At 43.1% G+C, this 133895-nt stretch overlaps 1 protein-coding gene and 1 pseudogene across 1 annotated transcript in view; one reads left to right on the top strand and one right to left on the bottom strand.

Moving 5' to 3' along the window:
* RAD23B (RAD23 homolog B, nucleotide excision repair protein) overlaps positions 1-5781 on the bottom strand; it is a 43347-nt gene extending 37566 nt beyond the window's left edge. Inside the window, exons 1-2 of the mRNA XM_029202678.1 lie at positions 5767-5781; positions 5205-5373 (exon numbers count right to left, since the gene is read on the bottom strand). Coding sequence (XP_029058511.1) covers positions 5205-5270 — 66 coding nt within the window. The 5' untranslated portion in view covers positions 5271-5373; positions 5767-5781. The remainder of the gene's footprint in view (positions 1-5204; positions 5374-5766) is intronic.
* Positions 5782-22768: 16987 nt separating this feature from the next.
* On the top strand, positions 22769-69198 carry LOC114884475 (annotated as a pseudogene).
* Positions 69199-133895: the final 64697 nt, after the last annotated feature.

Below are 133895 nucleotides of genomic sequence, written 5' to 3'. Positions count from 1 at the left end.
TGTGTGTGTGTGTGTGTGTGTGTGTGTGTGTGTGTGTGTGTGTGTGTGTGTGTGTGTGTGTGTGTGTGTGTGTGTGTGTGTGTGTGTGTGTGTGTGTGTGTGTGTGTGTGTTTTAAACGATGCCTACCATAGGCTGTGACGCTCAGAATTATTGTGATCATTTTCACATGTTTCCCACTCATTCCTCAATCCACTAAATTCTGGCCCTAACACTCCATGGAGACTACTCATTAGGGTCACTAATGACCTCCAAGTTGCCAAAACCAAAAGTCATGTTTCTTGTTTCTATCTTACTTTTGATTTCTCAAGCAGTAGATATATTTGACCTTTTCCTCCTCTTTGAAACTTTTTTCTTCTCTTGGATTCTTCCTACCTCAAAGGTTGCTCCTTAACTGACCTCTTCAGTACTCAATCTCCACGTGTTATAGCATCCCAGGCTTCAGCCCTAAGCCCCATCCCGCTACATTCTCACCAGGGTTCCTCAATTCCAGTAGCAGAGAAGTTAATTAAACATAAGGGGTAATCTAGGCACTTGGACTCAATTTTGCAAGGCATGGGCACTGAAAAAGACTGTGGCAAGATGATCTCATCCAGTCCAATGGATTGAGGTCAAACATATATGCTGCTTATTGTCATGTCTCTAACTCCAGCCCAAATGCCCCTTTGGGATGGAAATTCATAGCAAATCTCCTTGTCATTTCCACCTGAATGTTTAATAGGCATCTTAAACTTAAGTCTTGAGTTTCCACCCCAACCCCTAAACCTGCCCCTCTCCCATCCCTCCACATCTCAGGAAAGAACACAAGTATTCACACAAGTTATACAACCAAAACCTATGTTTAATCTTTGATTTCTCAATTTTCCCCACTCCAACGCATCAAAAAATTCTCTCAACTCCATCCTCCCAATCATATCTCAAATCCCTCCACCTCTCTTTGTATCTCCACTCCTACTTCCCTGGTCAAAGCCTTGACCTCTTAAGACTGTTGTGCAAGCCTTCTAAATGGTCTTCCTACTATCTACTCTCCAAACAGCAAAGTAACCTTTTAAAATCACAAAAAAAATAATTTTTCTCCTCTGCTTAAAAGCCCCCAAAGGCCTCCTATTTTACACTGAAAACCTTCAGTTTATTACAAAGCCCTACAGGCCCTGGCCCCTTGCCTAACTCTAATCCCTTACCTCTCTTCTCCTTTAACTACTAGATCAACAATACAGGCCTTTTTTGATTCCCAAAACACACTCTTAAAGGTCTTTCCCTACAGAAAACACTCTCCCCATCTCTGAGTGCTTACTATTCAGATCTCAGTTTAAATGTCACCTTATTTAGAAAGACCTTCTGTGGCCAATTTAAAAGTAGCCACCCAGTCATACACTATCAAATTACCTCACCCTATTTCAATTCTCTACATAACTCTTACCACTATCTGTTTTTTAAAATTTGCTTTCGACTATAATGTACACACCATGACAGCAAGACCTGATATTTTTAGTAAGTATTCAACAAACATTAAATAAATCAACATGCAAACACTGAGGGATCACTGACTTGGCAATTCACCAAAAAATGTATTTAATTCATTCAAAAGAAAGATCTTTATTAAATGCCTACTGTGTGCCAAGTATAGAAAGAGCAAAGGTCTGATACAAACCACACCAGGTTTCCCAGGTACTACAGTATTTTGTTTTACCAATATGCCAAGAAATGTTAGTTTTACCTCTGTGATACAGTGTTTTAATATGTTTACTACTTAATGTTTTAATAATCTAGGGAACTTCCATAATAAGGTACTATCTTCAGCACAACTCTGTTAAAATACAATAAGCCACAATGGGAACAATTTGCTAATAAATGATGGCTAGTAAATCCCATGTACAAGACTAGTACTCAAGTAGTATTTTATAGCATAATCACCATTACACAAATATACCACAAAGTGAGGTTAATCCTTTGCAGATTACTGCATAGCATATTAGATATACTGTCTATAGAAATTAAAACTACTGTATCTTCACAATTCTCTTACCAAAAACTTCCAATGTATACACATAACTTTGATGTCACTTATATAATACAATCATATTTCAGCTTATGCATTTAAAGTCTCACCTGAAACTTACTGTTGGTTTTTTCCCCAGTTATTCTATGAGGAGATGAATTATTATTGTAATAATAAAATCACTGTTTTGTAATGGTTAACACTAAAGGCAGTGCATGGTAATGGTCAAGTAAGTGGTACAAAATGGCAAATGAATGTTAAGAAAGTTTCACTTGTTAAAAAAGAGGCAAGGGAGGACTTTCAACATCCAAACACTAAAGCAAATACAAACACCTTAAAAACAAATCCTCTTGCTTTTTCTACTTTGTGCATCTACTCTATAGCCACTGACGGAGCTAAGACTATGTCAATATGGCTCCCAAGAAGACCCAGACCATGTCCCCCATGTCCCTGTACTCCTCCAGTTCTGCCAGTCAAAGTTCACTGAACACTCACTTGTTGAGCAAATGATTCACTCCCATGATTCCTCTTATCTCTCAGTCCTTTCACTCATTTTCGCTCCTGCTCGTCTCAAGCTCACAAGTTTCTATACCGGCCACCTCAAGTTACTTAAGTTCCTTAAGGTTTCTTAGTTCCTTCTAGGTAAAAATAAAACCTTTGAGCAGCCAAAATAGAGGTCTTAGAGACCAAAATCTGTTCATTTTATGTGAAATCTCCCTAGAGGTCTCAGTAAAATCCTATTTTTTCCCCTTTATTTTAGATCTATTTCTAATATCCTTGGTTATCTAGTTTTCACAAATTACAAACAGGACACTTACAGTCTCCCTCTATCTATGTAATTTTCATTGCTTCTTTTCTTACTGGAATTTTCTCAAATACTGTATCAAAAATAAATATTTAATTAAAAATCACTATAAAGATGGAATTAAAATAGTTCTAACATTTTTCCCATTTTTAAAATTTAAGTCCATTAAAGTAAAAACCCACAAGTCATTTTAATGTAAATGTTCCAGTATATCCAGATTAAGTGTTTTCATCTCTTGTCCCAGCCTAACAATGTTAGCTTTTATATTTACATAAACAGCAACAAAATTATATTTGGACAAACAGCAACAAAAAGCTAAAGAAGCAACTCTCTGTAACAACTGAGCTTTCTGAAAATATACGTCTAGAAGTATGTTTCATATAACTTAAATCCCCTTGGAAATAAACTGGAAAATAGCAAGTACAGTTAAGAATCTATACAAATACAATATTCGCTCTAAGATAAAGAATGCATAAAATGCCTAAAGAGCTATACAAACTTTATAGAACATAAATAATTCAGTGGAGCTGTAGAAAGTCACTGCATAACTTCAATAAATCCACAGATGTTTACAAAAAAAAAATCCTTTAGGTTTCAATAATCTTGGAATTAATTGTGAATATAAGCTGGTAAAGTTCCTGCAGCACCAACACGTGTCACTACAAAAATCCAAAGTCAATAACATTTTATGAAAAGTTTTGTCTGAAAACATTAAACAGCTGCATTAACTTTCATCCTTTAACTTCTAAGTATACACGTATCAAGCAGTAAAGGAATACTCAGGAAGAATATGATTTTTGTTAGTAATAGCAATCCACAGGGTGTTGTCAATTACTTCTGAGAACACTGAATTTCTCATCTAAAATTGCTATCTCCTGCACCTTTAAGAATTTACCACACAGCATATTTACACATATAATTAAATATCTTGAACTAAAATCATTTAGTACCACAATTCCAAAAAGGTTGGGAACTACTTTTTTTAAATAATTAAAAGTGTAGAAAACTTTAGATTAAATGATATAGGTAAAACATAACCCTATACCCTCACTCAAAGGTATGGAGTGATTAATAATCGATTCCATTTACTGACCACCAATTAAATAATATTTAATCTTCACATCTTTGCAAAACAGGCACATAGCAAATAAGTTAGAGCCACACATGGGAGCTCAGGATTACTTAATTAACACTAAGGCCCCAGATCTCCACCAAAATTGAATCACCTATTTTTAAAAATATAGATGGGCTGAAAGTTGCTGCTTTAAATACAGCCTTATGACAACCTCAATGGTGTACAGCATCACAATTCCAGAACACAAGTAAGTTTACACTGAATGGCATTTTTAGATCTTGGCAAAAAGTTGTACTGATTTCAACACAGTGCCTTTTTGCACTCACAAATACACAGGATGACATGAGAATTTAACACGTGAACTTCTGAGGTGTTCACGAGTTTACAGAAGAGATTCAAAGTTTTTATTTTCTTTTTTTCTCCCCTGAAAGGCTATTACTTGGGGTTTGGGTGCAGAGTTCCGACTCCTACAACTTCAAGACTTCTAACACAGGGAACTCATTAATCTGGAGTTAAGTTTGAGCCTGGATTTGAAGGGCTCTAACCCAACAAACTTCACCACCAAAGAGGGCTCAAAGGGCAATCTACACATGGGTGTGGGTTGGGTGGCGGGAGAACTGCAGCGAAACGATTCAAGATATAGGCAAATAAAAGGGTCACCAATTCTGCGGCGAAGGGGGCAAAGAATGCATTTTCACCACCCCTCACCACTCGCCTCTCACTGTGCAGCAGACGGAATCTGATACTTTTTATTTAAGGCTCATTATCTCCAGTTAGCGCTTCCTAGACCTCAGCGCCTAACCAGGTCCACTGAGGGACAGTGGTGACGCCGACATCTCCCTCCTCAACCCATGCACCCACCATCGGGGAGCCCGGCTAGACCGCCGAGGCAGCCCTGACCTCCCCTCCCCCTCTGGCCCCTCCGCCGAGAGCGCCCAGGCCGAGGCCTCCCGTGCCCAGCGGGCGTGTACTCCACGCCATCTGCCACCAGAGCTTCGGTGTCCGACCACTGCTTCCCCTTACTCCTGCCACAAAGCCCACAGCCAACTCTGAAGGTCCGGTGGGCCGCTTGCCGCCGGGCCCCCGGGCCCTGCCCGCGCTCGGAGCCCGCAGGCCTCATCCAGCGCCCGGGGCCCAAGACCCCGCTCGCCGGGCCCTCTAGGGTGTACCGGAGGTCTCCCCGCTCGGGCGCGCCGCCGGGCCCCTCTAGAAGCTGAGGCCGGGGCCCCGCACACGGCCCCGCCGCACCGCCCCAAGCCCAGGCCCGGTGGGCGCCTCGCGCGCCTCCCCTGCCCGGTGCCGGGCTCCGCGCTCCCGCCGCACTCACCGTCTCGTCTGGGTCGATGTCGATCTTGAAGGTCTGCTGCTGTAGGGTCTTCAGGGTGACCAGCATGGTGCCGCCGCGCAGCTCCGCTGCCGGGCCTGCTCCGGGTGCTGGCCGCTGGGCGGGGTCTGTGGCCTGGCGGGGCCCCGGGGTCGCCCGCGCTCCTCGCGCACTAGGGAGGAAAGCGGTGGGGGTGGGGGCTTGTCACATTCGCCCTGCAGAGCGGCCTCTCCCCCAGCCCTGGCCCCGGGCCGCGCCGCTGCCTCCGCGACTGCGGCCTTCCTCGCGAGCACGAGCCACCGTGCTTCCTCACGAGCCCGGCGCCAGCCACTAAGTCTGCAGGAAGCGCCAGGAGCTCTGCGAGATCAGCAGAGAATCCGCTACCTCACCACAGGATGGTAGCCGCCATCATCGTGACTCGCCGAGACGCACCCCCTCCCCCACCCGAAAAACCTGGGGGATGGGGTCGGGCCGGCTGAACGCGCAGGCGTAGGGTGCGGCGAGCCTGTGCGCAGGCGCAGCCAAGAACTCCGCCCCGGAATTGGGGCGGGGCGGCGCGGATTACCGTTTTGGAATGTCGGCGGCCTGGATTGCGTGTGCGCAGGCGCAGTCAGTGGGCGTCTCGGGGTTCTCGCGGGTTCCATGGAGAGTCTGCGGCCGGGGCGTTCTCCAGCCCGCCGCGGTTCGGCCTACGTCCAGACTCCGCCCACGTCCAGGCTCCGCCCTGTTGTCTGAGTTGCGCAATCCATAGCCGGGGAAGCGCTACGTGGAGACCAGACTGAGTGGATGCGGAGACCTGGAGCTGGGGAACTAGAGGGCGGTAGGTCGGGGCGGGGTTTAAGTGAAAGGATTGTGACAGCCACAGTAGTGGGCCGGCGCTTGCAGGGCGCTCGCTGTGTGGCTGAGTCCTTGTGCTGGCGACTGATTCTTTTATTCTGAGAGCACTGATTCCAGCGCTAGACTGCCTTGATGGACCTTGAGCCTAAATACAAGGTCAAGTTATATCACTCCCCCGGGCAGAACTGTCCAGTGGTTCCTCATCTCACCCAGAGTAAAAGTCAAAGTTCTTAGAACTGGATACACAGCCCCTTCCTTTCATATCTTACTCTCACGGCTGGCCCTAGGCGTTGTTGGTGGATGTTAGACAAACGCTCTCACCTGAGAGCCTAACTTCGCCCTTGCTGTTTCCGCTCCGAGTCTTCTTTCCCTAGCTACCTGGGTGGCTCGCTGTCTCACCTCCTTCAAATCTTTGCTCAAATGTCGCCTTCTCAGAGAGGTCTACCCTGGATACCCGACTTAAAACAGCAACTTTCCTAGCTCCATTACCCTGGTGTTTTTCCTATAGCATTTATCATCTTCTAATTGCCATATAGTATACATATTTATTAGGTTTATCATCTTTCTCCTTTCAGTAAATCACAGACAAGCTGCACAAAGGCAAGGACTTTGTTGTATCGCCTGATGTACCCCTAGCACGAAGAAACATGTAATGCAGGCACAGTAAATATTTCTAAATGCGTAAATATGCTTTCGGTTTCTCATCAGTAAGATGGGGATAATAATAGCATTCAACTTCATTGATTATTGGAGGGGGGTGTTGAATAATGTATGTAAAATCTTAGTACCAGAAACATAGTAAGCATTCCCTAAGTAGATAGCTATTTGTAGTATGCCTATTTACAGATAAGAAAACTGAAGTATAGAGGTGATGAGTAATGTACCTGGAGTCACCCACCTGGTAAGTGGCAGGTCCAGAATTTGAATCCAAGCAGAATGACTCCAGAGCCTGTGTTCCTAGGTGCCTGACTATCCTGCCTCTTAATAGGGTTTGACTTAAAGTAGTTCAAGTATAAAGTTACAGTTAGGTCACTAGCTGTGTGACTAATTGCAAATTACCTCTCTGGACCAGCATCCTCACTGATAAAATGTCACTGCTTGGTTTTCTGTGGATATAATGCTTCCACGGAACTTTGCTGACCAGCCTCCCTCTCCACTAACCTGGTGTTGCCCCATTCACAGCACATATCTCCCTGTATTGTAATTCAGTATCTAACCTTCCACCCTCTGTATTCCTGTATAGCTACTGCTAGTCACCAGGTGATCTCATCCTGCCCCTTGTTTTGAAATACCTCCAGCCTGGACCTCTCCCCTTAGCTATAGATAGAGTTAGCCAATTGCCTACACAATATCTTCACTTGAAATATAGTAAGCCTCTGAAACTTACCATGGCCAAACAGAACCATTGATTCCCTCTGGACCTCCCCTCCCTCTGAAACCTGCTCCTCTCCCAGTTTTCCCCCATCTTAGTTCATGGCACCACCATCTACCCAGGTGCTCAGACCAAAAATCTAGTCATCATCCCTGATAAATCTCTTCCCTCTCTTCCTCCCCCCACCCCACCCCTGCCAACCACCACACCTAATCCATTATCAAGTCCTATCAACTTCATTCTCCAAGTTATATCCCCAATTCAGCCATTTCTCCCAATTCTACTTCTACAACCCTAGGCTAGTGCATCAGTATCTTTCCCCTGCCTCCCAACTGGTCTCTCCACTTCTACTCTTTTTTCAACCTCCCCAGCAGAGTGGTCTTTTTCAAATATAAATCATGTCACATCTACTCTTAATACCTAATTATACTTAAGAATAAAATTCAAGCTCTTTACCTGGCCTTGGGGAGCTCACATGATCTGATACTTGCCAAACCCTCTGGCCCCATCTCTTTCCTTCTCTCTCCCTCTCATTCACTGTCATCCCTCGAACAGGCCAAGCTGGTTCTCATCTCTGGGCCTTTGCAGCTGAGGTTACTTCAGCTTGAACTCTCTTCCCAGATCTCTAATTGACTATCTCCTTTTCATCATTCAGGGTCCAAGTCATAATTTCCTTCCTCACAGAGGACTTCTTCAACAACTTTAATAATATATAATAAACATACATTAACCCTTTAGGCAAGGCACCATTTGAGGCACTTTCCATGGATAATCTCATCTGAGCCCCACAAAACTCCATGTGATAGTACAACAGTACCCTGGTTTAAAGATTTTCATGGCTCTACCTGAAATTATTACTTTTTATTTGCTTGGCTAAATAGTACAGGTTGGACAGCCTGTATGCCTCCTCGTCTGGTGTAGATGCGTTTGCCAAGAGTCCCACCGTTCACATGACAGATGATAGGACCCCCTCCAACCCCCCAACGCAAAGGCCACCAAGATGAGGGTGCTTATGAGCGAGGCCTTGTAGGATAGGCCTTGGGCTTCTTCAAGAGCTATTGGGCCAAGATAAAAAGACAGGAGGGAGTCATTGATTCCAAATACTTGGTGACAAGCCAGGGAATTTTGCTTGCATTTTTGGAAATCAGTCAAGTAATTTCAGGGAAGAAGATGAGCGAGCAGAGATGCAGTAGCTGTTGACTCAGAGAATACCAGGGTAAAAACGCCACACTCCAAGCCATTCATTCATCAGATAGTTCTTGAGACTCTCTCCATGCCAGGAACTGTTCTAGGCGCTGAGGGTACAACAAGAAACAAAGTCCCTGCCCTCATGGAGTTTGTATTCTAGTGGAATAATAGATAAACAGATAATAAACTAAAAATCAAAGTTATCAATATTTATAGTATATGGGGTACTGATAAGTGCTTTTCAAAAAAAAAAAAAAGAACATGAAGACGATCAATAGTACAGAGCCGAAATAGTATTGCTACAGTGAATGTGCCAGATATTTTTCATTCCCCTCCCCCATCTTCTTACCCCTTTTTCACCCAGCAATTGGACCCAAGAGGGCTGCCCTGTATGGGCTACCACAGTTGGCTTCCTGGGGAGTCCCAGCAGGAGATAGGACTAAGGGAGGAGAATGAAGTTAGGCCATGTATTCCTCTTTGTGGTTGGCAATGCTCTTGATACAAGGTCATTGCTTCTGTATCCTGACCTTCCAGGTGACTCTCTCCTTCCAGGTTCTGGTACCTGCTCCCCACCTTGCCCCTTCATGCCTAGAGGGCCCCTACTTCTCACTCCAGGGTGCTGTACTGTCCTTGTAGTGTCCCTGTATGCTTCCCTACATGATTGTGAAGGGTCCCTTTAATTGAATCTCCATGAACTGAGTGGCTTAAAACAATCGAAACTTATTGTCTCACAGTTCTGGGGGCTAGAAGTCCAAAATTAAGGTGTTGGTAGGGTAGTGCTCTCTCTGACACCTGTCACGGTGAGTTCTTTGTTGCCTCTTCCTAGCTTCTGGTGGTTTGCTGGCGATCATTGGCATCCCTTGGCTTGCTGCATCACCTCAGTCTCTGTCTCCATCGTCATGTGACGTTCAACTCTTGTATGTCTGTCTCTGTGTGTCTCTTCTTATAAGGACACCAGTAGAATAGGAAAAACTCTATTGTTTCTCCTCTACTCACCGCTCAATTACTACTCTTACTATTTACTTCTGATCACCAGATGTGTGGGCTTTTTTCCCACACCAAGTAATTCCCCAGTTCTCTGCAGACACCAGCTGGGTGTCCTGCCGTTCAGTTCAGTTCTGACACTACCTGGAGTTAGCACCTGATCACACAGACTGCCCCTACTTCAGATGCCAATTGCAAGTCCTAACTTGTCACCTGTACTTCAGACTGAGCAGCTACCAACTGGGATTTCCACGACCCCCTCCTTGGGTTTGATCATTTGCTAGAACAGTTCACAGAGCTCAGGGAAACATGTTTACTAGCTTATTATATGATAAAGGACACTGATGACCAACCAGATGAAAAGATATATAGGGTGAGATCTGGAAGGGTCCCAAATGCAGGAGCTTGCGTCCCTGTGGAGTTGGGGTGCCCCACCCTCCTGGCACGTGGATACATTCACCAACCCAGAAGCTTTCCAAAATCTGTACTTTGGGGATTTTTATGGAGGCTTCATCACGCAGGGGTGATCAATTATTTACCTCAATTTCCAGCCTCTCTCTCTTCGCTGAAGAATGGGGGGTTGGGCTGAAAGTTACAACCTTCTAATCATGGCTTAGTCTCTCTGGTGACCAGCCCCCATCCAGGAGCCCACCAAGAGTCCCCTCATTACAACAAAAGACATTCCTATTACTCAGGAAATTCCAAGGGGTTAGGAGCTCTGTGTCAGATACTGCTATCACTCAGGAAATTATAAGAGTTTTGGAGAGCCCTGTGTCAGGAACCAAGGTCAAAGACCAAATATTAGCAAGAACCAGGGGCAGAGACCAATAGGTATATTTCTTATTATTTCATAGCAGTCATATTGGATTAAGGACCCACCCTACTCCAGTATGACTTAATTTAACTAATTAAGGTAAATCTTTTGGAGGGGCACAGTTCAATCTGTAACAATACCTCATTTGAATGTGGTATATTTTTCTGCTGAGACTCTGCTGATATACGGGTCAATCAAGGAAAGTCTTCCTGAGAGTTGATATTAGAGTAGAGAGAAGTGAGGAAGGGAGACATTCAGCTGCTGAGTAGAATTAGAGGGGACTAAGTAGAGGCAACAACAATAATAGCCATAAATGTTCACACTCACATAGCATTTGTTACATGCAGGTGCAAGGCCATGAGGTAGAAGCATCCTTGACATATTGGAGAAATACCCAGGATGTCGGGTGAAGGAGCTGGGACAGCTGTGGGGAGAGAGTAGCTGGTGGCATTAGAGGTGTAAAGGAAGTGGGGCAGTGAGCACAAAGCCACTGTAAAGGCTTTGGCTTTTATTCGGAGTAACTTGGAAAGTCATTAGAAATTTTAAGGTGGAGGAGTGACAGGATCTGACTTAGGCTTTAAAAGGATTACTCTGAGTGCTGCCTGGAGAACTTCTTGGTGTGGGCTGGGGGGACAGCAAGGATGTACGCAAAGAGACCAGTTAGCAGGTTATTGCAGTAATCCATAAGAGACTGGTGACTTGTGTTAGTGTGGAAACTTTACAAGTGGTAAGAAGTAGCTGGATTCTCGATTTATTAAAAATAGAGTTTACAGGTTTTGCTGATGGGGTTGATGCGGGATGTGAGAGAAAGAGGCTCACTACACATGAGTTTCACATTAGGAAACTTCCTTGGAATTCTCTGGTCCTCCTGACTCAAGGGTGTCTGTCCTGACCGACGGTGTTCTGTATGGCACCACCCTATCCAGCAGATATTCTCTGAGCATCTACTCTGTGCCAGGCATTGTGTTGGATATACAGTAATGGATAAAGACTGACTAGGGATCCTATTCAAAAAAATAGCAGTGTTTGACTTAAGCCCTTCCAAAGGCAAGGCGCATGGCTCCCATCTCCATTGGTTATAAAAGCTATTGGTGATTTATGATGTAAGCTTTATAATAGAACCTCTTTCCAAGTTCTAGATGTTTATAGAGTGGTGCAAACATTTCCTTATTGTAATTAAAGTTTTCAACTCTTTATTAAAAGTATTTCTTTTTGCAATTAAATATACTTTAAAAAACAACTTCAGCCCATAACAATTGAGCTTTGAAAATTTCTTCTGTCTTCTAGCTCTGCCTTCCTTCCTCATTTTCCACCCTGCCTCCCCCACCCCAAGTTTCTCAGCCCTGTGAGTCTTATTCATTGTTCAGTCACTAGGTCAGTTCAGACACTGAAATGTAGTTGTACAAGAAGTTTTTTTGGTGGATATCAACTGTGAAAAATACAAGGGAGGAAGCAGAATGCTTCAGAGCACAATGCTGATACGTTTGCTGTGAAAGGAAAGAGAGAAGGAAACATTGGGTAGAGAAAGACTCAGATTGTGACGTAGATCTGACAAAGTGTTAGCCAACCCAACGGGAGTAAATGGTGTGAAGATTACCTGTTAGAGCAGTCACTCTGGATGAAATTACCAGACTCTGGTGTCCCTGCCATGGTCAGTGGCTAGAGGCTGCCCAGGAAGAGCTGTCAGCTAACTGGACTCCTCATAGCTAAGTTCTCACACGTAATTTTTTTCTTGAAGGGCTATCCAGGCAGTGCTGAAATAGGCATCTTCTTGCACCATGTAAACCCGCTTCTCCATACACACTCAGGAAACAGCTGCTCCAGGGGCCCATTGAGCCTCTCTTACTAAAGGGAAACCTAAATGAAGTAGGACAGTGGGACAAACCCCACACTGCATACTGGCAGCTGGTCTTGGGGCCACTACTGGTACTCATCATTTCCCTCCTCCACTATCCATCCTAAATTCCCCTTGTTCTCGTCAGTTACCTCTGCTGGTCTTGGTGCATTGCCTAGTGGTGTGACCCAAACCTTTATCCCTGAAGAGGATGAGCCTTTGGTGTTTGCACTCTTCTCAGGTCTGGGTTGCTGTACTTGTCCATTCATAGTCACAACTGGGCAAGGGAGTAGCAAGAGGCATCCAAGTCAATTCCACATATATTCCTTCTTGTTCTGAGTATAAGGTGGTCCTACCTTCTCTCGCTGATAAGGATCAATTGCCCCTCCCAAGTTGATGACTCTTCTTGCTTTTTGGTCTCTTAATATAAGCAACAAAGCTTGTAGTTCAGTGGGACCATTGCTGTGTCCCCTGGCAAAGTACTCCCCCTTTGAGGGCCAAGACGTCTAACACACAGGTCCCAGAGTTGTGGAGACAGAAAAATCCTCAGTAGGTCACTGGGAGTGGTAAATGAGACCATTCTGCTTCCCTGCCTTGATTCCTGGACCCAATTAGTCTTCCTGCTGGGGACACAGTGCCCTAGACTCTAGAGCCTAGAGGGTACTTTTATTCAGTTTGTAGATTGCACCCTGGAGAATGAGACCCTGTTCTTACACAATATTGCCCCTGAGATGGTGCTTCCTCTGCACCATCCGCAGATTGTTCTGTCACTCTCTCAGGCTGGCGCTTCTGGGGAGGGTGGTATGTGATAAGACCAACATGTCCCATGACCATGGGACCACTCCCAAACCTCCTTCACTGTAAAGTGGGTCTCCTGGTTGGATGCTGTGATAGGTAGGGTTCTGGTCTATGGATCAGGCACTCTGTAAACTCCTGTAAAGTGGTATAGGCTGAAACTCTGCTGGCAGGAAATGTAAACCTGTACTCAGAATAAATGTCTATTCCTGTGAGAATGAATTGATTGGCCTTCCAGCATGCATAGGGCCCAACGAAGTCAACTTGTCACCAAGGGACCAGTTGGTCCCTCAGAGAATAGTACCACATTGGGAATTCGGCAGGTTGGACATTCAGGGGTGATGATGGCTAGATTAGCCTTACCAAGAGTTCATGCCAAGAGGCCATACATAGTCTCCATCTCTGCCACCATGGTCACTCCACTCATCATGTTTCTACTCTTGCTTCCTATAGTCTATTCTAGATACAATAGCCATATTCTTTTAAAACATGGATCTGTTCACTCATGCTTAAAACCCTACCCTGGCTACCCACTTCAATCAGTAAAGTCCCAAATCTTTACATTGCCCCCTCCCCCACCCTCTTCTTTACTTTTCTGATGTCATCAGCTACACAGGTTCAATCTGCTCCAGCCGCACTGGCCTCCTAGCTGTCCCCTGAGTTGAACAGGTCCACTCCTACCTGATCTTTTGTTCTCTCTTCCTGAAATACTCTTCTACAGATATCAGCCCTCTCCTTCACCTCCTCCAACCTTTGCTCAAATTTCACCTTCTCAATGAAACATGCTCTAACCCCTTAATCACCCTATGTAATATGACAAAATGCCCATTTCCCAGTCCAGCACTCCCTATACCCCTTACCCTGTTTCCTCCTCTTTTAACACAGTGCATTATTTATTTATTATGTTCCTTCTTTAGTGTTTGTCTCCCCTGCTAGAACACAGGGATCTTTGTCTATTTTACTTACATTCTTTAAGCACCAGGAAGAGTGCCTGAAACAGAAAGAACTAAGCAATGAAAGGAAAATTTAGCCACCCATCAAAAAAAAGCAAAGTAAAACAAGGTGATATTGTTACATGTTAAAATGAACATTTAAGGCTTAATAACCTCCAATAATATCAAAAAGTATATGGGAAAAATGTTTTTCATAGTTTGCTGGTGATTTTACTATTTGTTACAACCTTTTGGAAAGCCACTTAGCATATAGGTGGTTCTTAACTTCTGGAATTTCAACTCTTGTACACACTACATGAAACCTCTGAAACTACTTTTCTCAGCTTAGCTATCTAACTATGATTTGAAAAGTTGATACAATGGTGCAGTCAGCTAGCCACTGGGGCGAAGGCTTAGCATTCACATGTTTTATGTTTAAACAGTATCATTTATGCAACCGAACATTCTTCTTTTTTGAATTTTATTAATTTTTTTTATACAGCAGGTTCTTATTAGTTATCTATTTTATACGTATTAGTGTGTATACATCAATCCCAATCTCCCAGTTCATCCCACCACTATGCCCCAAACCCCCGCTTTCCTCCCTTGGTGTCCATACATTTGTTCTCTACATCTGTGTCTCTATTTCTGCCTTGCCAACTGGTTCATCTGTACCATTTTTCTAGATTCCACATATATGTGTTAATAAACAATATTTGTTTTTCCCTTTCTGACTTACTTCACTCTGTATAACAGTCTCTAGGTTTATCCACGTCTCTACAAATGACCCAATTTCTTTCCCTTTCATGGCTGAGTAGTATTCCATTGTATATATGTACCACATCTTCTTTATCCATTCGTCTGTCAGTGGACATTTAGGTTGCTTCCATGTCCTGGCTATTGTAAATAGTGCTGCAATGAACATTGGGGTGCATGTGTCTTTATGAATTATGGTTTTCTCTGGGTATATGCCCAGTAGTGGGATTGCTGGGTCATATGGTAATTCTATTTTTAGTTTTTTAAGGAACCTCCAAATGGTTCTCCATAGTGGCTGTATCAATTTACATTCCCACCAACAGTGCAAGAGGGTTCCCTTTTCTCCACACCCTCTCCAGCATTTGTTGCTTGTAGATTTTCTGATGATGCCCATTCTAACTGATGTGAAGTGATACCTCATTGTAGTTTTGATTTGCATTTCTCTAATAATTAGTGATGTTGAGCATCTTTTCATGTGCCTCTTGGCCATCTGTATGTCTTCTTTGGAGAAATCTCTATTTAGGTCTTCTGCCCGTTTTTGGATTGGGTTGTTTGTTTTTTGACATTGAGCTGCGTGAGCTGTTTGTGTATTTTGGAGATTAATCCCTCGTCAGTTGCTTCAATTGCAAATATTTTCTCCCATTCTGAGGGTTGTCTTTTCATCTTGTTTATGGTTTCCTTTGCTGTGCAAAAACTTTTAAGTTTCATTGGGTCCCATTTGTTTATTTTTATTTTCATTATTCTAGGAGGTGGGTCAAAAAAGATCTTGCTGCAATTTATGTCAACGGGTGTTCTGCCTAGTTTTCCTCTACGGGTTTTATAGTGTCTGGCCTTACATTTAGGTCTTTAATCCATTTTGAGTATATTTTTGTGTATGGTGTTAGGGAGTGTTCTAATTTCATTCTTTTACATGTAGTTGTCCAGTTTTCCCAGCACCACTTATTGAAGAGGCTGTCTTTTCTCCATTGTATATCCTTGCCTCCTTTGTCGTAGATTAGTTGACCACAGGTGTGTGGGTTTAACTCTGGGCTTTCTGTCCTGTCCCGTGAATCTATATTTCTGTTTTTGTGCCAGTACCATATTGTCTTGATTACTGTAGATTTGTAGTATAGTCTAAAGTCAGGGAGTCTGATTCCTCCAGGTCCATTTTTTATCCCTCAAGATTGCTTTGGCTCTTCGGGGTCTTTTGTGTCTCCATACAAATTTTCAGATTTTTTGTTCTAGTTCTGTAAAAAATGCCATTGGTAATTTGGTAGGGATTGCATTGAATCTGTAGATTGCTTTGGGTAATATAGTCATTTTCACAATATTGATTCTTCCAAAGTAAGAACATGGTATATCTCTCCATCTGTTTGTATCATCTTTGATTTCTTTCATCAGTGTCTTACAGTTTTCTGAGTACAGGATTTTTACCTCCTTTGTAGGTTTATTCCTAGGTATTTTATTCTTTTTGTTGCAATGGTGAATGGGATTGTTTCCTTAATTTCTCTTTCACATCTTTCGTTGGTAGTGTATAGGAATGCAAGAGATTTCTGTGCATTAATTTTGTATCCTGCAACTTTACCAAATTCATCGATTAACTCTAGTAGTTTTCTGGTGACATCTTTAGGATTATCTATGTATAGTATCATGTCATCTGCAAACAGTGACAGTTTTACTTCTTTTCCAATTTCTTTTTTTTTTCATTTGAACTGATTTTCTCATTAATTTTGCAAGAGAGAGTCAAAAAATTGTTAGCAACAAGTTGTGAAATAGATCTTTTGCTGAAGTTCAATATGTTTAAATAGTTTGGGTTCTTTTGTTTTTTCCCAGTTCAACATTCTTTTTCTTTCAGCAGGTTTTTCATTACTAGCTAAAGCTGATTTACTTATGATTTATTTCAAGTATACCTGGCTTGTCTTTTGAGCTAAAAAGCATAGCTGGCTTTTTGTTGAAATCACGTTTATGTGTTTATTAGTTTATTGTCATTTTTTTCTCCAATATTTATTGGGAAGCAATTATATGCCAGGCCCTACCTATGTCTGATGAGTCTCTGAATCTCTGCCCTCAGGAGGCTACTAAGAGAAATAAACAAGTCCAAGATCTCTGTTATGTGCTGGGATTGAGGTAGATTCCAGGAAGGCAGTAAGGCTTGATTGGCTCTTGATGGGGTAGGAGATGAACACAGGGATCCAGCATCTTTTCAGCTCTCTGTCTGTCTCTGTTTCACAGCTGGTTATCTAATCTATATATTGGTCAAGTGTTTTGAAAATTATATTAGAGTTATAATATTATCTTGTCATAAATGAAACTATGAATAAATTAATATAATCCTATGGGCTTCTCTAAAGAAACTTTAGAGCATTTAAAATTTTTTTTTCTACTTTAAATAGAAAGTATGGGTTCCTTTTCCCAGACCCATGTTTATAATTTGTGGTTTTGTAATACATGTGTTTTGCAGAGCTGTTGCACTATATATTAATTAAGAAGAGTCCCAGGACCCAAAGTGTTTGAAGCTTAGATAGTTGTCGCACTGATACATCTTTTCTTGCATATTCATTGTTGAGTGAAATTGGTTTTATGGTTTTAGTTCCTACTGGTATTCCCAATCTGTCTCATTTCTTATTAAGTCTCCTTACTGCCAGTTCCAAATTATTATAAAGTAGTTGTAACCCATGTTGTAGTTTATGGGCTACGTAAAATATGGGCTAAAAATAAAATAAAACCAAAAAATACGGGGGCTGTGAATAGGGTGTGCTCCTAAACGTAGCAGAGCTGTACCTCTTGCTCTTCCATGTAGCTTTCATGATGAAACCACTGGCTCCGAGAAAGTTAGGAATGAAGAAGACTCTGCTGGTCAAAGTATAGGTTTTTGGCAGAGGGAAATAATTTGGTTGTGTTGTTGCATTATATGACATTTTAAAAAGGTATCATATTCAGCTACTTGTAAAAAGTGATTATAAGCCACTTAAAGAAATATCACCTCTCATATTGGTATAAGAAACAGAGTAAAAACTGACAGCCTGAGACTTTAGTATATACCCATTCAATTTAGGATCTGATGGCACAATAAAAGACTATTTAATAGGGAAAAGTGTTAGCAGTAGAATAATTGGTTAGCTATGTAGAAACCATGGTGGGTTGAATTGTGTCTCCCCAAAAGATATGTTTAAGTTCTAACCCCCAGTACTTGTGAATGTTACCATATTGGAAAGAGTCTTTATAGATATAATCCAGTTAAGATGAGGTCATGCTGGATTAGAGCGGACCCTAATCCAGCGACTGGTGACCTGATAAGAAAGAGGAAATTTGGACACAGACACAGACAAAGAGAAGAGTGCCATGTGACAATGGAAGCAGAGATTGGAGCGATGCTGCCATAATCCAAGGAATACCAGGAATTTTTAGCAACCACCAGAAGTTAGGAAGAGACAAGGAAGGATCTTCCCCTAGAGCCTTCAGAGAGAGCATAGCCCTGCCAACGCCTTGATTTCAGATTTCTAGCCTCCAGAATTGTGAGGCAATACATTTCTATTGTTTTAGGCACCCAGTTTGCTGTAATTTGTTACAGTAGCCCTAGGAAACTAATACCAAAACTTCTAGGAACACTAACAACAATTCCAGATGGATTGATTAGTAAATATAAAAAGTCAGACTATGGAAACAGAATAAATAAGGTGCATATATTTATCAAATTTCTGGTTGGCAGCAAATATCCAAGTTAAAAAAAATAGCCATAATGGATTGACTAGATAAAGATTTCATTATCTCATCATGTGGTAACAATGTAAACAGAATAAAAAGCATGCAACAAACTGAAAAATATTCCCAACATGTGACAAATTTAATAGCCTTAATATATAAATTACTCATACAAATTAAAAAGAAAAACATTACAATCCAATTAGGCAAAAGCACAAATGGTTTATACAGAAAATTTGCAGGAAAAGTACATTTAGCCAGTAAATAGTAATGTGGGCCATTGTTGTTTTTTTTTAAGATTTTTTTTTTGATGTGGACCATTTTTAAAATCTTTATTGAATTTGTTACAATACTGCTTCTGTTTTATGTTTTGGTTTTTTGGTCGCGAGGCATGTGAGATCTTAGCTCCCCGACCAGGGATCGAACCTGCACCCTCTACAATGGAAGGCAAAGTCTTAACCACTGGATCGCCATGGAAGTCCCATGGACCATTGTTTATACAGTGCTTATTATGTGTTCAGGTCCTTTTCTAAATGCCTAATATATTAACTTTTAATCTTCACATCATTATGAGATGACTCTGGTCGAGTTATTTAATCTTTCTGTGCCTTTCAGTTTCCCTCCTCTGTGAACATGTCTGAGAATTACTCCACGAAAGATGCAAAGACGTGAGATTGCTAGGTCAACAGAGAATGTGGATTTTCAATTTAATAGAGCCTACCAAAGTTCTATCGAAATTGCCATGTAGATTCCTATCAACACGGTTTGAGAGTACCAGTTTCCCCTGCACCCCAGCCAACACTTCATAGGTTCTATACTTTTCTTTTTTGCCAATCTGATGGGCACATCACTCTTGCCTCTCAAGAATTCAAATCCTATTCATCCTTAAAGGCACGTTCTCCTTGAAGATTTCCTTCAACTGCTCAGTAAATCATTTCTCCTTCCTCTCAATTCCCTTATCATTTTATCTACTCATTCAACAAATATTTATTGAGCATTTACTGTATGTTCTAGTCACTGCAGTTAAAGCAATGGATAAATCAGGCAAAAATTTCTACCTTTATGGAGCTTGCATTCTAAGGGGGGAAGGCAGACAATAAAAATAAATAAAGTTAAATTTATAGAATATTAAATAGCGGTAAGAACAAAGAAAGCAGATGGGGGGGTAAGAAGTATCAGAGTGGAAATAGGATTGAAAATTTAAATTTATTTATTTATTTATTTATTTTTGGCTGCATTGGGTCTTCATTGCTGTGCGTGAGTTTTCTCTAGTTGTGGTGAGCGGAGCCTACTCTTTGTTGTGGTGCGTGAGCTTCTCGTTGCAGTGGCTTCTCTTTGCGGAGCACAGGCTCTAGGCGCGCGGGCTTCCTTAGTTGTGGTATATGGACTCAGTAGTTGTGGCTCACGGGCTCTAGAGCGGAGGCTCAGTAGTTGTGGCGCACGGGCTTAGTTGCTCCGCGGCATGTGAGATCTTCCCGGACCAGGGCTCGAACCCATGTCCCCTGCATTGGCAGGCGGATTCTTAACCACTACGCCACCAGGGAAGTCCAGGATTGAAATTTTAGATTCCATGTCTGAGGGAAATCCTAGGGAAAGGTTACTTGTGCCTTTCTTATAGCATTTATCACTTCCTATTCTATATGTTTATTTTATTTATTTTATTGTGGCAAAATACACATAATATAACAATTTACCATTTTAATCATTTTAAAATATATAGTTTAGTGACAATAAGTACTTTCCTATTGTTGTGCAACCATTACCACTATTCACCTCCAGAACTTTTCATCATCCCAAACTGAAACTGTACCCATTAAACTAGAATTCTCCATTCTGCCCTTGCCCCCCCGACTCCTCCCCCCATCCTCGTCCCTAGCAACCCTTTTACTTTCTATCTATGAATTTGACTACCCTAGGTACCTCATATAAATGGAACCATACAGTATTTGTCCTTCTGTGTTTGGTCTGTGTTTGGTTTATTTCACTTAGGATAATTTCTTCAACCTTCTTCCATGTTGTAGTATATATCAGAATTTCCTTCCTTTTTAAGTCTGAATAATATTCCATTATATGTATATAGCACATTTTGTTTATCCATTCATCCGCCCATGGACATTTGGGTTGTTTCCACTTTTGTCTGTTGTGAATAATGCTGTGAACATGGGTGTACAAATATCTGTTCAAATCTCTACCTTGGGTCCTTTTGGGTATATAACCAGAAGTGGAATTACTGGATCAAATGGTAATTGTGTGTTTGATTTTTTGAAGAACTGCCATACTGCTTTTCATTGTGGCTGCACCATTTTACATTATTACCAGCAACATACAAGGGTTCCAACTTCTCCACGTCCTTGCCAAAGCTTCTTTTAAATAATAGCCATCATAATGGATTTGAACTGCTATCACATTGTGGTTTTGAGCTGCATTTCCTTAGTGATTAGTGATGCTGAGCATCTTTTCGTGTGCTTTTTGGCCATTTGTGTATCGTCTTTGGAGAAACAGCTGTTCAAGTCCTTTGCCCATTTTTGAACTGGGTTGTTTGTTTTTTTGTTGTTGAGTTCTGGGTGTTCTCTATATATTCTGGATGTTATTCCCTTATCAGATATATAATCCAGAAATACTTTCTCCTGTGAGTTGCCTTTTTATTTTAATAATAGTGTCTGTTTTAGTCCATTTGGGCTACTATAACAAAATTACCATAAACCAGGTAGTTTATAAACAACCGAAATTTACTTTTCACCATTCTGGAGGCTGGGGAGTCCAAGATCAAGGTGCCAGCAGCTTCAGTGTCTGGTGAAGGCCCACTACCTGGTTCATAGATGGCAGTCTTCTTGCTGTGTCCTCACATGGCAGAAGGGATGAGGGAGCTCTCTGGAGTTCCTTTTATAAGGGCACTAATCCCATTCATGAGAGCTGTGCCCTCATGACCCAGTCACCTCCCAAAGGCCCCACCTCCTAATACTGTCACCTTGGGGGTTAGGATTTCAACATAGGAGTTTTGAGGGGACACAAACATAGCAGTGTCCTTTGGTGCACAAAATTCTTAATTTTTATGAAGTCCAATTGGCCTATTTTTTCTTTCGTAGCTGTTCTTTTGGTGTCATATCCAAGAAATCATTGTCAAATCCAATGTCATGAAGCTTTCCCCAGTTCTAAAAGTTTTATAGTTTTAGAGCTTGTGTTTAGGTCTTTGGTCCATTTTGAGTTAATTTTGTATGCGGTGTTAGGTAAGAGTCCAGTTTCATTCTTTTGCACGTGGATATTAGATGTTCATTTTTATTACATTTGCTAATTTTCCATATTGCAAGAAGGCCTTTTGAGGACAACACTGTGTCTTATAATTCTTTATATCCCTTACAGTACCAGGCATTTAACGACAGCTTAATGCCCTCTAAAAAAATGCTTTGTTGTTCCTGACTATTGAATTGAATTGAAAATATTAGTCTGTTTGTACCCTAATTGTTAGGACGCAGCACATAATTGGCATATTTTAAATGTTTATTAAAATAAGAATTAAATATATTCTTATTCCGAGAGATCTCATTGTCAAAGAAAGGTTATTTTTTCAATTAAGTGATATTGAGAGGATTGGAGAATGAGTAGAGTATTGTAAATGTTGTATTACATAATACACATATGTAAAAGGAGGATGACGTAAATAGCAAAAAATAATTTGCATAGCCACCTTCAAAACAAATATTTCCACTTTGAAGAAGATGAATTAAAACTAGGAATTCACCATTTTTCTCTCCTTGAAATCTTTTTGAAATAATCTAGTTTTGTTTTGTTTTTTAAATAAGAGCTCTGGAAAACCAGGAAGGTGATGTGATTGTTATATAAAAGTGTTCCCAGTGAAACAGGCACATTGGTACTCAGGTCCTTGTGTAGTTCTCCTCTCATATTGAAGCAGGACTTTAGCCAATAGAATACCAAGAGTGGTACTGGACCATTTTGTATCTAAGCCTTTAAAAGTCCTGGCAGCTTCCTCTTTTACACTTGCAGGGAAGGAAAGAAAAACTTTTTTTCTGTATCCAACTTAGGTCATTGACTGGGGCCCTGCCAATTAAACTGCCTAAGGACAGAGAGAAGAACAAAAGAATTTTATTAACACTTGCATTATGTGTATGCTCAGTGATGAGTTGCTCAAAGGAGTGGCTAGAACTTGGGCTTGTATGGCATCTTAGCAAAGAACAATAAATTTGTAGAGAAGTGACAGGATAAAGGGAGATGGTTTTAGGCTTCCAAGGGTGACAAACTGTGGGAAGGTAAATATGTGGGGGAAGCTAATGAAGTGAGGTTGGTTTCTGCAGGTCCATATCGGTGTTGACTTTCCATCTTTTTCATGGCCATAAAACTTCCCTGGGAGAGGGAGTTATGGCAGCTCTCATTTCTCAGAAGTTTCTGCTTTTTGTCAGGTAAGGGAAGCTCCTGGAAGGTGTCTTTCTGCACTTGTCAATTCTCATTTGCCTCTAGCTCAAAATAATCCTTATGCCAATGGCGTATTTCAGGGTGGCATATTCTGGCCCCTACCCACTCTTGGAAGCTGGCCACCATGTATGAAGTCCAACTACCATGCTATAGAGAAAGGCCATGTAGAAAGACCTTGGAGGATGAGATACCCCTGAGGATGGAGAGAATGGCCATTTGGAGAAGCACCAAGGGGCCAGATATGTGAGATCATCTCGGATGTCCCCATGCAGCTTAGCCGTCTGAGTGTAACTGTGTGAGAGACCTAAAATGACACCAGGAGAAGAACTGCTCAGCTGAACCCAGTCAACACATAACATCATGAGAGATCTTAATAAGTTAATGTTTTAAGCCATGAAATTTTGGGTTGATTGATACTTGGCTATCATTCTAGAAGCTATAAAGCATCTGGAAGTGGACTGACAGTAAACAAACAAACGCAGGTAGACCTTCCTATATGTGTTCCAGGCTCAGAGCAGAGGCAATGCTATCAGGAGCCAGCCCTGAGATGCAAAGAATTGGGTGGGGTTGTGAACTTAAGGACCTTCACTTTGCTAGGCGAGCTGGCTAAGGGAGGGGTGTACCACAGCCAGCTCCTGGATCGGGCAGTAAGGGGTTTGGTGGCTGCAGTGACCCTTCAGGTTGCCATGGTAAATTGAGCATGTCATGACAAGTCCAGCATATCACCACCGCAGTAACCTCCTGCAATATCTCTAATATCCAAGGACAGAAGCTGGCATGTTTGGCAATTTTTTAATGGTGGCAGGGAGGGCATCAAAGCAAAGAATTTAGAGAACTCCACTTATCTTACTTGAGAGAGTTTCCAAACTGTCTCTAGGGAGGTGCGTAGCTGAAAATATTCCAAGAGCAAAGGTCAAGGCTTACTGAGATTGATCTCACCAAATGAAGCAGGATGTGAAAACAAACAAAAAACACAACAGGAGAGATCATTTAGCCAGTGTAATAATAACAGCTATCACTTAAGTACCATTTACTATGTGCTGAAGGCCACTGCCCCAGTTCACTCACAACCTCATAAAAAACGGTGACAAAGAGGATGGCAGCGGTCTGATCCCAGGGTTTTCACTATTAACCACTGGTCCATATAAACAGAATGTGATAAAAGTGACCATTTCAAATCAGTGGGAGAAGAATGGATGTTTCAATAATAGTAAACTTGTACTGCAGAAATTAGGCCAGTTACAGAAAGGGGTCAGTGCTCCAGCTAACTTCATTCACAAAAAAGAGCAGAATTAAAATGAAGACAGAAATAAACCATGTGCTATGTTAATATCTCTAAGTAATAGAGCATGCTTACAAATTGATAAGAAAACGTCTAATAGGGAATTTGCCAAATGATATGGACAGGCAATAAACAAATATAAAACACAAGTGGTCAATATACACATTAAAAAAAATTACATTTCAACTCAACACAAGAGAAAAGAACACTTGTCCTTTAGATTGGGTTGTTTGTTTTTTTGATATTGAGCTGCATGAGCTGTTTGTATATTTTGATTAATCCCTTGTTGGTCACTTCATTTGCAAATATTTTCTCCCATTCTGTGGACTGTCTTTTCGTTTTGTTTATAGTTTCCTTGCTGTGCAAAAGCTTTTAAGTTTAATTAGGTCCCATTTATTTGTATTTATTTTCATTACTCTAGGAGATGGATCCAAAAAATATTTCTGTGATTTATGTCAAAGAGTGTTCTGCCTATGTTTTCCTCTAAGAGCTTTATAGTATTTATAGTCTTACATTTAGGTCTTTAATCCATTTTGAGTTTATTTTTGTGTATGTGTTAGGGAATGTTCTAATTTCATTCTTTTACATGTAGCTGTCCAGTTTTCCCAGCACCATTTATTGAAGAGACTGTCTTTTCTCCGTTGTATATCCTTGCCTCCTTTGTCATAGATTAGTTGACCATAGGTGCGTGGGTTTATCTCTGGGCTTTCTGTCCTGTTCCATTGATCTATATTTCTGTTTTTGTGCCAGTACCATACTGTTTTGATTACTGTAACTTTGTAGTATCATCTGAAGTCAGAGAGCCTGATTCCCGCATCTCCATTTTTCTTTCTCAGGACAGAATTTTTTGAAATAAAATATCAGTACTCACTATTAGCAAAGATGAAAAGAGGTGGCCATTTTCTTACACTGTTTATTAGACAAATGAATTGCAATATTCCTGGAAAGTTAAATGGCAATATGTAAAAACATCTTTAAGATTTTTATAATTTTTCATATAACTCTACTTCTAGATATTAGTCCTAAGGAAATATCAGAAATATGAACTCCCTTTTATAAACAAGATTTATATATCCTCATTAATTACAGTAGTAAAAAACTAGAAGGTGGAAATAGCCCAACCATTGATCACTTAGAAGAATGATTCAACAAATTACATTGTATACATTTGATGGAATTGCTTAATTATTGTAAATCATGATTTTGAAGCATATTTACTAACACAATAAAGTGCCACTTATTCATTTATTTGTTCATTCTGCCAATATGTATTGAATAACTAACACGTGTCAGGCACTGTTATAGGTGCTGTGTTTTCATAATGAACAGAACTCCCTTCTGGAACAACTGCTGTTCTGGAAGATACATTCAGTGAGGACAGAAAATAAAAAAGCAAACGTATTATGTCAGGTGGCAATAAATGCCAAGAAGAAAAATAAAATCAGAGCAGAGGAGGGTTAATACTGTTAAAATATGATAGAATGATACAGTGTTAGGAACTGTTTATATATTATAATCCTGGTTTTGTAAATAAACAACCACCATTACCACCACCATGATAAATATATGTACATAAAAACAGAACAATGACTTGAAGAAAAAAAGAATCAGAACATTCACAATGGTTAGCCCAGGGTAGTAAAATAAGTTGTGGTTTTCATTTTTTTTTATTTTATTTTTAAAAAATATTTTTTAATTTTTAAAAATATTTTATTTATTTTTGGCTGCGTTGGGTCTTAATTGCCACGTGCAGGCTTTCTCTAGTTGCGGTGAGCAGGGGCTACTCTTTGTTGCAGTGTGCAGGCTTCTCATTGCAATGGCTTCTCTTGTGGAGTACAGGCTCTAGGCGTGCAGGCTTCAGTAGTTGCAGCACGCGGTCTCAGTAATTGCAGCACGCGGGCCCTAGAGCACATGGGCTTCAGTAGTTGTGGTATGTGGGCTCAGTAGTTGTGGTGTGCAGGCTCTAGAGTGCGCAGGCTTCAGTAGTTGTGGCATGTGGGCTCAGTAGTTGCAGTGTGCAGGCTCTAGGGCACATGGGCTTCAGTAGTTGTGGCACGTGGGCTCAGTAGTTGTGGCTCGCGGGCTCTAGAGCGCAGGCTCCGTGGTTGTGGTGCACAGGCTTAGTTGCTCTGTGGCATGTGGGATCTTCCCGGACCAGGAATTGAACCCAGGTCCCCTGCATTGGCAGGCAGACTCTCAACCACTGCACCACCAGGGAAGTCCCGCTTGTGGTTTTTAAATATGTTTTCATTTTTCCAAAATGTCAATAAAGAACTTTTATTTAGCATTAGAAAGGTAAACCACGACACAAATTATTTAAATATTTGTTGAGTTACATTTAAAATGGAAATATTATATTTACATGTTTATTGTTAAGTTACTGGCTTAGAAGAACACAACACTTGCTAAAACCCATAGAATGTACAACACAGAGTGAACCCTAATTTGTGCCGTGGACTTTGGGTGATAGTGGTATGTCAGTGCAGTTTCATTGCTCATAAAGAGCATACCCTGTGGCAGAGAATGTCCGCAATGCGAGAGATTGTGTGTGTGAGAGGACAGGGAATACATGGGAGCTCTCTGTGCTTTCCACTCAGTTTTGCTGTGAACCTACAACTACTCTAAAAAAATTAAGTCTATTAATTTAAAAAAAAGAGCACAGCAACCGTAAAGATGTCAGGCATAGGATTTCTTTAAGGAGGGAATTTTGTAAATACCCTTTATCTTGGTAAATTTGGCATAAATTTGGCACATATCTGTCCTTCAGTCCAAGAAGTACAGTTTTTCAGTATCATGTGAAACGCTTACCACATTTATAAGGGTATTTATATTTATTTAAATACCAGGTCCGTCAGATTGAGGTACAAAACCAATGCCTATTTATTACTGAATAAGAAAGTTCTGGTCACATGGGCTGGAATACACGTATTGCTATAAGCAACATATTTTCTTTGTGAAGGAATGGAAAAAGGCTGTATTATCAGAAGGTGGGCTGGAGAGCCTGAAATTAGAGGAATTAGGAACTAGTTTTATGATTTGATTATCTAAAGTGTTTCTCAAAGTATAAGTCCATTGACTACCTCCATCAGTCTCCCCAAGGATGTTCACTAAAATGGAAATTCTTAGACACTAACCTAGATTTACTGTATCAAAATCTCCAGGTATGGACCCAGAGTCTGCATTTTTAACAAACATCCAAGATGATATTTATGTGCATGGAAGTTTGGGAACCAGCAGTACTTGGTTCCAGTGTAACCAGGAAAAAGGGTAGTGGTGCCCCTTTTCTACAATATGGGAGACTTTGCCAATAGGAAATTAACAGGTCAAGGGTGTTGGTAAGACTGACTTTTCACTAAATCTACTGGTAGAGTACTGCTAATTTCAAACTCTGAGACTGCTTTTCTCTGATCCCTGATGTTCTTAACTTCATTTGATCGCTGTCAAGTCATGGGAGAAAATCATTCTTTTTTCACTTCATATCACTGCCCAGATTTATTATATACTTTTTATATATATTTATAGAAGTGTAATTGCATACAGTGACAGTGACAATTTGATGAGTTTTGACAACTGCAGATATCTGTGTAACCAGTACTCCAGCTGAGTATGCCATCATCCTAGGAGGTTCACTACGGTCTCTTCCATTCTATCCCTGCCCCTATCTATCCTGGCAACCACTATCATGATTTCTCTCCCCACAGATCAGTTTTGCCTGTTCTATAATTTCATAAAATGATGTATTGACTATGGCATAACTCCATAATTTTTATAAAAGACAGTGACACTCATTTTTCCAAGTTCTTTTAAGAGAGACCACTCTAGACAACCCTTGGAAAACTCCAACACATTTCATTTTGTGTTGGTAAAGGTGGAATACCTTACTAGAAGTATAAACAGTATGCCGCTGAGGACTTTAGAAACTATTCTTCTGTAATTAGTTAGCTAGTTTTAAGCCTTGAACTAGACATATTTCAACTAAAAGCACTCTGATACTAGGAGAGTATGCAGATGATCCAAATGGAATCAATTCTTCTGATCCGAAACGGTGATACCCCCAATCTCCTGTAAGAATTTGGAGATCAACTTGCTAACATGCTATTGGTAATACTTAGGAAGAAGGAAGAATGTGTGGAGATAGGCAAATGAATGCCACTTGATCCATAGACTGTGGACCACCAAGTTTGGTCCTGTATTAGCTTTCAAAAGGGATCAATAACATCTTCCCCAACCTTGGATTTCAACATATTCTTATCCACTTTTGTCTTTGCAGCCCCACAATTGCAGTCTTTTTCAGACCCTAAAAGAGAAATTTGAGAAATAGTACATCCTTTCTACCATCCATTATCATAATTCCCTTGTACCTGTAACACATCCTCTGGTCCTTGCCAGTTTTGCATGCTTTGATTCCTCCAGGATTTTAACATTCCTGCTACCATTTGTATGGTTCTCTGTCACTCTGATCACTTGCCTCCGTCTTTTTGAGTGTTCATTCTATATTCTAGTTTAAAGAGCTCTGTGCCATCTCTCTAATTTCTTTAAGAATATCCCCACCTCTTTTCTCTTCTTTGGAATTGCCCAAAGTCATGCTTCTGAGCACTTCCTGGTACTGTCTTCTTTTGGAAACTTGTGGAATTATGCCTATTTTAAAAGATATTTTGAAGTCTAGCTTCCTTAAGTCCTCTGTACGCATTTTATCCAGCTCATCCTTGTCTTCCCTTGAAGACGACATGGCCACATTCTCCCAGGGTCTCATCCTTTCCACTCTAGCAAATGGCTTCTTCCCATTGGTTGGAATCAGTCAGAGCATAGTTATTTTTATTCTTTCCTCTACCTTCTAGGATGTGAAGGCAAGTGAAAAAACTCTGCTTTTATCTGAATGAGATATCCAGAATGTTATCCCCAGCGTGTGTGCTCTGCCAATTTTGTGGCTTTCCCCCATGTGGCTCAGCTCAGTTTCCATAAAAACATCACTTCTGTTCCTCTCTCCTTTCATCTTCATCCAAGTGTTCAGGGATTCCTCTGAATCTATTGTTATTACAGCCTACAATGCTGTTCCATCTCCTCTCAACGGGTCTTTTGTGCACAGCACACCCTTCTATCACTATGTTCCCATGGACCTGTTCCATCCTGCCAACTCTCTTGGTATCTATGAGGTCTTGTTTGTCACCCTGTGCTGTAATCTCAAGGTTACTATGTTCTGTGCATGATATCAGGACATCTGCTGTCTAGTTTGTTTCTGATGTCCTTCCCAATAGTTTTCTCATGGAATCACTCGGCACCTCCCTCCCTGTTGAAATTCTTCCCAGGCCTTCCTTCATGTCATCCATGGAAACCCATTTCAGTTTTATGTAGGTGTTTTTTTCTCCTTTCCCATCTGTTTTCCATTTACAGCCCTTTTGGCCAGATGAGTTGGTCTCTGACTAAACACATTCTTTTCACTCTTTGAAAAATGCTCTCCATTCTTAGTCAAATATCCTTCATTCCTACATTTGAAGCTGTGGCCCTGAAATGAAAATTTGCACCAAGTGTGTACCTGGCCATTCTTTTTTTTTTAAAAATTATTTAATTATTTACTTATTTAATTTTTGGCTGCATTGGGTCTTTGTTGCCGCGCCTGGGCTTTCTCTAGTTGCGGCGAGTGGGGGCTACTCTTCGTTGCAGTGCGCGGGCTTCTCATTGCAGTGGCTTCTCTTGTTGCGGAGCATGGGCACTAGGCATGTGGACTTCAGTAGTTGTGGCACGTGGGCTCAGTAGTTGTGGCTTACGGGCTCTAGAGCACAGGCTCAGTAGTTGTGGCACACAGACTTAGTTGCTCTGCGGCATGTGGGATCTTCCCGGACCAGGGCTCAAACCCGTGTCCCCTGCACTGGCAGGCAGATTCTTAACCACTGCCCCACCAAGGAAGTCCCCTGGCCATTCATTTTTCATGTCACATTTTCGTTCTCCACATTTGTGCCCTAAGTCTTCTATGTTCCAAATTTCACAGCATCTTGAGATGCTTCCATCTCTGTTTTGACGGCTTTTCATTTCCCTGTAACTTGGCAGTTGATAGTTTGACCAGCCTCAGCAGGCTCTGCCATATGCCAGATTCATATTCCGTGAAATAACTCCTCTTCCTGCATGACTTAATTGTGTCAATTCATAGATATTACCATATCCCTCGCTCGGAGTCCCCAAATTCCAGCATATGACTTTTCCTCTGTAGCTTTACCATTCGTGTGTCTTTCTCCTCTGTGGGAAAGGAATATCAAAGGTGGTGTAGCGTAGTAGAAAGGAGGCTTGCTCTGCTACTTATTACTGGGCAGCTAAAGAGGAGAAATAACTGGGAATTCCCTGGAGGTCCAGTGGTTAGGACTCCATGCTTCCACTGCAGGGGGCACAGTTTTGATCCCTGGTCGGGGAACTAGGATCCTGCATGCTGCACAGCACGGCCAAAAAAAAAAACGACAAATAACTAAAATAAGTGAACTTTCCAAGCCTCAGCTTCTTTATCCTTCAAGTAGTGATAGAATAATAACATTACTAGGTTATTATGATGATTTAATAAGATACTTTATATGAGACCACTTTGTATGCTGAAAGGAACACAAATACAGGTCTTAAGAATAATCATTGGGTAATTCAACCTGCAGAGCACATGCAGCAGCCATGAGAGGTTGCTCAATATTTGCTCCAACCCTGTATTACCTCAAATATTGAGTGCCTCCTAGAAGCCAGATTCTCTAAAGAGAAACAGAGGCAGGCACACAAAACTCGGTGGTCGAGTTCTTAGCCAGGAAGAAACTGAATTTAGGAGTACGTCCTTTCCCCAGAGGATTAACATGGGCATTGTGGTAGCCTATGCGCTGCTCACAAACGTCTGTGCCATGCTTTGTTCTTTGGATTTTAACACCATCCTGCACAAGTGTTCCTGAGCATCCCAGAGGTCATCCCAGTGGTGTGCAAGAATCTGCTTATTTTCTAGAACTCCAGGCAGTTTGGACCTCTAGCTCATGCAGGATCCACCCTAAGCTAACTTCATCTGGGAACTGGCCACAGTGCCCCTTCTCCACCGTAACCATGATGGGATGGCATGGCCCTCTAGTTAGTTTGTTGGACAACTGTAAGAACAACTAACCATGATAATAGCACCTTCAAGTCTCATGTTTTGAATACCTACCATGTGTCACATAGTCTGCTAGGCTTTCAATATACATCACTGTTTTTCAACCATTTTTAAAAAAATTATTGTTCCCCTAAGGAGCCTTTTTAGACAGGTTTTTCTTAATATCCCCTCCATGAAATTTTAATACCAAAGACTTACTGTATTTGTTTAGGCACTATATGTATGTCAGTATTATCTGTGCTTTATATGTAAAAAGAGAGTTTTTTTCACCCTCTCCCCTGAGAACAAATTTTCACCCCCTTGGGGATGATGTTACCTCCCATAGAGAATGCATTTTTTAAATATATATAATAGGTATATATGTGTATATATATGTATTTATTTTTCCCCTTCCTGTAATCATTCCCCAAATAATTTCTAAACTGTTTGCTCAATCTCTGAAACTGTTGCACAACTATTGACCCCAGGGAAAGAAAGCTTGATGTGGAGGTAACAGAAAACACTCCATTTGAGGTAAGGCTGCATTTTCCACATAGAGCCCAGCCCCCTGGTCAAGCCTGCACAGACTCTAGCTTGATGCAATCCTGTGGTCTCTCTCGAACACACTCATTTCTTTGTGACCTCCTCCCGCAGGATCTTGAATGGGATGCTAGACATTGCTCATGAGAAACCCGAGGAGGATACTAAAAAGACAGCCACAGTTTTCCTCATGCCTGCCGCCAAGTTTCTTGAGGGCCCAGCTGTTGGGGTAAGATTTTGTAGAATTTTTATTTATTTTTATTATATTTTAGAATTTATATATAATTATGAGTTATATATAATTATATGTATAAATTCTAAAATTATATATATGTATAAAAACCTCTGAGAGGGCTTCCCTGGTGGCGCAGTGGTTGAGAGTCCGCCTGCCGATGCAGGGGTCACGGGTTCGTTCCCCGGTCCGGGAGGATCCCACATGCCGCAGAGTGTCTGGGCCCATGAGCCATGGCCGCTGAGCCTGCGCGTCCAGAGCCTGTGCTCCGCAACGGGAGAGGCCACAACAGTGAGAGGCCCACGCACCGCAAAAATAAATAAATAAATAAATAAATAAACCTCTGAGGTTTCAGATACTGTCTTAGTTTTCTGTAGTGTCAAAGGGCTAGAAAATGTGGAAATGGGGGAAGGTAGTGGTGGAAGGATGGATGGGTGAAAGAGAGAAGGAGAGAGAGGAGAGGAGAGGAGAGGAGGGAAGACTAGAGGGCTGGGGTTGGGAGGAAAGAGAAAGAAAAGGGGAATGAGGGAAAATGTACTGGAAAGAGCAAGGGCCTTGGAATCAGACAACTAGCTTGTTACTTTGTGACCTTGGGAAAGTTACTTTAACACTCTAGGTCATTAATACTTGCTTTCTAAGATCTGTGTTCCTATGTACAATATCTGGCATATACAAGGTGCTCAACTGTGTAAGCATTATTATTCCACATACACGTATAGGTAATAAAAGGAATTAGAATCAAATAAATTTGCCAGTCAAGTTTTCTCATCTTAGAAAAGGCTTATGCATACCAGTACAAATGGGTACAGCCACAAGGCATTCTGTGACCTCAGGAGCAAAGGCTGATGGAAGAGGAGCCTTTGTGAGTTTCTGAGAGACCCAGTAAATAGCACTCCTTTTCCCCATTCAGTTTTTAAACCAGTGAGAAATAAGACAAAGGAGTTAGCAGATGGAGGCCAATATATGGCCCTCATTATGATCAATGCTACTTTACAGAGCATAGCTTCTATCTTTGAGCAAGTGGGGTTCTTAATACCAAACTCCAGAATTTGACCAACTTGCTCATCAGCCTCAGGCAATACCAGAATATGGCAGACTTCCCCATGTGGAGAGAGATGCCCCCTGTGGGTGGCTTCTAAGAAAAGGAACAGAAGCAGGAGCTAGGCCATGCATGATTTCTTTCTCCTTCTAAACTCACCAACCAGGGCAGTCAGTTCACCTTCCGCAGGGAAGGAATGTGTCAGGAAGCAGAAGAGGCCAGGTGTGGTATGCTAATGATGTCCCTCCACTTGGACAGGATTAATCGGGGGTGGTGAGGGTAGGGGTGGGAGTATGAGCTTCCCACCCTCCAACCAGCTCTCAAAGTCAGTAATGGGGTGTTTGCAGAACTGGGAGAATTAATGAGACTCTACAACTGGCCTTGGAGTGGGAGGAAGGGACACTGCAGTGTGCTTCAAAATGTTTAACAATTAGCTCTCTAGAAAAAAAACTATGTCCATTTATAAATTTTACTGATGTAAAGGGTATGCAGCACACCATTTATAAATAATAATAAAATATACAATGCTCTTTATTTTTTATTTATTTTTTTTGCGGTACGTGGGCCTCTCACTGTTGTGGCCTCTCCCGTTGCGGAGCACAGGCTCCAGACGCGCAGGCTCAGTGGCCATAGCTCACGGGCCCAGCCGCTCCGCGGCATGTGGGATCTTCCCAGACCGGGGCACAAACCCATGTCCTCTGCATCGGCAGGCGGACTCTCAGCCACTGCGCCACCAGGGAAGCCCCAATGCTTTTTATTTTAAATTCCATATAGCCAGTTGATTCACACTGAATGTCTTCATTGATTTTTTGCTGAACTCTTGTATCCATAGCCAACCTATGGTTGCAATTCAACTATGATTTGACAAGTGGAGTAATTTCCACCACCCAGATACCAATAGATATAAACAACTCACGAGCATAGAAAATAGTAAAATTTAGTAAGATTATTAAGAAGGGATGAGTTTTGAGTATTTATGGCCTTTGTTTTTAATGTAAGTTAATTTTAAGTTTATACAATTTAATTTAATTAATTAATTTTTTTTTTTTTGCTGTATGTGGGCCTCTCACTGTTGTGGCCTCTCCCACTGCGGAGCACAGGCTCCGGACGCGCAGGCTCAGCGGCCAATTTTAATAATGACAGTGTTTAACAGTACAACTTGTAGAAAGCCTAAAAATGTATCAGCTGGCACACCACCGAGGAATGTCCCACAGTTCTAATTATGTTTTTTACAGGTGTGGCAAATTACAGTTTAATCCCCACTTAAGGAGATATTTGTGTAGCCATCTGGCATGAGAGGTGGGCTGGCTGCAGGGATCTCCAAGCAGGAAGAATGGCATCCACCAGGGGGCAGTGTGCTTCCAGGTGGTCCCTCATAGAGGGAGCCAGACCTCAGCCTGCAGTTACTAGAGGAAGAAGGATAAGGGCCACATCTGGGGGCAGAAGGCTGAGACTCAGGGCTTCTTTCTGGGTATTGACCAGGGGAGCAGTCAGGAAAGCAAAACAGAAGTCCTGAGGTGCCATGGGGGAAGGAGTGAGGGGAGAAGCCTCCTGCTGCCTGTACCCATCTGGCAACAGGGCAGCAAGGCCCATTCCAGACCCCACTCTCTGGGGGGGGGTGGAGACTCACCCAGGACAGAGGATGAACTTGGGTTCAGGAGCATGAGTGGGACAGAACTTAAATTACCCCAAATGGGGCTCAGGGCCTGTAGTTGAGAGGGCCAGGGAGGAGAGACCAATACTAGAAGCGAAGCAGAATTTTCTAGTCAGTTAAACAATTTGGAGCCTTGGAGGACTCAAGCAGGATCACAAAAATCCAGTTTCCAGACTGTTCTCTTTCCTGCACACAGGGTCTGTGGTTGAGTTTTTAAGCAGGATCAAGTTACAAAGCGCCACACACCTATCCACAGGGGCTCTGATATGGTAAGTACTTTATATGTGATTTTTCCTTTTTCCATTTTGTATGCTTGTGGTCACTTTCTGGAAAGCCCATTTCAGGCTAACTGCATCTTTCAGGAGCTTGGAAGTTCAATGTCTTGGTGACTTAGTTTTTCCTACATAAGATAAATCCTGCCACCTTAACAAAGCAAAAGCAAAATTGGTACCTGGAAAAATTGCATTTTCTTATCAGTTTGGGCAGAATTGTCCCTAAAATGTTATAGACTATTCAAATCATTTATATAAAGTAAGTTTTTGTTTGTTTCTCTACACTCACCTGTTAGGAGATTCCATTTGCTTACTTGTTTTGTTTATGAAAGTTTAGCTTCGTATTGAAACTTGAAAGCCAAGCATTTCAGAAGAGTTGTGCTTGTCTCTTTGCTTGTTTCAGGCATAAATTGCTCCCAGGCCACAGGATAAAAGTCACTTCATAACTGGTGTATGGGCCTTAGGTCAATAGAAGATCACCAAATTTAGTTTGAGACAATATGTGACTTCATCTTAGATTGCTATTTTTAACAGTTTATGAACACAGTGGTTTACTAGCAAAAACGAGAAAAGGCCAAAATTTTGGTGATTAACGTCTATCATAAATTAGTGTTGCAGGAGAAGGGGGAGCGAGAGAATGGTCATGTCCCAAGCCTCGGGCGAGTTCCTGGGACAGGCCACCAAGTGAGGGTCTTTGGTGTCTCATAGGAAAGAATTCAAGAGCGAGCGAAAGTAAAGTGAAAGCAGGTTTATTAGAGACAGACATATTCCACAGGCATAATGCCGGCTGTATCAGAAAGTGAGAGCGGCCCCGGGGTATGGAGTTGTTAGTTTTTATGGGCTGGGTAATTTCATATGCTAAGGAGTGGGAGGAATATTCTAACTATTTTGGGGAAGGGGTGGGGACTTCAGAAATCGGGCCACCGCCCACTTTTTGGCCTTTTATGGTCAGCCTCAGAGCTGCCATGGTGCCTGTGGGGGTGTCATTTAGCTGATGTGTTACAATGAGCAGATGCTCAGGCTCAAGGTCTCCTGGAGGTCGAATCTTCTGCCATCTTGGGCCTGGTCGGTTTTTACCAGTCTTTGTCGTATCCCGTTTTTCTCAATGGCTGTGTCATTCTTTTAACGGTTGTGCCTGCCCCCATTCGTTCCTGTCTCATTCGTTCAAGTTGTTAAATAATTTATTACAAAAAGTGTTTAAAGATTATCATGTTTCATACAGAATGAGAAAAAAGATAGCTAAAATTAATAAACAGAGCCACAGAGTGTATACTGTTTTCAAACTTAAACATGTTTTTACAGTGCATAATTTTAAACATGTGCAGATGCAGAGAGTGTAATGAACCCTCAAATTTTGTTAACTTGTTTCATTTATAGCCTTACGCCCCATCAGCATAGCATTTCATCTCTAAACATAGAACTTAAAAAAATATACCACTATTACATTTAAAAAATAGTTATAAAAAAACCCATAGTATCTTTCAATAACTGGTCACTGTTCAGATTTCCTCAGTTCTATGCCCATGTATGCATGCTTAGACTTACAGGGACAATACAATACACTGGTTGATAATTCTCTTAAGTTTCTTTTAATCTATAGGTTCTTCCATCTATTTTTTAGCACTTTATTTGTTAAAGATAACATTTTTCTTTTACTTAATATATCACAAACATTTCCCCATTATTCTTCAAGGCTTCATAATATTCCACTGTGTGGATGTTCCAGAGTTTATTTCCACAATCCTCTATTGTTGGATAATTAATTGTTTCCGATATTTTTCATATATTCAATCTACTGCACTCAACACCCTAACATACATTTTTGAAGAACTGCTTGATTGTTTCTTTAAGAAAAATTTCTAGTCGAAAGAATCAAACTCTCTCCCATTGCTTTTCCCGGTGGCTTGCTTTACTTCTAAAGTAAACGCATGGACCTGCTGTTGAATTTGATATAAATTTATACTTTCCAAAAATTGAGGTTTCCTGCAATAAATTTTGAAATCATTTCTTACTGTACTGGTAAGGCTCAGGATTATGTAAACAGGGTCTCTCATTACAGAAAGGTCAGGGAGAGATTTATGGCAAGGTGACTACACAGGTGTTCACAGTCAAAGAGCAGGTTAAACTGGAAGGTGTCGTATGTCCTCAATGACCCGTCCCTCTGGCTTGATGAGTCACTTTAGTTTGAATTGAAAATGTCACTCTGTTTTACATGATTGATGAAAAACCCGGAGCATGTAAATAGAATGCCTTGGAAAATGTGTTCATTCCTTCTTTGATGGCTGTGCTGAAACTGTAAGGTTACAAGAAAGTCTAGTTTCCAGGAAGGAATGTGAGCAGTTGAAATTGCCACAGGCTAAGATTCCACAACTTCCTTTGAAAGCTCTCAGGAATTCAATGTGGGGTTGGATGAATGAAAAGGGGGTGGGGATAAAGATAAAACCAGATCAGCCATGAATCAATAACTATTGAAGTAGGTGGTGGGTACCTGGTGATTCATTCTGCTGTTCTCCCTCATTTGGGATATGTTTGAAAGTGCATGTCTATAATAAAAATTTAGAAAGTTTCTCAGAGTAATATGGCCAATACGTGGCCATGTGCTCCTGCTTGGTTCTTTGAGGCTCCAAGTACAGCCCTTGAAGCAAGCTTGAATGAATAAGATTTCACGATAAATTATTGTAATGGAATGTTTTTAAAGTAATAGCAGTCCTTGGAGAGATTTCAAACTATATTCCATGCAAGTGTGTGCCACCATTCACTTTTATTTCATGAAATAAATGAATCATACAGGAATATTTTACAAGGGAAATTATCATAGCCCCTTGCCAATGATGCTGGAAGATACTGTCTTATACCTTTTGTTAAGGAGACCACTCTTGAAAAGAAACAAGACAAAACAAAACTTCACAATCAGGAAATTCTACCTTCTGTATAATCTGGTTTATAAATACCTATGGTGTACCAAATTGGGATTCATGAGATAATACTGATTTTTTTTTAAACTTCTTTAGAAAGTCAGGGATTCCAGAGGCCCTCATACACAGTGGGATATCACCAAGAGTGGCTGTAGGAAATCAGTGTCTAACATTTTAATTATAGAATTAATTCCAAGTCCTGGTGGAGTAAATTTTGGACATAAAGACTGCTTGCATTAGTTATACGGATATTTGACCTAAAAGATGCCTCCTCATAGTAGGCTAAGGACTAAGTGCTGAAAATGCCAAGTCAAATCACTTAACCAACCTCAGTGGTGATTCTTTGACATACAGAGAAGAGGGAAATTTTGATTTATGAGTCAGAAACCACTAGCAAGCAGCAGATGGTTGATTTTTTGTGTCCCCACACCCTGACAATGAAACTAGAAAGCTATAACCCTTAATGGGCATAACTTAGATCTTGGTTATAAAAGACCTCATTTCATAAAATAATAAAGATTTTATCCCTTCAAGGGATTCCACATTTTATGCATGAGGAAACAAAGGATGAACGAAGCTTATAAACTCAAGGTTAGATTGAAATCATGGCCGGTTCTGATTTGATTCCATTAAGTGACAAAACCTAAAATTCACCGTGGTGACTTGTTTCAGGAAATAAGAGAACATCTTATATTCTCTGTGAAAAAAATGCATTCTATTCTATCTGCTCTCAACAACTGTTGTTTCTCACTAATACCAAAGTCCACAATATCATTTCCATTTAGAATGTGTCTAGAACTAAGTTACAATATGGTGGTGAACAGAAGCCAGCTTGTATCAGCTCTGGCTACACATCTCTTCTGTAACATCACGTGAGTGACCTGAAATCAGACATGGAGGGAGTATTTCCACCACAGACATAGGCAAACACTTCAACCAGGAATTTTTTTTTTTTAATTTGGAAAGCCAGTTTGCCAGTATACCACTTGTTAAACTATAGATGCTTAGTAGTCAAGGCTTTAATATTTATAGTTTCAACCTATTTCCAGGTGACCATGAAGGCACATTACATTCTGCTAGGGCCCTGATCACGTCCAGAATCCTAAATATGGTTCTACATGACCTGCCCCTTGCCTGCTTCTTAAGCTTTGTCTTATGCCACCCTTTTACTTGCTCCCAGCTCTTCAGACCCACAGACACGCTTTCATTCCTTTGAAAACTCCTTGCTCCTTCCCAGCACTTGGCCTTTCTACAGTGTTCTCTGTGCCCCAGCCCACTTGCTCCTAGTCAACACTTTCAAGTCCTTCGGCTCATAGCTGAACTTCTGCATTCCCTGACTCCAAGTCTAGGTCAGGTACCAGAGTTGAAAGCTTTCCTTGTACTCTAAACCTTAGTTTTGTAAAACAAACTGCGGTTTGAAACTCTATCTATAATTGTTTGATTCAGGGTCACCTCCTTCACTGGACAGTGACTCCTATGGGAATTGGGTCTGTGTCTGTTTTTCCATTATGAGATTTCCCTACTAACTAGTAGGCATAGGGTCTTTTAAATATATATGCTTAAAAAATAGTCCAAAGATTCAGAAAAATTTAGAGAATAACATAATAAACACCTGTGTACTCATCAATGAGCTTTAACAAATCTCAACATTTTGCCAGAATTGTTTCACATTTTTTTTTAAAGAACAAAAACATTGGTATTCTAATTAAAACCTTTGTGAATTCCTCTCAATCCCATAGCCCTCCTTTCCACTCTGGAGAAAACCCTTATCATGAAGATGATAAGAACGAGCCATAATTTGCATGGAAAGAGCCCATCTACATGCATATTTAGACAAGACAGTACTCATCTTTGCTGGTATATATGGTGGCTGGAAGTGAGCAAAAGGCCCTTACTAATGAGCATTTATGGATAGCATGGTCCTTAGAAGAACTGATGCCCTATTTGGTTCAGGATTTCCCAGTATGTAGTTTGAGTCAATCATTTTATATTGTCCTTTAAAACTCTTATAATTTGTTTAAAGCTGTCTGAGTCCTGACATTAGCTTGATTTTTAGGCACTTTAAGCTTCATTAATACAAAGTGGAAAGAGGGAGTGTTGAGTAGTGAAGAGCATGGGCAGCAGAGGCGAAGTCTTTATGAGCTGTGTGATCAGAGCAGTGTGATCCCTGAGCTTCATCATGGGCCTCACTGGAAACTGGCTAGAAATGCACATTCCCGGCTCCCACCCCAGACCCACTGAATCAGAAACTCAAGGGCGGGGTGGGGAGTGGGGGCAGCAGTCTGTTTTAACAAGCCCTCCAGGTGATTCTGTTACACTGATATAGGGCAAGGAATTTAAGCGCTCTAAGCCTCACTTTACTTACCTTTTTTTGCAATAGAAATAATAACAATAATATTGATGACACAAAACCTTTGTGAGGATTAAATATTAGTTAACACTTATTGAGCGCTTCTGGTATCAGGCACTATTCTTAGCACTTCCCATATTTTATCTCATTTAGTCCTTAAATTAACTTCATCACAAATAAAAAGAGATTAGAAAAGTACCTGGCACCTAGCAAGCACTCAATAATTGTTAGTATCATACTATTATTGTTACCTTTTTGAGTTGTAAAGATTAAATGAGATGATGTAAGTGCTGAGCACATCTGATATATAACATGTGCTTAGAAGGTATTAACTATTTGCATATAAAAGCATTTGTCTGAGTACACATTATTTACAGGGGTCTTTATAGGAAGTGGAATATAGTCTGAAAAGATAATTGACAGGGAATCTCCCAATGGGAATGAAGACCATAATAGACAAAATGTTATAAATCACATTTCAGCATTTCTTTTTCTCATTTGCCATAAGTCAAGGAAGCCAAAGACAGCTCTTCGAACTAATTGGGAAGGCCAAGAGGGTAATTAACTGCTCTCTAATTAAGCTGGTAATAGCCGCCCTCTATCGGAGAGATTAAAAGCCAGAGAATCACTGCCGGCGAGGACTTTGGAAGACAGGCCACTCTCCGCTCTCCGTGATGACAGCCTTGAAGTTCTCACCCTACAAAATAGCTCAAAGAGAGACTTGGCTCTGTCTGCTGGGGTCCAAGGAAAAGAGGAAAGTGCAGCTGGATGGAGAACAGTTAAAAGTTTGTCAGGAAGTGTTCACTTGTATTTGGGCATTTGCATTTGTTTTAAAATCTTGCTCTGGAGTGTGCCTTCTAAAATTAAAAAGTCACTAGTAATTGCTTTGCAGTTTTATATAAATTGCTATCTATTGGAAAAGGACCAGTGTGCTCTACCTTGTCTGCTGTGAATGGGAAGCCAAGCAATGGAAGCCTTTCCTATTTGCTCTCTCTTCCCCAGCTGAACTGACCACTCCTCCTTGTGTGCCCAAAACATCATTGGCTTCTCCTCTGTTGGCACCTGGTACGCATGGAAGTGCTTGTCTTTTTCTTGGTCTAGACCAGTACTGTCCAGCTACATTTGTGATTTTAAGTTTTCTTAAGCAGTAGACCCTTGACCACAGGGGATTAATCTGTGTATAACTTATAGTCGGCCCTCCCTTTTCAAGGTTCCTTGGCATCTGTGGATTCAACCAGCCACAGACCATGTAATACTGTTTTACTTACTATTGAAAAAGATCCGTGTATACATGGACCCACCCAGTTCGAACCTGTGTTGTTCAAGGCTCAACTGTAGACACTTTAAAAAAGTAAAAAGGAACAGGTAGAATTAGTTTTAATAATATATTTTTTGAAGCCAATGTATCCTGAATATTATCAATTTGCTATGTATTTAATACATGAATATTAATAGATATTTCACAGGTTTTTGGGGGGTATTAGTTCTTTGAAATCCAGTGTGCATGCTTCATTTACAGCATACCACAATTTGGATTAGCCATGTTTGAGTGCTACATAGCCACATGTGGCAGGGGCTCCTGTGTTGGACAGTGTGGGGTAGAGGACGAGCAACTGAAAGGCAGTATCTAATCTATCGTGTACCCATGGTGCTTTGGGCAGTGCATGAGACATAGTTGCTGTTCCATAAGTGAGCGTGGGAGGCAGAATTCTAAGGCCACCCCCGGTGACCCTTGCCTCTGTATCATCCGTTCCTCTTTGAGTGTGCGCGGAGCATATGAAAATGATGAGACATCAGTCTATTGGTTAGGGTATGTTATACGGCAAAAGGGAAACTCTCTTGGATGGGCCTGCTCTAATCAGGCGAGTCTGTTAGGAGCAGAGTTTTCTCCAACTGGTAGCAAAGGAAGACATCGGAGAGAAACATTCCTGCTGGCCTGGAAGAATACATACAGCTATGTAGTGAACTGCCAGTGGAAAGGAGCAGCCTCTGGAAGCTGAGACAGATCCCCAGACAACAAACTAGCAAGAAAACAGGGACCTCAGTCCTGCAGCCACAAAGAACTGAATTCTACCAAACACTAGTGAGCTTGTAAGAGGACTCTGAGCCCCAGATGAGGACTGCAGCTGACTTTTGATTTTAGCCTTGTGAGACCCTGAGCAGAGAACCTACCCACGCAGTGCTCTGATTTCAGCCCCATAGAACTGTGAACTAAGACAGAAGTGGTGTTTTAGGCCACCAAGTTTGTTGTAATTTGTTACACAGCAATAGAAAACTAATACAGTAAATAAATGTCATAGTTCAGCCATCATCATCCAGCTGGGGACATGTGTCTAAACTTTAGGCGTAGTCCCTAAGAGGAAATAGTGACTTCTGAACATTAGCTTTGAAAATCAAACCAGTGTCATTATGGCAGCATATTTATCTTAACCATGCCAGGGCATCAGGAGTGCGACATTTGAGTTATTCTCTCTTTCCCAGTGCCGTTCGCATTAGAGGGAGGAGCTAACGGAGAGGCAAAAAAAGACAAAGCCTTTGGAAACAAGTTCGATATACTCATCCTGTAAAGGAGTAATTATTGATTAAGCGAGACAGATACGAAAAAAATGATAATAATAATCATAGCTCACATCTGCTGGGTTTATACTCTATGCCAGGCGTGTCACCCTTTGTTTCACTACATCTTCACCACAGCCCCAGAGGCAGAAAGTGTTACTAACTTCATTTTATGGATGTGGAAACTAAGCATAGAGGTAGGAGGAGACTTAGCTGCATAATCAGGCAATAAATGTGATTAGAAAGGAAGCAGAAGAAAGGGTATTCTTGGATGAAGCACTCTTCAGAACAGATTAGCCTGACTTCCAGATGCAGCTCTTTCTCTGGGATGGCAGAGAGCTTTATTTCTTCTCTGTTAACAGTCTCTTTTTATGCCCCTTTCTTCAAACAAGATGCATTTCCCAAGTGGTCCTTGATCTCTGCATTCAGTCTTTCTCCTTTCTCCTTTGGAGACATCATTGAATCCTATGACTCCCAAAATTACCTCTGGTCCTGACTTTGAAAGGCACGTCATGGACCATGCTGTTCTTCTGAGCTCCAACCCTCCAGTCACATTACGTGGATGTCTCACTAACCGCTCAAGTTCAGCTTGTTCAACAAAGTAGAGTTCATCATTCTGGTCTGAAAACCAGCTCTCCTCTCCAATACTCCAACCCTGCCAATAATTCCATAATCACTGACCAGTCCACAAGGCTCCAAACCCCAAAGACTGTTCAACTGCTCTCATCTCCATTCCCTTTAGTCAATCAGCTGCTAAAAGTATCTTTCCAGAATGTTTGCTCAGCGTTTCCTTCTTCATTCTTCAACCTCCTGAACCATTTAGACCACTGACCTCCTTTACTTCCTTCCTTATCCGGCCTTGGTTCCATGCTGCATCAATTCAGTCACTCTTACCAGAGCCCAAATCCCCTTGCTGCTCTATTTTTCATCATTTCTCTTTGACATAACGTGATCCCAACCATCTTGTTTCTCTTCAACTGGGAGGCTGAGCAGTAGTGAAAAAATTGCACAGAGGGAAGATAAAAGTAGAATAGAATCCTCTGTTCCAGTTTTCACTGAGGCCCGAAGACCGAGGATGCCAAATACTATCAATTCCAAGGCAAATCATTCGGCCCACCTATACATGACTTGTGAAGAAAGTGGGTGGAAACCGGTTTTATGAGTTTTATCTTTCACTTACCTTGAGCTGAGTTCTTCCTATGTGACACTCCCTCCCTCCCCATACCTTAGCCATGTGGGAACTTCACAGGCATCTTTGATAGGTGTCTTTTGAAGCTTGGGGGACACAGACAGGCATTAGATTCATGCCTAGAGAAGAAAGTCTTTTTTTTTTTTTTTTTTCCGGTACGTGGACCTCTCACTGCTGTGGCCTCTCCCGTTGTGGAGCACAGGCTCCGGATGCGCAGGCTCAGCGGCCATGGCTCACAGGCCCAGCCGCTCAGTGGCATGTGGGATCTTCCCAGACCGGGGCACGAACCCATGTCCCCTGCATCGGCAGGCAGACTCTCAACCACTGTGCCACCAGGGAAGCCCAGGAAGAAAGTCTTTAATGAGGGGCTGACTGAAATGAACTGTGTCAGTACAGCCGAGGGCTGCATTTAAGAAATAACCACATTCTGGTCTATGCCAGGCCAAAGCTGTATTTTTCCAGGGACCAAATGTGAAACCCACAGAAGGAATGTGAGTCTGGGTTGTTTAAGAGGAATTCTGACCCAAAGGACTTCATGCAGTCAATGAGATGTCCTCAGCAAAAAGGGGTTGGAGGTTCTACTAGGTAGACAAGCAGAGAGGGATTGTAGGTGGCTGGTTAGAGAAGAGGCACTGCCTGAGGCAAAGGAATTCCAGTTGGAAGGGTCATGCCAGCTTAAAACAGCAGCCAGAACCAGAGGGAAGCTACACCAACTTATATTTGTGTCAGTCAGATAAGGCCTTCCTTCCGCTTACCTTCCTGCTGTCTCTGCTCCCATCTTGGAAGACCTTTTGGTAGCCAAGTGGTGGGAGATCGGAGAGGGGTCGGGAGGAGTAGCACTAATGGGGAAATAGAGGTGAAACCTCATTCCCCACGGCAGGCCCTTTGTTCTAAAGCATATCCAAGCTTGCAGTGAAGTTTGGAGTTTTGTTGCAATAGTTCTGGGCATATTAATTTATAAACTGAAGCTGTGATTTGGGGATGAAGTGACCAGAGGACATTTTATTATCTGAGATGATCAGAGAGTTAGAAGACCTTCCTAATATTTCATCTGAAAGGTAAGGAAGAGCTGGCTCAAAAAAGAGAATTCAAATGGGCAGTTGGGGGTGAAGAATAAAATTGTTTTCTCTTTGCACCCTAGGAATCCATCTTGCTTAGTGAGATCATTCAATTATATCATTGAAATAACCTCAACCCAAAGCTAGGTCGAGACCTTCAAGCCATGGCAATATAACATTTTCTCTGGTGGACACACCCTCCTATTCTCTGCAAAGTTACCTTGAGCCTCTCGACCTTCCTTGCTCCCTGAGCTTCACACTGCCCCCTTACTTTCAGATGATCTTGCTTCAGTCTTTGCAGAAAGTGCAGAATTCATCAGAAGGGAGGAAACTCTTCATTTCTTCTGCATCCCCAAATGGAGCTTAGAACTGTACTTAGAGTATTAATTGTTAATTAACACATATATTGTAAATATGTAAAGGATGGTTCCACTATTTGACAATTGTATATTCTCTTAGGCAGGTAAACTCTTTTCTCCATAATCTTATTTTCAGTATTGGTTTGCTTATCATCTCATTTTCATATATTGTAAAAATAAACCTTGAGCTTAATTTGAAATTTAGAAAACTTTTTCTGTTCATACTAAAACTTATGAGACAATCTAAAGTCAAGTTTTAATTTATATGTATTGCATTCTGCAAAATATGTTCACAAGATTACCATTTGTATGGTATTTTATAATATTTGAAATAGGGCATTTCATGCCTTTGCCATGAGAGCTTTTCTAGTCTCAATTCTCTTATTCCATCTAATTACAATTTCATTTTAAAAGCAGTTGGGAACATATATACCCTGAGCATTTAAATATGCTACATTTAATGTATCTAGTGAGTTTTTAATTCCAATATAACTAACAAAATAATTGAAAAACTGAGTTGCTAATGGAAGCATGCTTCTCTATACAAGTCATTTACATTATCTAAAGGAATTTTAAGTTCATTATAGAAAATTTGAAAATCACAGGAAAATATAAAGACTAAAATAAAAATCAGCCATAATCACAGCACTACTTCCCCACTCATTCTGGAGATCTTGTAGCCTTTTCTGTTTTTCAAGCTGGGTATAATAATGCACACACATTTCAAAACCCTGCTGTTTTCCCACTGAACGTTCTATTGAGGCCATTTTTTTTTCTGTGCTATTTAATACTATCTAACGATCTAATTTTGTTGACCAAATTATATTCCATCATATTATAATCTGTTATAATTTATTATATTACAATGCATGTTATATGTAATATTAAAATATACAATCTGGTTCTATTATAATTTATTTAATAATTCCCAGCTTGCTTGTTTCTAGAAATAGAAAAATATGGTATATACTTGGCTCCTGACATGTGTTCAGTTTTGATACTTCATCCCACCATCAATAACCTTAACATAAACTTTGCCAAACTGTAGACTTCATAGTCTGCAAACAATTGTAGTCCTGTTTTAAATTCAGCAAAAATTAAAAAGCCACCAAAGTTTTTAGGTTGCTGAAATTGCGATCTCCTCTCAGGGTCTCTCTTTTCCCCATTTCCTTTACTCCCTAACTCCTTTTACCCAGTTTTTTCCTCTGTTGAATTCTTCATACTCCTTCTTCTGTCTCTCTTCAACGTGAAGTTTATTTTTATTGGATTTTTCCTGCTAAATGCTCATTGTAGAAAGAAGTCAGGTATTGCACATAAGGCTTGTAGGCCTTATGTTTGCTTACATATCATACATTTACCTGCATATCAAGGGTGGAACCATCTAGGGAGAGATTCATATATACCATGTTCATCCCACTGATGAATCAGAATGTTGTCTTTTAAATTTACCCAAATGAGCAGTGGAGTTGTCACGTGGTCCCAAATGCTCTAATATACAATAACTAACACACTCTCTTACTGAAGATAGACCTTCAAGGAAAGCCAAATCATAAGCAGAAGTTTGCTTAACAAGAATGAAATCATTAGACATTTAGAATGTTTGGTGGCCACAGGCTGAGGCAGCCTTATGTATGCATCGTTATAATTAAGATTAGTTGTGGGGTTAGGCTTAGGCTGAGGGACAGAAATTGTGACTGAGAAAATCATCAAGGAAATGAGCACCATCTTGAAGGGTCTCTTGTGAGATAGCCAGTTGGATGTGTTAAATCCCTCTGCCTTACTGTGCGTGGTGTACCCTTCTATTAGAAACTTCTGCATTGATGACTTGCTCCTTTCTTCACTCTCTTTCCTTCCTCCTGGTCACCTATGACTCTTGCTTTCTTGGTCCTCCTCCTACGCCTAAGTGTTCTTTCCCGGTCTTTTTTCTGTGCTGACTCTTAGTTCTTGCATCTCTGTAGTGATATGTTTATACAAAGTCTGTCCTGGGCCTTGGGGTAGTCATTAATGTGGCTCCTGATGTCAGCACTCCTCTCTTTCCAGACACATGGTTGGTTGACGAGTACTGCCTTCCTTGTGGTTGGGTGGGGCTGTGTGATGAGTTCTGGCCTTTGAATTATGAGCAGGAGCAATATCTGTCACTTCTGGGCTACAACAGTTAACTGCCAGTATGAGACCCAGCTTTCCACCTGCTACAGAGACCAGCAATGTTGCGGGTGGGTGGTTGTTCATCAGTCCAAATCCCAGAGTGAGATGACACTGAATAGCATTCCTAGTCAACCCTTGACATAAAGAATGGATGAGAAATAAACCTTTGAGGTATTAAGTCATTGAGATTTTGGGATTATTTGTTCTACAGCATAATCTAGCTCTACCCTGACAGAGATAACCTTCTTTTCTTTTCTTTAAACTCTTCACCTTAGCCCCTGATGAGTTTATCCAAGATTGTGGCTTTAACTTTAATCCTCTAATTAAATGAATTCCAAATCTACTGAACTGAACTGAATTGATCACCTGAGCCCAGAACCTAGGTTTCTAGTTACCTTGTAACACTCTCAGTGTCCACAGGAACCTCAGCCTGAACGTTCTGCAGGTATCTCAAACTCTCCATGCCCCCAAGCAAACTTATCATCTTCTTTCCTTCAATGGCTGCTTCTCCTCTATTGCAAATAACATTATCTTCCATGATTCACTCAGCATCTGAACCTGGAAATGTGCAAATTTCCTCCTCATGAGTGAGGCGGGGCCGGCCTTACCAGTGGAAAGTTCAAAAGGCAGAGAGACCAAAAGCTCAAACACAAAATCCAGGAACCAGAGGCACAGCAGAGTTGTATCCGTTCAAGTGCCTAGAAATTGTCTTTCTTAAATTCTTCCTAGTATACGAGTGAGGTTCTCATTTTCCTCTTCAGACCGTGTGGGTTGACTTTCTCTTCCATTGGTTTGCTGAAAGCAAAAACAATCATCTTCCCCGCCAGTCACCTAACGATGAGATGATTCTTCTTTTCTTTCCTTTTCTTTTTTCTTTTTTTTTTTAAATTAAAAGGACACAGCAAATTGGCTGTTGCAGGCTTCATAAACTATGGTGGACTTTCCAAGCATCATCTTCTTGTCTCCACTGCGTAGTTGATGAGGAGCTGGCATTTAGCCCCTGAACGCAGCCAAGAAAGGGAAATCTAGGCTGATGTTCGGATGGTGAGGTAATATCAAATCTATGGTCCCTAAACCCAGTGTCTCCACCCCAGGTTCATTATGTGTGTTTTATGCCAATTGCAGATCTGGAAGACTGCCACTCCAGATGTCACCAGGCCATATATTTATTCATCAAACCAGGCCCATGATCCATTTGTTCCTCCAATCACCAGCAAAAAAGGAAAGGGTGATGAAATCAGTCTTTGGCTACATTGCAGGAATCAGGAATATATTTGGGATTGGCTGCCATCGTTGCACTTTAGGTTATAATCACAAGAGGAGGACAGGGAACTGAGAGTAAAGTACTATCCAAAGAACAGAGAGACCAGGGAAACAATCCATGCTGGTTCTTCCCTTTGCTAAGGCAGTTCCTCATTATCTCTGTAGGCTGAGAACCAAGGCCATTTCTTTGGTAAGAGGGGGCTGGGTGGATACGCCATACCAAACCCTTACAGAGGGAAACACTAATATTTTGTGGGAGCCTCTGCATGAAGTCAAAGCTGCAGAACCAAGCATGTGGAGTGATGTGGGGTGGGATTGAAGGAGAATCAACCAGGGTCAAGCTGCTAGTGTTGCTATTGAGAAGATGATGCCATTCTTATCCCTACTTCTTTGTGACTAGTTTTCTCTCTCCTATCTGCAGGGTTTTTTTTGAGATATTGAGTATAGTTCCCTGTGTTATACAGTAGGTCCTTTTGGTTATTGGTAGTTCTATTTTTTTATTTTTACTTTATTTTTGGCTGCGCTGCATGGCTTGTGGGATCTCAGTTCCCTGACCAGGGACTGAACCTGGGCCACGTCAGTGAAAGCCCGGAATCCCAACCATTAGGCCACCAGGGAACTCCCCTCTTGTCTGCAATCTGAAGCTTGAATGGCAATATTTCTGAGAACTACCATGAAGAAGGGGATGGATTTGGTTGGACTGTCTGTTTATTGTGTGATTTATCACATAGTCTCCTTATTTAATTGTGGTGCCTCACTCCGTTGTCAGCTGTGTCTGATGTTCCCAAGTCCAGACACCTCTGCACGACATGTCTGGGGGACAGCGCTGAGGTTCCACTGGGGCAGGGATTGTGGCTGCCTGGCCACAAAGGGCTGGTGAGGGGTTGGAGGGATCGCTCACTCCTTACAAAACTTGCGGTCAGTTGTCTTGCTTTCAAACCCACTCAGCATTTCTTCCTTGGGAGGCACCTGGCATCCTCAAATCCTGAGACTTTCTGGGGATTCTGAGGCATGAACTTGTGTGTTTCTGGTTAAGTCCTCCTCCCGTACCTCCTTTCCTTTTCCTCCTTGGGTCCATTTCCAAAATATTGTGGCTGTCTATAATCTGCTGTCATCTCCTTTTCTCTTTTCTTTGTTTTTGTAGGTTCATGTTTTCTTTGTCTTTTAATTTTTACTGTCATTTTAGAGGGGTTTGGGAAGGGAAAGGCAAATTTATGTGTATAACCTTTCATGTTTACTGGAAGTCTATTCACTTATTCTTTCTTCCAGTTTTTCTTATGTCTCTCAGAGCACTCTTCAATGTATCTTGAACCCAATAGGTACTTGATACAAATCAAAGCAGTTATAATATGACAAAGTGGCTTCCATGACCCATGGGGACAAAAGGCAGGGATTAAAATTACCCTGCATGAAGATTTCTGAAAACAGCAGGTAATGCAATATCTACCCAGATTTCTTGTTTTTTGCTCATTCAAAAACTTGTGAACATCATGCTCAAATTTAGGTACTGGGACGTGGGTAAAATGATTAGAAATCTTAGAGCATCTCCTGGTGAATTTCTTTTGTATTTCTTCATATGACACATGGTAGTTCAATCACTAGTGTAAGTGGAACTTTTGCTATAGTCTGGAGTGAGAGAGGAGTAACTGTCTTTTTATAGTGAGAAAACAGCTGTGCCATCATTGCACACGCTAGGAGAGGGAGGAACATTTGTCAGGGGTTCCTATCTGTCACTGTCAAGAACAGTGAGATGCCGGGGCAACACATTATTCCAGAGGTGCAGATTCTTCTGTCAGTTTCCAAGAATTGACTTAGCTTTATCCATGAGGATCCTGATGGAGGGTCTGAAATTTCTCTTCTGACCTGCCAAAGCCTGGCCTTTTACACAGAACATTACACGATGCCAACAGATAGTTTCCAGAGAGGAACTGGGAATTAAGTGGACAGATAGATAGTTTCCAGAGAGGAACTGGGAATTAAGTGGAGCTCTGGTTGCCAATGATTCTTTTTCATGCCTAGCTACCCAAACAAAGAGACTGAGGCAGAAGCCAAATCCGCAAGTGAACACACACAGTGGAATCGGTGCCTGGGAATGTAGGGGCTCTGGCTGATTAAACTCCTGCCAGAGCGCCAGGGGGCAATTTCTCTGCGCCTCCCGTCTTGTATTTTGGCAGCTCTCCCTTCCCTACCCGCACCGTCCCCCTCCCCACATCCTCTGATCCATTTGCACTGTTGTTTGGAAGGAGCCCAGTGCACACAGATTGGCAGCGCTGTAATTGGTGCTTTCCTTACCTCTGCCTCTTTTCTCCCTGCATTTGATCATTCTGATAATGACAGTTTATTTTTTCCCCCTTTACCATCGGAAAACAAAAAGAAACTCTTGAAAGAGTCGCGGATTTACATTTCAGTTTTCTGATGTATACTGCTATGGGAAATAAAATTCACATTTTAAAATGTTTTCCCACTTCTGTTCCCCTCGTCCCCCCCCCTCACCCAGTCAACACTGATGGGAAACTTTAATGTTGAGAATTGATTTTTCCCCTCAGAAGGTGTTGTGATTACAGTGGCAGCATCCTTGAGAGTTGACTTGTCAAAATATTGACGATCTTTTTTAAGACCTTCATCATTGTCATCATAATTGGTGTCTCCGTTTGTTAGACTCTGTTTATTTATGTGCACTTTATTTCAAGTGATATTTCTTAGGATAATATTCACAAGGGTTTGGGGCTCCTGGAATGAAAAGTGTTATATAAACTGAAATGCTTACCCCCTGGCAAAAGGTAATCTCCATTGCACACACCACCTGTTTAGGACAGCTCACATTTGCACAGTGTTTTGTAGTTAAGAAGGGATGTTCATGTATATTATTTCATGTAATCCCCCTGATAATGCTGTGAAGAGCACATAAGGGATGGTCAGGCTCCAGGAATCATCCCACCTTGCCACGCCGCCAGGCATGTGTGATTCTGTACCTGGTGTACTGCTAGCTTTTCACAGGTGTTGTCGTGCAGCGCTATAGAAGCTGTGTCCCAGGTGCTTCAGTTCTGGAGAAGGGTTGGATTTATAGAGGCACAAATAAGCACAAAATAATTAGAGGAATTTTTTCATTTTCTCGTGTCTCCTAAGGAGGAGAACAGAGCAGATAATTAACTACAGGATCTCTTTGGCAGACTGGGTAAGAGGGGAAATCTGTGGGTACTGCAAAATTAATAGAATTGATTCCATCACAATTGTATAAACAGTTAAGGATACATATAATTAGGGCACTAGCTATAATACAAATTGAGTATATCGTGTGATTTACCATAGATTAGGATATGACTCGTGAGTGACAATAATGCACTATTTAAGCCGGTGGCAAAAGATTTAAAAGCTTTTTTTTTTTTTACTGGGACACACACAGCCTTTGAACTTAGATTTTATAAGAGAGCATTTCAAGGCAGTAAACAATTCCTCTAGAAGAGCATCCTTCTAGAAAAGAAGACCAAGCAATACTGTAATAACTGTGGGTGTGATTTGATTCCTTCAGAGGTCTTAACTAGAAGTTTAGTTGTGGAAGGAATGCCTTAAATGCAAAACTGTTAATAAACACAGCTATACATGGCCACATAATGCTGTGGAAAAAAATACAGGCTTTTGGGAAGAGCACAGGCCTTGGACAAGCTCGAACTGAGCTTGACTCCTAGATCCTCCATGGACCAATTATACAACCTTGGGCAAACCTTGATTTCTGTGAGCCTCTGTTTCTCCATGTGAATATCCATGGATTAAAAATGCCTCTTTTATAAAATAGTTGTGAGGATCAAGCGGGATAAAGCAGGCAGCGTGCCTAGCATGGAGAAGCAGCTCCACAAAAGGTGGCCATTCTTCTTGTGGTTTGATGTCCCTCCCCTTCTCCAGGGAACTTAAGCACCTTTGGGTCAGAGACTCAGTTCAGCTCCTTTTTTTGTTCCTTTGAAACCCCACATTACAAAGTTCCTCAGAAAGGCTTTAATTGGGCTGCAGTTAGTCTTTATTCATCACAGCCTTGCTTCCAACTCACATCCTGCTTTATCAATTGGCTCTAATGGACGAGTTGTAGGAAGGACTGTTTAAAAAGCACAGTATTGGCTGATAACATAACAGCTGACACTTGGTCCAGAATCTGTTTTGTTTAAATGATTGTACATAGGAATCAACTTTTCATTTCCCATGCGACAAAGGAAAAAGGATTATAGCTTACACACTGTAAATCACTTAAATATCCTTCGCCTACGGGTTCTGGAATCATATTTAAGGAATGTGGGGGGAACGAATGCACTTTCCGGAATCTGAAGTGAGACTCACACTTGCCCTGCATTCCTTTTTCTTTCCATTACACTCTCCATGGGACCTGGTGAAGGGACCGGTGTCTAGAGGTGTCGACTGGCCATCGTCCTTCCACACACGAAGCCTCTCACATAAATAGACTCAGAAGAAGGAGCCATAACAGATTTGAGAGTGAGCTAGTATATTGGTTGAAAACTTCTTGTTGGAAAACAGAAATCTGAACAAGTCAGCTCAGGCAAAATAGGAAATTTATTGGCTCAGATGATTTGGAAATTCAGGAATGATGCTGATTTTAGATGCCAGGTTATCAACCCCAATGAAAAAGAGGTATTCTGATTACTCTGGCAGAAAAGTCTTGGGGAGGACTCCACTTAGATTTGCCTTGCTGGACTAGTAAAGAAAATTGCACTATTGCATACACATTCTATCCCATACTACAGAAATCGTGTGGTAACTGGTATTACTTCTATTTTATTTTCTGCTTTTGTCTTCCTTTCTCTCCTTTTTTGTGGCCTGGGTATAGATCCTTAAATCTCCTTAAATATGTTAAATGCTTTCTATTTCTACTTCACTAATCATCGCTCTGCTTATATCACATGCCCATCTTTGAACCGTTCACCATGACCAGAAGGATGAGCATATTCATTGGTCAGCCTGGGCTGCATGACCACTCTTGAGTTGAGGGTAGGGTGGCATCACTATTCACAGTTGCGTTAGGACCACATGACCAGGGGAGGATGCAGGGTAGACAGACAACGTGTGTCTACTATACCCATCCCTGTGTTATACCTTTTCTATTGAGAAATGTAATTGTTATGACTAAACTGATTCCCTCTGGCTAATTCCTTTCCTCTTCTGCCAGCTGGTCAGAATCTTTTCATGATTCTCCGTCAATAAAAGGCAACAGTTAAACCCTTAAATGTTCTTGAGAAGTTACATTATTTCATAGCCTTTACAAATTTAACAGTGAGAAAATCCCCATTTCCATTAAATTTTCCCAGGCAGAATTTCTAAATCTTTTGTCATCTTCTTAGGTCTTATAGACAGTGTTTTCTTTCCTGCCTTTTTCTAGTTCAGGATTCCAAATGGAGCTGATGTGAAAGATATAGTGTAGGATATTGGTAAAAAAATATATGAATTTCTGGGTCAACTGACTTGTGTTCAAATTCCACTTCAACCACTAGACCAGCAGTGGTTGGGGAAATGCAAATAAAAATGCTAGTTTTTTCATTTATTGTATTGGCAAAATTTAAAAATGTTGATGTAATATACACCTGTTTTTTTTCCTGCCTTGCATCAGTTCCTTCTGTTCTATGGCAACAGTACCACATATATTTTGCATCCAGCCCTATCTGAATCCAGATCTACTCCTGGACTGCTCAGTTAGATGAGCCAATCAATTCCCTTTTTAGTTTAAACCACTTTGGGTCAGTTATCTATTACTTGAAACTGAATTGCTATTCGCATAATTGAGAATTTCCGTTTCTTGTGAAGGTATGGGGAAAGTATTGGCCAGGCATCTGGTAGCAGATTGACTCTATGGGACCCCTTTCTGCAATGCCGGTTGTATCAGGAGCGACTATAGCTTTTTCCAGGAAGCCTCCTGTAAGTCTTTTGTAGAGACTGTAGAAAGCCGTCACACTGAAGGCTGTCTGATGAATGGGACTAACGTCGGACGAGAGTGGATCTGAGCCATGCAAGAGATGTACCGTATCACTGTGTGTGTGCCACTGCACATCCTCGAGGTTTCTCAGCCCACGTTTTACTCCAGCTGGTGTTGTAGCAACTAGCTTTGTGCAAACATTCTGACAGTGCCTCACTTCATCTGCATCATGTCTTCCTGCCCTGGGACTTCTCTAATGCTGCGCCGTGAGATGGCTATGGAAACCCACTCAGGCACGTGGAACCCGAAAGGGCGGGGGAGTTAGAGCCAATGGGCATCTCTTTTCTAATGGGGGATGAGAGCTGGTGGATAAATGAGGCATATTCTACATGGCTTCTCAGAGGGTCTTACTGGGTCAAGCCCTAGTAACTCAGAGTGACCAACTTGATAATATACTCTGGTATTGCCATTCCCTCTTGGCCTCACTTTTCCGGATCATTTCCCAAATAAACTGCTCGCGCACAAGACCTTGTCTCAGGCTCTATTTTTGAAGGAGAACCCAGAATCACCACAATTCTAATGAGAGTCCTAAATTTAATTCAAGTTTCCTCAGGTCTTACCTGCATAAATAGGTACAGTGGAGCTCAGCATGGGTAATGACCAAAATTTTTTGTCTTTGCCCCAAACTGCATGAGGCTACAGACACTGATCTCAAATTCTTTTTCTCTGGCTTACATAATCAATGTGCACCAATGGAAAAGCCCCTCAGTGGCCATATTCCAGTACTGTCACTGATCCCAGGGCATTGGGTGACAGCACTGTCTGTTCTCCAAGTGATACCCAAGGTGCAGACCCCAACTCTGTAGCTCCCAAGTGGCTCTGCACTCCCTTGAATCTTCTCTATGTTGGATCCAAACAGCAATGAAGAGAAGATCCTTCTTCCCATCTGGGCTACACTTAATTCCCCGGGTCTAATACACTGGGAGAAATATTCTCATGTCTCCTTTTGTTTCTGCCTGCAGCCCTGAGAGATCTAACCAGACCCATAGTTCATGGGCTGGGCCAGGGAGTGATGTACAAGGAGGATCCCAAGTCTTTCATCTTCATTGCTCTTGGACCCTTTTCAAACCTCCACTCGCTATTTCCAAATAACCCCATAATTCAGAAAGCCCCTTCCTCAGTGGTTGTTCAGTTATGGTCTGTCCCCTTCTTTGACTCATCTGGATGGTCTGAAACTCAGCAGTGGATATATATCTTAGGCGCAAATGGGAGTCCTGCCACTTTTCCTCCCACCATATTATCCTGAGAAAATGAACTTCACAGTGAAAACACCAACATTTAAATAGAGTGGAACATGAACAAAATCCTTCTTGTTATAGACCATGGTTCCAAAGGTGACTTAAGGATTTCCAGGCCTCACTAGCCTCTGATTACCAAAGAAGGTCATATTTCCTTTTATGATCTAAAGTAAAATGACCCTAAGTCCTCATCCTTTGAAGATCCTTCCTCTGCTGAGTTTTTCTACCAACTGAATTCTGGACGTCAAGAGGACACTCACATGCTCTACATATCTGCTCTCTGGTCATGTTTGTCAGCCATTCACCCCTGAGGTGACCTGCTTCTCCGGGATGCCTTGATCTCTGTATAGATTTGCAAGAGCCGAAGGGGCCTATGAACTGGATTTAATCAATTTGGTAACACAGCTCATTTTTTTTTTAATATATGTGAAAGAATACATGGTAACCCAAAAAAGTTTGAGATGGGGGACAATTTTCTACTCTCATGTAACTCACCACTGTTATACTGAAAGCAAGTCTCAGACCACGACTGCCACACAGCAGACGTTCCCTAACAAGCAGGCACAAAGCAGCTCACACTGTCATTCTGGAAGCTTGATGAAGTCACAGCCTCTGTCTGGCCTTTTGGATGGTCTGATGAACACCTTGCATAAACTTCTGTTCACTGGAGACAAAAGCCAAGACCGCAGAGGCAGGATTCTGTCACCCTTTCCGTCAATATCCAACAACAAGGACATTCCACATTGATGGCCACGCACCGGTGATGCATATGGAACCTTTAGCAATTAAGTCTTCCAAGGGTTGTAGGCTGCCCAGCTCTCTGGATTCTGACACCCTGCTCGTGTAGAGAGGGTAGAGATATTTAAACTAGTCCACATATTAAGAACACTTTTTTTTTTAACATTCTTAGAAACATCTTTACTATAAATGTTCTTTTTTTCTACGTTTTTAAATTGAAATATACTTGACAAAAAATCCTTTTAATGTCACTAAAAGGAGACCATTTCTGGTATCTGTTATGCTGATCAACAGGACACCATTTTCCACAATAAAAACCAATTTTTTACATTCCATGTGCAAATTAACAAAGCTGTGTATGACTATTGATTGAGATACAGACAGCAGGGGCACTGGTGGATGGACTTTATATCAGAATGCTAGCTGACTGCCCCAGCTACCCATAGAGTTAAAACTGAAACTAACTGGCACATATATAAAATCTCCCTATCTATGTTGAAGTGTTTTAAAGTAAAATGCTGTCATCATTATAGGTCCCCAAACCTCAAAGTCTAAGGCCCCCAATCTCTTGGATTCCACAGATTGACCACTGGACCCAATAGTTGGATGTTTTTCAAACTGCAAATTGCGACACATTAACAGGCCCTAATATGAATTCAGTGGGACATGACCAACATCAAAAACAATGACAAAGAATATATAGAAATATCAGCATTATGCATAATAAGGACAGGTGTTGCTTTATGAAACTTATTTGTTAGATTTGTGGCATATGTTCACTGGAATACTATGTAAAATATAAAATATCTTTTTAAATGTCTTTTTTTTTTAATCAGAAAAGTTGAAAACACTCAAATAGTTGAAAATACATTTCACAAGGTTGGTATTAATTTACTCTTTAAATACCAGTGGTCCTGCTCTAGATTCACATTTAGGCAAAACATTTCTCACCCTCTTCAAGGGCATGGTTCTGGCTGAAGATACCCACTTACATCACTGGGCAGAATACTTGGCATCTGGATCTGCAGCATCAGCATTCAGATTTATGGTGACTTCACTGCGGTGGCCAAGGACAATGGGTGGGGACTTGCTTTATATTTATATAACTACGGAACCAATCCTGGTAATTTTCCAAAAACAAAAGGAATCGGTTCCAGAAATTCTGAGAGCTTTCTCAGCCTCCCCAAACTAGAAGCTGCCAGCAACCTCCCAATGGCAGTTCCAGCAAAGAAAAAAGAGACTCTGTCTTTCCTAGGTACCGGCATCATGCCTGCCTCACAGAGAGTCTGTATTCTGAACACATACCCTAAACCAGATGTTTTCCTTTATATCAAATAAATTGAAAAGAATGGTTGAAGCTTTTCTGATGATTGCATTGCCTCCTTCTCTGCTTGCAAATGGTAACTAGTGTAGAGGGGAAAATCTGTCATCGGCAACCGAGTTCTGTCAAGTGTTTTTAAGGACTTTCTTAGAGAAAGGTAGCACTACCCCAAGGAGCGACTTTTAGCTTTCGACAGCATTTCTATTAGCTAAGTCATCAATGCTCCAAGGTCCTGCATAAGAAGTGAAAAATGGAGTTTGCAGGGATGCATGTATGTCTACATGATTCTTTGAACTTAAACTCAAATTTCTTTGAACTTAGTAATATGACAAAAATTTACAGTATTGGCTGCTAATATTAAAATATAAATATATGTATATATGTGCATTAAAGATAGTTGGAGAACATGATGTGTTAAAAGGGATGAATGAAAAGCCAGTTTGTTCTACGGGTGGGATAGTCCAATGGAAGGATATACAATCAGTTTACTGAGAGGAAAACATGCCTAATAATGGGTGGAAACTGCTGAGAGAAGGAGCTCCCCAAGGATGGCACATAGTCAGAGAAACCAGAGGGAAAGGAATTTGTGATTCCTGGAGCAGAAGTGTGGGAGTCAAATGATCTATGGGGTGTAGATTATTTGAATCTGGGTTAGGGTGTACACAAAGGCACTTGTCTGAGAGAAGCAGAAATAATGCAATTTACGATGAGGGAGCCTGTGAACCAGTGACACAGGAAGTGACTCAGAGGGTAGCGGGGATGAGTCATGTCAAGCTGTGGTTCCAGAACTGAGGGGAGAGCTTGAAAGTACTAATGAAGCACTTCACACTTAGGGCAGTGGGTGGGTAATGGGAGTCCTCATTGAGCGCATCGCTGCAGTGTGAGAAATAACCTATTGAAAAGCCCAGTCTCCTGTTCCAGCAAACAAAATAGTCTAGTTCTTCCAAAGACCTCACAACTGACACCTTTTTTTTTTTTTTTCAAAATCAGGAAAATGTAAGAAACATCTGTCTTTTATAGTTTGCAGTTTTTGATGTCTGCCTTCATAAAAAACGAAAGTGAAGTTCCAAAATTAAGTACATAACGTACAGTGTGCAGCAAATAACGCAACACATTTCCTTAGAAATGTGTTTATCCTTAGACATGTGTGGTCCACCCCTGTTGTGCTGGATGCTGAGTGAGTAAGGCGGAGGGCAGGGAAATAGTGTCAAGAGGCGTGTTAATAGAGGTCAGGGGCAGCCCTAGGCACCGGACCATCTGCCTTCACATCCAGCTCTGTACTTTCATCCACTGGAAATCTAGGGCAGGGCCACCTGGAGTTTAATTATTTAAATTGGCTGACCTATGCAGGCTCCAAACCCCCATATGATTTCTCAGATCTCTGCTAGTTTTATCTAAGATGCATAGAGATTAAGAATATAGGCTGTGGTCCTGGGCTGGGCCCAAATTCTGACTCTGCCCCTTAGCAGCTGTGAGACCTTGGGGCAGTTAAGCAACCTTTCTATGCCTCAGTGTCTTCAGTTGTGAAATGGGAATAATGACAGTACCTACCCCATTTTAGGGTTTTTGTGAGTCTAGAGTTATTCATGAGGACACACTAAGTCCTTATTAGTTATTATTATTATACTGAAGAGAAGCAGTATAGTTCAGGGGTTCAAGCAAGGAGTCAGAGCCAGACTGTTCAGATCTGAATCCTGGCTGTGTGGCCTTAGGCAAGTTCGTCACTTTCTCTGTTGCTTGTTTTCTCATTTGTAAAACAAGGCTAATAAGTATACCTGCTTCACAGGAGCTGAGCAAGAATTTCATGAATTAATATGTTTAAAGTTCCTACAACAGTGCCTGGTGTATCATACATAAATGTTTGGCACTATTATGATTTTATGTATTTATGTATTTATTTATTTATCTCCAGCTAGCTCTGGGCCTGGCCCATCCTAGGTATTCATTAAGAGGCTATTGAAAACATGAATGAATGAGTACATGTAGTCTAATTCAATGGCCTGCAGTATGGATATTGGCTGTCTGTAACATTCCAAATTTGCCAAATGCACTTGGACTTGTCTGCATCACACACACCTTTAGATGGAATATAAACATTGTCTCCAGCTTCCTCTCCAATTCAGCCCTGTGGTGCTCAGTGCTAAAAGGGAGAGGCTGTTTGACATGGGGCCATGACAGCCTCGGGGAGCATCTCTCCGTTTCTCCATCGGTACACTAGGGAATCATTATAACATCCCCAAAGTCCGGAAATCCAAGGACACAAATTAATTATAGACACAAGTCAAATTACTCTCCATCCCTTTCTCCGTGAATATTTCTGGTGGAGAGCAGTCCCCACTGTCATTTGCTGGGGAAGTGGGCAGTCCCCAAGGGCAGCCAAGCTCCCCATTAAGCCAGAGCCCATCTATCTGCTGCCTGGGTGGCAGCGGCAGTTCCACCCCTTCATAAACATCAAGACAGGAAATAATGGAATGTTTAGTCTGAGTAATACATTAAGGAAATCAATTAGGCCCACATGCAACTTTCTAAGATTTTAATTACAGTACTTAGGGTACCACACTAGAGCAGTTTGTCAGGAACATAATTTGTTAATGAATAACAACTGACACAGTGAATTAGTTGGGATTGTAATTAGCTTTTGCTAGCCAGCCATTGGAACCCTGATCAAAAGCCAGTGAGCAAAAGAGGGAGAAATCAGCTGTAAATGATAACCTCGACAGCTCTGTCTGGGGTGTCTCCCTGATGCTGGCGTACCCAGAGGGGCCTGGCTAAGCCCATGGGCAGATTTTAACTCAAGTGAGGTCAAGGAGCAGCATCTGCCTCACCTACGAGCTTGTTAGAAATGCAGACTCTTGGGGCCCCACCCCAGACCTATCCAACCTGCATTTTAAGACACCCAGGTGACCTATGAGCGTATATATATTTTTAATACATTATTTATTTATTTATTTTTGGCTTCATTGGGTCTTTGTTGCTGTGCGCAGGCTTCCTCTAGTTGCTGCGAGCAGGGGCTAATCTTGGTTGCGGTGCTTGGGCTTCTCGTTGCGGTGGCTTCTCTTGTTGCGGAGCACGGGCTCTAGGTGCATGGGCTCAGTAGTTGTGGCACGCGGGCTCTAGAGCACAGGCTCAGTAGTTGTGGCACACGGGCTTAGTTGCTCCACAGCACGTGGGATCTTCCCGGACCAGGGCTCAAACCCATGTCCCCTGCATTGGCAGGCGGTTCTTAACCACTGCGCCACCAGGGAAGTCCTTGTGAGCATACTGAAGTTTGAGAAGCACTGTCAGAGTACAAAGAGCACAGGTTCAAAATCAAACAGATCTTACTGTAACTCCTGACACTAACGCACTCACTAGAGATGTATCCTTGGGCAATTGCTAAGTCCCTTTGAGCCTTTGTGTCCTTATCTGTAAGTTGGACCTACTAATACCTGTACTGCAGGGTCCTTGTACTGACTAGCAATAGCATGTGTGTGTGCCTAGCACATAGCAGGTGAACAATGAATGAGGGCGTGGGAGAAACTCAGCAAGGTTTCCTGAGGCCTGGGCCTGAATACACATTGTCCTCTGACCTGGGTCACTTATGTGAGTCACACCTTCATCTCTCCAATCTTCCCATTCCACAATGGGGAAGGACTAGGAGAAAAGAGATAAAATATTACAAATAAGTTAAAAGAATAGAGAAAATATTTTAAAGATAAAATAATGAAAATAGTAAAATTAGCCAAGGAGTATGCTAGACTTAGATTAAATTGGTTTTGTTTTTCTGAGGTGGCCAAATGACCAAATAAGAAAACGTGGATTGGTAATATGAAGCACCTGGGAGAGTGAAGAGCCCAGATTGTTCTCTGTCTTCCCACGGGAGGGAGAATCCTGAGGAAGGAGGTAGCCATGAACAATCCTCCCAAGATGGGGTTCATGCAGCAATTTGGCGAGCTGAGATCCATAGTTGAGGATCAGTGTTTTAGGAAACACCTTTGACACACTATACACAATGGATATGCTCTTGATAGAGCATGCAAACTTAAAAATATGTACGTCAAAGCAATTTCCTCGTTAGAAAATTTCCCTCTAAGCTTCCTCACCCGGCTCAAGAGAGTGTTAGAAGGAGCCCTTACCTAATCTGATTATTAGACCATGTGCTCAAACTCAAGGATTACCTCTGTGTTACGGCTCATACAGAAGATGGCAATATTCTTACAGCACATTGTGGGTAGACTGAAGGGGTTCCAGGGGCACCTATGTGGGACAAGGTGAAAAAAAATCATTTCTTTTTACATCATGGAATTACAAGAAAAATTTTAAATTGAGAAAGATATTGGATATTAGGTTTGCATAAAAACATCCAAATTGAGCATTGTCAGTTTTCAAAATGAGAAAATAAATGAGTTTGCTTCTAGAAATGTAACTTTTTAATATCAAGTTTGATGCTTGAAATGGCTGAACTCAATTCCTGATCAAAAGTCTTTAATAACGATCTCTTCAAATTTTGGTTATTCACCATCAATGAGAAACTTTGCATGAGGAGGTCATAAAAAGTTATTTAACCATTGTTTTACAACTGTCTCAAAATTTGTAGTACTTGAAATTATATTTAGGGACTATAGCAGCCCATCCTTTTATTGACAAACTTAATATTGAAATTTCTTGTGATAACGCAAATGTTTTTAAATATAATAGAACTTTTTCACATCTAGTACTTCCAAATATTAATGTGCAAAACTCTCACACATCACGAGAGCAGTCATCATTGACAGGACACATCAATTACAAATGGGCAGAAGTTCCAAATGTATGGGAAGGCCACCACCAGGAGCTCAACCTTCCTGGTCTACCTTCTCTCAACATAGACACATGGCACCCTGGGCTATGCACCATGCTCCTTGGGCACCAGGAATACAAACTCCCCCAGAAGCTCCATGGGCCACTTGTCCAGGATGGGCAGTCTGGGCTCCATGCTTAGTTGCTGGCATGACTATCCACGTCGAAGGGCTCCTGCTTAGCTCTGCTCAGAATGTTGAGGCTGACCATTTATGCTCAGTGGTGCTCAGTGCACTTCTGCCTGTAGGGACTGTGGGATGTACAGACAGGTCCTGCTTATCTGGAACCCCCCTCTGTAGAGCCCCAAATAAGGCTGCTCATGACCAGAGTTGACCTGTCTGGGGTTTCCTGCAGCCCCCAAAGGCTTGGGGGTTTAAGGCCTTGTGGCACATCTGGAACCCATTCATGGCACCGCAGCTTGGCCCACTGGGAAGCTCTGGATTACTCAGGGGCAGGGACCAAGCCATCCTCTTTCTCTTTTACTTCTTGAATCTATGCATGATAGGCTCTCCTGCACCTTCCTCTTTTACTTCCTACTCCAAGGATTGGTTGAATGATTGGGGTCTTTCTCTACTGTGTTGGAGGAGACTTGGCCATCTCCAGTTGGATTTAATTTCTCCCCAATGACAGCCTGACCTTGTCTACTGTTCTCGTCCCACAAGAAGATGCCTGGAATACTCAGCACTAGGTTTGGGATCAAATGTGGTTCTTTTAGTGCTTTGACTAGCTCCACTTCCTCTGGTAGTTGTGGTTCACTGTGGTTTTTCTTTGCACGGCAGTGATTAACATCCTACCCTTGGGTTTGGGGAATAGAAGAGGCAGAGATTCATGAGTGGGAAGCAAGGGGCTTCAGGCCTCACCTGCATTCTTTGTTCTCTTACAAGGGCTTTGCTTTGGAGCATCAAGCACTTAGATAGCTATAAATAAATTCTATAGTTTCTTACCAATTTGGTCACTGAAAATTAAACAGGATGTTGTATTGGAAGTTTCAATTGATGCAATACCATACAATGTAAAGGAGAGTCTAGGCCATGTGCAGAAATTACAGAGAAGTTGGAAAACACAGCTCACCAAACCCCCAGCCATATCAAGGATATAATGAAGGATATAACTCTTCAAATTAGAAGAGTGGAAAGTTAGAGAAATTTATGAGGATTTCCCTGGAGAGTTGTGGCTGTGCAGTGAGTCCTCCTACCCCATCCAAGGAAAAGGGTTGAAGGGAGCTTCCCCCTCATCTTGTCAAGGGAGAGGAGTTTCATTGGGACCAGAGAGCAGTTAGGGAAACACACAGGCCTGTTGTCTGGTCCCACACCACTGTGCCCACCCAGGATGTCAGAGGATGAAACCTGGGCTATTAGCTGATGTAGCAGCAAAGCAAAGGAGAACTGCTCCTGCTTGGGGATTGGTCTTCACTCCTAGATCTTGGGCAAAGACAAGATGGTTTATCTGGCAACTCTGGGTGGGGTTATCTGGTGTGCTGTCCAATAGAGTCACCAAGGTGAGAGAAGTGCCCTTCAGTAGAGGCTAAGTCGAAGTCGTGCTTCTGGATTCCTAGAGGTAGAGGAGAGAGTGAGCAATGGCAGACCAGAGGGCTTTTGCCTGGGTCAAGGGCATGGCCCGTGAGAGCTCATCAGTGAACTGCCCCAGAAAACAACTTTAATATCAGTCCATCTCCAGGGCCTAACCTGCTTATGATAGGCAGGTAAAACATTCCTGCCACTCTTACTTTTTTTCCTACCCCCTATCCCCACCTGATCTTTCCCTACCCCAACCTTGAGGGGATCAGAAACTGCCGTTGACGAGCTGGGGGAGGGGAGTCTTGGCAGGGGGAGGAGCTACCACACTCCTTCCCCTTCCTCCAGTCCCCGCCCTCCCTGGGAAGTAGGGGAAAGTCTTTCCTTCAAATGAGGAGGCAGCTTTGATTAGTATTACAGGAGGCTGGTCTTTGTAATCACAGGGTTTATACTGTGTTTGCAGCTCAAAGTGGTTGTCAAACTTTTGATCAGAAATTGATCCAAATATCACGAGATTGCCTGAGTTTTTAGCCCACTGAATACAATTTGAAGGGAAACAGAAATAAAGTTGCCATCGGATAACATTCCATGAGTGGATTGAAGGCGTATCATACATAAATGTTTGGCACTATTATGATTTTATATATTTATGTGTTTATTTACTTGTCTCCAGCTAGCCCTGGACCTGGCCCATCCAAGATGCCACTTACCATTCCTTATAGCATGATTCCGGGCAGGGAGCTCTGTAGGGATCAAGAGTGCATTGGAGCAAATCTAGCGTGAACCTTCAATGTAGAGTCACAGAATGTCAGGCTTGGAAGGAAGCTTGAAGTCATCTATTCTAAATGACCTCCTGCTATTTTGAGCCCCTCTGCCATACCCCTGCCCAGTGCTCATCCCACCTGTGTTTGAACGTCTGCAGAAATAAGAGGATGTGCATCCTCTCAAGACAGTCCATCCCATTTTGTAACAGCACTTCTCATTTTGTTGTTTCTTTTGCTGCACAGAAGTTTTATAGTGTGATGTAGTCCCACCTGTTTATTTTTGCTTTTGTTGCCTTTGCTTTTGGAGTCAAATCCAAAAAATCACTGCCAAGACAAATGTCAAGGACCTTCTCCCCTATGCTTTCTTTAGGAGTTTTATGGTTTCAGGTCTTATGTTTTAAGTCTGTAATCCATTTCAAGTTGATTTTTGTGAGTGGTGTAAGATAGGGGTCCAATTTCAGTCTTCTTCACGTGATTATCCAGTCTTCCTAGCACCATTTGTTGACAGGATTATCCTTTCCCCATTGAGTATTCTTGGCTTCCTTGTCAAATATTAGTTGATCATATATGCAAAGGTTTATTTCTGGGCTGTTGGATCTGTTCCATTGGTCTGTGTATCTATTTTTATGCCTGTACCATACTACTTTAATTACTATACCTTTGTGATATAGTTTGAAATCAGTAAGTGTGATGTGGACGTTTAGGAGACATTGATTATGGAGGCCTGATGTTCTGAGCCTTGGATCATGGGTATTTACTCAGGTCTCTGGGAAATTTCCCTGGGTCCCCAAACCTCTGCTCCCATATTGGTGCTCACCTCACACTGTATGGGGATTTTTCTATATGCCTGTGAGCACCTTGAGGGCAGGGATCATCTTGTTCATTGTTAAATTCACCAAGCTCAGTATTTGAAGAGAAACGGGTACCAATAAATTATTTCCCTTTCCCATCACTGCCTAATCTGTAGCCTTTGCTGGACCCACTTCCAGCTGTTCCCATTCAGTCTTATCAGGAGAGCTCTGGTCCTTTGAATAGATCGATTATCCTTTCTTTGCTGCAAGCTTCATTCCTAGGTTTGTCTCTCCAGTTCTAAAAACACTTTGATGTTTTTAAACTGTACTGAAAAGAGGAAGAAAATGACTTTCTAAGGTCAGGTATTTGGGCTTTGGGTCAACTGGGAAAGAAACAGATGAGTTCTGATATATCATATGAAACTCTGTCCATAAAAATCAAACGTCCTATTTCTGATATTTCTGCCTCATTCAATGACATTGTTTTCTTTGGAAAAATAGAATATTTATTATTCAGACTCTGGGCAGAGGAGTGAAATGGCCTGGATCTACAGATAAGGGGCAATTTACTGCTGGCCAGCTGCCGCCCTTGCCATCTAACAAATATAGGTTTAAATGAAAGCATCATAGGCCCACTGCTACCTCTGTTCCAGAAGAGAACTATTTATTTTGAGCCACAGTTTTTCCTCTCTTTAATGCCGTTTTTGAAAAATGATGTGTACTTTCGTCTCACTATGTGCTTCTCCTGTCCCTCCTACCCAGCCTCTCTGCCTTAGGAAATAAACCACTCATTAGGTGGTTCTCTTGACCCCGGGTTTTCCCTCCATCCTTTTCAATTCAACCCTCACACCACATATTTCCCAAAGTTCAGCTCTGGCCTCCAGGTCAAGAGCTCTCATGGCTCACCAAACAAGGGCCAAACACTTGAGCATGGCCTTGTAGGCCCTCTGCCTTTTGTTCCTTCCTGTTGTGTTCTTTCTGCTCCAGCCAGTTTCACCAGCAGCTGCTTTGAGAACGTACCCTCCTTTTCTAGAGCACCCCGTTTCTTCCCTTTGAACGTGTCTTCTCTCTAGTTCCGCACGCTCTGCTTTCCTCATCTTCCGAAGCCCAGACTGGCATTACCTTTTCCTTGAAGATTTCCCCGGTCTCTCTTGCTGAAAGTGGGATGTCTCTCTTCACAGGGTTGTTGAAAGGATTGAACAAGATTATGCACAGAAGTAGAATGGCGGTTGCCAGGGGCCGAGGGGAAGGGAAAACGGGCAGTTTTTCCTAATGCGCAAAAAGTTTCAGTTATGCAAGGTGAATAACTTGTAGAGATCTGCTGTACAACCTTGTGCCCGTAGTCAACAATACTGTTGTACACCTGAAGATTTGTTAAAAGGGTAGATCTCACATTAAGTGTTGTTACCACAATAAAATGAAAAGATTATGCACATGGATATGCAAAGTAAAATGCTTAGCAAATACTAGACACACAGTATTTTTTTTTCCTTTCTACACTTTTAAATTCTTTGAATTCCAAGAGTATTTATTTCTTCTAGGGCAGCAAAGTTATTCTTCTTTACCTTGTATCATAGTTATGTGGGTGTATATCTTAATTGTTATATATCACAGTGAGAGAAAAAAAGGCACAGATTTTGATGTCTGACATCTATTTGTTTTTTTTTTTCTTTTTCTTTCCCTTTTGCGGTACGTGGGCCTCTCACTGCTGTGTCCTCTCCCGTTGCAGAGCGCAGGCTCCGGACACGCAGGCTCAGCGGCCATGGCTCACGGGCCCAGCCGCTCCGCGGCATGTGGGATCCTCCCGGATTGGGCACGAACCCGTGTCCCCCGCATCAGCAGGTGGACTCTCAACCACTGCGCCACCAGGGGAGCCCCTGACATCTGTTTTTGAGAGCTACCTCCAAAGCTCAGTAGCTGCGTGGTCTTGAATAAGTTGCTCAGTTTCTTTAAGACTCAGTTTTATTATCTGTTAGAAAAAGAAAAAAAAAGAAAAATAACAACTATCTCTCTGGTCCTGTGGATGGATTAAATGTGACAATACACGTAAAAATGGTGACAGATAACATGGCAGCAGCTCAGAGTCTTACTGTGGTTTCTTTTCTTCTTTGAGGGCAATGACCACAATGTCTACATGTTTATAACCCTAAGGCACAGAGCATGTAGCCTTGTGCATAGTCACGGCTCAGTAAATGCTTCCTGAATGAATGAATGAATAAGTGAGTGAAAGGAACGAAGGAAAGAAGGGAGGAGGAAAGAGAAAAGATATGAAAGGGTTAGCTTACTTATATCTTCTTTGTAATACAAAAGTTACGATGGTTTCAACTCAAAGACAAGTATCTCCGAAGAGAGTAGGGATATTTCCTCTTTGTCCTAATCCTGTGCAACATTTTTAGTGACAGCAGCAATCTTTATATTTGGAAGGGAGAGCTGTTTAAAGTTTCCTAACTTTTGGAAGCCAATAGTTGATATACCAGCAGTGCCACGTCTGTTAAAGAAAAAAAGTATTCTGACATTTGTTAAAATGGTAAGGAAGACTTTATTCAAGGCTTGTACAGTAAGGGTGAACTCTATTGCAATAGAGGAGAAAGATCGAGCTCAACTTTGAATCCAAGAACAAATGGGGATTGATAGCCAAGGAGCAGAATGAAGGGGTCAGTGGGTAAAAAATTACTAAGAAGAGACATCAAGGGTAGGGGAACTCTTGCTAAACTGACCTATTAGGATTCTTGCTAAAGGAAGGCCAAGAACTTAGACATCAAAGGTGGGGAATGGGGAACTTTATCAGATACCAAGGGTGGGGATATCTGAGTGATCAGATATCAAGGGTGGGGGGATTCTCGGTAAACTGACTTAGCAGGATTCTTACTAAGACTGGGTAGGCAGACTGAAGACAGGATGGGGGCCAAGATCAAGGCCTAGTTGAGAGCAGGGCTCTGAGGAGCCTGGCTAAGGTTGACCACTATGCCATCATCAAGATCCCCCTCACCACTGAGTCAGCCGTGAAGAAAATAGAAGACAACAACACAATGGTGTTCATTGTGGATGTCAAGGCCAACAAGCACCAAATTAAACAGGCTGTGAAGAAGCCCTATGATATTGACCTGGCTAAGGTCAACACCCTGATCAGGCCTGATGGAGAGAAGAAGGAATATGTTCGACTGGCTCCTGACTATGACGCTTTGGATGTTGCCAACAAAATTGGGATCATCTAAACTGAGTCCAGCTGGCCAATTCTAAATATAAAAGGTTTTGCTAAAAAAAAAAAAAAAAAAAAAAAAAAAAAGGAAGCCTGGGGAAAGCCGTCTGCCCTACTCCCACTGAGGAAAGCAGGAGTGGGGCAGGTGTGCTGCCCTAGAAGTCATGAAAGTTTGGCAAAATGTTATAAACATTCCTGTCTCTGGGTTTTCATTTGTGAGAGGGACATGACACCACTTTTCATCCCAACTATCTTAGTGGGTATGTTAGTTGCCTGTGGCTACTGTAACAAATTGCCACAAACATGCTGATTAAAAACAACAGAAATGTACTCTCTCACAGTTCTGTAGGTCTGAAGTCTGAAATTTGTGTCACTGGGGCAAAATCAAAGTCAGTAGGGCCACACTCCTTCTGAAGGCCCTAGGGGAGAATCTGTTCCCTGGCTCTTCCAGTATCTGCTGCCTGCTGGCATTCCTGTGCTTGTGGCCACATTATTCCAATCTCTGCCTCCATCTTCACATGGCCTTGTCTTCTTTGGTCTGTTTCTAATCTTTCTCTGCTTCCCTCTTATATGAATACATACTGTATTAGTCTGCTTGGGCTGCCATACAAAATATCATAGGCTGTGTGGCTTAAACAACAGAAATGTATGTCTCATAGTTTTGGAGGCTGGAAAGTGCAAAATTAAGGTGATGGCCAATTTTGTTCCTGGTTAGAGTTCTCTTTCTGGCCTGCAGACAGCCACCTTCTCTCTGTGTCATCACATTTTTGGGGGGTAGGGAGAGAAAGCTCTTCCTCTTTTATAAGGCCACCAGTCCTCTCAGATTAGGGCCCCACCCTCATGACCTCATTTAACCTTAATTACCTCTTAAAAGTCCTGTCTCCAAATATAGTCACATTGGAGGCTGGGGCTTCAACATATGAATTTTAGGGGTATACAATTCAGTCCATAGTACATGTGATTGCATTTAGGATAATCCAAGAAGATCTACCCGTCTCAAGATACTTAGCCTAATCACATCCATAGAAACCCTTTTTCTAAATAAGGCAGTATTTACAGGTACCAGGGTCAAGGACCTTGTGTCTTTGGGTGGCCACTATTCAGCCTACCACTGGTCAGCCAAATGGGTCATAAGAGCCTGGATTTATAAAAGGCTTGGAGGTCCTTCAAGGTTTTAATGGAATCCAGAGCATTATAGATTTATTCACAATAAAATAATCCTCAAGATTATTTCAAAGTTTGATCATTCTAGAGTTTTGTTGCATTGAAGTTTGTGGTGTACATAGTGACTGGGAATTTTCACTTGGCCTTTAGTCCTTTCCACTTGGAAGTTTAATAAGTAATAAAATTTAACAGAATCATCGTTTTCCTCCCACCAGACTTATTCATCTCCTATCCCTCCACAGTCAGCCAATGGCAATGCATCCATCCAACAGCTCAAGCCAAAAGCCTAGGAGATCTCCATTCCTCTCTTTTCCCCGTCTTTTGAATCCAATTGTGATTTTTAGCAAACAGTGTGGCATGGGACCCACCAGTCAGAACAGAGTCAGGCAGTAGAGCTGTCCAAGGGGGTCTCTACCATGCCAGGCATTGATATTTTAGTTTTTGGTTTTAGGGGAAGTCTGAGGGTGTTAGGGTGTTGAAGTGAGGCACCACTTGGGGGCTTTTGGCAGTGACTGTTTACCAACTAGTATAGAATATTTCAATATTTTGGTCACTGGGTGGGCTCTCTAGGGACTTAGCAGTGAAACAGCAGCCCTTCCCGTATCCAGATTATCAAGTCCGGTTGCCTCTACATCCAAAACATGTCTTAAATCCAGCTACTTCTGTCCACCTCAATGGCTTCTACTCTAGAACTGGGCACCATCTTCTCTTTTTCTTCTTTTTTTTTTTTTTGTGCTCTACACTTCACTCCATATTATATAAAACCCCAACACAATAATCCTTTGCAATTGTTTCCAGACTCAGATGGGCCAGAGGGTGGGAGGAGGGAGGAGAGCAGCAAAGCTGGGAAGCCGGTGATCAAGGGGCAGCTCGGGATGCAGTGCGCGGGCACCATCTTCTCTTGCCTGAACTTCTGCAGTAGGCCTCTAGGGTTTCCCTGCTCCCAAACTTGCACCCCCTATAGTCCATTCTCCAAACAATAGCCAGAATGATCTTTTAAGAATATAAATTATATCATGTAATTCTGCTGAAAGTGAATTCCCTTGTACGTAGCACACTATGCAAACTTCTTATCCTGACCTAGGAGGACCTCATTGTTCAGCCTTTGCCCCTCTCCTCTAACCTTATCTCCTCTACTCTCTTTCGCTCTCCCAGTAGCCTTCTTCCCATATCTTTTTTTCCTCCCCTCATGACCTTGGCACTGGCGATTCTTTCATGAATGCTATTCCTGCCTAGATCTTTGCATGGCTGTCTCTTCATTCAGGGTCCAAGTCAAGAGTCAGCTGTCACCCTTCTCCACTTGTTATAATAAAATTAGATTTGTGCAATGCCTTTTGTTTATTCACTCAAACTTTTATTGAGTTTTATCACTATGACCTTGGCACTCTGCTAGGTACCAAGGATACATGAACGAATAAGACCAAGTTGTTTTCCTCAAGGGCCTCAGTTGAGTAAAAAAGCCAGAAAAATAATTTCAAAGACCTCAAGTTATTTACGGTACAATGCAAAAATGAGCTGTAATGGAAGTCTTGCAGGAGCACAGAGAAGGACGTAACTATTAATAACTGTGCCTGGGGGAATCAAGGAAGGTTTTAGAGAGTAACTGACTTTACCTGGATAATTACAGTGGAGAATCCTTATTTTAGAGTGAATGAAACTGAACTAAATTATATTGTTCAATTTAAGACCTAAGATTAATCTGTGTTTGGTAAATATTTAAACAGGAGGTATTCCTGATTCTCATACACAATTTTAGTGGGCATTAAGTATAAGCAGAGTAGATTTCTTTACTCTTTTGGTCCATAAGTGGGAAAAGTGCTTCTTGTTTAGCTGACTTTAAACAAAGATTGATGGAGCAAGTAATATTAGGAGTGGAGACCTTTGAATTGATGGAGCTCTAGCTTTTCCAGTTGAAATGAGGTGAGTGGAAAGTCATGGTCACACAGCTGACCTGTTTTTTTATCTCTGAAATAAACTTGATCAAGTGGATCCCTTAACCCCTGGGTAAAGGACATTCCAAACTATCCTTTGCATTTCCCAGAAAGGTGGATGTCTCTTCCGTTTTTTCCAGCTTTATTGAGGTATAACTGACACATAACATGTTGTAAGTTTAAGGTATACAATGTGACGATTTGATACACTTATATATTGCAAAATGGTTACTACAATTAGGTTACTTAACACATCTATAAACTCACATAATTTGTGTGTGTGTGTGTGTGCGTGTGTGTGTGTGTGTGGTGAGAACATTTAAGATCTCCTCTTAGCAACTTTTAAGTATATAATACAGTATTGTTAGGTATAGTCACCATGCTATGCATTACATTGCCAAAACTTACTCATCTTGTAACTGGAAGTTTGTACCCTTTGACAGACATCTCCCCATTTTGAGCACCCCCCAGCCCTGGCAACCACCACTCTATTGTGTTTCTATGAGTTTGGCTTTTTAAAATTCCACATATAAGTGAGATCATACAGTATTTGTCTTTGTCTGACTTATCTCACTTAGCATAATGCCCTTAAGGTCCATCCATGTTGTTGCAAATGGCAGAATTTCCTTCTTTTTCATGGCTGAGTAATATTCGTGTGTGTGCGTGTGTGTGTGTGTGTGTGTGACATTTTATTTATCCATTTATCCATTGATGGACGCCTAGGTTGTTTCCATGTCTTGGCAATTGTGAATAATGCTGCAATGAACACGGAAGTGCAGGCATCTCTTTGTGATAGTGATTTTATTTTATTGGGCATATTTCCTAAACAATCTTTGTAGAGATAGGAGAAAAGAGAAAATGTCCAAACTCACAATTTTCACTTCAAATTTACTGTAACTCTCAGAAGCACATGGTTTTTTCTTATTCTTTTCCTTCCTAATAGTCATCAGAATTTGTAATTACATATTAATTTTTGGATTTTTTGTTGAACATCTGTGTCTCTGCTGTATTGAAAACTCCATGAGGGAGGACATTTCTATGGTCCACTGCTGGATCTCCAGACTGAGAACCTAGCATATAGTTGGCACTCAAAACATATTTATTCGAAAGATGAATAAATGAATAATCCTGATAATTTGAGTAAAAGCCTAAAAGAAGATAATTGGAGAATTCACACAAATTAAAGGATAATTGGGGTCATAGGGACACCTCCTCGGGAAAATCAACCTGTCGTAGTTCATAGAGATACTTCAATTGGATGTGAATTCCGGGTCCCCAACCATTCTGATATTTTCTGCCAAAGGGATAATTTAAATTGGACTCATGGGGCAGGAGGTGCTCAAAATTGTAGATAATGAAAATACCATTTATTTGCTCACTTAGCAAGTATTCTTTGCTTCTAATAGAAGGGGAGAAGGGCTTTTCATTCTTATATCTAACAGAAAATATTAATATTTGTTGAATATACTCAAGAAGAATATTCTTTAGGGTTAACTTAAGTAAATGGGTAAAGTTGGTATAGTTTGGGAATACATCATTTAAAAAGCAGTTTAAATTTGGTGACTAGGTCACTGAGCAAATAGGCTTCTTTTTACTCCCTTGGGTATCACGCTCTATCTGCCTTTGGTGGAAGAGGCTTTCAATGTCTCTGCCATTGAAAAAGGGGAATGATTCACCCAGACTGTTTGGATGCAGCTCAATAAAGTCTCCTGGCAAGTCTGACCCATGGTCTCCCATCCTGGTGTTATGAAGTGACTTGATGTAGTCTGATTGTGCACAAGTCTTAGGCTCATTTTGATAGAAAATGAGAGCTGAAAAGTGTTTCTTGGTGTGATAGGTAGATGCCCCCCCAAGATTCCTGCTCCCTGGTGGATAAGCCCTGTATCATTCCCCCTCCCCTCTACTCCCCCCTCCATCTAAGTGGGACCTGTACATATGTTGGAATGTCACTCCCATGATTAGGTTACTAATGAGTCAAAAGACAGATTATCCTGGGTGGGCCTGATCTAATCAGGTGAACTCATCAGAGAAGGTAAAACATCAGGGAGCTCATACAGCATCACAATCATGTTGTGAACTGCCTATGGAGGGGACCCATGTGGCTAAGATGTGGGAGTGACCTCTCAAAGCTGAAAATGACCCCAGGTCAGCAGCCAATAGCCAGCAAGAACAACAGGACCTCAGTCCTGCAACTAGGAGGAACCAAATTCTGCTAACAATCTGAATGAGCTTGGCAAACCCCCAAGCTGCAGGTGAGAATGTAGTCCCAGCTGACAACTTGATTTCAGCCTTGTGAGAGCCTGAGAAGAGGACCCAGCTAACCATCCGGACTCCTGTCCCGGGGAAACTGTGAAATAATACATCTCTCCTATTTTTAAGCCTCTAAATTTATGGTGATTTATTATGCAGTAACATAGAATAGAAAAAGAATGCATTTGGTTCATTGCAACAAGGGGGACAGAACAAAATGGGGAATCTTGGAGGGTCTCAGTAAGGAGGTTATGGAAGGGCTTGTCCTAGAATCTGGGTTTATGTTGGGTGATTTGGGCGAGAGTTCAAGAAGCACGGTTTTGCTCTGGTTTGGGTGCTATCAGAAAGAAGGAGGGACTATTCTGTGGTTGAGTAGCCTAGTAAGTTTTATCTCTGAGGTGAGAAGAACATAGTGGGCTAAAGCCGGAATGGATGAAGAGGCCCCAGTCACTCCATTAGCAGGGAAAGCGGGATGCTTGGCCATTTTTGTGGTTTGGATGGCACTCCTATCTTTGTGCTCAGACACGGTTCCAGAGTGGCCTTTTTTTTTTTTTTTTTTTGTCTCACCCACCACAGTCAGAGTGGCCCTGTTTGTGTTCAGCAGGAGAACAGCACGGGTTTCCTGTTAGAGCCAGGCTAGCTCTGAGCTGACAGCCATCAGGGCTGCCCTGGAGTGGGTGGGTGAGTTAGATACTTCTTCAACTTCACTAATACATTTGGGTTTTTTTAAGATATGGCAATGTTAGTTAACTAATTAATTTTTTGGAAGGGAGTGGAAAGGTCTTTATATGATAATTTTTTACAGCCTTATTCAGGTATAAATGATGTACAAAAAACTGCATATATCTGCACACATTTAATGTATACAATTTGATGCGTTGGACATATGCAAATTCTGCTAGATGTACATACATTTACTAACTAAATGCTTATAAGCAAGCTATTACACCCCCCGCCCCGCCACCAAAATCATATGATCTGTTCTGTAAGCTTAAGGAAGTCTGCTCTTAGGTGCTCAATCAACACTTTGCATCAAAGGTTCATTTGATGTAAAGGCAGTGCTCCTGTCACCCATACAGCTGGCATTAGGCAGAATCTTTGAGAATTCATTGCTGAACATGGAACCACTTAAGAGATTTAGCTCAGGGAAATATATCCCTAATATATGCCTAACGTAATATCCCTAATATAATATCCCTAAAATTAAAGGTTATCGGCCTCACTGGACTCTCCTACCCTATTCATGCAAAGTGTCTCTAAAATATTATTAGTCAATACATATATATTCTATAACTATAATTTCACCAGTGAGAGCCGATTTGTAATACTCATGTTATTTCATAAAACTCATTTTTGATGTCCAGTATGCTAATTTGCAAAGCACTTTTTTTGTGTGTGTGTGGTACGTGGGCCTCTCACTGCCGCGGCCTCTCCTGTTGTGGAGCACAGGCTCCGGACGTGCAGGCTCAGCGGCCATGGCTCACGGGCCCAGCCGCTCCACAGCATGTGGGATCTTCCCAGACCAGGGCTCGAACCCGTGTCCCCTGCATCAGCAGGTGGACTCTCAACCACTGCGCCACCAGGGAGGCCCAAAGCACTTGTTTTTGATTGAGATAGGCTACTCTTGAAGAATGAGTATCTGGATTAGAATGCCATTTGACCACCCCCGAACTTTGCACACTTCAGTATACTATCAGTTTCTGGGCTAGAACTTGATCCAGTGGTTCTCATCCTTGACCACCTATTGGTGTCACCTGGAGGAAATTTTAAAACCATTGTTGCTGATGCTGCACCTGCAGACCAAGTATATCAGACTCGCTGGAGGCGACATCCAGGCACTGGTGCTTTTAAAGATGCCCAGGTGACTTCAGCACGCAGCCCAGGTCAAGAACTACTGGCTTAATCCAAAAATGTAATAACACCACACTGTCTGTGCTGAGGTATTTTAAAGTAAATTATGGCTATCTTAGAACATGGCTGCCCATTAGAATTACCTGGGGAACATTAAAAAAAAAAAAAGATGCTTGGACCTAACCCCAGACCAATTAAATCATAATCTATAGGTGAGGGGCCTGAGCACTGCTATCATAAACATTTCCAGTTCCATTTAGAACTGCAACCAGGTGCAGGTCCGTTGTGATGGAAGATGCATGACAACTGCAGGCAGCGGAACGTAGGGGCCTCACGAGGAGAAAAGCTTCCGAGGCCCTCCCACTTGTGTGATTCGAGGGGCACTGCCCATGGTTCTCAGGGGCCACTTTAGCTCCCTGAAGGCTCCCAGGCTCTGGGCATCAGGGGAATCCGGCAGTCTCCAGATGCCAACTCCCCTTCTCTCCCGAAGGCTCCCAGACCCAGTTCACGTCCTTTCATCCCAGACCTCCTTTAAAGTCATGAACCCAGGTCTGCCTCCCGCACCCCTACTCAGGCTACGTGAAGTCCTCATCCTCCTTGTGGGCAGGGAACGAGGTCACCTGGATTTTCTCCTGCTGACTATGGCAGCAACTCTGTAGATGTCTCTACCTGACCTGGAACGTGGGATGTCGGGGTGTAAAGATCACCATCCTGTCATTGTTCCTTTACATCCTGTGCACTGAGGCCCTTCGAATGGACCCCATCTGTCTGCGGTCTATAAGAGGATGACCAAAGGTGGCGTCCTAGGCATTGGCAGCACCTCTAGAACTGCCCCAGCCTCCTCTTGTTTGCTCATTTCTCCTTTTCTCAAGTCCTCTTAGGTTTGTTCCCTTTCCCACCCACCGCTTTTTATTTGCCTGGCTTGCGGGATCTTAGTTCCCCAACTAGGGACTGAACCCGGGCCCTCGGCAGTGAAAGCACGGAGTCCTAACCACTGGACCGCCAGGGAATTCCCTTTTCCCCTTTTTAATCCTTCATGTTCGCTGTGGCTTCCACCTACCCCTTGGATTGGATGACAGGAGGAAGCATTATGTGGTCGTTAAGAAAGACGGATTTTGAAATCACATCCTCCTGGGTTTGAATGCACCACTTATTTCCTTGGTCAGCTGCTTGGCCTCTCAGAGTCTGAGTTTCATCTGTTACGAAAAACGTCAAAGATAACCAATTTCATAGGGTTATTGTACAGATTAATTAAAATGCTTAAAGGAGGCCTAGGACAGAACTTGGCATACAGTCAGAGGTAATAAAGAGCATCTATTGTTATTATTATTACTGCTGATATCGAGCTTGGGACTTCCAAGCTGGATATAGCTTGACTCTTTCCTCCTTCTAGAAATGTAGTTTCCAACCTTGGCTTTACTCTGGAATTCCCTAAGGAAGGCTAAAGAAAATCCTGGGGCCAGGGCCTCACCCCCAAGATTCTGACACAGTCCTCTTGGGGTGTGGCTGAGTCTTGATTGGTTTAAAAGCTGGTTCTAATGTACAGCTAAGGCTGAGGACCAGAGCCATGGTTCTCAAAGTGTAGTCCCAGGACCAGGAGCATCAGCAGCGTCTGGGAGCTTGTTAGAAATGCAGATTCTCAGCCCTCCTGAATCAGTATCTCTGCGCGTGGGACCCAGTGATCTGTGTTTTAAGGAGCCCTCCAGTGGATTTGGATTCCCTATTGGATTTGAGATTCACTGTCATAGGGGATTTGCCCTCATCCACATAAGCCTCTGCAGGCTGTCTTTGGTGGCGGTAGTGGTGGTGGGGAAGACCTCTCTTTGTGGGGCTCTTACCTACCAGCAGTGGCATTGCTTCTGAGCTTCACTCTGCTTGCTTGAAGACTGAATTTAAATCTGGGCCATCAGTTAAACAAGATGGGCACATGTATAACTGGATTTACCAAGGAGAATGCACATATGCACACTGTCACATTCATCTGGCATATTTTTCAGTAAACAGTAGCATCAGACAATTATGCCTTATGCATTGTTTTAAATAAAACAGAGGAACTTACCAGCTTTATTTTCATTGCATTTCATTTTTCTTGGTATTTAAGAGCACTAAAAGGGATACTGACATGTTAAAGCAGACATTAAAGATACCCGTTTTTGTGACCTGACCTTGGCTGATTTGCCTGTCCACCATGAGCAGCTTCTTTTTTGTTGAATGTTCATGGTTTCCAATGATTAGAGGTCAGTGAAGTCAGTAGGTCTCCTCCTCTAAACCTCACTTCTAGGTGATGTGTTACAATACTAGCAAGTCTTGGACCAAATTCAACCACATGTAACAACAACAAAATAATAAAGAAACAAACAAAAAAAAACCCAAAACGGTAACGGAAAACAGACACAGAGACTGGTCAATCTGCTTTGTAAGCCCACTGAAGTGTGGACCCTCTGTCCTTGGGGTTCTCCAACCTAGAAGGTTCACTTTGAGGCAAAAATGCCACAAGGTTCTGCTCATTAGCTAAACTTCTCCAGCATCCCTGGCATTTTGGGTGTTGGACTTTCCTGGGCATTGTAGGATATTTAGCAACCCTGGACCCAGGTGCTGAATTCTGCTAGCCATCCTCCCCATCCACTACCCCTTAATCACTGTGATAACCCCAAAAGGCACCCCATTTCCAAACCTCTGTGATCCTCTAATAAATGTAAGGGTGATGGGATCAAATGGAGTTCTTGACCTAGGGTATCACTCCAAAGGTGTAAAGTATTACTCCCAAGGTTGCTGGTTTTTGATACCAGATTTTTCAAAATATCTGTAAATTTAAGGCAGAATGATTCTTGAACAGCTTGCATTTCACTGATGAAACATTATTTCTAATATTCCTTATGCTAATTAACAAGCTCAATATGCAGCTTCAGATAGTGGTATTTAAAGCAAGCACTTGTCACGGTGCTTGTAGCAGGCACTGGAGTTGGAGTGCGGGCTCCTGATTAGGGTCTTTCAAATGCTAACCAGCTACCTCTGCAATATGGATTCATGATTAGGGTACTTCACATATTAATTAACCGTTTCTAGGGTATAGACTACTTTTAATTTATACTCCATGTTTCTCCTATCTATGCTGAAGCATGTTAATGTAAATTACAGATAAGGTTCTATACCTCAGAAGGGAAACCTCTTATATGGCAGATGTGGAAATTAGCACATGTCTGGTGGGTGATCCAACAGTACATGTCAGAAGGCTTTGGAAAGTACATTGCTATTGACCCAAGGGTATAGTGACCAACTGTCCTGATTTGCCAGAACTCAGGGGTTTCCCTGGATGTGAGGCTGTCTGTGCAAAAACAGGACAGTCCAGGGCAAACTGAGACAGTCTATCACCCTGCCACTAACTCTGCCTCTAGAAATTTTTCCTAAGGTGAAGAGGCTGGAAAGATTACTTATAATATGTGTTACTTGTGAAAAGTGCAAATTTGGAAACAGTTTACAGGATTAGCATAAGGAAATTTGTTGAATAAATTTTTGTATATCCATCAGATAGAGTATTATAGTTCTGAAAAACCCATTTTCTCTGTATTAGCTCAGGCTGCCATAACAAAATACCAAGGACTATGTGGCTTAAACAACAGACATTTATTTCCTCACACTTTTGGAAGCTAGAGGTCCCAGATCAAGATCTAGCGGGGTCAATTTCTGGTGAGGGCTCTCTCCTTGGTTTGCAGATGGCTGCCTTCTTGCTGTGTCCTCACAAGGCAGAGAGAGGGAGCCAGCTCTCTGGTGTCTCTTCTTATAAATGCACAAATCCCATTGGATTCAGGCCCCCCTTTACAACCTCATTTGACCTTAATTACTTCTTTACTCCAAATAAGTCACATTGGGGGTTAGGGCATCAACATACGAATGTTGGGGGGATAGAATTCAGTCCATAGCATTCTCAAAGACCACTTGTGGGAAAGAGGAGATGTTCACAATGTTCAATGTTCATTGAAGCCACAAAACTGTATATGGTATGATTCAGATATTGTCTAAAAAAACAAATTAGAAGAACATATATGTGTCTAAAGGAAGCCAAGAAGACTTTATATAGCATGTTAAAAAATGGAAATAAAGTTGCTTTTAACTTTCTTTATACTTTCTATAAAAAAGTTTTCCCTCTTCTTTTTTGTATTTCAGAATTTCAAAAGGTAAACATACAATACTTTTTAAAAAGAGAATTGTAGTTTAAAAATACAGGCTCTGGTTAGATTGCTGCCATACCAGGAGAGAATGGGTATGACGCCAGTTAGGGAGATGAAGCCTAGATTGGGGGTAATTGGAAAAGAACAAATGACAAGGGAATCTATAACATTTGTGTCAACCTGAGTTGGATATTCCTTGTCTAATTTGGTAAATTGAGCCTTGCTGACTATGCGAATGGGTAGTGGTTAAGCACCCAGGATAGGGAACTGACCAACCACCATGGCTGGAGTTCCAGCCCTTCGGCTTGCTGGCCAGCTGTTGTTGGGCAGGCTTCTCTCTGTCTCAGTTGTATGTGAGAGAGGAATGATGGTAACGCCTGCCACATTGCTCATTGTGAGGTTAGAGTGAGTTATTACATGAAAGGCCTTAGGAAAGTTATTGCCAAGTAGAAAGGTGTCCAATAAATCAGCTATTGTTGTTATTGTTATCTTTCTTCTAAGAATTCCTGGCTTTGCTCCTTAGGCAATGCTTAGAAATTAATTTTGCATCGTGGCTTTGGACAACATTCCCTCTGTTTGGAAGGGGTTTGTTAATTGTTAGACTCATTAGATTTGACAAACAAAAACACTGGACACCTAGGTAAATCTGAATTTCAGATAAACAACAAATCATTTTTTTAGTCTAAATGTGTTCAGATATTGTCTTGTGAATACTTATGCTAAAAAATTATTCATTGTTTATCTGAAATTCAAATTTAACTGGGTGTCCCGTATTTTATCTAGAATCCTAATTATTATAGATATGACAACAACATTGACAAATGCAACAATGAAGCTTTCTTAATCAGAGCCATTTAAGCCAAGCCCACCCCTGCTGAACTCCTGGTTCTGGCAATGCCTTTACAGTGAGGAGCGTGTGAAATAACCTGTCTGTTGGCTCTAGCTTGGCCTGTGGTACATGGTACATGCATAATAAATCTGGCAGGAGAACCTGCCCTTCACTAGCCTTGTGACTTTACGGAAATTACATAATCTCTTTAAGTTCAATGTCCTTAAATGCAAAACGGGGCTAGTAGTAAGAAGACCTGCTTCATTGTGAGAATTAAATAAAATGAGATAATTCCCAGCCCACGGGAAGTGTGGCTTCCGGGGATGAATGTGACAATGTGATGGTTGATTTCAGAGCACAGCAGCAGGGTGCTGGGTGGATGGATGCCAGTCCCACAGTGGAGAAGTGGGAAGTGCATTCTCAGGGCTGCCACAGTTGTATATCCCCACGATCTTTCTTGCCTGGAGAAGCAGTAAAGACAGCAGGCAACTGGTCTGCACTTCACTTCCCCCACTCCAATCTGGCATGAGCGCATCGAATTGGCAGAACCTAATTTGTATGGCAAACCCTAGCTGCAAGCGAGCCATGGATCTGTAATGTCTATTTCCAGCCTCCTCTGAATGGGAAGGCGCACCAGGAGTGGGAATGGATGCTGAGGGCATTGGATGCTGCTCAACCCAACAAAATATCATGAAGTATAGGTTGCTGTAAAGGTAGCTGTCCGGATCAAGAGTGAGTTATCCAACTTCTGTTCTCAAGGACTCAGCATCATCTCTCTTACTGCTAGGGTACTCTTTGTGTTTGAGACCAACCTTGATTCTTCTCTTCCCCCACCTTCTACCTTCTTCTTCCCTAGGGGCCAGTCTCAATCATGACCCCCATTCTAGGGTACAAGCCTTGGTTATTGGTTGTCAGACTTCCCAGGGTTACCTTCCTGAATTTCTAAGCATTGCCTCTCCTGAATCCCTTGTCTTTGTGTTCTACTGTCAAATAACTATCCTCTGCTCTTTGAAGTCTACTCTTTACCTACAGATTGCACTTTTTCTTATCACCTGGAGCCCATCTGTGCTGGTCTCACCAATCTCTTGACATCCCAGATGAACCCGGTTCAGTTTGCCACCCCCATGGTTTTCCCCATTCTGCTATGGTTAAGGGTTACAAGAGAGAAAAAGTCCTCAGGGACCAAATCCAAGCCATGGGAATTTAAAGCCACACAAAGCATGAGCCCACTATAGCCTGCATGTTCTGGGGTATCTGGAGCAACAATAGCATCTCAGCTCCTGGGTCCACACTGTCAGCCAATCACTCTGCATATTAAACTGATCCTGAACTCCTTAGGACCAGCGGCCACACCATTTGTTAAAATCACAATGCATCCCTCTGCTGCCAAAGATGGAACTGTAATTTCCCCCTCCTCCCAAAATAAATACTTTGCATGTTTCTGAAAAATTTTAGCAATTAGCTTGTACCATCACCTCTAATTAGCCACTGGCAAACACAGTTGAGGTAATAAAGCTTACCAAAGGGGAAGCATGAATAAGCACCAGATTCTAAATCTACTGGGGAAGTGACCCTGATGAATCATTTAATAGTCACTGTAATGTAATTTTTACAGATTTGTCGTGCACACACCACAGAGAACATATTAAGTGGGTTTGAGCCATGAGAGTCTTAATGATTAATTTGCCATATACTCCTGAAAATCTCATTTTTTGACAAACAATACACATATATATACTCTTTTTCTTATTAATAAAACTATCAAGAAAATCCACTTTTCTCTCCATCTCACTAATGACTCCCTCTAACTCTCATGAATATCTAGGGATTGGTCTTTTTTTGTTTTCTAATTATATCTAAATTCCCATGGAAGTTAGTCAGACATAGCTATTTACTCTTATGTATTTGATTTCAATTGTTGGCAATTGCTTTTTAATCTTTTTTATTGGCTAGTCCACAGTGACATCATGGGGAAGATTATTGTTATTCCTTTTTATTTACAGAGTAAACGCTCCTGCTGGGTTAAGCGACATGCTCTGAGACCTCTACAAGGGGGGTCTAGATTAGAGCCCAGCCTTCAGATTCTCAACATGTCTTGTGCAGAAAGACGGGAAGCAGAAAATCACTACTGTGAATGCAAAACCCGACCAGGAGTAGGGAGCCCTGCCTCTGAGAAAGACTACCATATCTCTGAAACTCAGTTTCCAGATCTATAAAATTGGCTCGTCATGGGACATTGTTGTGAGGCTCCAATAAAATAGTGGATATAGAAAGATTTTTGGGTTGTACACACCTAAGGGATTGCAGTGTCACCAGAAGGAGAAGCTTCCTTTTCCCTGTCCCCTTCTCCTGTAGGGTGGGTGGTGGCTTGGTCTCTGGGCAGTCTGAGTTGGGGGATCATTGCCCAAGGCTATCTGCTGCTGGACACACAGTTGGCCACGATGAGGACGCCACTGCCTTTCTCCATCTGGCTCAGATACCAGAGCACTCAGCTTTCTTCAAAGCGAAGGCATATTGGCTCTCAGTGAACATTCAAGCAGGTCTTTACCAAGCAGGGGGTTCTGGTGATTACTTCAACATATTACAGAGAGTGGGGCAGGGGTAGGTGGGTTTGGAGAGCAGGTCTCAGTCTGGCTGCATTGCCCCCTCCTATCACAGAAGGGATGAAGCCTCGCTGCCTAGGAGGTTGGGGTGAGGATGAGGGTGTGCTCACATGGAGGCTATCCAGGCTGTGGACCTTCCCTCTGCTTCTAGCAAATCTCTCCCTTTAACTCACGACTTGTTGCAATGATCCTCCTTGCTTCCCTCTTCACCGTGCTGCTTCCTAAAGAAATAATCAGTCCCTTTTCCATCTTTCCTGATGTCTGGCACATTTTACGTGGTCCTGAGAAATTTCCATCATTAGCTTGTACCATCACTTCTAATTGGCCACTGGCAAACACAGTTGAGTTAATGAATGGCAATGGCCAGGTTCTCCTCTAGCCCAGGTAGCACTTTTGTTCAAATCAGAAAAAGGAGGCACGTTTGAGCCGGGCACAATGCTTGGGATGTAGGCAGTCCCTTTGCCCGGAAGGAAAAAGGTGTCCCTTTCTTCCAGTGGGTGCAGTACTGACAAGGCACATGGTTTGACCTGCAGAGAGTGGGCTGTATTTCAGTACCCCCTAGCCAAGGGCTTTTGTGCAGTGCACACATTGGACAACCATACATGGAGGCCCTATCAATGGCTTTTATGCTGCTATACAGCTGGGGCTGAGAGAGGGTGGGCTCTTTGTCAGAGTCAGGTTGCTTTCCTTGCCCCTCACAACACACAGGAGGGGGAAGTGTGCTTGGATTATATTAATAGAAGTGTAGTGGGTTGAATCGTGACCCCCAAAAAGATAGGTCCAAGTTCTAATCCGTGGAACCAGTGAATATGGCCTTATTTGGGAAAAAAAGTTCTTTCAGATGTAGTTATAACTTAAGGATCTTGAGATGAGATCATCCTGGATTGCCTGGGGGGAGGGGCAAGCTTAACCCAATGATAGCTGTCCTTATAAGAGTAAGGCAGAGGGACATCAGACAGACAGAAGAGGAGGATGTATGGAGAAACACAGGAAGACGGCCGTGTGAGGATGGAGATTGGGGTTATGCAGCTACACATCAAGGAACATCAGGTGACACCAATAGCTACCAGAAGCAGGAAGAGGCAAGGAACGGACCCCCCCCACCCCCCTCCCCCCAGAGACTCCAGAGGAGTACAGCTCTGCCATTGCATTGATTTCTAACTTCTGGGCTCCAGAACAGTGATAGAGTGGATTTCTGTTATTTGAAGCCACCGAGATTGTGGTCGTTTGTTGGCAGCCCTAGGAAGCTAATACAGGGGTGAGGGTGGGGATTGAAGGGGAGACTCGACAAGGGTTTTCCTTTCCAAGCTGTGATTGGTTCTCTCCTGCAGTATCGGAAACCAAGCACGTTTTACCCTGCGTGGATTTCTTCCCTTCCTTCTGAACCCGGCTGGCTGCAGCTTTATAAAAGAAATTATTTCTCACTATAACATAACCATCTTGAAAACTCGCACTGCTTTTATTGGGTTAAACAACAGAAAAGGCTTAACTCCTGCTCGTTTTAATTTTTTACAAGAAATTAATATTTCTCCTACTGACATACTCTCTTATAGACTCATGTCACGGCCTTATTTTGCTTTAAAAAAAAGTGTTTTCCATCCCTGGCCTAAGTTATAGCCAAACCACCTTCCTTTAACTTGCCCTTGGCAGTGAGAGAGAGGAATCTCAATCTCACCCTCTGCCCATTTGTTAGCACTTGTAACCCATTATTTCCCCTCCAGGCTGTGGGGTGCTCAAAAGCCTGCTCTGAGTATTATTAAGTTCCGTGCCATCCGTCATCGTACATGGCATGTGGCAGAAGCGCAGGAAGTTCCTGTCACTTGACTATTTTGTTCTCTGAATCCTTTCCTAGCTGGTTTTTCTCCTCCTGCTTCTTAAATATTGAAGTCGCTAGGCTTCTGTCCTTGGCTCATTCCCAGAGAGTTCATGGATGACCCCAATAACTAAAATTAAAATGAAACAAAAAACCAAAAAGAGCACCGTGGATGTCATTACCAACTCCTTTTTCACACCCAGCATCCAGCATTCCATCTATCGAGAAGTTCTGCCGATTCCCTCTTCTGAATAAACATTAAATCAGTTCTCTTCTCTCTACCCCCATGGTTGCTGCCATATGCCAGAAACTTATCATTCCTTCTCTTTTGCGTAGACTTCCCATTTCTAATCTTAACCTTTCCAGTGGATCCTTTTCATTGCTCCAGAGTGATTGTTCTAACATGCAAATATGACTACATTCCTTCCTTGATTAAAAGATGCCAGTGTCTCCCTGAGCTCCATAGGATCAAATCCCAGCTCTCTTAGACTAGCACATGGGACCTTCCTGACTTGCCCCTATCCAACAGTTTGGCTTCATCTGTCCCTCTTGCCTATCTCGGATCCCACATTCCTGTCTCCGTGAACCAGTCCTGTTCCCTCTATGACCAGTCCCTTGGATCTACATGTCCTTCCCTCTGTCTGCTGCCCTCCCATCCTCCTCTACCTGGTGCCTCCTGCCAGACCTTCCAAAGTCAGCCTGCAGGTTGCCTCCATGACCCTGTTAAGCTGGGTGCGACACCTCCATCGTGCCACGCCAGCAACATGTTTACCACCCTCAGGGTGCTCACACACCTGCTGGTCTCCATCGCTGGAGAGTGAGCAACCCAAGTGCAGGGTAAGTTTAGTCCCCTTTATCTTCTCTCTCCACAGCACTTGGCACAGTGTAGGTGCTTGTACTGGGTTGAATAGTTTCTGCCGCCCCCCACCAAATTCATGTCCACCTGGAACCTCAGAATGTGACTTTATTTGAAAATAAAGTCTTTGCTGATGTAATTAGTTGAGGTCATACTGTATTCGGGTGGGTCTCTAATTCATATGACTAGTGTCCTTATCAGAAGAAGAAAGGACACACAGAGATACAGAAACACACAGAGAAGATGGCCATGTGATAGCAGAGGTAGAGGTTAGAGCGGTGCAGCTATAAGTCAAGGATCACCAAGGATTGCTGGCATCCACCAGCTGCTAGGAGACCTTCCCTAGAACCTTTTAAGGGAGTGTGGCCCTGCTGACATCTTGATTTTTGACTTCTGGCATCCAGAACTGTGAGGGAATAAAGTTCTATGGTTTTTAGCCACCTAGTTTGTGGTACTTTGTTTCAGCAGCTCCAGGAGGCTGATACAGCGCCCAGCATGTTTGGTTGTGGCTCAGTGAATAATCTAACCCCTCCTCCTTCCTCACAGCCATTGGGAAAGACCTCTGGCAACTCTGGGTTGGAAATGTCCTGGTAGCCTTCTGGTCGGTATGTTAGTTAAGTAGAACAGAGCTGTGAGCTTAGGACTCCAAATGGATCCCATGTTCGTTAGACTGATTATCAGAGATTTTTTTTTTTTCTCATGACCTGACTGCAAGTTTAGCTGGATCTTGGTGCTAAAAAATGTCACCTCTGCCCTGAGCAAAGCTTTTGTGCAAGGCTCTGCTGGGGCACCTAAAAGGACCTTGATTCGGGATATCATTGAGTTCACAGAGTAAGCCACATGCCTGTTTTTGCCCCTGCTTGCTAATAAATGAGAGTCTAGGTGGCACAATTCTACCCGACACTGCTTTCATTATAACATAGAGACCTGCAGCCCAGAGACCTCGTGCGTGTACGCGCTGAATGACAAAATTGGCTCAGGTCAGTTCTAACCAAGAAGGTCGTAGAAAGAACTCCAGTTTCTGAACAAGACAAATTTGGACTACAATCCCAGCTCCATCACTGACTGCCTGAATCACCTATGATGTGGCTTCAGAGGGTGGTAACAACAGTCCGAGCCACCTTGTCGGGTTATTGCTATAATTGAGATCAACCGTGTGAAAGGCTTCAGGTGTCGCAAATGTTCCCCGTGATCCAGCGACGTGTATGCAGTGGCACAGCTAAGGGGCAACGTGTCGTCTGGGGTCTCAGCTCTGGGGACAAGCTCTTTCCCCTGAAATAGAGACAGCAGCCTCTAATGAGGGTCTGGAGCCTTAATTAGGAATCTGGTATGTACCACCTTATGCACTCCCATATACATTTTCTACTTTTATCCTCACAAGATCCTTTTATTAAAAAAATTCTTATCCTCATTAAAAGTATAAGTTAGTTTTGGAAATGAGGCTCAAAAAAGGGGGGTACAGCACCTCACAACACTTGAGAGCAACGGTTCTCAACCTTGGCTGCATGTGAGAGCTTTGAAAAGTCCCCATGCCCTGGCCACCCCACAGACCAGTGAAACCAGCACATCTGGCACTGGGACCCAGGCAACAGGACTTTATAAAACTCCCTGGGTGGCTCCAAAATGCAGCCAAGTTTGAAGATCTGTGCTCTTAGAGTTTACAAGTCACTTTCCCCAAATGAAGTGATTTGAACCTTTACTCCCCGTAAGGACAGCAGAGTAGATTTCACTGTCCTCACTCTGAAGATGGGAAAACCAAGGCTCAGAAACAATTCTAGAAGGACCTGGACTGTAAATCAGATTTCCTGCGTCCGCTCCGATGTCCCGTCCCTGTGGTGGGGGAGAGGCTGTGCCATGTCGCCAACCTCACAGGCTCCCTTTCCGGGCAAGTCTGCGCCTGAGAGAGGGCCAACTTGGGTTGGTGGAGTAGTTTACCGCTAACGAGCCAGAGCCAGCCTCCTGAGAGCCCTGGTCTCGCCTGCAGTTCCTGGGTTCCCTGCAGCACGGAGCAGAGGCCAAGGCGTTTCCCCCCGGGGCCCGTCAGATCCATTTCATTCCCGCCTCTGTTCTTCCATCTGTCTTGTCCCAGGGTGTGTAGGGCGGGCTTGTGTCTGCCAAACGCCTCAGAGGCTCTGGGATGGAGACAGCGGCATGAGCTAAGTGTTCACGCCACGGGACAAGCTGGGCTTTTCCACAGGTCATCTCTCCCGCTGCCCCCAGGGTCTCATGCCCCACATGATTCCCAGGGGGCCGCCAGCAATGAACACACAGCTCTCGAAAGCAGAAGGCTCTGACAGCCCCACAAATCAGCCTTCGGTTCCTCCCCACCAACACCTCCTCCCCCAGTTCCTCGCAGGACAGTGCTATCCAGTCATCTTGAGCAGTGGAACCAGAAAACCCCAATGCAGTGGAAGAAAACAGAGGCCTCTCTTTCTGGTTACTGGTGTGATTTCAATAAAAAGCCCTGCTCGAGCAGGAAGAAGCAGTTCTTCTGCTGTGTCCCTCACAAAAGCTGACCTCTTCCTTGGTGGTATTTGGTAAGCCCTGAATCAAGCTGGGGTTATTTCCCCACCATCGCCATTGTCATAGCAACAGCTTTGATTAATGCGGTGGCCCATTAGAGGGGTAATGTCATCCCTAATCAGAAACACCTCAAGTATCTCTCTTTGCATTTTGGTAAATGGCATAATCACATTACGGTTCGATGTGTCTGGGAGCTGATTGCTGTCGCGAAATATCTGCCTGATTTTTTCCAGGTTAAGGGGTGTCAGGGGGCCCGAGACGCAGCTCATCACTGTGCATTGTTGGGAGTGTTTGGAGAGAAGACAGGGGCCACAGAGACCACCTAGGATGTGCTGTCCTACCCTTCCTTCTGGGTAGACAGGAGTGCTCTGAGCTGGTGGTCTGTTTGCAGGGGGTGCGTCCCTGAAGGAGGTGGGCTGAGAGTCAGAGAGAGGTGGTCTTTACTGTTGGAGTTAAGTGTAAAGAAAACAGAGGCATGGATGCAAAGAACAGGCAGGTGGCTGAGTTGGGCTTGGCTGTTCCTGGCCCTTGCCCATGGAGCTTATGATGGACATTCAGCCTCGGGTCATGCCCCGGGGCTGGAAAACTGGCAGGAGAGCCCCACTCTGGCCTGAAGATAGGAAACGACAGGAGTGACGCGCACTGCAAGGGCACTTAACAAGCGTGGACTTGGCTGGTCGTAAGAGCATTTGGCTGCTGGCAGGCCTCGCTTTGCTGAAGAATCTGCTGACACTTCCCACTCAAGGGTGATTCTTGCTGCACCCCGGAGAGAGGGAGACTCCCCCACCACTCTCCTTTTGCTAGCAGGGAAACCAAGGCAAGAAGAGGTGACATCTCTCATCCCGGGTTGTATGTAGCAGATCAGTGCTAGGTTCCACCTCTCAAGGGGCCCTCCTGACACACGGCCTCTCTGCCTTCCAGCCTAGCTGCTCTTGTCTCTGCAAGTCTGTGTGTGGCAGTAACAGTAAATGGTCGCCACCAATATTGAAAGACTAAGAGGAAGACCTGAGGAAACATGCATGGAGCCGCCAGAGGCTACTTTTAGATGCTCTGGGGAGGTTTTAAAACAGGGCTTAACACAGTCAACTATTTATGACTTTTCGAATGCAGAGCAGAAGTAGAAGGCAGCACTTAGCTTCTCCAAGGCCAGGAAGTAAAATCCTCTCGGAGGCATGAACCCACTTTGGGGCCATTAAATTAGTGTCTCCTGGACGACATTTAATATCTAGCATGGTGTTTTCATTTTTGGCCACAACACTGGTTTTTCTTCTTAGTGTTGGAAACTATAGCAAGAGTAGTTGAGGAAATTGAGTCAGGGAGTGAGAACTATCTCAGAGTCTCAGGGTTGGTGTGTGGCCAAGCACTGGTGGAAGCAAAATTCTTGCCAGTTAGGCCGAAGTTCACTTCAGAGGGTCCAGCTGAATGTCCCCGGGTAGATTTGGGGTGTGGAAAGTTCCTCAGGGTGTCCCAACCCAATAAACGGACAAGGCATCATGACACCATGAATCTACCAAGCTCCATCTTCCATCTTTCTTTGCTCCAAGCCCGCTTTCCACCTGGAAGAGTCAATATTTTTCCCAAGGAGAGGTTGGATTAGACATGTTAAAGGTCAGAGGCTCACTACCCGCCCTAAAACCTCACAGTCTGATGTTGCATTTTGAATAGTACAGAATGATAGTACAGGCTGGAATGTACCTCAGCTCTGGGGAAACTAATAGCGTTTTCCCAACTGCTCTCTAAAGCATTATGGTGTCTTCCCAACAGCCAAGACCTTGACCATCTCTTCCTTTAAACTCAGGTGATCAGGGACTTAGAAATTAAAAGAAATCAAGGATGTAGAGCTTTGACCCCACACAGCCAATAGGTTTAAACTAAACCCGCAAGAGACCGACATTTATCTGAACAGAAACCCACAGAGAAATGAATTAGCATTACGGTCAGAGCTTCCATCTGACCCCTGGGGGCATCCTCACCACAGAAGCCACCTGTGCTGCCTGCCCCCCTCCCTGCTGGCTCAGCCTCATGTTGGTCCCTGGGCCAATCCTGACAGAGGCAAGATACGTATTAATAATCTCCATCCCTTGGCCCAGTCTGCGAGGCTTCCCTGGCCTGGGATTCAGTGGTCCACCCTCTGTTACTGTATCTCTCTGCCCTTCCTTCTGTTTCTGGTGGCAACCACATCCAGCGCCTGGCATTCCAGAGGTGAGCTCCGCATAGCCAAGCAGGTATAATGGACCATATGGATATATGGATCTTCTACTTGACGCCCACTCTCACCTGACTCTTCAGCTTTGGCAGCGCCACCATTTTATAGTTCCTCTTGGCCACTCTGGCATTGACCATGCTTGGAATTCAGCTCCCTCTCCAGGACCAGTGGCTCTCGTAGATTCTGTTTCTGCTGACAGCTGCCTCCTCCAGTCCTAGCTCCTCTTCCCTAAGCACATGTGCAGCATCCTTGTTACCACCTTCCATGGCACTTGAGTATTAACTTGTCCTTCTCCACCAGACAGTGAGCTCCAGGAGAGCAGAAATCTCATTTGTTTTTCTTCTCCTTGTATCCCCAGCACCTAGCACAACACAGCAATATTTAATACATATTTTATGAACAAAAGCATAAACATAAAAATAATATCCCATTACTATAGAGGGAAGTGATCATTCACTTGATTTTGCTGATACACATCCATCTCTGTTCCTTTGAACTGAAAGAGCAAGCACAGAATTCAGCCCTGGCAGACTTTTGTCACTTCTGAAAAGACAGTCTTTTTTACAAAGACTGTGCTCATTACAGAAGAGGTATCAGAGTAGATGTTTGTCCCCTTTGTTTGCTTTGTAATTACAGTTGACCCTTGAACAACATGGGGTCAGGAGCACCAACCCCACACACAGTTGAAAATCCACGTATAGCTTTTGACTTCCTCAAAACTCAACTACTAAAAACTCAACTACTGTGTATGTTGACTGATAACATACACAGTTAAGTTACATATTTTGTATGTTATATGTCTTATATACTGTACTCTTACAATAAAGTAAGCTAGAGAAAAGAAAGTGTTGTTAAGAGCATCGTAAGGAAGAGAAAATACGCTTACAGCACTGTACTGTATTTACCAGTACCATAAGTTTATGTTGTCTCCTAATAAGATGAATCAACTGTCAGTACGGACATCAATACTGTCTTATAGCATACAAAACGCTGCAGATCTTGTATGTATGACTAACACTTGACATCAAAAATGAAAAGATAATATGAAAAAGAAATTGATATTTATGTACAGATGTAACGATTCAGGCACTGATAATGAAGAAGCAGCGATATGACTGCTTTATGGTAGCCTAGTGCAGTTGATATGATTGCTTCATGGTAGCTAAGCCTTTGCTCTAATGGATGAATCATTATAAGGTTTTATGGCCTACAGTATTACAGTCATATTCATAATACACTATTGGAAACACTGTTACATTTTAAAAAAACGACTTACCTGTGATGATAGGCTGATATGCAGTTTCTTTAATTACCAGAGAGGCATATTGTACGGTAATGTAATTACTTGAAAGCAAAGTTATAAGAAAACTAGCACATTATTAATTTTATATTAAATATCACTCCCTTTACGCTTATGTAAGGATAGATTAGTATCTACATATGTTTTACGCATTCGTGACATACTTAACTTTTTCTTAATTTTTTCGATATTTCTAAGGCTACGTGGTTTGTCTGTGAGTTTTTTCAAGTTGTCGCAGATCTCCAAAAAGTTTTCCAGTGTATTTATTGAAAACAATCTGCATGTAGGTGGACTTGCGCAGCTCAAACCTGTGTTATTCAAGAGTCAACTGTACGCTTAATTGCTCACCATTCTGCTAATTAATCAAGTCTTTAGTTGCCTTAAATAAAGAAATAATTATTTTCCAATGTTGAGTTGGAGGGGAAATGACACTTGATTATTGATGATGAGGTGGCTCTGGTCACTTATTGCCTATGTATCTTTGAGTGAGTCACAAAGTATCTTTAAGCCTTAGTTTCCTCATCTGGAAATTGTGGTGGTTGAACTCAGTAATCACTAATTTTTCTCCCATGCTTATCGTTCTGTTAACCCATAATTCTGTTTCACTAATGTGAGTCCCATAGCGTGCCCTTTCTGTCTTGTGTTTTGGCCAAATCAGAACTTCAAGGTTGAAGCCTTTGCACAACTCTCAGCTTGCACAACTGTTGCCACCAGGTGGCAGGAGCGTGCCACAGTCTTGTCCCAAGCACAAAGAACGTGAGCATCTTACCAGGGGTGGAATTAGGATAGTGGCTTTCTAAGCTGGCAGGCCAGAGTCTTTGAGTTCTTGAAATAGCAAAACACTTTGTTTATGAAAACATTTAGTCTTATGTGAAACAACAGTATCAGGGTTAGCAATGACCATACCTAGGAATGCCCAGGGACCCAGATTTCTGTGGTTCAGAATTTTGAGGGCGTGGTAGCTTGACTCCCAGTGGTCTCTCCACCCCTCCTTTTATCTGAGTGAGCCAATGGAAGCCCAGCAGCAATCACAGTATTCAGTGTCCCATGAGGAGAATCATGTGCTGAACCAGAATTGATGGAGTTTATCCTGTTCCTGTTCTTTCCTGTCTCCTTCCAGGAAAGAGATAAGGGGTGAGCCCAGGCAAAGTTGGGACAGCTCCTAAAGTCCTTTCAAAAAAACCCAAAAAACAAAAATGATTTGCCTAATTACAATAAAATTTTACTTAAATACAAACCCAGCAAGACAAATTCCTTTTCCCCTCCAATCTCCCCAGCTCCACCTTTCCCATGGTTAATTTTATGTGTCAATCTGACTGGGCCATGGAGCCGCTAGATATTTGATCAAACATTATCTGCAAGGGTGTTTTTGGATGAGATTCACATTTATATCCATAGACTGACTAAAGCAGATTGCCCTTTGTAATGTGGATGGGCCTTATCCAATCAGTTGAAGCCTCGAACAGAACAAAAAGACTGACTCTCCCTTGAATATGAGACAATTCTTCTTGCTTAACTGCTTTCAAACAGCGACATCATTGGCTTTCTTCCTGCCTTTGGGCTTGAACTGAAACAATGGCTCTTCCTAGATCTTGAGCCTGCCAGGCTTCATACTGGAGGTAAACCATCAACTCTCCAGGGTCTCCAGCTTGGAAATTCACCCTGCAGATCTTGGGACTTGTCAGACTGCATTATCATGTGAGATGATTACTTGTAATAAATCTCTTTTATATATATTCATATATATAGTATACTATACATATGTATTATATTCACATGTGTATATATATGCATCTATTTATCTATCTAGCTACCTATCTATCTTTCCTACTGGTCTGTTTCTCTGGAGAGCTGTGATGAATACACTCCCTAGCGGGCCATTTATCATTTGGTTGTGTACACACATGTGTACTGAACACCTGTTTTGTGCCAGGGCCTGTACTAGGCCTCAGGAATAGGGAGGTAAACAAGCCGAGCCTGTTTCTTGCCCTCCGGTTGCTTCCAATCTGCTGAGGGAGGTAAACAGTCAAATGCTCACACAAATGTAAACGCAGCTCGAGCAAAGTCCACTGAGAGGAGGAGTTGTTGACAGAGCCTGGGAGGAGTGGGGAGGAGAGACTTGAGTTGCTCCCTAAAGGAGTTGACTCCCAAGCCATGGCATGACAGGCAAGGCAATGGCAGCAACACAGATGTGGTACCACTTGGCATGTCACTGGCCCCATCTGCAACCTGCTTCTTGCCTTGATCACCTGCTCCTCCCCTCACCTGGTCCCGTGCTGAACTCAGAAGGCACCATGTGAACTCTGATTGCCTTCTTTTGTCTTTTTGCTTTTGAGGTTACTAGTCTTGGGCTGTTGTTTAAGGATCCCCTGCTCCTTCTTTCTTGTCCTGGCTAGTGCTCTAATTGTAGTAGTAAGAGCTAGCTTAACAAGAGGGGCATCAGTGGTAAAGACAGGCTCAGGAGAATCCAGGACAAGAACCCAAGTTCCTCCAGGTTTCATGGGGATTTGAATGGGGATATTGTTGCACAAAAAGGCTATCTCTTGATGGCTTCATGGCCTCACTTTAGACAGCTCTGCTGCCTTCTGTGTATAACCTCTAGTCTCACCTGTCTGCTGATCAGTTTCTTCCTGCCTTCAGAAGCAGGTGGTCCATATTGGTCACCCAGTTACCTCTACAGTGGGGTAACTCTTGATAATCCTTCTGACTTTCATTGTCAGTTGAGGTTGGTCTATGTGAATTTTAACTCAACATCCTGAAATAGGAATATAATTGGTCTAACATATCTTCTTTGAGTAAGGCCACACAAGTCATGGGCTCCTGGACTATAAGGTCCCATTGGGGGCTGGTGTCCACCCTTATTTTGTGCCACTTGGTACAGAGTCTAATTATGTCTGTGTAACAGGGACCTGCGGTAGGAAGGATGGGCAGGCTAGGTGCCCTGGCACATAGCTCGTCCAATTTCTACTACTCTGACTTAGTTCCTAATTTCTCTTTTTTCTTCTTATCATCAGTAGCTCTGGAATTGATCCAGATTCCTCTATTCTCTTGTCTGTAATCAAGTCTTTACTCTCCTTCATCACCAAGTACCTAGTACCTAACACATAATAGATTCTCAATAAAAATTTGTTGTATTGGATTCCACCAGTCAAAGACCTTTGGGAGCATATCTATAGTTAAACAAATGTAGGTTTACTGCCATAAGGGAGAGCTCTTGGTGCCTTGGTAAGAGAGCATTGGAGGGGTTTGTTAAAGGATGTGGGTGATTCTAAGGAAGGACTAGAGAAACAGGAAGTAGCTTTGTATTGGATGCTATTAGAAAGAGGGGAAATTCAGCAAATTGGCGTTTCAGAAATCCTTGCTCAGGAATTAGAAAGAACAAAACGGGGCCAGAGATGTCACTGGTAAGAAAGCAACAATCTCTCGGAAGTCATTTTTTCAGCTCCAGTGTGGCCTTGCCTCTGTTTGGTTAGAAACACTATACATCACAGTCTAACTGACGGTAAGGTTGATTTCCACTTTTTCAGTTAAATGGAAAAAATAACAATGCATATTTAACTTCACCCAAATACAGAAGCAATGGCAGTGGGTTACAGGTAAGACTGAGATGCCATTGTTAGACCAGCCAAAGTGGCCCTTCATGTTATCTGTGTTCAGGTGCTTGCTTTTTACGGACTTTGAGCAAAACTGGCCTTTAGTATAACGATGTGACCTAGACTCATCTGAGATTCCATCTACTATTTGGAAATAAATGGTGATGTCTATTTTCCATTATTGGCATTTTCACCCCTCTTTATTTTGATTGCCCATTCAAGGGTACTCTGCAGTTGGCCATTGTTCCTCTTCAGATGTGGCCCCGCACATTCCAAACATCATCCTCTTGGAGCTAAGAACAGTGGGCCTGTTACTTCCTGAGTTTGCAACACCAAGCTCACACTGGCTCACATTGTTTTTAGCAGTCACATTACCCATCTGTTCACATGAGTTGTTCTTAAGTAAGAGCACCCTGGCCTGGCATGTATGCAATTGGTTTTTGGAATCTGAAGAGAAAACTCATTTATCCTTACTCACAACACCTTAGTCATTTTCACTCAACATTCTCGACAGTTAGGAAAAATACCCATCATACTATCCCTGGCTATCCCTCTGACTTTTTAGTCATTTGCAATTTGGTTAACATTTCTTCTCTGTAATGCACTCATAAGACTGACCAAAAGTTGAACAGGAGGCTTGGAAGAACAGAATTCCTCCAGCTTCAGGAAATCATCAACAACACTCTTTTTTTTTTTTAATAAATAAATAAATATATTTATTTATTTATTTATTTTAGGCTGCCTTGGGTCTTTGTTGCTATGTGCGGGCTTTCTCTAGTTGTGGTAAGTGGGGGCTACTCTTCGTTGCGGTGCTCGGGCTTCTCATTGTTGTGGCTTCTCTTGTTGCGGAGCACAGGCTCTAGGTGTGCAGGCTTCAGTAGTTGTGGCACGTGGGCTCAGTAGTTGTGGCTCACAGGCTCTAGAGCGCAGGCTCAGTAGTCCTGGCGCACGGGCTTAGTTGCTCCGCGGCATGTGGGATCTTCCCGGACCAGGGCTCGAACCCATTAGCAGGCGGATTCTTAACCACTGCGCCACCAGGGATGCCCTCTAGGCAGTTTTTTAATTTGTTTGTTTCTTGTTTATTTATTTTATAAAGCATTGCTCATTTAATCCTCACAGGAGTCATCTGTGGTGGGTAGTAACTCCCTTTTGCAAAAGAGAACTTGAGGCTCAGAGGGGCTAACATCTTTGTCTAAGCATACACCTTGTAGAAAGTGCTCAGCCTTAGGGATATAGAAGTATCAGACATGTGCCCATTCTACAGGAAAATCAGCCCTTGCAGGCAAGTAAATGTGATTGCTAATCACCTTAAGCTTGGAGAGGACAGAGGACTGCATTTAATTCAGTCTCGTGGGGGTGGAGGGAAGAAGGCGGAGGCTTCTAAGAGGATGAGGTGGGTGAGAATGGAAGGTCAAGTCCAAGGGGGAAGGATAGTCTAGGCAGAGAGGACAGCATGCAACTGTGGTGTCATTAGGAGACAACAGAGCATTTTATTTCTGTTAGAGGGAAGGTGATGCCAGGATCAGCAGGATAGAGGGCTGGAGGGGTCGGCAGGGTCTGGCCGCCGGAGGTTTCCTTATGCCAGGCTGGAGTTGGGACTTCATCTTGAGTGGAATGGGGGGCTAGTGAAGATTTTAAATTGGAGGATGGCAGGACTGGATTTGCACAGTAGAAAGATAATTTTGGCGTTGAGGTGAAGACTTGATTAAAGGTGAGAGATGGGAAGCCCTTGCAAAATCCAGCAATGATACTAGTCTGAACCAGGCAGTGGCGAGAGTAATGGGGCAAGGAAGACTGACTCAAGACACGGAAGGGAGAGCACGGAAGACTTGGGGACCTCTTAGATGTGGGGATTTGGGAGAAGGGAGAGTTGAGGAGGACTCTAGGACAGTGGCTTGAATCACTGGTTAGATAGGTCAAGAACAGAGTTAGGGAAACTAGGAAGGTAAACAGGTTAGGTGGGGAGAGAATGGGATAAAGGTGCTGAGCCCAGTTTTGGACATGCTAATTATTAAATGTTTCTGTGGCAATTGAGAACTTCCTAGTAGACAACTGAATATTAGTGTTTACTTAAAATCGCCCTCCACTGTCATCTGAAATTATCTTATTTGATCATCGGTTGCAGGTTTTTTTCTTCATTCTTATCTGCTCACCCAACTGTGTGCGCCATGAGAACTGGGACCTTCATGTGTTTTGCTCATGGATGTACTTCCAGGGCCTGGTACACCTTTGGTGAACAAATGAACAGCACGCAGAAAGCATGGAATGAGATTACTTGGGGGAGGGAGGGACCATATCTTATTCCTCTTTGTACTTCGATGCCTGGTAGAGAGTGCGTGCTCAGCGTGAAAGTGCACAATCACCACACTCCCAGGTGTATCCCCAAGAGAGCTGAAAAGGGGTGTTCAAAGACTTGTACAACAATGTCCATAGGAGCATTATTCATATTATCTATTTATTTAATAGGTAAAAGGTAGGTGGAAACAACCCAAATGTCCATCAGCTGGTAAGTAGGTAAACAAAATGTGGCATATCCATACAATGGGATATTATTCAGCCATCAGGGGAATGAAGTACTGATACCTGCCACAACGTGGCTCAACCTTCAAAGCTTTATGCAAAGTGAAAGAAGCCAGGCACAAAAAAGCCACACAATGTATGATGCCACTTATATAAAATGCCCATTTATATAAATGCACTTATATAAAATGATAGATTAAATCCATAGAGACAGAAAGCAGATTAATGATTACAGGGAGCTGAAGGAAGTAGGGGTTAGAGATTGCTTAATGGATACAGGTTTCTCTGCTGGGTGATAAACATGTTCTGGAATTAGATAGTAGTGATGACTGTTCAGTGCTGTGAATGTGATGGAAGGCGCTGATTGTACACTTTAAAATGGTTACAATGGTGAATTTTATGTTGTGTAGATTTAACTTCGATTAAAAATATAGAATGGATCTGCCAGTAAAGGATAACTGGACTCTAAAACCCACAGGGCTGCTACTTCTAACTCACCTACAGACGAACCTGAGAACCATATAAAGCCATACTGAGGCATGAATCTACCAAACAGGTATATTATTCGAGTTGTCAGTTCACTACTCATAGGATTCTTGATGGATTCCTTCAGACTGGGCACTCATCTCTACTGTGTGAAAACGACTCCATTCCTAGGTAGATCTTTGTAGAAATACTTATTGCATGAAGCAGGAAGGTGACCTGCTTAGGGTAACTGCAGTGCTACTACTGAATGTAGCAATGTTTATTTAGTGACAAGTAACCACCTCCTCATCTGTCCACCCTCAAGCCATGGGCTTGCGACAGCCAGCACTTTGAAGGGGTTGTCCTTCCACAGTTTTGGGGGGAAGAGGACCCAACATGAGGTCTCTGGGGGATAAAAAAAAGCCACAGCAGAAGGACTGGAAGCTGTGATGTGAGCTCCACATACTCTGGGGGCAGACCCTCTGGCAGGCAACTCCGCAGGAGCCCTGAAAAGGCCGCAGGATTGATGCCTCTTCTTATTTTTAGCTGTGAATGGACCTCTAGTGGCAGCTGCTGGGATTAACCTGCTCTCTCCAGAGCCCAGGCAGTGCCCCCTCTGTGAATGGGGGTTATTCCTTTCTCTCAGAGCATTACTGGTTGCAGCCAGTCCAACAGAAGAACAAAACATCCTCAGCAATGGTAAACCTCCTGCAAGTCCGGTTGGGCTAAACATGCTCTTTAAAATCTCTGAGCCGGTTTTCTTTATTGCCCATCCTCTCTGTAGCTGAACCATGACCGTGAAGTTGCCCCATGCTGACAGCCATAAGCCTTCATTTCTGCTGGGCACTGGGAAGAAGCCCAAAGGCAGGATCCCGTTTATGTGAAAGGAGTTTGGACGTGAGGCACACTTGACTTTTTACCAAAGAAAAGAATGCCTGTAAACAGTGACATTTGAACTGGAATTAGGTTCAAGCCTCAACGTAATTCCTACTTTCTTATTGGACAATCTTTCTCAAACTTGTGCCAAGCAATGTCATATGGTCTCATCCAAGGAGGCTGCTCTGACTGCCTCTTCCTCTCCAGACAGGTGATCCTGCCCTGCTTTGTGTTCACACTTCTGTTTTGGCACTTCTTGTACTGAGGTCATTCATTCATTCAACAAGTATTTATTGACCTACTTTGAGTTTGGCCCTGTTCTAGGTGTTAGGGATAAGGTAGTGAGTATAAAAGGCAACGTGTTGGGACTCATGGGGAGATAACAAATAAGTATATAACAAAATAAATAAATATGTGTGTGTGTGTGTGCGCACGTGCGTGTGTATATATATATATATAGAGAGAGAGAGAGAGAGAGAGAGAGATGGAGAAGTGTGAAGTTGGGTAAGAGAGACAGGGAGTGCAGTGGGTAGGTGGAGATTAGTGTTCTTAATAGGGTGCTTAGGGACGGGCTCTCTGATTACCTGACATTTGAACAGAGATCTGAGGGACTGATGGAGCAAACCATGCAGAGGATATTGGGCAAAGGAAGGATATGCTGGATATATTTATATATGTATATGAAGGAGATATATATATATATGAAGGATATATTTTAACAGGATGACTCTGGCTTCTAGGGGGAGACCAGAATGAGAAGCAGCATGGGGAAGCAGAGAGAGAGGCAGGAGTCTGTTGCTGGAATCCAGGTGGAGATGAGAGTGGCTCCGCCAGGGTGGATGCAGGGAATATGATAAAATGTTGGACACATCTTGAAGGGAGGCCTCACAGGATTGGCTGATGGGCTGGAAGGAGGCAAGCATGACTCCAAGTTTGGCTGCTTGGAAGAATGGAGTTGCCATTTCCAAAATGGGCAAACACGTGGGAGGGAAATTTTAAATTGGGGAAACCAGGAGTTTGGTTTTGGTCCCATTAGGTCTAAGATGTTATTTAGACATCCAAGAGGAGATGTCAAGAAGGCAGTTGTAGATAAAAGTCTGGATTTCAGGGAGGGGTCCAGATTGGAGTTATAAATTTGAGAATTGTCGAGAGTACAGGTGGCATTTTAAAGCACAGAGTAGGATGAGGTCATCATCCAGGGAGTGAAATTAGATACAAAAGAGAAACATCCCAAGAACTGAGCTCTGGGGCATAAGGAGTTTCCATTCTGGGCAAGTGAAGGACACCCAGAATGAGTGATAGGAGCAGCTGGAAGAGAACCACAAGAGAGTGATGGCCTAGAAACCAGGTGAAGAAAGTGCTTCAAGGAAGAGGGGGTGAAATGAGCTGAGAGTTGACAAGAGAACTGAGGATTGACTGTCGGGGTTTGCCATGTGGAGTCACTGGTGACCTTGCAAGAGCTCTTCCAGAAGAATAATGGGACCTAAAACCTGATTCGAGTGACTTCAGGAGAGAAAGGGAAGAGGTGAAAGTGAGCCTTGACAGACCCTTTGATAAGTTTTTGTATAAAGAAGACCTGAAACATAGGCATTAGATGGAGAGAAGTGAAGTCCTCGAGTAGATGGGAAGGGATGGGATCCATTGTACAAATGGAAGAGCTAGGCTTAGAAAGGAAGGTGGACATAACAATGACTTTTTCCCCCTCCTTTAAAAAAAAAAATCTGTGAGTCATTTTCCTCATTCACAGCTACTATTATCCTGAGCTCTGAGCAGGCAAAGATGGACAGGAGAGGCAGTGGGGTTGGAATTATCTATGTCTTGAATGGGACTGTTTGTGGAACACCATAAAATATTGATATATGAAACTTAAAATAGCTAAGTATATAAGACATCATTCAACACTAGATTCTAACATGGACAAGCACTGAAAAGTACATAGGTAAAAAAAAATTTTAATTGAAACATTTCTAACCATTAGCTTAACATATTTGCATGAATTGGGAAATGCCCACTGTGCTGGTTTTGTAGCTGACACCTGGTCCAGTGTGCAGAACACCAGGCTTCCATAGGTTCAGGGGTTGCCTTGGCTGCCCAGAGAACTGTACAGCATTTAGAAGAAACATCTTAAATGTTGAGGTGATCCCTCCACCAACATCCAGAGACTCTTTGAATCACAGATGAGAGGAGATCCCCCAAAACTGCACCCCTAAAACCAATATCACCAGCATTGAGATCACCCAGCATTAGCTTGGCAAAGTTGGACCGAATTGCCACTAGGTTGCCCAGGAGGCTGGCTACCTTGGAAGGTGTGGTCATCATATAGACCTGGGCTCAAATTTTCCTTCTGCAACTGACCAGCTGTAGGATGCTGGGAAAATCCATTCACTTCTTTGACGCTCGATTTTTTCACCAGTGAAATGGAAAGAAATAACATCTTTCCATCAGAGTTCCTGAATCTCTAAGTGCTTTAGTTTCTTCTTCTGTAAAATGTGTTTAATGATACCTACCTCACTGAGTATCTGTTAGGACTAAATGTTTTCATATATAGAAACAGTATCTCTATTATATGTGCATGCTCATATATTAGAACAGCAGGTAACAGGAATAAATGCTCAATAACTCTGCTATTTAGGGAGCACAGGTACGATCCCCTGTTAGATGCAGGGGATTCAGATGTGATTGAGGTATGGTCCTTGCCTGCCAGGAGCTTACTGATGGAGGAGGAGTGGCAGATAAATTACCAATCACAATGGTAAAACTGGAAAACCCTGAAATCAGCTGGGGGCCTCACAGACACTCATATCCTTACCTGCTTCCTCTTGGGTCTCCTTTCCCAGCCTCTTCTCTCTCCTCACCCCCTCTCTCTTGAATTTCTCCTGGGTTCCCAATTCCTCTCCCTCTAGTATGTACTATAGCTTTCTCTTTCCTCCACACCCTGAGTGGCAGCCAATGCTGGGATTCTGGAGGTTCTGCTTACTACCCCAGGTGGGCTGATTGGGAAGCTTCCAACAGAGGTGCTAAGAAAATATATATGAGCATTTGAAGCACGCCTTAGTCATACGCTGGGTATTGCTGGTGCATTCCCACAGACCTACATACTTAGTCTAGTAAAGCCTTTTCATGGCTTTACCAATTACAGACATTATAACATTAAGAATAAATGCATAGGGCTTCCCTGGTGGCGCAGTGGTTGAGAGTCCGCCTGCTGATGCAGGGGACACGGGTTCGTGCCCCGGTGGGGGAAGATCCCACATGCCACAGAGCGGCTGGGCCCGTGAGCCATGGCCGCTGAGCCTGCGCGTCTGGAGCCTGTGCTCCGCAACAGGAGAGGCCACAACAGTGAGAGGCCCGCGTACCGCAAAAAAAAAAAAAAAAAAAAAGAATAAATGCATAGCATCATGTACATTTCTCCAATATAGGCTTCATAATAATTGCATAGCCTGTATTGTAATAATTTAAAATTTTGCATTAAAGGATAATATATGTATAAAAATTTAAATAATATTGAAAGGTTTATTATCAAACAACAGCTGACTTCTGTCTTACCACCTTGTTTCCCAGCTCTCCTACTTATGTCTTCTAGAATTTACCTCCGTATTCCTAAGTAATGTGCTTATACAGCTATGCTGCGATTTATTGGAATTATCTATTGACTTCCTTTGACAATGGATGAAGATTAGGTTTTCTGATACAAACACCACCCCACTTCCTTTTCCCTTCATCCTCCCAAAATGGTTACATCACATTTTTTTGTTAAATCAGTAATTAGAGTTTACATTATTCTGATTACATATCACTCCCTGCTGAGTCAAATATTGTACTATGATTATGTTTCTTTTCTTATACAGTTGGGATTGTTTTTTAATCTAGAATTAATGTTTTCCTTTGTTTTCCTATTTGGTATTATTTTTATGTGACTCTCTTCTTCTTGAGGCTTGAGAGCCTCCAGAACAAGGATTATGTCTATCATACATAAATAAATAAATCTATCATATATTTATCTTTGTATTCCCAGACTAGCATAGTAGCAGGCAGTAAAGATGCTGAACATATACATGGATGATTTATTAGATGGATTTGTCAGTCTACTTGTGTTTCTCAATAGAGGCGCTGCTGACATTTTGATAGGACGTGTCTTTGTTAGGAGGGACTGTCCTGCATGGTGCAGGAAATTAAGGATCCCTGACCTCTGCCCACTAAAGGGTGGTAGCTGACCCCAGCCACTGGGTCAACCCGAAGTCACTCTTACACCTCTCCAAAAACTCTTTGTGGTGGTGGTGCCACCCATGCTTGAGGCCAACTGCATCCAGTGTAGTGGGTGTCAGCACCCAGGTGTGTCAGCATGTTGGCTGATGCTAGAGGCGTCAGAAATCCAGCTGATGCTGCAGAGATGGGGCCCACTTTTGGGGGCAGGGGGAGAGGGGTTCAGGTCTAGGATGGTGCAAAAGTTTGAACTGGGCTCCAATCCAGAGAGACAAAGCAGAGCCAAGCAGGGAACAGTCACTTTAGCAACGATATCATGCTATGCATATTAGAATATTCTGAGATATTTCACTTTCCTACACCACCCCCCCTTAGGAAGTCCCACTCCCTACCCTCGAAAGATTAGAAACCTCAAATAACAAGACAATTCATTGGCTGGCTAGTGGCCTTTCAGGTTTTTTTCTATTGAGTAATTGAACCAACAGGCCAGAGGCTGTAGTCATTCAGTGGTGAGTATATGAGCTGAAAGGTCATATAGACTTGAGATGAAGTTTGCCATCTGACAGAGGGAAAGCCATAGCACATGTAAGTCAGAGTTTTGGGAGAGCACATAAACCGTGATCAAGGAGAGGAAGCCAGCTGTTAAGCAAAGGGGAGCATGACTCAGCTGTGTGGAAGAAGAAGAGAGGGGGCGGGACAGAGACAGGGACAATAGCTTGCCTACTACTCTTGGGTTCCATGAAACTCCCTGCTGACTTCTAATTACTCCTCTTCTTATTTTGTGTAGCTGGAGTGTTTTCTGACTCATGCAACCAATGATATCCATTGACTGTAACTCCGTGGTCATCTGCTATCAGGGTCTGGTCTAATGTCAGTCATTAAAGCTGGGAATCAAGAACCAGAGTCAGGGAAGAGAAGGAGGTCAGTGAGTCGTGGTGAAGTTGCTTGGACGATGCTGGAGAAGATCTAGTCTCTTCTTGGGGCTGGGGAGCATGTATGATGGTAGGAGACAGCTGGGGGATGAGACCTCCCCATATGAAGAACAGTGCGGGGGGCAGTAACTGCTGGAAGCTCCCTTCAGTCTCGCACAGGGCATCTGATCCATTTTGCCTTGCTCGACTTGGCTGAGAATTTCATCTTTCAGCCGGAAGCGGAAGAGGCTTGGGGAACTTCTGTCCTGGACCTAATTCTGACCAACTAGGAAAAGTTGCTTGGCAAAGTGAATGTGACAGAAACCCTGGTAGAAAGCAACAACGTCATCCTGGGGTTTGTGAAAGCTGAAAAGATTGGAGGCTGGGCAGTTAGAATTTTAAGCCAGTGACCACTCGCACACTTATTCAGCTTATAGAGCACAGACTCTGGGCTGGCAGCCTTCTTGGTACTGGGACTACAACATGTAACAGGCAACATCCCTCCTCTCGGGAGGCTTATGTTTTACAGCAAGCAAACAAATGAACAGAATCATTTCAGATAGTTAAAAAGGCTACACCAACAGTAAAACAGGTAATGGGAAAGTGCTAGGGGTGGAGTGAGTCTAGATCAGGTGGTCAGGGAAAGCCTTCCTGGGGGAGGGGATATTTGAGCTGAAATTCAAGTGATGAGAAAGAACCAGCACACAAAAAGCGTGTCATGAGAACGACCAGCAAACACAAAGGAATGCTGGGTAGATCTGGCTTGGTGTGGTCAAGGACACAAAAGTAGCATATGCTTTTCCTTAGATTGGTGGTGGCTCTGTGAGATTCCAGAGGCATTTTTCCATTGCAGTTGAAATTAGGCAGCCAACCTGCTGATCTTGGGGAAAATTCTAGGCTAGATTTTTAAATAAGTAGTTTTTGAGCACCTGTACAAAAATTGATGGTCATTAGTGTCTGGTTTGTGACCACTTATATAACTAGACCCTCTCCACATTTTGCAGGGGTTGGGGGGACAGGTTTAACAGAATAATAGGGTAGAGAGAAGCAGACAATGTATTTTGATTGCAGCAAAATATTTGACGAAATACTTCATGTTATTTTTATGGAAAAATTAGAAAAATGAAGGTGGAATTCTTATTTACCCAGCTGAATTCAAAAGATGGTCTTAGAAAAGAAGGTCCAAATTTGATCTGTGATTCCAGAAGCCAAACTAGGACTAAAGGTTGGAAATTATGGGAAAGCAGACTTTAACTCGGTATAAGTCTGACCTTTCAAAGAATAAGATATGTCCTGAAGCTGCTTTGGAATTAGGACACAGATGAGTGACATTGATGTGGCAGATGGTGAATATTTGGGGGCCTGGTCTCATCCACCATTGTAACCTAGGATTACATGATTCGGGAGAACATGATGCACCATTTTCTCTCTATGACTTAATAATAATCTTTCTATAATAAAGGCTATGTCAGTCACCCAGGTGAGAAACCTCAAATCTTCATTTACTCCCTGCTGTCCCTTACATCCACATTCCATCCGTTCTCAAATGCCTTCTCCTCATTTCCACTCCCACTGCTGTTGCCCTAGTCAGACTCCCACCATCTCTGCCTGAACTATTGTGCTGATGTCTTCATTGTTCTTCCAAACTTCTGCTCTTGTCCCCCACGACTTCATTCTTTGTGTGTGGCCAGAATGACTTTAGAAAACAGATATTATACCAAACCCCTCCACTAAAATCTCTACTGGCCTTTCTTTCCCCAAAGAGAAGCTCCACAATTCTTAGATTGCTACCAAGCCTTCAACCTCATTTTCTGCATATCTATCCTGTTCCAAACATACCATGCAGGCTCAGGCCTCTTGTGAGTCCGGCCTTTAGGGCTCTCTCAAATGCCATATCTTCAAAGAAACCACCTTGTTTCCCCAAGCAAGAATAATTACTTTTCCACCTTTATTCCCACACAATAACTTCTCTTGTTAATTAAATAATTCATTTACTCTTTATTTCAATCCTGCATTTTTCATTCTTTAAAATTGACTAGTGGTGCTTACTATGGATTAGCTCGGTGCTCGGTGTTAGGGGAAGTGAGCAGAGAAAGATTAGTACTAATTTATTATGTGGCAGGTATTGTGATACATGTTTTAGATCCATTATCCCAACCTTAATCCAATGAGATATTTACTACTGTTGTGAGATAATAGAGATATTATCCCAATGAGATAGTTACTGTTGTTATCCTTATTTTAAAGATGAGGAAACTGAGGTTTAGAGAAGTTAACGAGCTCACGCAACCAAGATCATGCCATTGGCAAGAGCCTGGGCTGGGATTTATACCCAGAGTTCAGATTTCCAATTGCTGTGCTAGGACATCTTTTCATGACAGATGAAGAGGCACAGATAAAACCTTGCCCTCAAAATGTTCAGAGACTGGTGCTTCCAGCTGCTGAATGTCTACTTAGTGTTCATTTATTTCTGCCTGAGACCATATTTAGCCATTTCCATATCGAGCCCACCCATTGGATTTTAAGCTCTTTAAGGGCAGACATGGCACCATATCCTCAGATTCATCTCCCATCTCCCAGACACAGAGTTATTCTAATTACATTTGCAGATTGAGTTAACAAATCATTAAATGTGTCAGACCAACTATGCTGCAAGTTTTCCTGGGTAATAGGATTTAATTATATCCAGCTCTGGGCCCTGCACAATGGGGACATTGACAAGCTGGTGCATATTCACCGAGAAAGTGGAGGGGCCTGTTTTGAATGCTATATATAAACATTCCCTTCCTTGGCATTTATTTGGAAAGTATTAAAATAACTTGTGAATGTGTTAGAAGATCTTTCTGTTCCCTACTTTATAAATGATTATTTCAGTCTTGAACAAAGTTGTTTTTTTTCTTTTGCATGTTGCTTATATTCTGATAATCACATAATAATAATGAGAAAGCACGTGACAGCTGTAAAAATGGCATTAAGCAATAAAAGTTTCCGAAGTCAAGAGGACAGTAGGTACAGTGAAGTGGAGACGCATGCTACTGTGTCCAGTAATTATTTGTTCATGGCCAACATTTACTGAGAACTTGCTGTGTGCCTGGCACTGTTTGGAGTGCTTTCCATATATAAACTCATTTATGCCATAACCCCATTTTACAGTTGAGGGATGCAGAGGCCCAGAGTCATTTAACTACAGATCTCTCCGGAGCATTTCCCACATTCTGTTATTGCTATGCCTGGCTTTCCCATCAACTGCTTCTTCAAAGGCAAGGACAATGTCTGGTGCAAATCCATACCTTGGAGCCTGGCAGATTCCTGGCAGAGCAGAACCTCACTGCTGCATCAGAGATCAGGGTTCCTCTGTATCTGCTCACCTGGAAAAAGCTCAGTGAACACAGTGGTCTTGCTGTCCAAGGAAGGCCAGCACATCCTCCTGGGGCTGACTCAGGGGAAACTCTAAATTAGCAGAGTGGTTCCCCAGTAGAATAAGCTGAGTTGAGGATTGGCTGTTGAACACAGAACCAAGGCATAGAGTTAGATGGTTGGGAAATTTCATAACCTCATCCTAGGATGGTGACAGTAGGTGTGCTCTTGTTTATGGGACCGTAATTCTCTAGGTCTGTGGTAAGGCATCATATGAACTCACTGGCAGAGGCACTGAGCTTGGTCCTTCTTGTTTTCTTCCATTTCCCATCAAGCCCCCTTTGGTTGCACAGTTTCCTTCTATGGAGGTCTTACCACTTTTAGTCAAGCTCTTGCTCTGCCTCAGTGCCTTTTCTGTTACTTTAATGTGACATTGCCTATCTCTGCTGTGACCTCTAACATGCTGATTTTACAACTTTAGTCTTTATAGGGCTACCTCATTCCCCCTTTTTTTTTTTTTTTTTTTTGCGGTACACGGGCCTCTCACTGTTGTGGCCTTTCCCGTTGTGGAGCACAGACTCCGGACGCGCAGGCTCAGTGTCCATGGCTCACGGGCCCAGCCGCTCCACGACATGTGGGATCTTCCCGGACCGGGGCACGAACCCGTGTCCCCTGCATCGGCAGGCGGACTCTCAACCACTGCGCCACCAGGGAAGCCCTCATTCCCCTTACTTTAAATTGTGTTCTTCCCCTGTCCTTCCGCCCCCAAGTACAAACTACACTATTATCCCCATTTTACAGATGAGGAGGAACAGCGCCTGGGCTCCTGACTTCAAGCCTAGCATTTGTTGCCTAGTAACAGCACCACTTCTACAGCTCTATTTGCATGTAGGTTGCACATGTTGTCAGTATCTTTAGGCGATGGCATGGCCACCGCGGGAGTCAGGTGCCCAGTCAGTACTACTACAGGGCCACCTTGGGTCTTTCCTAACACGCTGGGGCAGAGAGAATGCTGAGACCGCCCCTGCTTTCCTATGCAGCTCACCAGTGGTTTTCACGCAGATGCTGTCCCCCATCTTGTAATCTTTCTCTGCTTGGCTCTGGGGTCCTTCGTATTTGGCCACGTTGTTCTCTCTACGCACAGAAGCCTTCTTGTATACTGCCCCCAACAGTACTTATAATCACCTCTCCTGAGACCAACACCATAATCTCGTATCTAATTCACTGTCTTCTTTTTCATTTCTCTGTCTCCTTCATTTTACTCTTGCCCTGAGCCCATCTTCCCCTCTCAACACAGGCCATTTCTCCACATATGCCAGGTTGGCCACAATCCCCTTCCCACCTATATAATCTGAACCTCCTCTTTCTCTGCCTGTTATTTACTACTTTATCTGGGAGCATATCCCATTTATTATTAAATTTCATTTACACAGATCGTAGGTCCCTGTGTGTGATTTCCTGGCTCTCAGCTGGTTGGATACTGCTTTTCTGTCCCCAATTACAAGCAGACGTTAGTAATCAACACAAAGCCTCTCTGATAATCAAATTAGACAAGTGGGACTCTGCTTGTATTTTCTTCTTAATCACTGGGCGTGATAGTAATAATGTCAGCTTGAATAATCTGGCAGTGTGAACCTCTCTCCATGTTATTTATTTATTTTTCCCAGATCTACTTCAGTATCATCCCACAGCCAGAGAATGCAAACTATGTCCTCATCCAGACTGGGTTTAGCATCTTGATTGTGGACAATGTCAACTGCTTCAAGCCTGGGTGAAGCTCCTAATTGGATGGTAGTACATCATGTAGGGGATTTTTTTTTTCATCCTTAACCCTAGCTGGTAATGAGTTAGTGCCCTGCAGCTAGAGTGTTGATAGCCCTTGACATTTTCTCTTCCTTCAGGAGAGAGGCTGCAGCTGCTCCTCTGCTCTTTGCTAGTGGGTGGGGCAGCCTAGGCTGGAGAGAAAGGAGAGCCAGGCTGCCAGTGCCTCCAATTCCCCGGGTGACCTTGGCCAAGTCACTTTTATCAGTTGTAAAATAAGGGCTCCAGTCTCCAACCCTTTCCACTGGGATGTAAGGGGACAATGAGATAATGTTTCTGGAGCCCTTGAAGCCACTTAGCTTAAGGATGCTGTATAGAGGGTGAAGTAGCTGTAGAAATGCAGTGATGAATACACAGTGAAATTAACAAATGGGAAACCTTGAAGATGAGGTGGGACCTTCCTGCAGGAGGCACAGAGCTTCAGCTTTCTAATGTGATGATAAAACCAAATTGTCCAGGGGGGAGCGGGGGCCCTGAAAGGTCACATCTCCTCTGAAGTGGCTGGAAAAGGGGTACCAGAAGCCAAGATAGGATCTGTGTGCACTCAAGATTACTTAGGCTACTCTGGTAGAGTGGAGGTGGCACTATATATTTTTAAGTTTTTAAGAAACTTTTTATTGGAGTATAGTTGATTTACAATGTTAGTTTCAAGTATACAGCAAAGTGATACATATACATATATCCCCTCTTTTTTAGATTCTTTTCCCATATACGTGGCACTATATTTGAAGACAAAAAATTTGTATATTTATGACTTGTTGTTGACTTTGGACAAGTCATTTAACCTAAATCTCATTTTTTATCTGTAAAATGGGGGTAATGATATTACCTCACAGGGGTCTTTCCAGGATATGAGGAAGAGGAAGGGAAATAATAATAAAAACAATGGTGTGCTGGTGAACTGGATCTCCAGAAAAAAGAAAAGCCCTGCTGATTTCTGGGGTGTCAGCACTAATGCTGTGGATGGTTTCAGGCTGCAAATGGTTTAACCACTGGCTGGCAAGGTTTCTGAATATTTAGCAGTTGGCTTTTTGCGAGTCTGCTAGCTCTAACACACGTAGGTCCCACTCGGTGAGGGCCTTGTGTGTATCGGGCTTCATATATATTTCATCTTCACAGCTTGCCCCTCAGGTAGTTATAATTAACCCCAGTTTACTGATGAAGAAATTGAGGTTCTGAGATACAAAGTGGTTTGTATAGGGTCTCATGTTAAGTGACAGATGTAGGATTTGAACCCGTAATTTTAGAGTCTGCGCTCATTCCTCTATTCCAGTTTGGGTAGGCGTGGCAATACATGGGCAAGTGTGGCCTAATCTGAAACATATTACAGACCTGAAGTACATGACTCCCTTATCTGAGATGTGATAGCATAGATTCTCACCTTTTGGAGTGTTCGGGAGTTCACCCTGGGCTTTTCAGACTCATAAAGAATGTGTCCCCACCCCTTTTGTCTTCCTGGCCAATAACTCGCCAGATGGAAGGAGGGCATCTGCTTCTACTTCTCTGCTGGGAACCCTCACACATTTGTGTCGAGAAGTGGAGAATGGAAATCTTTCTGGGAGGCCATTAAAATTAATCCTGGGAGATGAGGCAAGCCAGGATTTGGCCAAAGTCCAGCATAATGTGCTATCCCCCAAAGAGGGAAAGAACATTCCTTCCGAGATGGCACTCCTCTTTGAACCTCTGGGCCTGGTCCAATTAATGCAGAGCAGAACTCCACGGAGAACTGTGTGTTCACACTCCCTTACAGCTTTTTCCTTTTGCTAGCCCAGCTCTTCATGCTCTACTTTTGGATCCAGCCAGCTACCTCCATGCCTCCAACCTATGAGACCCACTAACTGGATTATCATTATTTATTTGCTTGCTAGACTGAGCTGCTCTCAGAGCTTGATAAACCAACTGGTATCGCTGCCAGCCCCACATTTCTCCCAGCCAGAGACCATCCTCCAGTATAGGAAGCACACTTCTTCAAAAGGACTTTGCCTACGAGAAGGGCAGCAGCTCATGTTGACTGCCAAGGTCCGTTTTCCTCTCTGTCCCAGTGACACCCAGATCCTGGTGCATCCTTCTCTTCTAGAGAGCCCGGCCCTCTTAACCTGGGCAGCTAACTAGAGGCAGAGGGACTTGCCAAGTCACCAGCTCCTGGACTGCGATTCTACAGCTGGGTACGCACACTTGCCAAGAGCAGAGTTTCTAGTGTGTAGGTGGCAACCAGCATGGATCCTGTGCAGTGGCAAGGGATGGCCACCAGCCAGGGAAGCAGGTGCTGGGAGCAGGGGGCAACCCAGGGCAGAGGGGGATGTGCAGCTTGGTCTCTGCAGCTCACACTGCTAACCTGTGAGCTCACAGTAGGCCGTACAAAACAGGCAGTGGGCTGCATTTGGCCCCTGGACTGGAGTTTGCTGCCCTCGCTCTAGACAATCAGCAAAACAATAAATCAAGCCCTGATGTTCAGTGTTTGCCAATTTGTGTGGTGTGAATACGCCCACCATGGAGGATTTCAGGCTACCAACATGACATCACTGAATATTGGGTTGGGAAGAAGTGTGCGGTAGCACATAATTAGATAGGATTTCTGCCATAAAGACGCAATAGACATGAATAACTCAAGAGCATAGCTCATAGTAAAATGCTAGAAAATAATTAGGAAATGATGGTTTTTGAGTATTACCTTTGTTCTTAATACAGTTTATTTACTTGTAAGTTTATATAATTTAATATCTAATAATGGCTGTTTTAGATTCTTTTCCCATATACGTGGCACTATATTTGAAGACAAAAAATTTGTATATTTATGACTGGCAGAACCAGCTGGCAGAATTCCTGAAAAGTTAGCAGTTTTAGGCTTGGCTGTAGCACACCAGTGCCCTTGGTTCATCTGACTACACCAGCCATATAGAAGGGAAGAGAGAGGACCCACCAACGGTGAGAGAACTGAGAATCAGCAAATGACAAAGAAGTGTTAACCTCTTCCATTCCTTCCCCTGAAGACTTCTACCCCTGGCATGATGTACTATTGTTTTCTTAGCCTAACAAAGATTTAAATTTCTCCTCCTTGGGGATGATGTGAAGGGGGTTCTTGAGCACCCCCTAGTGGTTAAATGGTTGACCAACATGAAATTCACATCCTGTGTTCCTTTGTGCTCCACTCCTACAAGATGCTGTAGGTTGTGTGCCTGTTGTATGCCAGGTACTCTATTGGGCGCATTATGTACATTATCTTGCCTAATCTTTACAACAAACTTGCAAGTAAGCATTACTGTCCAAATTTTATAAATGAAGGACATGAGGCTCAGAAAAGTTAAGCAACTAGTCCAAGGTCACACAGCTAGGACACATCAGAGTTAGCATTCAAACCTCACATCTGGCTTTCTCCCAATCTTTGTGCTGGCTTTGGTTCTTGTTCCTTTGACACCTATAATTCCAGTCCCATAGGCATCTCAGAAACAGAGCAGAGAGTGATGTGGCAGGCACCTTGAATCTTATGGCCTTTACTTTTCTGTTTCTCAGTTAAATGGACAGAGCCTTGGGAGAACTCATTCACGGGAAATAAAAGCCAGAGAAGATCATTTAGAAAAATAAATGAAACCTTCGCACTTCAGAGATTCAGGAATAAACTCAGTAAATAGACAGATTCAGTATGCCAAAGGCAGGCCTTCTAGTCTCCAGAGGCTGTGCTCTTACCACGGTGCTATGGTGCACAACCCTGCTCTCATAATTTCCCAGTCAAGGTGGACTTTGACTTACAACATGGTTCTACCATTTCCTCCAACCTCACGGACAAGTTGGGGAATGTCCCTGTGGCCTTGGCCCTGTCAGATAGGAAAGCTTTCCAGAGCAGACTGAAAGGGGGTGGTAATGTATGTATGAGCTCCCTACTGCTGCTGTAACAGACAACCACAAACTTTGTGGATTAAAACAACACAGATTTATTATCTTATAGTTCTATAGGTCAGAGGTACAACACAGGTCTCATCGAGCTAAAATCAAGGTGTCAGCAGGGCTGTATACTTCCTGGAGGCTTACGATGAATGTCTATTTCCACGCCTTTTCCAGGTTCCAGGGAACACCCATACTCCTTGGCTCAGGGGCCCCTTTTCAGTCCTCAAGGCCAGCAATGTTGTATCTCTCTAACCCTTCTTCACAGTTAGATCTCCCTCTCTGACTCAGCTGGGAAAGGTTCTCCACTTCTAAGGACTCATGCAATCAGATGGGGCACACCCAGATGATCTAGGCTAATCTCCACATTTCAAGGTTTTTCCCTTAACCACATCTGTAAAGCCTCTTTTGCAATGTAAGAATTTGCGGATTAAGACATGGACATCTTTGGGGGACCATGTTCCTTCATATCACAGGGAGTAAGAGAAAACAACAGCTAGAGAGCACTGAAGGGCAAACCCAGGGAGGCAAACATTCACCATTAAGTCAAAGAAACTAGAAATGAGAGGCAGAGCCGAGAAGTCTGTGCATCGGGCAGACACAGAAGTGGAGCAAAGAACAAGGACAGAGCCAAGTCCAGATAGAAAGGGTCCAAGATATCTGAAGGACGGGGTGGGGGTAAGAGACAGAGGGGTCCACACGCACTTCTGTTGGGTCTGATTGGGTCAGCCCTGTTTAAGACTCAGAGTCAGGGTAGCCTTATGGCTTGGCCATTTCTGGTCACCACCTCAGTCAGTTAGGCTAGGGTATGCTGCATTAAGAAATAATCCCCAGGGCTTCCCTGGTGGCGCAGTGTTTGAGAGTCCACATGCCGATGCAGGGGACACGGGTTCGTGCCCCGGTCTGGGAGGATCCCACATGCCTAGGAGCGGCTGGGCCCGTGAGCCGTGGCCGCTGAGCCTGCGCGTCTGGAGCCTGTGCTCTGCAACGGGAGAGGCCACAACAGTGAGAGGCCCGCGTACTGCAAAAAAAAGAAATAATCCCCAGGGCTTCCCTGGTGGCACAGTGGTTGAGAGTCCGCCTGCCGATGCAGAGGACGCGGGTTCGTGCCCCGGTCCGGGAGGATCCCACATGCCGCCGCGGAGCAACTAGGCCCGTGAGCCACAGCTACTGAGACTGCACATCTGGAGCCTGTGCTCCACAACAAGAGGGGCCGCGATAGTGAGAGGCCCGCACATCGCGATGAAGAGTGGCCCCCGCTTGCCGCGGCTGGAGAAAGCCCTCGCACAGAAACGAAGACCAAACACAACCAAATAAATAAATAAATAAATTTTTTTAAAAAAGAAATAATCCCCAAATCTCAGAAGATACACTATAGATACATCATGAGTTGGCAGGGAGACTGAGGAGGTGTTGGCGAGGGTAGGCGCTTTCTTTGCTCATCAGAATCTCTAGGGGACCTAGGCTGAAGGAGCAGGCCCGTCTCAGATAATACCCATTGCAGTGTCAGAGGGAAGAGATCCCTGATGGCCTTTTACTGGCGATTAAATTCTCCGTCCAGCTCTCACTTCCTCACAGAACTCATTGTCCAGAGCTGGAATTAGTTACTAGGCTCCATCTAACCACACGAGAACCAGGAAGTACAATTCTACCATGGACCCAGAAGGGACTTTGGGGAGAACAGAAACATCTAGAGAACAACACTAATGGCTATCACGTCTTGAAAAACACATGGATCATAATGTACACAGGTAGAGAAAGTGCCAAATTCCATTGGAGAGGAAGTAATAACCGAGCCGGATGTTGAAGGACAAGGTCCACCACGCCCTGGGAAGAACTTGTGCAAAGGCCAAAAGCAGGGAAGAGGCTGGTGTATTTGAGGGGTGGCAGGAAGTGCTGGTGGCTGCACAGAGGGTTCAGCAGTGGAACAGGAAGGGACGAGTGGGTAGGGCAGGAGGGGCAGCTGGTGCCTGATTTCTGTGCCTCCCTAAGGAATTTGCCCTTGACCTGTGAGAAATGGCAGGGAATGATTAAAGATTTTAAGCATGGAGTAAGATGCTCAAATCTGTGTTGTAGAAACATAGCTCTGACTGAAGGGTTGGGGCTAGATTGGGGGGGCCAGTCCTGAAAGCGGAGGCCAGTTAAGGAAGATGGTGCTGAGAACCTGACATAGGAGTGTGGCAGGAGAATGAAGACTTGAGACACTTCCTGCGGAGGTTTCCCTCTTGTGATCCTTTATTGCTTGATTCTGTTTTTTCTCGACACTTCTTATTTTGACTCCAACACCAAAAGAGATGGTAATTAGAATTAGAAGGTGCTCTTTCTCATATATTCACGTCCTCAGCATGCATCTCAGACACTGCATCCCTGGCCTCTGCTCCCAGCTCCATCCAGCTGGCATTTCTTTCCGCTCCCTGGCACTGTCTAGCTGAGGAAGGCGGTGGTGACTCAGTGTCTTCAGTGGGGCTTCAGTGCACTCTCTGGCCTATAGGGTCCAGTGCCTGGGTCCTGCCTTGTGGGCCCCTCTGCAGCTTCTCAACTACCTTTTGCTGCTCACTGGGGGATGACCTCTTTTTTTTTTTTTTTTTTGCGGTACGCGGGCCTCTCACTGCTGTGGCCTCTCCCGCTGCGGAGCACAGGCTCCGGATGCGCGGGCCCAGCGGCCATGGCTCACGGGCCTAGCCGCTCCGCAGCATGTGGGATCTTCCCGGACCGGGGCACAAACCCGTGTCCCCTGCATCGGCAGGCGGACTCTCAACCACTGCGCCACCAGGGAAGCCCTGGGGGATGACCCTTGAGCACCTGGGCAAGCCCTCTTAACCTGTTTTTTTCCCAGCCACGGGACTGGGCTTCTGTCTCAGTTTCAGCTTCCCATGTATTTCCTGCCTTCAGAGGGTTGGAGTTCAGTCACCCACACCTGGATTTCTCAGTGGTCATCACTTGTCCCTTATTCTAGAGCAGTAGTTCTTGCAAGTGGTCTGTAAACCTCTGGGGGGGTCACTGAGACCCTTCAGGGGATCCCCAAAGTCAAAACCATTTTCATAATAATACTAAGATATTATTTGTCTTTTCCCATTCTCATTCTCTCTTGAGTATACAGGAAGGAATTCCAGAGGGTATCCATAATGTGATGCGTCAATATCTGGAAGGTCTGTGTAACTCAGTGAGCCAACGTTTCTCTAATGACCAATGCGTGATGTTACAAAACATGAATCTGTAAAAGAACTATTCAACACATGAGGCAGGACTTCCCTGGTGGCGCAGTGGTTGAGAATCTGCCTGCTTAATGCAGGGAACACGGGTTCGAGCCCTGGTCTGGGAAGATCCCACATGCCGTGGAGCCACTAAGCCCGTGAGCCACAACTACTGAGCATGCGCGTCTGGAGCCTGTGCTCCGCAGCAAGAGGGGCCGCAATAGTGAGAGGCCCGCGCACCATGATGAAGAGTGACCCCCGCTTGCCGCAAGTAGAGAAAGCCCTCGCACAGAAACGAAGACCCAACACAGCCAAAAATAAAAATAAATAAATTAAAAGAAGGCTCAACATTTAAAAAAAAAAAAAACCACAAGGCAGACCAATGGATTTTAATGAAGCTGAGTATGAAAAGTGCACTGATATGATTTCAGATTCCACATTGCAACTCATGTTTAAAAAGTTACCATATATTGAGTTTTCGTGTAGTACCAATGAAGAATAACCACAACTATTTGAAAAAAAAAATACTCTTAAAATATTTTCCCTTTTCCAATTACATATCTTTATGAGGCTATATTTTCTTTATATGCTTCAACTAAAACAATATATCGCAACAGATTGAAGGAGGAAGGAATTTAATATCTGACACTCCAGAAGTCAGCTGCTGCCTGGATTCTAACTGACCAGATCCCCCCAGTGGAACTCCCTCCATTCCGAGGTGGGTCTCAGTCATTTCCTCCGAGATACGGAAAATCCCTAGCCCTGGTACCTTTCAAAGCTGGCCTGACTTCGATTCCCAACTCAAAGTGATTTCAGGAAAATGTATTCTGTGAGCCTCACTTTCCCTGTTTAGAAAACGGGGGTCAATACTTAGGAGGCTGTTCTCCCGCCCCAGCTGGGAGGGCAGGCCTGGCTCCATTTTCTTAACAGTGAGCCTGTTCTGCCCAAGGACCGGTTACATCTTGCAGTCACGTTGCCATCTTGCAATCACAGGATGGCAGATCTCATGCCCTTCAGAGCATGCAGAGTAAATTGCTGTCTCTGTAGAACTGAGAGTAGGAAAGGGAAGAGTCAGCACTCTATTTGCTGCCCCGTCGGCCATTAGCACAGAGCTACCCAGCACATAGATGTTGGGTGTGAATCACATGAGCATTTAAATCACCCGCCCCCGGTGTGTTCTTCACACAATTGGTTATAACCCTCTGGCACTTTAAATGAGGGCAGTGCAGGGGGAGGAAATACTGAAATACACAGGAACGTGTTCCTAGAATGTCAGCCCCCTCTGCTCTTACTCACCTGTGGATCATTTGGATCCACAATACCCAGAATGGCGCCTGGCACATAGGAGGTGCTCAAGAAGTGCATACTGAATGAATATGTGTGAGACGTAAGTGCCCAGAGAAAAAAGCCAGGACGTGAATACAACACGCATCTTTGGGCGATGGGACCTCTACTTCCTTTTTTTCTATCTCTTTGGATTTTCCCAGTTTCTCTAAGAAATAGGCATTACAGTTACAATGGGGACACGTGAGATAAGCTTTGAAATAGCTTGAGTTCAAACTGTGACCTGGCTACTTGCTGGCTGTGAGACCTTGGGTAAGTTGCTTCTCCTCTCCATGCCAAGTTTCCCCATCAGTATTAATAATAGTAATAATAACAGCCTCATTTGGTTGTTAGGAAGATTAAATGAGATAATGCCTGTAAATAGGTGACATCTGGTGCTAGGAGACATAGGAAGCCCTTGATTAACATTAGACTGTAACTTCGTTGTTGTCGTTTGCGTACTGATCGTGACTGGACATTTCCGTGGATACCTGGAGACTTGCCTTGAAGGCTTCAAGAGAAGAGTTGGTGGGGTGGAAGAGTTGTGGGGTGGACAGAGACCTGGGCTGGAGCTAGCTGACCTGCCATTTACTGGCCAAGTGGCCTCAGGCAGGGGCACTAACTTCTCTAAGCCACTGTCCTTTCTGCCTCACAGAGACTTTTGTGTGAATCAAGAGGACATGATGATGTAAGGTGCTATCCAGGTGTGAGTCATTATTTTTATTACCTAGGAAGTTAAAAAAAGATAAAAAGGACTCCCCAGGCCTTTCTCCTATCCTTAATAGGATTACTGCTCTCCTTCGACTTGAACAGAGAGTTCCTTGTCCCTGAAAGCCACCAGGGCCTGGTCACGGGGCAGAGCCTGCAGCCAAGGGTGGCTTTTCTGCCAGGCCCAGCGAGGCTCCTGCTTCTAGATAACCCTGGTCCTCCCTTTCTCCTGCCCCAGCGCTTCCCACACAGCTGCGGCCTCATTATCCAGGGTGACTGAGAGCTTCGGAAAGGAGCTTAACCAGGGCTAGGCTTTCAAGTGTTCATAATAAAGCTTCAAAGTTCACACCTTCATTAAGAAGTGAAGAGTCAGGCCTCCCCCCACTTCTGCCGGGGCTATTGTTCCCTTCCCATCCCCATCCGGCTGAAGGTTCAAAAGACAAGCGGGATTGGTTTTCTTTGTCCAGACAGCTCTCCTAACCAGAAAGGCTAGACCTGTTTGTTAAGAAGAGAGAGCTCTATCCTGCAGCCCCCTTCAGAAGTGCTGTGAAGGTTTCACAGGTGCTGGGGAATTTGGGCATTTCTCAGGGCTGCAAGGGCTGTGTCTGGGAGGCAGGACTGGACTTGTTCTGTGGGGTCTCGAGGGAGGGGACCTAGGACCAGTGGGCGGAGATAAAGGAGGGGGTAGGTTTCAGAATCCTAGAAGGGAGAGCTCTTTACTGGGCAGAGGTGTGCAAAGGTGGACCTTGGCGTTTGGGGCGGTGATGCTCTCCATGTCAGTGGCGAATGCAAGAGCAGGGGGACTGACTCTTGGCAGGGAAGCTGCCGAAGACGTGAGGCTTTGGCTGTGAAGTTCGGCTGGCAGAACTTTCAGGCCCCTTTCAGCCATGTCATGCTGAGACCTCCTGACTCCATGACCTCTGCTTCTGCATATTGGGCCACTTCCCAGCTTTCCCCTTTAAAGTTCCCCTGTCCTCCAGACTCCCAACTGTGGACGTCTCCATAAATGCATGTGTGGCCTCCTTGTCTTTTCTGTTTTTCTTTTAGCTATTTGAGAGGGAAGCTATCGAGACATCTCGGAGCCTCCTTTGTTACCGAGAAAGCATTTGCTTCCTTTGGTTACATGTCGAGGTCCTGAGGGATCTGTTTCCTCTTCACCGCACCCTGCTAGGACAGGGCCGAGCTCAGAGAAGCCCCAGGCATCAGTCAGGGCTGGGACACTTGTGAATGCTTCTCCTGGGTAGGAGAGAGCCTCACCAAAGAGCCCTCTCTCCTCCCCCCACCCCGGGAAAGGAGGGGATTTTCTGTGAGGGCACCCGCACTTTGGATGGTCCTCTTGGTTTCATGATGAGCAACAGAGCAGAGGCTGATTTTCAGGTGAGACAACCTAAGTGACTTGGAATGCATGACTGCAGATCAGCAAGTTTCACAAGCAATTTTTTTTCCTTTCTATTGAGCAGAAAAAGGAAGGTGAAAAAAAAAAATCCCAGTGTGTTGGAAAGATGATGGGCTTTGTAAACGGGCCTGCGTGTAGGTCACAGCTCTGCCACTCGTTAGCTGGAAGACTTTGGGCATGCCACGTCAACTCTCTGAGCATCCATTTCCTCAAGTTTCATCAGGCCAGGCAGCAAAAATACCTATCCTGTACAGTGGTCCTAAGGTTTAATGGCAGATGCCATGGAAAGTGCCAGAGACCCTTATTAAATGTTAATTCCCTCTCCCCATCATTATATTTAATATTCAGTCTTTGGGAAATTGTATTAATGGTCTCTTAATAAAAGATTATCCTATAGTATAATTATTTGCATTTTTAAATGTTCATGCATGTCATTAAGTGAAAACGTCCTTTTGTCTTTTAGTTCTCTCTTCTATAGAAATATATTTGTGTATTATGTTGTACATACAGAGACGTTTGTTGTAGTGGTGTTTGTAATAGCCAAAAATAGGAGCTGGCTTATATGTTCCACAGAGCATTAAACAAACTATGATTATATCTATACTAGGGAATACCAGGCAGGCACTAAAAATACCAGGCAGCCAATCTAGATGAGCTGATGTGGAAAGATGTATTGGGATGAAAAAAGAGTAAATTGCAGTATAATGCACAGTGTGATACCATTTTCTAAAAGGGAGATGTATGTGTATGTATAGTTATATGTGTACCAATGCACAGGAAAGGTCCTGGAGGAAACACATCAAACCATGGACAGTAGTTTCTAGTGGGGGACGTGGAGTGGGATTGGAAGAGTGGGGGTAAAGGGAAGGAGCTTTTATTACTGCCTGTTTATATAACTGTGTTGTTGGGATGTTTTACAATGAGAATATATCTACTTCTTACTAGAGAGGAGAACAAAAAACTATGCAGACAATAAAAAGGTCTGTGGTTGCCAGGGTTTGATGGGAGGGAGAAATGAATAGGGCGATTGCAACGTTTTAGGGCAGTGAAAATGCTCTGTACGCTACCATAATGGTGGGTCCATGTCATTATACATTTGTCCAAACCCATAGAATGCACAGCAGCAGGAGTGAAGCCTAAGGTAAACTATGGACTTCAGGTGATTATGACGCATCAATGCAGGTTCATCGACTGTAGCCAACGTAACCACTGTGGTCGGGGATGTTGTTAACAGGTAGGCTGTGTATGTGTGGGAGCGGGGGAAATATGGCGGATCTCTGAACCTTCCTCTCAATTTTGCTGTGAACCTAAAACTGCTCTAAAAAATAAAGTCCTAAAGAAAAGATAGTAAGTAAAAGATTGCACCTTTCACTGCCACTCAAAAGGTCAAGCTGATACTGGCAAAAACAGTTCCATGGATCAAATTAAGCAACTTGTCCTTTCCTTTCCCTTTCAAGGAGTCAAGATTGTTAGGACTCAGTGGAAGCCATTTATTTGGATATGGAGCTGGGCTGGGTGAAGTAGGCTAGATGGAATTCAGGACACTGCTGACCTAGACAGATGTAGGAAAAACATTCATTTGGTCATTCTTTTATTCAACAGAAATTTATAAAGGGCCTATCACCTTTTAAGTGTTGAGGATAACAAAATAGAGAAAAAGCCCTTGTTCTAACAAAACTTGCAGTTGACTGGGCAAAGGCTGGGGTGGGTAAGATATATAACAAACAAACCCACTTTAACGTGAGTTTAGTGTTCTGCAAAGACAGATGCATCAAGACAAAGGGCTAAAGGGTGAGAGATGAGGTGGAAGCAGGGCTGGATGCTGGGTGTGGGGGGCACCCTTTGAAATAGAATCATCAGGGATACCTCTCCGGGGAGCTGCTGTTTGAGCAAAGACCTGAATCAAACAAGGGAGCGAGTCACACATCAGAATGGAAAGCCTTGGACCGGGAACGAGCAGGGTGTGGTCAAGGGAGCAGCAAGAAGCCCCTGGGCAGTGGAGGCAGGTCATGGGAGCCTCACAGGGCATGGCGGGGACTTTGGATTTTTTTTGCACACATCGAGAAACCATTGGAGGGTTTCTAGGGAAGGATGGCGTGGTCTGGCTACATTTTGAAAAGGGCCGTTCTGGCTGATTTGAGAGAAGAGAGAGGGTAGGAAGGCAGGCGTGTGAGGCCTATTGTTAAATGCACATCTCTTGTAATTTTCCAGGAGGGCAATGATGCCAGTTTGGGTGACAGTGATAGCGGTGGAGGTGGTGAGAAACGGTCAGATTCATGCAATATTTAGGAGGTAGAGCTGATAGGAGTTTTGATGCTCTGGATGTGGGTTGTGAAGGAAAGAAGGGAGTTGAGGATGAAATGTTTGACAAGCTCTAGGCAAAGGTGCATTTCCACAATCAGAAAACCATAGTAATGAACCCCCGTGGAAAGCTTTTCAGTTCTCCGTGTGGTTAAACTCCGTTTCTGATTGGACCCTCACATCTACCCTCTAGAGAACTGTTGTCATTTGACAGATGAAGACACGGAGGCTCAGATGTGCCTTGCCAAAGGTCACAGAGCTGCTACTTAGAGGAACCATGTCTTGATTCCCTTAAATCTTATGCTCAGAATGGGTCCGGTTGACGGTCATCACTGGGTATGGTTTTTTGCTGGCAAGTGGAGGGGCGCGATCTCTAGGAGCTCACGATGGAAGGTATCTGTGAGCCAGGTAAGTGCAGGAGGAAGCTTCAGAGGAGATGGGATTTCAGCACCTGTTGTTCAGTCCCTTTCAAATGCTGGCAGAAGCCGGCTCAGGCTACTGCAGCCTGTCTGGGCCACCAGAAGCAGGTGGTGGCTGCTGAAATCTCCACGGGGTGAGGCCAAGAGCAACTCCCCTCACCAGGTGCCGGGCACAATGGGTTACTTGTCAGGGAACTGACTCAGGTTCCCTAAAGCCATCCTCCCAAAGGGCTCGGCCCCTCCCACCACCTCCCTTTCCTCCCCTCCTCTCATCCCTGGACCTGCTCAGAGCACTTCCCACCCCAGCTGTTCCACTGAAAAGACACTGCGACTGGCCGACGAAGCCAGTGTCTCCTTTCTTTTTTTTTTTTTTTTGTGCGGTACGCGGGCCTCTCACTGTTGTGGCCTCTCCTGTTGCAGAGCGCAGGCTCAGCGGCTATGGCTCACGGGCCCAGCTGCTCTGCAGCATGTGGGATGTTCCCGGACCAGGGCACGAACCCGTGTCCCCTGCATCGGCAGGTGGGCTCCCAACCACTGCGCCACCAGGGAAGCCCCAGTGTCCCCTTTCTGCTCTCTCCTTGCCCCTCCGCCCTTCCTGCAGCATTCAGCCCTGCTGACCCTTCCCTCCACTCGTCCCATTCTCCTTCCTTCTGCTCTGTGCTGTCGCCCTCCTCTGCTTCTCCCCCCACACCAGCATCTTATTTTTCAGCCTTGCATCTTCCTCCTTTAGCTCACGGTCCCACCCCAAACCTGGGTCTCCCAGCTCCAGGTTTTCAGTTCTTGCTTCTGTAGAGATGCTCCCAACCTATATCTCCAGCTGGGGCCTCCTGAGCTCCCAAAATCATTGCTGCCTGGATCTCTGTCTTCCCAGGTGGAGGTGATAGTTGTGAAAGCAGCTGGAGCATCCAGGGAATGGAGAGGTGGTCTCTTCCACGTGGACTGGAGATGATAAGACTCAGAAGGGGAGGCTGAGACCAGACCGTGAGGGGACCCAAAAGCCATGCCAAAAGGGCTGTGTGCATCTTGGATTCAGGACTAAAAACAGAGGTTTCTGGTCCCAGAAAAATGACAAATTGTATTTTGGAAGAAGAATCACTAACCAGCCTTGTGGAAATTGGACTGGACTGGACTTTACTAGTCCATGAGAGAGGGGGAAGAGAGCTGAGGAGTGGCCAGCTTTGGAAAACAAAAGCAGGCACAGTCTTCTGAGGAGTGGATTGAGTTTGAGAGGAGGTGGAAAGGAGAGAGGGAGAAAAGAGGGAGGCTTCAGCTTGCCTCCCAGCAGACTTGCCCCCTGCTGTGTTGGTCTCTCTCCCTGGGACAAGATGTGTATATATCCTACTCATTTTTTTTCTTCCCAGTGCTAATTTTTACGGTTCTAGATGGGAAAAATTTTTTTTCTGTGAGGCCAAATGGATTCATTAATGCTTTGCTCTAACCAACTGGGTGAATCAGCGTGTTTTCAGTTTGTTTATAGGCTAGTTTTATAGTTTACAACACACTTTAATTCAAATAATTGCATTTGAGTCTCACAGTCAGGCAGTCAAGTAGATATTGTGATTGCCGATTTGCAGATGAAAAAAACTGAGGGTCAGAGAGAGGTGACATGTCCAGGGTCTGACAGCTATCAGTGGCAGAGTCAGGCCTTGAACTCCTTGGGTCTTTTAACTCCTTGGCCAGCACTTCCATCGGGCCATGGGTACTAACTGATTAAACCCATCGGGATGTCTGAAATTTCCAGCATCAAACACAAGCTGTTTAGTAGACATAAGCTGCTTTTGCCTATTCAGTTTACAAATCCCCCCTTTTTGGTATTTGCATCTCTGTTAGTTAAGTTAGTGCAAGCTGCTGTAACAAACAAATCCCCAAATGCATATGTTTCAAACATGATGGAATATTCACCACAGGTATTCCTGTTTGGTAGGCAGCTTTCCTCTAAGGGGTGAACATTTAGGGACCAGGCTCCTTCAATTTTGTGCATCTACCATCTTCTATTCATGGCTTCCAAAGGTGGCTGGGAGGTTTTTTTCTTTGTTTTTAATTAATTAATTAATTTCTGACTGCGTTGGGTCTTCGTTGCTGTGTGCAGGCTTTCTCTAGTTGCAGCGAGTGAGGGCTACTCTTCATTGCAGTGCGTGGGCTCCTCATTGCAGTGGCTTCTCTTGTGGAGCATGGGCTCTAGGCGCACGGGCTTCAGCAGTTGTGGCTCGCGGGCTCTAGAGTGCAGGCTCAGTAGTTGTGGCGCACAGGCTTAGTTGCTCCGCAGCATGTGGGATCTTCCCGGACCAGGGCTCGAACCCGTGTCTCCTGCATTGGCAGGCGGATTCTTAACCACCGCGCCACCAGGGAAGTCCCAGCTGGGAGGTTTTGATGGGCCTAGAAGCAATACATCTTACTTCTCCTCACTTTCCATTAGCTAGAACTTAGTCATATGGATATACCCAACTGTTAAGGAGGCTGAAATCATTCATTAGAATGTGTATCTAAGAAGAAGAGAAAACAGATTAGGGAAAGTGAGACAGATACCTCCACAGCAGTGGAGAACCATTGTTCCCTAGCTCTCAGCCCACCAGGCCCAGTGGAATTTCCTGCTTCCTACCCTCCATTCTCCTTATCTAAGATCCAGGATGATTCAGCCTGGATGATAATACTAAGTGAAATCACCTTACTTCACTCCTGCACGCAATGATTGTTCTAGGTATTGACACAGGACCCACACTTGTCCAGTGAACCTCAATCCTAGGATTTTATTGGAACTTTTGGCAAAGAGAACCTCTCCTTCCATTGGGGTTGCTGAGGTGTGAAAGATACGAGCCCGGGCAACCATTGTGTCAGCATGGTGGGAGAACAGCCGTGAGAATGAACCCAGCTAATAAGAAAGCAAGGCTGAGAGATAGAAAGAGATGCCTTTGAGGGATATCCTTTGAGTATCTAAATTCTGGCATGTCAGTACTGATCAGTCCTTCCCCTGACTTTTTCGACTAAGGTATCTAATAAACCCTTTAAAATTGCTTTTCTTGAACCTAGTTCAAATTGAGTTTCTATCACTTATAAGCAAGAGGCCTAATAGAAGTCCATTTGCAAAACTCTGGGACACCCTGCTGTCCCTTCCCTCCATCCTCCAATGTGATGGCACTCTGCTCTCCATGAGAGCACTCCCCCTGCTTTGAGTCATCCCATTGCCATATGGCTGGACTGCTCACTTTCCCACTTGCTTTTTTTTTTTTAACACAGGAATTGTTATGAATCAAATGCAACGTGTTGCCTTCTAAAGAGGTCAGAATGATTTAGAATCACATTGATTTTTTTTTATACCCTACAGAAATGATAGCAGAAAAACTTGTTTACAAGGATGTAAACTAAATATAGGGTGCGTCTCGGTCTCACATGGGTTCCTCATATGAATGGACCAGTTCTGAATACTGTGAGGAAAAATTCTTCTAAAAACCAGTCACTTATAGGTGTTTTAAAAGTCAGAGTATGGGATCTATTCATAGAGTTTTCACTGGTACAAAATCATGGCAAAAATCTGGTAGAGTATAGTGGGCATGTGGCATCACATTTATACACATACATACACACACACACACACACACTTTAAGAAATTGAAACTGTAGCATTGTTGTTAAAGAAGTTCAATGAAAACGTGTTGGAGCTTTGCAAGAAGTTCTGGGGCTGTTGGGAGTTCTGTTAGAGAGGAGGCAAGAAGTCTGCTTGGTTTGGATTTCCGCTGCTGGAGAGGGTTGCAGGAACCCAGAGAGAGTTTGGAGGCCAACCTCTCACCCTCTTTCACAGCAGGCTGCAGCCACACTGGACCTTGGGCAGCTCCTCACACATTCCACAGTCTCAAACTTCCTTAAACTTGTACCTAGGACATACTCCCCATACTTCTTCACTTAGAAAATATCATTTGAGATGCATCAAATGATACCACTTCTGTGAAGCCTTCTAGGGAAGAGTCGGTCACCCTCTTCTCTGTGTCCCATGATCCTTTGCACATACCGCCATGTTGGAATTTTTCCTATCGTACATTTTTGTGAATGGCTTCTGTGTTCATCTCCCTGGCTTAACTGTGTGTTTCTTGAAAGCAGAGACTATGGCTCAGCCGTCTCTCTAGTTCCCATAATTTTAGGCTAGGACATGGCATGTAATGGATGTGTAAAAAAAAAAAACCATATAAATGGAAAACACAAAGCTTATAAAATTGCACAACAAGATTTATGGGGGAGAGAAAGATGTTTGCTTAGCTTTGAGAAGACTGATAAGGGAATTGACAATTCAAAGAGATAGAGCCAAAGGGTCATTCTGGACAAGCAGATAAACTCTGTGTGTACTTCAGTCTGTGATTGAATTATTTTTTCTTGATCACTTAGGGAACAGCCAAGACAACTTAGATGAGGACTTTAAATGAAATGACTTCGTTTTCCTACTCGTTCCATGTAGACTGGTCATTATCCAGTTAATACTAGGGTTACCAGTCTGCCTGGGAAAGCTCAAGTTTGCACCTGCTGTCCCTACTATTTATAGTGCCCCAGTTAGGTCTCAAAAAAGTGTACCAGTGTGGATATAAGTTCTTTGGCCACCCTATTCATGGAGAACTCTGTTGGCCTGAGATATCAAAGACAGAGTTGGACTAAGAGACAGTTTCTTCTAAGTTGAAGAGGGCCTTGACTCTAGCTATTCTCCATGTCTCAACGGTCGAGAAGGAAATTTCACTCCTGGTGCCCTTCTGTTGCTTTCTGAATGGGAAGAGGGGAATTTACTTTCTTTCTCTATGAATTTGTGGCCAAGTAAAACATTGGTGTTATCTATCAACATTTTAATCCATACAACAACATTGCAGTAGATAGTAGTAAGTATTTTACAGATAAAGAAGTTAGGACTCAGAGAAGTTAAGTAAATTGCTCAAGAGCATACAGCAAATAAGCATCAGTCCCAATGATAACCTCATTTTGTCTGACTCTCTGTCATGCCCTGTCCACTTTGCAGCACTGCTCATAATTTAGAAACTGTTTTCACAAACAGATTCCCTTATTTTGGAACTCATTTTCTCTTGTCTGAATTATTAGGTATGAAATAAATTCTGCCTTTCCAGAGAAGACCCTGTTAGACATCTCTTTGTTGTAGAAGATCATTCGGGTCTATGAAGTTCAGTCTGTAGGTTATTGGGTTGTTTCTGATATGAAATAAGGATCGGGTTTTTGTGAACAAGTGGCTCTGTTGTAATTAAGCTCAGCAATGATCTTTTGACTTAGGAACCATTAATATGTAATTAGGCAGGTTTAACTGGAAAACATTTTAATTATTTATAATAGGGACAAGCAAGAGATTCAGGAGTGGGGACAGAAATTAGACAGCAGAGCTAATAACGCTTTGCCCTGTGATTACTTCAGCATTGAGGATCACAGGGTTGCTTGCAGTAGCAAAAAATTGGAAACCGCCTCTAGTTTATTCCACGCAATGGAATACCATGCAGCTGTTGTAATAACTGGTTATAGATACTTACTGATGTGGAAAGATAGATCCAAAACCTAGTTAAGGGCAAAAAGCAAATTATAAAGCCATATGCATTATGAGACTTAAATAAAAATTATGCACACCTAGAAAAAGTTCTTTCTGGAAAGGTGTCTAAGTCTCTCTGCTGTCCAAATTATGGATAGTTTTCTTTTTCCCTTTTTTGGATTTATTTGAATTGTCTAAGTTTCCTAGTTAACATAAATTATATGTACATTTTTAAGTTAAAAATTATTAAATATATAAGAGAAAAGAAAGTGCTTATTTCTCTCTCATCACTATCAAAAGACTAGGGACTTCCCTGGTGGTCCAGTGTTTAAGACTCTGTGATTCCACTGCAGGAGGCATGGGCTCAATCCCTGGTTGAGGAGCTAGGATCTGGCATGCCACGTGGTGTGGCCACACACACACAAAAAAAGGCATCAAAAAAGAAGGAAATCCTGCCATATTTGAAACATGGATGACCCTTGAAGACATTATGCTAAGGGAAACAAGCCAGTCGCAGAAAGACAAATACTGCACGATACCACTTGTATGAGGTATATAAAATCGTCACATACATAGAAACAGAAAGTAGGGTGGTGGTTGCCAGGAGCTGGGGGTCAGGGGGAAATGGGGAGTTGCTCTTCAATGAGCATCAAGTTTCAGTTATGGAGGATGATCACGTTCCAGAGATCTGCTATACAACATTGTGCCTCTAGTTCACGTTACTGTAACGGCGCACCTAAATTTTTGTTGAGGGTAGATCTCATGTTAAGTGTTCTTACCATAATTAAAAAATAATAGCAATAAAAAATAAAAGCTGTGTGTGTCCCGCAGAACAGTTTCCCACAGCTAAGCCCTCCGCCACTATCTCCAGGGTACTTGCCCCAGCCTCCCTCCTGAGGTGATGAGACATATCTCTCAGTTCCGAAATGCCTGTTACACGCTAGGAACTGTGCCACGGGCTCTCCCCGTGAGATTTTCTTTAATCCTCCTATAAGCCCAGTAAAGAGGAGATCATCATTCCCATTTTTCAGATGAGGGACTGATTCTGAGGGTCCTGAGATTCCTGAGGGAATCGCTAATTCTAGAAGGTTCTGCTCTTTTAGATGAACAGCCTGCTCGATGCCAAGCCCAGAGCTCTTTAGGAGAATAGCAACTAGTCATGGGAACAAAGTATAACTGTGAATGTAAGCAAGAAAGAGGAAAGCAAGCTGACAAAATGTCCCCTTTGCCTCTGAGGTTGGGACTCCGGTCCCACTGTGCCCTGAGGCCATTTATACAGTTAGTGCCTGGAGAAAGCATTTGTTGGAAGGAATAATCTATTGCACCTTAAAATGAATGGCTGCTTTGGGCTATCACATTTATCAGCTACTATTCACCAAGCACTTCCAAGCACCCCACACTGAGTACTTTGCAGACACCATTTCATTTAATCCTTATAACCACCCTATGAGGTAGGTACTTTTATCCTCATTTCTGCTAATGAGGAAATTGAAGCTTGCTTGAGGTGAAGTATGTTGGTCAAGGTCACACAGCTTGTGAGTGGCAGGACTCCAAAAATCTATGCTCTTAACCACAGTGCTACTTTGCCTCCAGAATTAAAAGGAAAAAGAAATTGAAGGAGAGGTCAGAGGAGCAAACCTGAAGACCTGGAGACTTGGTGAGGACCTGGGACCAGCTAGAACTTTGTGTCTCTCCCAGTGCCTCTTGTCCATCCATGGCCAGATCCTTCAGATTCCTTCGTGGGAAGGTACTAGGATGTGTTATGGTGTGGCAGGATAGAAAAATCATGGGTTTTAGATCCATACCGGTTGGTTTAAGTTCTTCAGTGCCACCCACAAGCTCTGTGAGCTTAGGTAAGCTACACAACCTTTCCAAGCCCTGCGTTTATGGCAGGCTCATTGGGATGTCTCGGTGAGGAAAACAGGTGTGAAAGTGCCTGACACGGGCTTTGGCAGGTATATTAGTCAGGCTATGCTAGGCCATGCTGAGGTAACAAATCCACAATTATTTTTCATAATAAAAACTCATTTCTCCATTCACATGAAGTCCCATCCTGGTCAGACAAGCCCCCTCATCTTGTAGCTCTATTGTTTGTTTCTTCCAAGTCACCCAATAGAAAAGTGATGGAGGCACCCCAGCTCCAAGCTGCCTTGGCCCAGACATGGGACACATCACGTCTGTTCATAGTCTGCTGGCCAGAACTCAACACACAAGCCCAAGCAATCACAAAGAAAGCTGGGAGAGAGAGGGGAGCACGTGGATGGATATTCAGTGCAGAGGGTTGTTCCATGATGTGACCCTTTCCTTCTCTCCTACTTCCAGAGGTGTTTTTTGGAGCTGAAGTTCATATATACATCTAAAGCTATTAGTCAGAAAGCTCTTTGGTTCTAGGTAAATGGATTCAGAATCTTTCACAGCTTTTTTCTATGTTGTACATGAGGAGAAAATATAAGTGAATTATTCTGATCATTTGACTTACTTTCATTGTCAATGGCAAAAATTCAGAATTAAATCAATAACAGCACTGCATTTTGGGAAACTAGTTAAAAGGACTGAGTGCCACTTAAAAAAGAAGTCTCTTAATCTGATGTGTGTACATATATTTTATTTTTGCATTGTATCACAAATAATTAGAACTAATTTGCCTTAGTGATTGTTTGCTTGTGCATTCTTATCTCACCTTGTTCCAAAGGATTTGAAGCAGCGCCTTAGACATTACAGAATACTGTAACAATTGGTTCTTCTGCTTCCTGTCCCCACTCCCCACCAGTCATTCTCTACCTTGGCACCTAGGAGATCTTTTAAAATGCAAAGCTGATCAAGCCACATCTACTTAAAAAGAAAACAAAAATTTTCTAAGACTTTACTCTGTCCCCCCAAATCCTCAGCCTGACAGCACAGTCTGCCATGATCTACCTTTCCAAACTGTGATAGCTGTGCTTTGTGTCAATCTAGCTAAGCAGGAGATATGCCCTTCCCTGTATAATTCTGAGTTCAAGTTGTCCACAGATAAATTTGCTGTAAGGGAGATGAAGGTGGGACTCATAATATTAGAAGATTTCTAATGACAAGGTATAACATGGGAGGCCATGAGTATGTCAGATGTCCACTACTAACATGTGCAAAGTATGTACTTTGTGCCAGGCACTGGCCCAAAACCCTTACAGCTACTAACTTGTTTATTCCTGCTGAATAAATCCATTGAATCCTATTGTTATTCCCATTTTACAGATGTAGAAAATGAGATTAAACTAACACAACATTGTAAATCAACTATACTCCAAAAAAAATTAATTAAAAATAAAAAAGAAAATGAGATTAAACCCCTTACCCAAGATCATGCAGTCAGGATCTAGACTCAGGCTGGGTGACTCCACAGCCCATGCTTTTCATTATTACTATAATTATATACTACAGAAACTTCAACAGAGCTTCTGGGAGATTTTAATTCTCTACAAAAGAGACAAAAAAAGAGATGATCTCTTTTTGTATGGATTATGATAACTAGAATTTTCAGTCATCTCTTCACAAACTTGGGATAAAGCTGAACCCCACAGAGTTCAGAGCTGATAGAAACTCAAAAAACTTATTTATACTCCATTGGTGCTTGTGTATGTGAGTGGTTAACATTGCAATCTCCACTTAATTAGAGCTTTCCTTGAGATCAGATGGTCCCATTGGGTATGTCGTGGCATGGTCAGGACAGCAGAAGTTTTGCTGCAGTAACAAATAACTCCCAAACCTCTTACAAAAGAAGTTCATTCTTTGTTCATGCTACATGGCCATTGTGAGTTGGCCGTGGCTCTACTTCAGTGGCCATATAGCATACAGTGTTCACTTTGGTATCCAGGATGATCTGGAACATTGCTGGTCACTGTCATAGAGGGAAAGAGCAAGGCAGAGTATGCACTAGCTCTTAAAGACTCGGCTCGCAAGTGGCATGTCATTTCTGCTCACATCTCATTGGCCAAAGCAAGGTGCATGGCCATGTAAGAGTCCACAGGGTGAGTAAGTATAATCCTCTTGCTGGGAGGGCTATTAATTTGGGGGAACAGTCAGTTTACCATGAGACATTGATCCCTTAGCCATAGGGTGTATGGACAGAGGCTGGGGTGATCAAAACGCTCTAGAGACCATCTTTGGCCATAAGTAACCTTTCCTGTTTACCCCAGTGTACTGTACAAATATCTTTTTCTGCACCATCAAGTAAAAACAATTGAGAATCTTGACTTTGATTGTCTTACTTAATTCTCACAAGAACTGAGGCACTAGGGCACTGTTAGTTTGAGCCCAAATCCTAATATCCTAACAATTATTATCCTAATAATCCTAATACAAAGGCAGGACTGGAATTGGGGATTTTAGTCTCCATATACTCAGGGTTCTTTTGGCTCTAATAAAGGATACTCTGAGTTCAGTCAGCAGAATCTGTGACCTGAGGAGCCAGAGTCCTGACCCTCCAGCCCCACTGGCATCTGTACACCTCTCTTCCTGCCTTGAGCTGGCCCATTGACAGGGGTAGTAGTGACCACCCAGGCTCAGGGATAACCAGGGAGAGTGTTAAAAACATATATGCTACAAACTATATTTTTTCTTCTTATTAAGGCTCTGGAGACAAGAACATGACAACATTTTGGCAGCTGGGACTGTAGCCATGTGTGAGGAGAAAGTGATTTGCATGAGCAATGCAAAACCACCTGGTTTATTGCAACTGACTCTGAACAAGTTAAATGAATCAGATTCCCAGTTGGATACTAGAGGAAGCTAACTTACACACACACACACACACACACACACACACACACACACACACACACA

Source organism: Monodon monoceros, unplaced genomic scaffold (assembly GCF_005190385.1).
Source record: "Monodon monoceros isolate NGI ecotype Baffin Bay Population unplaced genomic scaffold, NGI_Narwhal_1 Super_Scaffold_5, whole genome shotgun sequence".
NCBI classification, from domain to species: Eukaryota; Metazoa; Chordata; class Mammalia; order Artiodactyla; family Monodontidae; genus Monodon; species Monodon monoceros.
This window is presented reverse-complemented; position numbering and strand designations above follow the sequence as displayed.